This window comes from Accipiter gentilis, chromosome 5, assembly GCF_929443795.1.
Source record: "Accipiter gentilis chromosome 5, bAccGen1.1, whole genome shotgun sequence".
Classification (NCBI taxonomy): Eukaryota; Metazoa; Chordata; class Aves; order Accipitriformes; family Accipitridae; genus Astur; species Astur gentilis.
The window spans coordinates 11,691,709-11,835,887 of NC_064884.1; the positions used below are offsets into that span (position 1 = coordinate 11,691,709).

At 38.0% G+C, this 144,179-nt stretch overlaps 2 protein-coding genes across 3 annotated transcripts; one reads left to right on the forward strand and one right to left on the reverse strand.

Moving 5' to 3' along the window:
• Nucleotides 1-25,651: 25,651 nt before the first annotated feature.
• On the forward strand, nucleotides 25,652-71,980 carry VRK2 (VRK serine/threonine kinase 2). Its single transcript, XM_049799690.1, is given in 16 exon segments — nucleotides 25,652-25,839; nucleotides 26,134-26,274; nucleotides 36,672-36,727; nucleotides 37,252-37,321; nucleotides 38,138-38,225; nucleotides 38,364-38,472; nucleotides 39,904-39,996; nucleotides 48,647-48,779; nucleotides 58,884-59,004; nucleotides 61,560-61,618; nucleotides 63,438-63,619; nucleotides 67,679-67,852; nucleotides 68,193-68,369; nucleotides 69,102-69,140; nucleotides 69,143-69,193; nucleotides 71,418-71,980. Coding segments are annotated over 15 exon segments (1,731 nt in total). The 5' UTR covers nucleotides 25,652-25,839; nucleotides 26,134-26,138; the 3' UTR covers nucleotides 71,661-71,980.
• Nucleotides 71,641-103,648, reverse strand: FANCL (FA complementation group L). 2 transcript variants are annotated; one of them, XM_049799693.1, is made up of 14 exons: nucleotides 103,514-103,648; nucleotides 100,512-100,570; nucleotides 99,483-99,543; nucleotides 98,427-98,483; nucleotides 96,644-96,741; nucleotides 89,908-90,004; nucleotides 84,421-84,489; nucleotides 76,290-76,440; nucleotides 74,402-74,485; nucleotides 73,732-73,777; nucleotides 73,561-73,642; nucleotides 72,645-72,761; nucleotides 72,243-72,314; nucleotides 71,641-71,757 (listed from the first exon to the last, which is right to left on the reverse strand). In XM_049799693.1, exons 1-14 carry the CDS (start codon nucleotides 103,604-103,606, stop codon nucleotides 71,722-71,724), a joined length of 1,122 nt encoding a protein of 373 aa, XP_049655650.1. In that variant the 5' UTR covers nucleotides 103,607-103,648; the 3' UTR covers nucleotides 71,641-71,721. The 2 variants fall into 2 exon arrangements, with proteins under 2 accessions (XP_049655650.1, XP_049655649.1); XM_049799692.1 differs by having other exon boundaries at nucleotides 89,908-90,022.
• Nucleotides 103,649-144,179: the final 40,531 nt, after the last annotated feature.

The following is a 144,179-nucleotide window of genomic DNA, read 5'->3' on the forward strand; positions in this document are numbered from 1 at the left end:
CTGCTCCAGAGTGGGTCCCCCACGGGGTCACAAGTCCTGCCAGAAAACCTACTCCAGCATGGGCTCCTCTCTCCACAGATCCGCAGGTCCTGCCAGGATCCTGCTCCAGCGCAGGGTTCCCACAGGGTCACAGCCTCCTTTGGGAACCCACCTGCTCCGGCATGGGGTCCTCCACGGGCTGCAGGTGGAGATCTGCTCCACCGTGGACCTCCCTGGACTGCAGGGGGACAGCCTGCCTCACCACGGTCTTCCCCACGGGCTGCAGGGGAATCTCTGCTCCAGCGCCTGGAGCATCTCCTCCCCCTCCTTCTTCACTGACCTTGGTGTCTGCAGGGTTGTTTTTCTTACATGTTCTTACTCCTCTCTCCGGCGGCGGTTTTTTCCCTGTCCCAACTTTTTTTTCCTTCTTAAAAATGTTATCACAGAGGCGTTACCACTATCACTGATTGGCTCAGCCTTGGCCAGTGGCAGGTCCGTCTTATTGCTGGCTGGTATGGGCTCTCTCGAACACAGGGAAAGCTTCCAGCAGCTTCTTACAGAAGCCACCCCTGTAATCCCCACCCCACCCCCCCCCACTACCAAAACCTTGTCACACAAAACCGATACAATGTGGAATGGGACTTCCATGTATGTGCTACTGTTGTGTATTAATCAGTAAAGTGTTCTGAATAGTAATTCTCTCAATAATAAATGTGGTTTAAAACATCCCCAAACTGTTGTTGTAAATAAGGCTGAAATACCTTAGAAGTTCCAGCTGAAAAGAGTACTTGAAGAGAAAATACCCCAATATGAAATTTCCAAGAGGAAATTTGGCTAGCACCAAAAATGGGTCATTTGAGGTTGTGCTTGTACAAAATTTAGTCTAAGAAACTCTTGACAGTGGTATCACTTATTGTAAGTATGACTTTTTCTGTCATTGTTTCAGAGAACAGACAGACTTTGAAAATCAGTATATAACCTTTTGGATTTGATCTAATTAGATTTTTAATATTTCATTCATATATTCCCCCTGATGTATCACAAAAATCATGCAAAATACAAGTTTATCAAGCCATAAATTCATTCCTTTGAAGTTTTGTTTTCTTTAGGTTCAGTGACTTAACTCTTCTAAACTTTCATCACCATCACCCACATACAGCCAAATGATTTCAGAAAGCCAAAAGGCATGAGTTAAATCTTATAAAAACTGCTCCATGAAGGAAGGATAAAACTGCATCAACAAGAGGTAGGAAGAGCCTTTTGTAAGGCTGCAATACAAGAAACTTTGTTAAATCTCCTGTAAGAATGCCACAGCAGAGCTGCTTGTCCATCTGTTGCTGAAACACATACACCTCCTGGCACCACATCTAACAGCATCAGATTCACAATGGTGTTGGATTAGGGTTTCCTGGGGGTGCTCAGCCAGGACATGGAACCTTTTCAGCCACTATCTAAGCTTCGAGCAGTAAAAGAGGAAATGCAGCTAGAGCATATCAAAGTTGCCTAAAAAAACCCCAAGCCATTGCCTCCCTTCAGAATGTGCCCAGTGTACTCTGAAACATGTATTGTCCCCTTCTGACCTCATTACAAGGAAGTTGATCGCTGTTTTTTTTAAAGAGTCCTCATTGTAGTTTGACATACATATGCCTGCTACAGCATTCAGGCATGTGAATCTGCAGGTATGTACAATTGATTATACACAAGAAGAATGCTTATAGAAGCCAGTGAAACTGCACTGCAGAAGCCTGCCTTGCAAACGTGAGCACGGATCATGCTCCTGTTAACAGCAGACAGCTAAAACTGCAGATGTCCAGAGCATATTGCCAAGAATGCGCTAGAGGTCAGAACTGCTGCTCTAGGTTGGCACAAAGGCAATGAGAAGGGGAAGCAGGTGGCATAAGGACAGTCAATACAAACCCAAGTGAGAGACAGAAGTGTACCTGACACTCCTGGGTGAGCAGCATGCTGCCCATCGTGAAGAAAGTCTTAGCTTCTCATAATTATACACACTTAATAGAGGTGAATTTACTATGTGAACCAATAGCTGTATTTTCTCCAAGCCCAAACAGATCATGATAGAATTAGATTGAGCAAGATGGCCCCAAAACTGGGGAAACACTGGAACATTAGGTGTTGTCAGAAAAGATCACCACAGCCATGAAAACCGCCAGCCATTGCTTTACCCCAGAATGGGGAGACATAGAGGACTGGTACAGAATTAAGACAGAATCAGGTCAGGAAAGTCATCCTACTACTCCTATTGCTGCCAGAAAGAGAAGATAATCTTGCTACTTTTGAAAGGAACAACTGCCTTTTGCAGCAGTTTAAGTAACCTGGCCTAAACATGTCAGGAGAACTAATTTGCTTTTCAAATCTAGCCAAGATATACCAACGTCCAGCCAAATTCCTGAGAAGTGTAATGGTTCATGATTTTACAGATAGCAAAGACATTTTCCCATAAGAAATAACGTAACAGAAGAGGGATGGACTCAGGGACTTAAAAAATCCACACCATTTAAGTACATAGGGTCAGTATGGTGAGACAGAAGATCTTTCCAATTATCCTAGCAACACTGCTCATAAAAGTAAGATCTAAATGGTGGGAATGCAGAAGAGGCATGCTGCTGTGTAGCCACACAGGTGATACTCCATGCATTTCTATCAGCATTAATGTGATACATAAATATTACTTAAACATTAAAAACACTGAAGAGTATCTTATGTCTTATTTTAACATAAAGAAGTTCTCATCAGGCACCACTTCAGTGCAGCTGGTTGGCTCAGGGCAGTCTCTGTTGGAAGGGTGAAGGAATAATTATGATAATGGGTTAATTGATGGTCAACCCCTAACATGATGGCTAGAGAAGTCACAGACACTGACACATTACTGTATAGACACAACAGCTCACAAAGCCAGAAGTCTCTGCTAACCATAGAAATCTGTTGCTCTAGGTAGCTACCTACAGGTGAAGTTAGTCCCAGTTTTCTCTTCAGAGGTGTTGTGGCTCCATTATCTGAGATTTTTAAGGCCCATCCCTCTGAAAGCAATCCTGGGCAATAAGCATATGTAAGAGGTTTTTTGCCTTGCTAGAAAAAGAACCTAAGGACCATATGGTTAGAAAGGGACAGGCTTCAGTTTCTTTGTCAGCATGAGGACTGTGTGCTCTAAAGCACAGAATAAAACATGTGAAAACTGTGGGAGAAAATGGTTAGCATAAGCTATTAACACTGTAATTTTCTACATGTGCTGGGCAAGTATCCTGTGAAATAGCAGGACTTTCTCTGTGGTTATAGGGACTATAAAGCAACCCTCAACAACTGTTTAGATAGGAACCTGTTTTAAATCCTGAAAGCCTGGAATCACTTTATTTAGTCAGCAGTGGGGCAAAAGATGATTTAGAAATAGCTTCCTGGTGTGTCTGGAAATACATCTGTATTTCATCATTTAATGGAACAAACATGGCATAGTTCAAATGCAGGAATCTGTTACATAGATGATGTGTTCATTATAGGTACAAATTAGGAAGCTCCTTTGGGAAGATCAGCCTATTCTGAAGGTCACTGTCAGGTCAGATTTATTCCAAAGCAGCTTCTTTTTACAGAGCCTGGAACTAACACACTTCTCTTATACGCTCAGCTTTTGTTCAGGTGAGTTTTTATTTGTGTTTTGCTTTTTAATTTCAGAGAAGCCCCAAACTTAGGCATACTCAGTGCTGTCTTTACAACATTTAAAACCTTCATGCTGCAGTATCATACCTGGCGAGAGCTGACACTTGCCATGGCTGTCATTCCGTTTCTGCTGATGATGGCAAGGCTCCTAAGCCTGAGCTGTGTGCACTGAGCCCTGTTTCCCCTGCAGCTTCACTCCAGCCACAGACTACACTTTGCATTTCTGAGCAGAGGAGAAGCAGCATAGCTGTCCCTTATCCTTCTCACCCCAGTTGGATCTCACATCACAATAAAGCAGCATTACAACTGTACAGAAGAACAAAAGCTCAGCATGAGAAGGATCTGAAAAGTTTTTCTGTGAACAAGTGAAAGAGAAAGGAGTGTGGAGTGGTCTAGAAAGGAAGAACTGGGAGGTAAGGTGGGGCTTTCCAAGAAGAGGGGAGTGCAATAGGAAGGGAAAAGCAAGGGGAAAAGCAAAAGGATTAATAGGAAGAACAGGGTGAAAATGCTAGCAGAAAGACAGACAAGGAAGGAAAGGTCTTGTAGCTATACATTTATGTGTATATATACATATATACACACACACACACCTCTATTTCAGTCTTTGATACTGATTTCCTGTGGGACCTTAGAAGAGGCATGACTCTTTCATGTGCATATGTAGAGGGAAGATAAGAGACACTTCCACCCCACAAGAAAGTGGCAGCAGTTTCAGCTACTTGGAATGAAATACTGCTGCTTATATAGGTTCTATCTGTACCAGAACAACTACTACTGTTTTTGTGTAAAAAGTGGGTAGTGAAAGTAATCAATGCAAAAGCTTAAATAGTTTATTGCGGCAAGCCAGGCTGAGGAAAAATACACAAAATCTTATCTTTTCTTCTCCAAGCAGTTAACCAAAAACTCAAGAGTCTTAGGACTTTATTCTCGTTAAAGGCAGAACTGGCAATGGAGCTGTGCATCCCCTCCAAGCAATTCTGTTCATCTGTAAAAAGCATACAAAGCTCCATTTCCCTGAAGACAGCAGGGCTCAACAAGAAGCGCTTTTTTTGCTCAAATTCCAAGACCCCTTCTCAGTCAGTGCCTAAGCATTCCTCCCTGGGATTTTTCTGTGACCCAAACACCTGGACTTGTTTTTCTTCTCTCTCCTATACTCAGAAATGCAGATGCACACATTCAGTTAATTCCACTTGTTATGTGGTAGATGTATCAGTCCCTGGACATATATCTTAGTGCTATTTGTCCTCACTTCATTTTGACAGACTGAGATATGGTGTGTCATGTTTGGATCAAAAGTAAAAAAAAATTTGCCCCTTCTGAAGCCTAGATGGTGGGACAATTCCTAGACTTACCACCTGTTTGTTCCCTGTATTAGCCTCTCTCAAAAATGAGCAAATTATGTAATAAAGTTGTATCGCATCCAGGATCTTTTTTATTCTTTCATTGTTGTCCTCTGATACTTGAAGTATCTCATAAAGCCCTAGGTTTCTTGGGGTATTGTGAGTCAATACAAATTTCAGCTCTTATTCTAAAAGATTGTAAACCTTGCCATTAAAAAGAAAAGTTGGAAAACATGAAATCATAGAAACCAAGGAGATAAATAAAAAAACCTGACAAACATTTACTTAATCACATAAAGTCAATGCTAAAATGTTATACATGGATATATATTTTTGAACACTTGAGAGTGACAATTCTGCAGATTTAACAGCTGAATTTTCAAGTTACATAGAATTTACATCACAGATAAGAGACTTGCAGCTACTTCCCAGCAAAAGCAAATCCATGTATGTAGGAGCTGTGTCCATAACTGTCAGATAGCTTCAATAATTTTTAACTCTACCTAGTTGAAATGGAAATTTCATCACTTTACTGTAAGTCCTTAATACAGGTAATAAGTCTGATGAGATGGTCCTTATAGAACATCTTATTCAGACTAGAAAATATAATAAGATACATGAATATAGCAAGAAGCTGCAGATACCTTCAGCCTACACTTCTGTCAGGATTAGAATTTGAAAATTCTAATTTTCAAACCTGCAGTTGTGAGTGACTTCCTATCATGTGAAATATTAAAAAGTACTAAAGGGTAAATTACTTTCAGAAATCAACTTTTCTTTAAAGAAAAAAAACCCAACCCCACCCAAACAACCCAACGCCACCAAAACCCAAACAAAATTTCCCACAAACATAACCATAAAAATAAAAAAGGATGCTCTAAGTACTTGCAGGAATTTGGAAATCCTGTAGATTTCTGAATAGGAAGATATTTACATTTGTATTATATCACAAATATCTTGTTAACTTTTTAGGTCAAAATGTTAAATGGTTAAAAAAAAGCTCTTATATCTTATTAGTAAGTGAAAGAATCTGCCAAGTAATTTCAGTGAAATCAGTCAAATCAATGGAACACTTTACAGATGCATGACTCTGCATGTTCAGAGTTTACAACACTATGCAGGGACGGACAGCAGAAAACTGGCTTGCAATCATCTGCTAAAGCCAGCTAAAAAATACAGAAATGGATGCAATCTTTAGCTGCCATTACACACAATAGATCTACCATCACCACAGCATTTTCCAAGAATGAAAATTCTGAAATCTTGCAGAGCCTCAAACTGAATCAGACTGAAAATGTACCTATCCCAGGGAAGATAATCCTGTTAAAAAAATTATGTCTGAGACGCAGAAAGGGTTCCTTCTGAATTCGTCTCAAGAGCCAAACACTATAAGGAGAAGAGATATAGACCATATTTTGTGATGTTTATGTATAATGACAAAGGTCTTGTTGACAGAATTGCTTGGAAGAATCTCCTGAGAGACTGGGATAAATGTCAAATCAGCAAAAAGTAATTTTGGGTGCCATATTTATAGATGACTGGAGAATAGAGCAGAGACTGGTAAGTACAAAGCAGTCCGCTGAGTCTGGCAATGCAGTCTATTAGGAAAACATGACAGAGCATAAGGAGCAAATGTTCCCCATAATGTGCTATAACGCTAAAGACTGCCAAACATGCTTTAAGCAATATGGCTTCCAAGAAGACTTCTGAAATTCTTTTTATTAAGGTTTTTGCATAAACGCTTACAAAAACTTTTCAAACATTCACCTTTATATCTGAAGAATTCTAAACATTTGCAGAAAAAAAAAGATATTAAACACACTGACTGGCTTCTTATCACCTTGACTCAAATAGGTTTGCAAAGATTTTGGTCCAAATATCAGCATGATAGAAATGGTATTTTTGGGGAAGGTATCCTATCCACTCTATCGATGAGTCACCACATAACTAATCTAACCTTTTCTTCCTGCGCTGACTTCCAAACAATGCTACATTGAAGTCCAGCTGACCTATTTAAAAATACCATCTTTGAATCCAATTTCCATTTTCACGTGAAAGAAAAACATGATAAACAAACAGGAAAAAAGTAAAAAAGCAGAAGTGAAAGAAGGAAGAACCAAGTATTATGTTCTAAGCTTTGTTTCCACAGAACACAATGAGTTTTCCATTGACTTCATTGAGCTGGGACTTTACTTCAAGTGGGTGGGGAGAAGGAAGAGAAAATAGAACAGTACCTAGATTTGTAATATAACTTGTAGCTACAGAATGTAAAAAGATTAAAAGGAACTGAGATAAGTAGTTTATCTAGTAGATACAATCATAAGACTTTTCACATCTTTGAAAACCTTCTGCAAGTAGAAGTTGTGTAGAAGACAGTTACCTTCCCTTTATTTAATAAACTAAATTTTCATACCACTAGACCAAACAGGCTTTTTGATGTTATACAAACCTTGACTAAATTCAAATTATTCTAGACATTCTGTTCTATATGTTACAATTTACTCAATGGATTTGTTCCGAATTATAGAAAAATGACAAATCATTAATAATGATATTTCTTAAATGATAATTTTAACAAGGGGTAAAAAAACACAGGAGAAAGCAAAACACCTGAAAGAATTTTCACTTGATTTAAAATAAAAAAAAAAAATCATTTAAATTAAACTGTATCTAACTGTGAAAAGCTATTTTTGTAGCGGGTTGGAATATTACATACGTGTCATACAAGATATACTTCTATGAATTAAAATATAAAAATATAATATCCAAATATGTTTTAAACACATTCTTGGTAATCTGCAAATCATCTGATATGTCACTATCTTCCTGGGCTACCAAGAGCACTGTAGCCTACTTCAAAAACACTAAGCAAATGCACTTTAATACAGGCTTGCTAGTTTGCTGCTTTTCTTGGAAGTCAATGGTTTAATTAAAACAAACACACACAACAAACAAAACCACACAGAGATACAGATGTTTTGTGAAAAAAATCCAAATTCTTATGAATGCTTGTTATACACCTTGGACAGGCATCTGCAAAACAGATGCAAGTTTCATGAAAATCTAAACAGATAAAGGTGAATTTGTTTGGTTCCCTTTGGTACTTCACACTTCTGCCAAATATCCATTAATTATGTCATCAGACTAATTATCTGTTGTACCTCACCAAAGCAGAGACCTGAGATTTGTTTGGATTCCATTTAAACCCTAGAAGCAACTTCAATACTCTGATCACATCAGTAAAAGCATGTGCTTGTACTCTTACTTTCAACTGCTTCCCCTTCCAAAGCAGTAAAAGTTCTTTAACAGGTTCCCCCCACACTCCTTTTTATGATAGTCCATAGTCTCAAGCTAGGTGCAGACAAAAGACTTACACTTGTAAGTTCATAGTTTGATGCATAAACTAAAGCTTTTGCTTTCTTTGCCAGACTGCAAAATCCTCAAATGACCTCATATGCAAGCATCATATGTCACTTGGGACAGCCCATCACATACTAGCTCATAGCACACTATAAGCTATGAGGTTTTTTTCAAAAAAACCCCTTTAAAGTATGTTGCATACCTTAACAGCAACTAGTAAAACAGAAGAATAACACACTGAACTCTTAGACTTTTCAACACTTTGTCTACATTTCTGTTTCATCTGCTTGTGTTTCTTGACTCATTCAAATGTCAGCATGAAATTCACACTTATAAACACAGCCCTCTAAGCATTCATGGTTTTTACTGTGCATTTTGAACAAGCTTTTTGATATTTTCATTTTACAACCAATTAATGAAAAACCACTCTGAGCTATAAAGAGGAAATAATGTCAGGTTCTGACAGATGTTTTGCATGCGTGCTGCATTTATTACAATGTTTTCACTGTAAAGCTGGAAAGAGAAGCTGCAAATAATATTTTGTTTACCACTACACCTTAAAAATACATCTTGGGGAACACTCAGGAAAATCAATGAAAAATCATTCCAGACATTGAAAACAAAGTTCCTTGAAGTTACAGAAGTCTCCAACATTCCTGCGCCCCACAATAAAAGCTAGGTTCTTTCCATATTCTCTTTTGCTTCTCTTTTTACAATCTCCTTAAACCTGGAATGTAAAATATCTATTACCCTTTTTCCACTTACTACACTTGGATGTCCTTTGCCTTCTGTTCTCTGGATTTCACTGCACGAATCAGAAGCTGAATGACTATCACTAGAACCATTCTGCAGAGGGTGAGCCTGTGTCTTTATCACAATGATTGTTGTTTGCAGTAGTCTCATAAAACTGTTTTGTCCCCAACTACAGAATTCAATAGGGAGACAGTTTTTATGCTTTTGCTATTTAGAAATGACCTCTTTGTTTAATCCCTAAACCTCCTTCTTCTTCCCTTAAATATTTTTTTTAAAAGCTATATTATGCCAGCATTTTTTCTTCTTCCATCAGGAAAAAAATCTCTCTTTGCTATAGTAACAAAAATTTAAAAATCAAGTTACCCTTGAACTTTACCAAATGGCCTTGTACAAAACATCCCAGACTAGCCAATGAAAAGAACATAAATCTTTTAGCACTTAGACACTTGCTTAAGTTCTGCCTTTTCTAACTGAAAATTATAATGACTTTTTCATCAGCCTGCCTCACACAGTTGCATTACAGCAACACTCAACATCAGCAACACAGTGTCATCTAGGGCAGCGTGGCTCTGAGAAGGATAGAGCTCAACTGAAGAAGAGAATTCCTCTGAGGGCTGCAGTGTAGTCCCTCATGAAGCTTATCAGGAATCACAAGCACAGCTGCATTAAGGCTCTCTGTACTAAGCAGTAGGTTGCTCGTGACAGCAACTGCTCACTAAAGGAGACGAACAAAAACATGGGAGCAGGAGGGTTTCCACAGGGCAAGGTAACTTTTCTGCCATGGACTGACACCAAGTTTTTGCTCAGTGTTACTAAGACCCTCTAGAGAGGCCATTCTCAAAACAGCTCAAAGGTGATCTGGCAGTTACCAAGCTCACACTCTTATTTAATCAGGAAGCCTGCATAAGAACACTGATGAAATTAAAGCCTTGCAGTAGACAAATACAAAAGCATCACAGTATCGAGGAGTCAAGAAATACAGAGTAGTGCCCAGAGAGTGCGTTTGGAATTATGTTACGCTTCCCTTTTGCCAAAAAATCAGCTTGTAATAGTACAGAAGAACTGGGGACAAGAAATATCTCCCAAGACCTAGAAACAAACCTCACTCCCTTGTGCATTTAGCTATTAAAAAAGAGGTTTAAAAGTCACAGTGAAACTCCACTATGGAGTCAAGGAACAAAGCACATGAGAGTTAGAGAATGGCAAGATCACTGATAGCTTGAGGGAAACTTTGAGAACATCTATACTTGGTGACTGGCCATCTTTCCCTGCTGGAAGAGGAAGGAGAGCCTGTATCCATGTATGCATTATACAGTTGATGAAATGGGAAGGCATTCCCAGCACAGTATGCTTTCAAATCTGTGGTTCCAGAGTTTGTAAAGAAGGCTTAGCAGCACTGCAGATGTTTTGAGGCCTGGACGGGTGCTGGATTAAAGCCGATAGCAAGGATTCCCTGGAGGCCATCACCTTTTGGTTGCGGTGCTCCTTATACATATGTTCTTACCATACTGCACAGTACATATAGCCCTTTGATACTGTTAGTACGTGGTAGGCTCATCTTCTGTATGGGTAACATTTACCTTGGCTGCATTATTGCTTTTTCACATGCCTTGTGAACAAATTTACAAACAGCTGCTTTATAGATTTTCTGCCACCTATTAGAATAGGGAATGTAACTCAATTTTCTTTATGCATATTGTCTCTCTCATTTGGATTCAGGTGCCCTTCACTCTTTAAGAGTACGGTCAGCTCTTTAAGAGAGAAAAAAGTGCAAGATTGTATTTCTCAATCCAAACGGGACGCTATCTACATGGTGATACTGCTGCTGGTTTACACATGGCTCTTGTAGTGTTTATAATGGTTTCATAAGAATACAAATACAATTCAATATAACTTTATAAAGCTATGTTGCATACAATTACTGTATAGCTACAGTTACTACTTTCTCCTTAACAAAGTTTCATGCCCACCTCTTCCAGAAATTTAGCCACATGCCTACCAAAACCTCTCACCAAAATTCCTAGGATGCCAGGTAGTTTCTAGCGCCCTTTCCCCAAGCATTAATTGCATCAGGTGCTGAACTGAGCCACATCGACAGAAAGGGTACATTGGAGAAGATATACTGGCTTACTCTGTGTATACACAGGCAGTGATGTAATAGGGGAGAATGGAAGGTGCGGGTTTTTTCCCTGCTCCAGCCCCCTAGAGACAGGAAGAGAGCCATAAGTATGTAGGTTTCTTTTCCCAGGTAACAAGTGATAGGACAAGAAGAAACAGCCTCAAGTTGTACCAGGAGAGGTTTAGACTGGATATTAGGAAAAACATCTTCACTGAGAGGGTTATCAAGCACTGGAACAGGCTGTTGAGGGAAGTGGTTGAGTCACCATCCCTGGAAGTTATTTAAAAGACATGTAGACACAGCGCTTAGGGACATGGTTTATTGGTGGACTTGGCAGTGTTAGGTTTACAGTTGACCTCAGTGATCTTAAGGGTCTTTTCCAACCTAAATGATTCTATGTCTATGTGAACAAGGGGATGGACTGGGATAGATTATTAGAGCTTAATGACCCCTTGAGTAATTTGTTGTTGACTTTTAGTCAGAGGAGGCAGCAGAACAAGAGAAGAGAGCCATAAGCAAAGGGAAGGATATCTCTGGAGATTGTCTATGGTTTGGTGCATATATAAACAAAAGTTAGTACATGCTTGCAATGGTTATACTAAACAGCTGTTTCATTATTTATGTAAAAAGTAGTAGTATATGAAGACTAGGATTCTTGGAAGGAAATATTTTTTCTTTTCCTAAAGTCATGCCTCTGGATTCCTGCAGATGATATTTATATCCTTAAGGGATTTCATCAAATGTCTTCTCATGACAATCTACTTTCCATAAAGCCCCTAGCTGATGAACCACTCAACTACAGTAGGTCACTGTAGTGATATAATGATAATGTCAGGGACAGACACTTACACAAGGCAGTAAGGCAGTTTTATGTTATACAAGCAGAAAAATTGTAGTCATCTCAATGGAATTTCTAGTTATTTCAGTTACAGTACTTTATTTTGGAGTTGCTTTTACCTTCTTGGTGCAATTTTCCAAGTGGGGCTTGACACAGTTTGCAAACAGTACATTCAGCACAACAAAGTCTGTGTACCATTGGTATTGCTGCTGGAAAGTTCCCTATGTAACTAAAGAATTCAAAGATGGTCTAAACATGTTTGCCAAAGGCTTGCCTTTGGTCTAAACAAACCTGCCTGCCCCAAATTTCAGTAGCAATCTCCTTTCTACCCAAGCCACACCACCCACAAGGCCTCTCCAGAACATGAGCTGCAAGGTGGACAACACAAAGCCTTGAACATCTGCTCTCTTTATCTCATGCTCCCACCAAAGAGAGATTCTTGTAATCTACATACTAGTGATGACACCATGCAAGCCTCTTGTGATTTATGCATAATGCTGTAAAAAAACCTACAGTGAGCTCTTCTTTCCTCCCTTTCTGCCAACTTCTCCGTTCTCATTTAATCTTCTAATCTTTGGAAATGTTTCTGCCACTTGGACTCTTAAGTGAGCAGAATCCTTTCTTTTGAGTACTCAATTGTTCAAGTTCCCTTGGACCTCTGTAACCTCATGTGTGCAAAAACTCTGCTCTGTTTCAGTACTTGAAAAGGTATGGGAGACCTCAAAGAATTGTCCAGAGCTTCCAGGATTGTGCCCAGAGAGCATGAGAATGGCCACTGTGCAACTCCTTACTGCAAAATGAAACTGACCATGCAAACATGTGACAGTGTCTAAGGAAACATTCAGCTCAGCTTTCTCCTACTCAGCAATTCCATGACAAGGTGGCTTCAGAGTTAATAACTACTTTGCCTTTCTATGTGAGCAAAATTTAATAAAAAAAAAAAAAAAGACTGTCAGATGAACAGACCCCCTCAATACTTAGTGCCTCTGGCATAAAAGTCTGTAATCCATTCATTAGCTACCTCCAGGTCATTGTTTCTCCAACAAATGTATAGCTTAATGTCTTGACCCCATCTTCCCCAGTGATGCTGAAGCGCAGACACTACAGAAGTAGGTTAAATGGTATTTTTAGAGGCTCTAAGTATCTCAATATAAAGAGCTATGGACCACTACTGAAATGTAAATGATATTCACATTAATTAAATCATAAAATACTTCAAACTGATGTATACAAGATATATAATGATATATGTACTGCTAGGTTACCATGTATAGACTTGAAAGAGTACTTGTGCATATTTTTCTTAAAGGTAGCAGTAAAAGCCTGTTGGTTTTGGTCAGATGAAATGTTGAATGTGTTCCCAAACAAATATATCACAGTGGAACAGGAAAATTTACCCCCTGTCTTCTTACTGTCCACATAGTACACACAGATGATCCTGAGTCATGAATGCAGACATTGTCTGTAAGGTGCTGTACAAACAAAGCAACAGAAGGATGGCTTCTACTACCACAAAACGTTTTTACCTTGTGATCATAAGATACATTTCAGAGAGCAGCCACTTCCACCTCTTTATTTCTACCATGTTTGCTATGGGAAAGATCCAGTCCTAACAAAGGCCTGTGGATGCCACTGTAATATACCTCTGTTATTAGTGCAGATGAAAGCAATCAGAAAAAATGTAAATTGTAATAAAACTGCCAGACATTCAATAACAAACTATTACAGCTTTCAAGTGACAGGGAAGCTCTAGCCCTGAACAATTTGATTTAACTTCAAAGATTGATATAACTTCAGAATTGGTCCTGCTTTGTGCACTGGCATTGGACCAGATGACCTCAAGAGGTCCTTTTCAGCCTAAATTCTATGATTTTGTGAAATTACAGTTACCAAAGTGAAATATAAAATGTTTTGAACTTTTATGCAATATTAATTTACACCTTCAAACTATAACTTGTATGTATGGTACAATTAGTTCCATGAGCAACCTAAAAGCCTTCATTAGATGTGATGAATCACAAGAATTTATGTATCATCTAAGGAATCAAATCCCCAATAAAGAAATGAATACAAAGAGAAATCAGATATTTCATACAAAAGCTTTCCATAACCATCCTTTTATCATCATGGGCAACTTACAGACTCTCCTGCCTAAAGATGGTAGTTTAATAGTCATGCTTGAGACTTGGACCTGTTCTTGCTTCACCTTTTCTTCTAAACTATGGATGCATTTCCACCAGTGTTTTAGTTCAGATCAGGGTTATACTTTTGAAGCAAAGCTATTTGTCTCCCTTTGTCATGCCTTCATTTGTGTTACAGAACAGTTGTGGAGTATGAGAACTGACTGCTTTTGGAGTGAATAAAGCTATGTGAATGTGAATATAGACAGGTATTTCCTGGCGAGTTCTAAGATACTGACGCTGTTAAGCAGAGTTGCCTTTTTCAACTCTGTACATCAAGCATTACTAAAAACTAACCCTGTGATATACCTAAAGGGTAAGTAAATATGATCCATATATTACTAATGGTGGGAAGAGAAGCTGAACATAATGGCTTACCCAGCTTTGGCAGAGCAACTGATAGAAAGCCAGCAGCGTCCTGACTTCCTGCTCCCCTCCCTTCTTAGGAATTGAAATGTCAGTAAACGAGAACTATTGCAAGCTACTGCTCAGCGGGCCAAAAGTCCTTTTAATGCCCCAGCATGGAAGGAACAGTTTATGGCTTTCATACAACCTTTGGCGCCCTATTTGCAACTTTGAGAGATGACTGCTGTAATTTGTCCTAATGCCCATCCCCTGGCTTGCTCACAAATTCACAGTTTCACTGCTGTGTCTATATAATACCTTAAATATTGGCACTATAGTCTCCATTCAGCAGTTAAAGCAAGTATGGAGTGTACTGTAGTAAAACAAACAGCTGTACCCTACACAGAATAGTTCAAACCTCCAAATGAAATACTGAAATGAATCTCTACAGTGCATCTAGCTTTATTGCACAGAGAGATGAGTCCATGAAGACTATATACACAGAAGCATTATTTTTTGATGGAAGTATAGTACTTAGCTTTTAGAAAAGCAGTGCTGACTGGTTTTCCTGTGCTCCACTTGTAAGTACCATGTACCCAGCTGTCCCTTTTACACAGCTTTATGTATCATTCTATGTATTATTTATACTTGGAAAAGGCAGAGCCACACAGGAGTCAGAACTTGTTTACATATCAGTTATGTAGTAAGCTATTGGTGCTATTGTGTCAAAGGTATATTTGTTTATTCAGCAGTCGTATGGTCCACAGACAACAAAAATAAATTAAAAAATAAGAAATGAAGTTTCAATTAAGAGACAGTTGTGATATCCCCCCCCCCCCAATATTATAGTTCTATATTGATTTAATGGCCTGTTACTTTTAAAGTGACTGCTTTTAAAACAGTAGCACATAGTTGCCTTTACTATTAGAAAATCACTGTCAGGTGTAGAAGTATGGAATTAGTGTACTTACATTAAAGAAAATTAAGGCAGAATGCCCATCTTCTTAACTTTATGTTCCTTTAATAGGCACTCATTCTTCATCTTTTTCCTTTCAAATGTAAGAAAGCTTGAAAGACTTAAACCAGGTTGAGTTTAATAAAAGAAAATAAGAAGGCTGCCACACAGAAAATTACTAAATTATGCTCAGTTTAGGGGTTCTACTTTTCTTTTTTGCCTCAGGCTTTTGGGACATTAAGGCCATGTTATAAATCCTGGTCAGTGTTTTTTTCTAAAGAGCAGAAATGAGAGTTTATTAGCATCACAGTGGTTGCCTCAATAATGACAAAACAGTTGCTCATTACTGCTCATTAGATTCATATTAGGTTCATTTGCAATAGCAATACATCTTCTATTCATACTCGATTGCAAAACAACAGATATGATTTGACACCTGCTGTAGTACAGAATTCATTAGAAAGTAATAATACAAATAGGAATTCAATGGATGGACTTACTCTTCTGTCTCTGATGGGTCTAAAATTTGTCATTTATTGTAGAATTTATATAGGATAAATACCACAGCAGGCAATCAGCTTCTTCAAATCATATGTGCTCCAACAAAATATCACACACAGAAGATATCCAAACAGCAGACATACAAACAAGCAAATTAACAGTACCATATGCAGTATATTAGGTACACAGTAATATACAGGAACTGTTTCTGTTGATATCCCTAATATATAAATGTAGTTACTAATTTTTAAAATCACAGCAAAATGCAAAAAATTACATTTTCCACAAAATATTAAGTCAACAAGTAAACAGGTCTGATTTTCCCTTGAAAAATTCTGGGACAAACTGAGCCCAAGATTACTGAAATACTACTTAAATGCTGTTGTCTTAATTTACTTGAATAGTGCATAACTATTATTGTATCACTATACTTTGGAAGGACCAAACTAATAATGGTGCTTAAATGGGCTGAAATCTCACCTTTTCTAGAAAATCCCATGGGGAAAAAAGAAAATTATCTCAAAACTCAACAGTTCATGCCTTTTTTCCTGTACAAGAGATGAAAGTATACCAAGTAATAGGTCTTCACATCATGAAGTAGAGAAAGAAAAGGATAGGTTGATTCCAAAATTTAGCCCTGCATATCCTAAAATAATTCACATTATATTACCCTCAGCCTCCCTATTACCTTTCATGGTATTTCCGATGTTATTTCTGAAGATACAAAACAGATATCCCCATTCTGTCCTCAGCACAGCTCCTAATTAATCTATCAAGTTAATGAATTCCCTACCACTTACTCTTTATGTAAGGAGTTTCTGTGTATTCCTACGCCTCAGTACACCTAACATCTGAAAAACTATATAATTTTGCTTACTCTACCTCTGAAAAGAAATTTCTTCAGAACTTTTCAGATCTGTTTCTTACAAGAACTGCTTTCCAGCAGAAGAGGTCCTCTTCCAACTCAATTCACAGTCATAATCTAGCTCAGCTTTCCACAGCAGAACTGAATATGATCATCGTCCTCTGCATGCATCATTTGAGATAATATTCATGATTTAACATTTAAGGAATACACAGGACAGTAAAGATTAATTCCCAGTAAAAGACTACCAAATATGTATTCTGAATTTCATAATAAAAGTATTTGATCTGATACAGCCTAGAATCAGGCCTGACTTTTCTTCAAACTTCTTAAGTCACATTAACAGCCCATGGTCATTCTGCGATTCTCCTCTTTTTCCTCCAAACCAGCAACCTCAAAAAGCATAGCCTCAAATTTTGTATTATGAAATTCTGTTCTGTTTCTTTTACATCAATCCCCCAGTGCCTCACAACTTTATATTCATCAGCAAATTGTATAAAGACATTTCTGTTTTGTTTTTGTTACTCATGAAATTAGTAATACTGAATTAAACAGGTCCTGAGGTAGATTCTTAGGAAACTAGTAACCTCTCTGTCATTCACTATTTCCCCTTTCAGTTTATTACTCCTTGCCCATTTCTCCACTGTTTCACACTTTTTGCGCTTACTCTCACATTCTCCAGCTTTATTAATAATTTCCCATGTGATTCTGCATTAAATGCCTTGAAGTCCAAATGAATTGGTACTATCACATTTCTCATCTATCAAATCAGTTATCGTAGCAAAGATAGATACCAAGTTAGTTTGCCACGATGCAAAGCAATACTGTATTTTATTCCATTTTCCATTTATCATCATGGACTGTTACTATTCTTTCTTTCAAAATTAGTTCTAAAGCTGCAAACTGTAGAAGTCAGGCTACCAGATTTTTAGTTGCTCAAAGCACTTTCTTTTCTTAATTTTAAGTATTTTCTGTATGGAAATATGTCATGCTAGACACATTTATTTTCCTTGCTGTCTGTAAACTACGGAATGCAAGCTGTCATCTTCCCTCTTGACTTATGCCACCTGACATAAAAACACTCAAAACATGTATTAAACAGAAAGACTGCTCATAAACTAGCATTTATAAAAGGCATGCAAGTATTCCTCCTCTAAGTGGGCACTGTTTTCTCAGCAGCTCTAGAAACTATACAGTATTATTTAAAGGTTATTTCAACGTATGATCTCTAAAAGTCATACACAATTACTCCTTGAGGAATATTTAAAAACAACAGATCTGCCTTGGTTCAGCTAACCATTAGAACCACAGTACTAAGCCTGGATTTTCAAGAGTCACTATAAATGCAAAAAAGAAGGGGGAAAAAAGTCACATAAGCAGGGCAAAGACTCACTTGAATAAGCTAACTGATTTTAAGAATCAGCTATTAAGAAAATTACTAGCATGATTATTGGAGAAATTGGAGCCCCAGATACTGAATCCAAAACTGTCAAATTATCCCATCGGTCTCCTTTCACAACTATGATTCTGCTCACAGAACTGACTGCATGGCAGTGGGTAGTGGAGCACGATGAGGTAAGGACAGCACCTTGCTTTCCCGGGCATGCTGGAAAAGCAACACATCGCTATCTTATTAGATGTATTATACAATCTATTTGCCACTTCATCACTGTTTTTAATTAAAAAAACCCAAAAACCCCAAACCCTACAACCAAAAAAACCCCCAAAGCACAACAACAAATTGAAAGCAGTCTGAACAGTCATTAAAATCAATGGCTTCCTGATTTCTCCTGGGAAAGAAGGCATGGGCACCCTGCCTCTTTCCTTCTGGATAGGAGCTGAGAAATAACAATGCAAATATATTAAGATTGCATGGTCAGGGCTACTTTCTATTAATATGCCATTAATATAACAACCTTTGCACTACATTTAAAGATCATGAAGATCAATATTTATTCTGAGGTCAGGAAAAAATCAATCTTGCAGTAAAATGAGTCATATTTAATATATCCTATCATCGTAATTAAGTTTATACATAAAAAGTAGCATTGATATGTGAATAATGAATGCTATGACAGATGAGTTTCCCTTCTCAGACAACTTTATGTGGATAATCTCAGAAATGGAAAGACTTAAATGATTATATGCACCTTCTCCCTGAGTGCTTTGCCAAATTCCTCTTTGTTTCTCTAAACTTTTTCACATACACTGCTGTATAGGGGAAAAAAAAAGTCACTGCCTCCTGTAGACCAAGAACACTGGTGTGCTACTGCTAATATTCCTCTAATTTCTTCATTCCCATTCCTAGATATCCTTTGAAAAGACCTAGTGCCTAAGTAGTAACCACCACAGAAGCTTAGCAATCTTCCTCCTGCTTTTTTGACCAGCGTATCTTTGCTTTTATGCCTAGGATAAAATGCACAAAAAAACCCAAACAGTGGAGACAAACTACTTATTTTCTTTGCAAGGCTGTAATAACTTTAACTTCATGCAAATTTTTTGTGTTCCATGGGTGTTTGGTTTTGGAGGGGAAAAGCCTGAATAAAAAAAAGCTTGAAACAATGACAGAAAGAACAACATACGTTCGAGCTGCCTACATGCAAAACCAGTTCTAATGTATCACATATCCCATGATAAGGGAGGGCTAATGTTCACCATCAGGTAATAGCCATGGCAATAATACATACACAGTAACTCTCACCTGAGAATCTCAGTGCCTTAAAACAAGCCACCCGTCTGCCTCAGATGGATGAAATGAAACAGATATGAAATTATTTGTATAAGGTCAGTCAGTAGCAGAGCCAGGATTGGGATTCCTGGAATTACTCCCACAAGGAAAATCATTCCTGATCCCCCTCTCTGCTCTAACCACTAGACATTCTGCTCTCCCTGCAAATATAATCCATTCCCACAACAACAATAAACTTACATTATCTCTTTGCACATTTCTGAAAGTAAATAAACATGGTTAAGAAAACACTTTTTCTTCAGTGCTCATAAATAATTGCTTTCTAAAGGTATAAGCAATAAAACCTCTAACATACAAAAGATAAGGAACACACCTAGGGTCTGGTTGTCTTTTCAGTTATAGTGATAGGAACTGGGAGTAACATCTCATCCCAACAGCCATTAAAATGGCACGAGAGCAGGAACAGACTTGGTGAGAGGAATCCTGACCCTGACTGGACAGAGAGATGATTCTGTAGCTCATTAAAAACCAGACATCACTTCTTCCCTGTTTCAGGGCTTTTGGTGCTTTTGTTGCTAGAAGGTTTGACCTCCTTGTATTAGTCCCTTATTATGGCTGGTTCAGGACTTAGAACTGGTTACACATTTCCATGGTATTGGGAGTGAGATGAGTGTTAAAGAGAGCCTGGGTAGACAAGTTACAGAGGCTAAAGCAGCCCCTCTAGAAGTGTGGGAGTCATTCATTCAGGCTACTTTGCATTAAAGCAAATGTCACCTATTGCCACTGTCATCTCTTGTACTTTAATACAGCTTTTCAAATAACTTGTTTGCAGTATTATATTTAAGAAGAAAGTTCTAAGATCTCTAATTTTTTGTATTTTCTTTCAAGAGAGGACTAATTTCTTGCCTGCCTTTTAAAAAGTCTCAGCTATTTTCTTCCGCTCTGTTTAACATGTAAAAGCCTTTAATACTTTGAACTTATTGTGAGATGCAAAATACAAGAACTGTCTGTGTGGAAAACCTTAATCAGTCAGGAAGTTGGTAAATTATGTCTTCATGCCATCCATATTGAGTGTCCATTACTCCTGGACATAGCACATTAACTGACTCATTAGCTATTTCAAACCATATGGACTTAGGTTTGGGTGGGTTGCTCTGATAATATCCTGAGGTGAGCTTCCTAATTATTGTAATTATGTGATCTCAATCACGGGGCCAGTCACACAAAATAGAGTCAAGAGTCTTTAAAATGGGTGTCAATGCACCTAGACAATGACGGAGTTGAGCAACATGCCCCCTGGATGTTGGAGATCCCTTGATACTGCAAAAAGTAATTACTTTAAAAGTTCTAAGAAACTGGCAGCAAGCACAGTGACAACTGAATAAGCACGGCAAGAGCATGGGACTCTGCACAGATGCACAAACACAAATAGATTTCTCAGCAGAAACTGGGAAACAGTCTGAAACTTGATGCCTTGTTGTCGATATTCTTAATACAGAGATGTTACATCTCTAGTGTAAATTTAGCAATGATATTTTAAGCAACAAGATCCAGAGTGGAAGGGGGGAATTAAATGTGGAAGTGTTAAAATGTCAGTGTTAAATACCACAAAAGCATCACAAAGCAACAGTGAGAGAAGCTACAAGTTGCTCACCTACTGTAGCAAATTTAAGGGGCTTTGTGTATTGGATACTGCAAGATTTCATATAATTGACTAAAATCTTTCATACTCAAGCTTAGGTTTGAGCAAGGAGAAGAAAAAAAGGATTGAAATAAATGGAAAACAGAGCAAATGTTTAAATGTACAGTGCTTTAAAACAAAGACAGAAACAAATACAGTCTCAGGACAGAGATAAAACCAGTTCACTGTATTATTAAACACTTAATGAAAGCACTCATGCCCCGAGAATCTCACCACACTTTTAAAACGCAACCCATGATAACATCGCATAGCTTTTTGTAACCCTCTAGAACTTACTGTGGGAAAAGGATTAGGAGTACAATGCTGCTTCTGAGCCACAGACAAGGATGAAACTTCGAAAGTTTGTACCTTACAGGCTTACTTCCAACTTTCAAAGTGCCTCTTCGGCACCTACAGATCCAAAAGGCCAAATATTAAATAGCACCAGACACCTGAATAGACAGCTAGACAGAAAACCATACGTTACTTGGGTACCTAACTTTGATCTACTATGTAAAATGATCTACACTCACATCTTCACCCCCGAACTAGATCACTGTATTTACCTTGCAGAAGAGCCAGCCCAGGATATTAGCAATGATCTTAGAATAACTTAAGAAGTACAGTGCCACCATTTTCTTTTTCAGTAATACAACAGTGACCATACCTGTATCAACTCTATAGAGACGCTCAGATTTTCTCATGTATTGTGTAAGTATATACCAAACAAAACAAATTAATAAAACCCTAAAAATACCCAGAACACTAAAACAAACATCTAAACTGCATCTTTTCTACCGCTTCTAATATATAATTCTGACTAATGAGAAAATGCCCACCTGAGCTGCATGAGGGATAGATTCTTCACGAGAAAGGCCTGTGGCCCTCAGCTGTTTGCAGCAATGTGCCATTAGGAACTAAAATAACAGTAATTTGGTAGCATTTTCAGTTGTATGCTGGCAGGATTTGAATATTTTTACTCTTGTTAGCATACACACCTTTCTCCTGTAAGGATTCTTGAATTTGGCAGTAATGGTGCCTACATCACCTTGAAAGGAAATTGCTTCCATCATAATTAGGCTTTGCTGAAAAAAACCCACCATAGAACAAACTAAAACCCACCTTCATATCTATAATTATTTTGGCCATTCATCCCCTTTATATCACAACCCCAAACTGCTGATTTGAAGCAACTGTGAAGAGGCAATGGAGGCTTTAACCTGACTAAATAAAACTCATGTTTCTTAGGAGGGTTGCTAGTTGGCTGATGATAAGCAGGGGGGGAAAAAAAAAAGCCCCATTTCCAGTTCAGCCCGACAGGAAAAGAGTTTTCCTTAGCCCTGCCTACAAAACACAGGGATGTGCTACTTATAGGGCAAAAGGCTCCAGTATTAAGCTTTAATCTAATTAGAGTTTTTCCTCATGTAAGGTCTTTGATCTTTGTTGATTTTTAAAAAGATTTGTGTGTTAAGTTTTTATTTTGCATTGTCTAGAACAGAATTGTATAAAAAAAGTTAGTGACATTTGCATATATTATTTCTGTGGGCCTACTAGTTATGGTGGTTTATTAATAAAGATCTGGATTTAAGTGACAAACTCATTCTTCAGGAGTAGCCTGGTATGTGCAGGAAACTTCTCTTTTTAGTAAATTTTTTTCTTTTTGTCTGAGTGATATTATTAGTCTCTATTACATTCCTATGTGTTTGTCTTTGAGGGCTTTTTAACTGTTCTAATAAATGATAAAAGCTTTAAAAGTTTGTATTTTGTCCTCTCTCTCAACCCCACCCCCCCTCCCCAAAACCCAACCAACCAAACCCATAAATATTTTCTGTGACTTATAGGGTATATATCTTAAACCTTTTTATACTACATGATAATGTTAAACTGTGCAAGTTATGAAAGAGCTGTATGATATTAAAGATTGCTAAGACTTCAGATACTCCTCCAGTTTGGATGGAGTTGAAGCTGTAAACTTACAATTTCTTTTCTTTTAGTAGTACGAGAAAACTTTCATTTAAAAAATGAAGACCTTAAACTTCGACTACCTATGTAGGTATCTTTGTTGTACAAGTCAAACAGCTGTTATACAACCTGACTGAAGTTTTCAAAAACAGTAATAGATTGCATATGCTACTGTATTCATTAACAATGAAATAGTTAATGTGTTTCTAGTTCTACTTTTAGTTTTGCTGTTAGCTTACAATGACTATTTTCAAAATAGCCTCTTCTGATGACTTCATTATTCCTCAGAACTGTAGGAACTTGTTTTCTTTCTGTGATCTTCTCCTTACTCATGCATAAAAAGCACTAAATAAGCTCAAAACAACTTATATTTCTGAACTGTACAGTTTTGCATTGAACCCCAACCTTTCATTAAATCAATATATTCCACTAATTTCCTGATGTTAGAGTATCCTCAGTGGTTTTGTGGGAACAAAGGGAAATCAATTCCAGTTCTTCGGTACTTAAATAAAATAAACATAAGAATATCTAATCAGTTCTGTTTCTGTAGGATCATGTATCTTTCTATTTATACTTAATCTGTTTTTTCCTCCACACAATTTCGAGTCTTCTAATTTATGGGGTTTTTCCTGGTTCTAAAAAAAAAAAAAAAAAAGAAAAAAAAAAAAGAAAAGCCTTAAACTATGTAACAATGTAGGCATCTGCTAGCAATCTAATGCTATCACTGGAATCTCCCGAATGTGTAGAAGACATGCAAACCTCACCTGATTTGTTTCACTTTCTTGTCCTGATGTTGTTGTACTTTTGTGGGCACTGAAAGATAGCTAAGAAGCAGTAAACGCTCCAATACATGCTTTTGTTTCAGTTTATTCATGTGGATACCTCTTCACAACAGTTCAGCAAAAACGCTTTCTCCTTAAACAGACGCTTGTTCTCTTTTTCCTAGGCAACTATTTGAAGACAATTTTCTTCTGAAAAGATCCTTCACCCATGGCAGAACAGTGGCTGTCATACCAAGTGACAAATATCCCGAGAGCTTTGCCCAAATGGTCTCTGACTAAAGGTGCTAGCTGTCTCCAATGAGTGGTAATGGTTTCTTTGCAGCATGGGGCATCTGTGGTTTCGTTTGGTTTTTTGAAGAAAAAACCCCCAACAAACAAAATAACCCCAACCCCACCCTCCTACAGTCTGTTTTGACTTTTGCAAAGGGGAGAAACCCTGTGAAATGCTTTATGGCAATCTTGAATTTGTTTGCTTTATGGTTGACCTTTCTACTGGTAATTCCTCAGCTGTTCCTTTCAGTAATGGTAAAACCACAAACCCCGCCAGACTGATGAAGCAAAAAGGTTTGTTGTTTTAAGGCCTACTGTACTGATGGCAATGTATACTTTGTAGTCATAAGCTGTGTTACTACTTTTAAGTTCACTTGCAAATTACGTGGTTGCTGAAGATGTTCTGGATTTTGATTATTCTTGAACCTTTTTTTTTTTTTTTTTTTTTTTTTTTTTTTGGTATAAGGACTGGTAGTCATTGCTTGGAAGACATGGTGGTCCCCAGTCAGCTCTAACTAGGTGTGGCGTGCTGGCGGGGTGGGTGAACCCTATTAATAAAGCAAAGATAGCACAAGGTGGTTGCTTGTGATTAGAGGCATGCCCTGTGAGCCTGGGGAATAAAAAAAGCACTGGTGTCCTTTATTCCCAACTTGCAGCCTAGTGGTGGTGATGGGGTGATCCACCCCTGGGTCAGCTGCATCGGTTCTCTCTACCTGCCCGGAGCAATGGCTGACTAGCAATGGCTGACTGTTGCCTCTTCCCACTGTGCTATGGGGCTGCTGGTGGCTACCACGGCTTGCGGCAGTGTGAGCCTCTGCCACCTCACCCGGGGACGAACGCAGGAGGCGCTGCATGGAGGTGTTCGGGGCAAGTTTCTGCGCGTAGAAGTGATCCTTGACCTACCCCTGGAAGATCCCGAGGTAAAAATGAAGCGGCCTGGCTAAGGAGTGGCACTATGACAGCTCTGTGGCGTCATGACAGCTCCTGAAGTCCGTGCTGCACCCTGAAACCCCTGTGAGTTAAGATTTAATTATTATTATTTCTTTAAAAACCTCGGGGAACAGTCTCATCAACTACTTCGATATGCACCAAAGCACTTTAAGGGAAAAAAAAACCCAACCCCAAAGTAAATTGCTCACTTTGCGAAGTGCCGCTCAAAAAGAGGCAAGGCCGAACCGCCTGGGCTCCTCCAGCGTCTCCGTTTCCCCCTGAAGGGACGTGCCGGCGCCTCAGGGGGGAGCGCTGCGCGAGCGGCCGGCGGCCTGAGGGAGGCGCGCGGCACCTCCCCCACCACCCCCGCGTCGGGCTCCGCCTCGCTGAGGGGAGCGGGGCTGCGGAGGGAGTCCCGCCCCGCCGCCGGCGAAGCAGGGCAGGCAGAGTCCGCGTCCCGGCCGGAGGCCGTCCGGCCCTTCCCTGTCCCCCGCCCCGGTGTTTGCCGCGGGAAGACGGCGGCCGTGCTCCTCCTCCTCCACCTCCTGCTGCGGGCGGGTCCTCGCCGCTTGCGCCCGGCTTGCGGGAAGTTCCCAGCTGGGAAGTTCGTAGCTGGCGGAGGTGGGTGTGGGGGGAGCGGGCGGCGGGGCCGAGCGCGGGCCGCTTACTACCCCCGTCCCGTCGTCCGTTGGAGGGGACGCCGCTGCGAGTCAGCCGCCTCGGCCTGCCGCTCAGCTGAAAGGCCCTTTGGCCCTGAGGCGGGGAAGAACCGCCCGGCGCCGCCCTGAGGGGGATCGCCGAGGGCGGCCGCGGAGAGCTGGGCCCCTGCTCGGTGCCTGTTAGCAAAGGCACATTGAGGGATATCGTTTCTTGTAAAAAAACTCAACTTCTCCTTTAATTTTCCCCTCCCTCAAGGTGCGATGCCGCCTAAGAATCGAGGCAGAGGCAAGTTGCCGGTTCCTCTGCCAAGAGACATGATCCTGAAAGACACCGAAGGAAAAGTCTGGAGGCTGGGCAGTCAGATCGGCCATGGAGGATTTGGCTTGATCTATTTAGGTAAAATACGGGTGGTGATTAGAAGGGTGACTTCTAAATTTCTTTGTAACTTTCTGACATGAATAAGACAGAATGGGTTTTTAAAGTTACTGTTGTTTACATGCTGGTGGTCATCTGTGTTGAAGTGCGGTTTTCTGACATTTGCAGCACCCTGCTAGGTGTCCTTGTTGTTCAGAAGTGTTGCTGATGGTGCAGCGTGTTCTCTGTGGGCTGTCTAGCCCAGGTCAGTGGTTCCTAGTGCGCTTGGGTGGGGTAGGCGAGTTTCTGCTGCTGTCAAAAACTACCGAAGAGCACTGCCAGGCAACGCTCTTCAAAGTAATGGTGATGCTTTCGTTAGCCACCACTTTGGACTTATGCCAGCCTTATGCTCTGGAGCGCTCTCTGGGTTTCTGATCATTGGAAATGTTATCTCCTGGCCAAGACTGAATCAGTTTTCATCCAAGAAACATAACAGTAACAATAGTTAGCTGGGTGTTGCCTCCGAATTAAAACCTTTCACCAGAGGTGGAAGTGCTGTTCTTTATTTGCTCTAGCCTAGATACTTTTTTGTATTTTCTTCAGAAGAAGCTGCTCTGTTTCACTCGGCCGGCCAGTGTTTTATGAGGAATGAATGGTTCTCAAATGCAGTTTGTAAAGCATGCTGGGTCACTGAAAAGGGTATAATATATGTAACTATTGCTGGTCTCTATGAAAGAGCAAATCCTGTTTTCAAAGCAATATTATGAGTTTGGGTTTTGTTTGGTTTGGTTTTTTTTTCATGGCAAACAAATACACGCGAACTAGCTAACAGTGACTGGTAGAGACTAAATTGAACTTGTATTGAGGCAGCAGTAAAGAATTATCTAGAAGCAGTTTAGTACATCATTCCTGGAACCAAACATGATCTTTTTAATTTGGAGGTATGTTAACTCATATTTGGAGTATTAATGTTTAAAACTTGATAAGCAAGTCACTCCTATACAAAAATTGACTTCCTTTTATGCATAAATCAGCTATACCTTTTTTTTTTTTAAGCTTTTCCTTGTTGTGTGTTTCTGCCATGGAAAATACAGTTTTGATTGTTACCTACTGTTGGTTTTTTTCAGTTGATCTCTTAATGATATTTCCCTCACATTGAGTGATTTGTTGGAAAATCATCTGTTAATGTGCTGTTAAGCAGCATGAGTTTTCCACTTAGTGCGATTTCCAGATTTTTATAATGAGACAAGTTTTCATTAGAACAGGTGTTACCTTCTTAGTTCTTTTGTCTTTAGTAACTCCTTTCAAATATGCAGAGTTGTGTTAGATTCAACGTGGTTTCATGGAGGTGAAGGAGTTGTCCATCAGTGTCAAATTGTAGCATCAGGGACCTACTGTAGAGAGAAAAAGGGCGCATTTTCTATAGAAGGGTTAGCATGTTTGCTCTTTTCGTATTTGGAGACATAAAGTGTAGCACTTGCATGCCACTGGCCTCTTCGTGACAGATTTACTGTGATCTTTGTTACATCTGTCTGGCTATCTCATGGTGCTTGTCTGCTTTCAGCTGTTCAGGAACATTTTATATTGCACTGAAGTGTTCTTCCTCTCCCTCTTTTTTTCCTCCTTATGTCCGTTATGGTTTATCACAAAAAACTGAGTGGCAACTGAAGACTTGTATTTTATTTCATGATGTGATAGTCCCATATGTGGTCAGATGTTGCTTCTCTGAAGTGGTTGCCCAGTTGTACTGTTCTTTCAGCTATTAATGTGTGAATGTAAGCTGCAGGAGGGTGGACAATTTTACTTGTGCATCTGGACTTAAGTTGCATCTAGGCTCCAGGTTTGAGTGGAGAAACTTTCTAGGGGGGGAAAAAAGGTGTAAGCTGGCACTTTGTTCCACTGAATGCCTGTGTAAATGAAGCAAAAAAGATTTTAGTAACAACCTAAATGCCACTGCTTTTCCTTTTCTGCAGAGTAGACACGGTCACTGAAAAACCTGGAGAAAACTAAGGCAGTGTATATATTTGCAAGTAGTTCAGTGTAACGGAAGTGAATGAGTAAATGGCAACAGTTGGTGGGTACATCTGCCCTTTATTTAAGTTGAGGGTGTGTTTTACTTTGGGCTAGATTTCATGTGGTCCGCTGCACTGAATTTCTTCACCAAATGCATGGTTGGAGGCTGTCTGAAGGAACTGTTTTGAATGTGTAAGACAAAAAATATTGTATTCCTGAATCGCTTAGAATATAGCTCTGTCATTTGCTGTTGCAGTCAAATCGCACTGGACCTTGTGGGTGGTATAGCACGTGGGATTCAGTCAGTTTCATGCAGATTTGATTAGTTTTCTGCCTGAGCACACAGACCACTGAAGTGATTTCATATATTGTGGTGTTTGTTGCAGTTTGGCTCCCACTGAACTGAGGTGGAAAGCAGTCAGTCAATTAGTTGAGAATGAGAATACAATCTGGGACCCTTGGTTATTACTACTCTGTGTTTCTTTGTAAGTGACAGCATGGCTAAAGAAATATAGCTGCCACTTCTATAATGGTATTTGTGTTCATTTAATCTCTTCTTTCAGAAGGGGTAGTGAATGTTACATGTAGCACTGAACTGAAGGCTTAGTTCTCCTTGTAGCTCATCCTACAATTAAAAGAGGGAATGGGCAAGATTTATTCCCAAGTATTGACACTGACTGTAGCTTTCTTGTTTAGTCCACCTCTTTATCTCTGGTAAGTATTTATATTATGTAAAGTATACCATTCAGTAGCTTTTTTGGGGCTTGATCCTACCAAAGAGTTCAGCTGTCTCTGAGAGTCAAGGGATGTGAAGTAGATGATGAACCTTGGAGGGTACGATATGGATGCTTGGTGCTGAGAGGCACCTTCTTTTTCTGTGGTGTTCAGACTAGTTTTTAGTGCATATACAACAAGATGTGAGAGGACCACTAAACTTTCAGTGAGAAGCTAACCCAGAAAGAGCTGTAGAGAGGTGGGCAAGATAGGAGAGAAGAGACAGATTCCACTGCCTGCCAGGTATGAACAGCACAGCCCTTTTGTAAAAGTAAAGGTTAACTCTGCCGGCTGTATCTTTTAGTAAGTATTTTTACAGTAGCAGTGTAAAGATTTTGATGTGCATTGTTATAGCTTAATTTCCCATTAAGGGTACTCCATACTCCATTAATCTGTAACAACGTTCTTGAGAAATTTTACAGTATCTCTGCAAGATATATTTACAAGGGATGCATTCTGTGGAAGGTTCTGTTCACTAGGTCAAAGCTGCTGAAAACCGTTTACTGATCCTGAGCCCTAGGATGCAAATAGTCTCTTCAGGTGCAGGACTTCTAAACTTCTAATTATATACATGAAAGTTATCACTATCTATAAGTTCTGTCCTGCCTCACAAATGTTTTCCCTGGTTTCGTAATTATTCTTTCTCTTTCCTGTCTGTGCCATGTTATCTGTTTTTTTGTTGACTTGTTCCTTCCCTTGGACTCCCTTTGCATTTTTATCTCAACCAGAGCAAATCCAGCAGCAGAAGGCTTACAAATACTGATGCCTCCCAATGCTTCTGAAGAGGAGAGCTTCCTCTGCTGCCAGAAGCAATAGAAGCCATCTAGAGATGTTCTCTCAAGCATTGCTTTTGTTGTAACAAAAGCAATATGGATCATAAGCTGGAATTAATTATACTGTTGTATGTTAGAAGTTTTATTTTATTTTATTTTTGTAAATGGGGCTGATTTGCTGTTAGGCATCTCAGACAGAACTGCTACGCTTTGATAAGGGGGAGCAGAATAGAGAGCAACTGGGGAAGAATGACATTGGTGATCTCACGGCTAGTTTGTAGCCTTGTGGAGAACAGCGGCAGTACATTGGAAAATTAAGCAAGAGTTGAGGAGGGTGCTACTAAGAGCCTTACATTCTCTCATTTATCTTCCTGATCACAGTCAGTAATTAACACCAGTCTTTATATAAATCATTCTCTAGTTCTGCTGCGAGCACTCTATTAATGCACAATTTGGACTGAAAATTTAAATGTAGAAAGGTCACGCAATGTTTTGTTAAGATTCCACTGTCACTGTGAAATCTGCTGTACACAGCACTGTCTGCTTGAAGGCTTCTTTCTCGTGGAAACTTATGGTTGTGCAAAATATTTATTTTTTTATATATATTTATATATGCACATGTTTGTTAGCGTCTTTTACAATAGAACTTACTCCATTGTAAATGTGTTTTAATTGTATTATGTGTGTATATTGTAATGAAACTTTGTAAGTGATAGGTGAAAACTTAAGAGTTTTGAAACCATTTGAAACCTGGCTTTGCAGCAGGTGTTTGTGTGTTGCAGTTTGACTGCTATTTTTGCGTGTGTTGTTACGATATGGGAAGCTCAGGAAAGTACATACTGATAAAGCTATAACCAGTGATAATTCTGCCCTACTTGGAGATCTGTCACCAATATAGCCAGCGCACTATCCTTTTCTTTTTTCTTTTTTTTTTCTCCCTCATTTTCCAAAAAGAGGCAAAGAATATCTGCTTCAACAGTAAACAACGATTAAATGGGTGAGTATTGTCTTTTAATACCAGCAGCACCGGGAGCTCTGCTGCTGGTGGAGGTAGGGAAGAGGTGTGGTTGTGGCCTTTTATACTTTTAAGCTTGGACTATAGTACACTCTGCCATTGATATTCTGAGGCCTGGTGGTGTGGGAATCAGGCTGAGGTGTGAAAGAAAGGTTGTCTCTATTTCAGAAAGAGTAATTTCCATGGATAATTTGTATAGCTGTGAGCATGGGTATACATGTGTCAGGAAGAGAAGCGTTGATGGAAGCACATTCTGTCATTGTCATAGTGTTCGTTCCTTGGTTTGCATTAGGAAGCCAGCTTTAGCAATTGGTTCTAGAGAAATGAAGTACTTCAGCAGTTGCTTAAATTAACTTCACTGAAAATATTTACTACAGTGCAGCAAATGAATTAAAAATGCAGTAAAAATGATACTGAAAGGTATACATTCAGCATAATTTTTATAAACTCAATAGAAAGAAGAATATTAATAGCAAAACCTTGTAATTAATAGTGCTAGTAGGTAACTGTCTGGTTAGGGATGGATTTTTCTTAACCTTCAGATGTTAAAATGCATTTCAGTAAAGGTCTCATTGTACCTGCAGGTGTGAATCTTAGTGTGAAAATAAATTCATTGGCAGACAAGCACCACTTCAGGAAAGTCTTTTTATCTAGTCACTAATATTAGACTATATAGATATAGATAGAGCAAGCAGGTTACCTAATTTTTCACCCTGTCTGTAGGCAAACTAAATCATAAATTTAGCCTGATTTTGCTACTCGGGAGTTACTGAGGACTGACACGTGGTACAGCATCGGCCTGCACCATCTGTTAAAGAGGAAATACTCTTCAATTTGTTCTTGCTGATGGCTGCTTCCTCTTGAATCTTCCTTCTTTCTTCTTTTTTTGGTCCTCCGTAGGCTAGAAGTCTTAACTTTGAAATAAGTCATTTTTACCCAGTAGTCTAAAGCCTGTTATGTTACAAAGTCTGCAGAGATCATTACTATTGGGTGGGGTTTTTTTCCCCCATATGTGTGGACCTGTCATTTGGGAGCTGTTTTTGTGCTCTTAGTCCACCTTGTGAGAGTTCTGGTCAGGGGCTGAGACCTTGGCATGCAAACTAAAACTAGAAAGTCAAGAGAGCAGGTTTGATTTTTTTGTTGTTGTTGGGTAGGTTGTTTGTTGGTGGGTTTTTTTGCCTTCAGTGGGGGATGTGTTTCTGAGCAGTGTTATATGGTAACAAGAAGAGCTTTGGATGAGAGATAGGGCACCTGTTGCTTTATGGAGGGCACTCCCTTCAGCCATCTTTGGCACCTGGACCCTACTGAAACTGGCATGGTATATTCTGAGTGGGCACCATGTCAGACTAGCAGATGGGCTGGAGCAGAATCTTGCCAGAAAAGATTTTGTGCATCAAGTTTTAAATATTAGAGGCCTGGACTCCCATGTGAGAATGCTGTAAGAGCAGACCATGCATAGATTTTCTGCCTGTGCTTAAAGGATGTGTCATACCTATTTTAGCTTAAAGTAATTAACTTTGAAAGTCAAACAGTGGCTTCCATTGCTGTGGAATAGAAAACTTTGGCTCTAGTGAATCAAGATTAAGGTTAGTAGTGAAATTTCCTACCAGTACTGAATGCTCTTAACTTGGAGGTGTTTGCAGTTACCTGCAAAACAGTTTAGCAGTTGAACACAATTTTCTACCAAAACCAGTTTAGTTGGGTCTTGTAGAAGATGATTTCACAAGCATGGTACAGAGGGCTATGTATCTGTGATCTGTATAATAAAACTCTACATTCATAAAGCTACCTAGAAGAAGAATCTAGAAAAAACCCTATTCATAAACACTGCTCAGAAAAGTCTGTCCAGGAAATTATGATGTATCTTTAAATTAACAATATGAGCAGAGAAGCAGGTCTTCCTTAGGCTATGTTAAAAACAGACTTCAAGCACTGAATGTTTCAGTTCTTGGGAAATACTGGATATTGCAAAGGTGTGGGGGGAATGCAGTGTGCTTTGTTCACCTTTAAATATTTACCTTAGTACCTTCCATATGTAGGAAGAATTTGAAGTTGTGTGTTAAATAGCAGATGCTACTTTTTATTTATTTGTTTACACTTTGTTTTTAGTAACTATATTCCTGCAACTTGGATCGTTTTTTATTGTTAGATGCTCTGAGCGACACTCCCCCCCCCCCCCCCCCCCCCCGTTTGTTGGCCATTGAATTTAACAGCTCTTGGCTTGACTTAAACAGGGTCAGAATTTTTCCAGCTTTTTTTATAGGTAGGCTGTAACTTCGAAGTGTGGTATTTTTGAGGTTAGTTTTTATTTCTGCAAAAAATTAAGCTGACAATATCACTCTTCAGGATTAGTTAACCAATGAAGCAAAGCAAAAATAAAATACTAGCAACCCAAGAACTTCAGAAAATAATTTTATTCATGTTTCCCAAACAAATATATTCTCAAAATTTCCAGCAGTGGCAAAGACAACAGCTGTGGACAGGAGCAGGGATGTTTTTCCAAACTGCCAAATCAATGCTGTTTTCTTTTCCGCTGTGCAAACTTTGTCAACAAAACTGGTTCTGTGAGACCCATTGAAAATATTTCACCGTATTCCAAATGTGACTGCCACATATTAACTGCTAAAACTACAACAAGCACGTTTGAACTGGCAAATAGAATTGGCACGTTTCTTTGTCAGACTGCACGCAATTGTGCTGTGTGGTTGTAGGAAATTGCAGTTCATCCAGAAACACCCTTTTGTTACCATGTCTTATTAACATTTAGAAAGCTACATTAATTAAGGTTGTGGCACTCAGCAACAAAATGGATGAAATTCACAATTAAAGTGGATGATAAGACCATAACTGCTGTGCCTGGGTGAAGCTAGGGAATTCTGGACATGGGTTAATTTGAGGTAAGTTATTTGCTGTGTTGTGTAGGCACAACAGTTGGAAATTATGGCAAAGAATGTGAATCTTCCTGCACTGCTTTATTTCAGAGTGCATTTTAAATTCACATGCTTTTCACTGGCATGGTAGCTATGATTGTGGGATGAAGGGGAGGAAGGGGAAACAGAGCTGTGTCCTTTGCCTTTTGCAAATGTTTTGTGAGACTCATCTTGGCATGAGATAGATACAGCCACAGCCCCCTACCACAGCTTTGTCTTGCACCAGTGTTCCCAGTTAACAATTATGCAGACAATGGTTTTGATTATATGCATACATCAGCGCCCTTCCCCCAAAATGCAAGGAGATTGTGCATCTCTAGTTGGTAAAAGCAACATAAACTGTAAACTGGGAACACTCACACTTGTTATGCTATTTCAAGATACCCTTGCAAACGTAATCTCGCCATATAGTGCTCCTGGTACTCTATGTGTGTACTTACATGCCATCAGAGACCTCCTGCCTATCAGCATTGCTCTCCTGCAGGGTCTCTGCTTACTGTCCTGCAGTCTAGCATTTAACTGATTGTAATATTATAAATAGCCATGTGCTACCACACAGAACGAGGCTAGCACATGGCTAATTACGAGTATACAGTAATTAACTATGAGCTAAACTCACAGGAGAGTATGTGGTGGTGGTCTATGAGGTATGTAATCAGACTGTTTGTTAAACCTTGGGAGCCTTTCCACTCTGTTAAGTAACTATACATAGTAATGAGACAATTTTTTAAAAACCATTTATGTATGTTTATGGACAAAAAATAGCCTGTCTTATTTCTGAGTTGCAGCTAAAGTATTGTTGCCTGATATATGAATGGTTAATTAAAATGATGTAACAAAAGGTATGCATGCAACTTCTGCTTATCTGTATGCATGAGATTAATTGTCTAAGCATTATCTATGTAAGAAGTTCAGAATGTTATTAACTGTGAATGTTATGCCTTGTTTCATGTATGTGCAGTAAAAACAATAATACCTTTTCTCCTTTTGTGGATTTGAATGTCGCATTACTCATTTTGTGGTGCTTCTGTTCCTGTATGTTGTTGAGCTTTGTCTGACTCTTCTTCCTTTTCACATTGTAATGATTGCCAGTTAGTTTTCGTTTTATTTTTCTTCAGGATGTTCTTTCAGTGTGACTCCAAAAAGCATCCACACTGGCATAGTGTAAGAACCATGGGGGTTAGGCCCTTTTGCTGGGCTACCTCCCGTTAATTGCTCTTCTTCATTACCCTGACAGCTGTTACTGTCTGTTCCAGATTACCATGAATGAGGCCTCTCTTTATAAAATGTCAAGATGTCTACAGGGAAGTTAGATCAGACTCTTTCAAATACATTTAAATTTGATACTTCTCTATACCTATCAAACCTCTTGTTAAGTAACTTGGTATTAAAATACATTTCCTTATACACAGGTTCTTTTCTGATCTGTGTCAGTAAGGGATCACATCTAATTCTGTTTGGGTAATGTGATGTTGTTGAATACAATGAAAACACATGGGATGTGTTCCTTTAAACTAATGTCTTCAGCTATTAACTCATAGTCTACATGTGGCAGACAAAGATAAAGACTTCAAGCACCTGTGCCTTAATTCCCAGTTCTGTACAATAATATGGTAAGAACACAGTTTACTAAAATTTCCTTCCTGGTTGTATGATAGTTTTAAATTGTATTCTGAATGTGACTGCTACCCGTTTGAGTCTACGGATAGTTAGCACCTTACAGAGCTACTGTTTTAGGATATGTTCATTTTATCTTAATGTGTTATTAGCACAGAAGCATTCACATGGGGAAATGTCAAGCAGAAGGCAGTGGGGACCCTGCAGGTGTTTGGGGTGTGTATGCTGCCAGATACAACCCAGGTGCTGAATAGAATTGAGGGAAGATGGCAGCTGAAGGAGTCTGTTCATTGTAAAAATATTTTTATGCCCTGACCATCAAAAAATGTAAGCTTGGATGGTTTGATTAGGTCCAAGTTTACTTGATTTTTATTATGCGGTTAAAACTGAGTCTATTTTTGTGTGTGCTGATAGTTGAAGTGCTTCACACCTGGACTGTTGTTGGTATTTGATCATTATAAGAAGTTTGAAAGGGACACTTATTTCCTAGGAACTGTATTCTTTTTATTTTTTTTTCAGTGATGATTCTAAAAGATGATTTAGTCTCATTAAATTTTAATCCCAGTGTAGCTGCATGTAGCTTCAGTAGTATCAGAGAAAACTGATAGTTCTCTCAGGGTCAGAAGAAAATAGGATTGCATTGTCTGTGCAGAGAGGTTCTGTCTCCTGGGCTGTAATTGGCACATGTGGTCAATTATTGTTTTGAAATCTCTACTCGCACTAAGAGGCACAATCCCTCATCTCCCCTTTAGGCAGGTGGTGGCTGTGCTGTCCCTAACTTAGGCCGCTGTCTAAATAATGTCAGAATAGAAATCAAGGTTCTGGGGCCAAATTAATTTGTAATAGCGGAAAGCAGACAATCCTGTCTACAGGCATAATGTAGGTCACAACTTTTAAGCGGTGTCTTTGTCACGACAATGGATTGACAGCAACCAAATACAGAACTTATCCAATTGACTGGAATGACTTAAACATAGTCTGTTATAATGGAATACCTCATTGTGGTGCAAGCGTGCAATAGGGACATCCTGCTTACTCCTTAATTAGCATCGAAGGAGAGAGTTCTGAAAATGTGGGTTAAAATTGCTTCTGTACTTGTTGATAAAAACTTCTGTCTGTGCGTGTGTGTGTTGTTTTCATTTTGTTTTTCTTTGAACTTGGCAAAACTCTGACCTTTAAAAGCAGGAATTCAAACAAAACGTTGGATATCTTTGTCATGGGTTTTTTTGGTCACCTTATGCAATGTTAGGTAGGTCTTTGTTTGCAATTGCATTTTGTTGCATACAGCTTGATCCCCATCTCTTTTTCATTTTGCAGCTTCCCCTCAGACTCATGTTCCTGTAGAAGATGATGCAGTGCATGTAATTAAAGTGGTAATATGTAGATCTCATTTCTATATTGTTAACTTGTATGTGTTTCTTTCTCTTAATTATCTATCCTTATTTTCAACATTGGGTCTGTATTGCATGCTTGTGGCTTTTGTTTTTTTCCCTGTTTTTTTTATATCTTAATATACTTTCCCTGCTTGGGGATATATTTGGCGTTTCTGTGACACACAGTATTTCCTTGACTTGATTCTTTCCTTTCCTTGATTACTACCCTCAACAGTTTAGTAAGGAAAAGTAGACTATGAACTTAGACACACCTGATCTACAGTATTTCTGAAAATAGTGTCTTAAATAATTCCTGAAAGAATCAGAGTTGTTTATGAAAATGTGTTGCCAAACAACTTTTCTTTTTAGCTGCTTATTAAAATTACATTTCAGATGGTATGGTATATGGGAGGTAGGGAAAAAAAGGGGTTTCATCCCCTTTTGAATTTCTCATACACTTTTCTTTAGAAACTGTTGTCTTTCTAATGCATTTTATGATACTAAGTTTATTTATTTCTCAATAGGAATATCTTGAAAATGGGCCCTTATTTTCTGAACTGAAATTTTACCAGAGGGCTGCAAAACAAGAGCATAGTAAGTAATATATCAGTTCTGGTTCAGGTAGATTTAAGGACAAGTTTGGGTTTAACTGCTTCTAATAAGAAGTGTTGCTTTAGAGCTTGATAGCCAACTCATTTCACATACACTGAACTAATCCTAGTTGGTGCTATAATAATTTTAGATTGCTATAGGTTTCTTTACTTGGCTGTCATCCTTGTCCTTTCTGATCAGAAGGGAGAACAGAAACATGCCAAATTTATTATGTGTGCACTTCAGAGTGCACAACGATGAATGGAAAGAGGCCAGCCTTAGAACAGAGGTACTACATGGACTAATTGGTGACCGTATTTCTGCTAGTAACTATTTCCATGTGCAGAGCTAAGAGTGTGTGTAATCATCACAGGATTTAGTAGTAATCAAGGCACTTGATTCTGCAGACACTTAAGCATGGATGTGATTTATTCATGGGAACCGTTCTAAAGACTTTAGATGACTTAGATTGCTGGTAGACATAAGCACTTTTGATAGCTTGAAGCATTCTGTATTGAATAACGTAGAGCTTCTAAAGGAATTATTTCTTCAGCTATTGATAATTGCTTATCTGCCTTCTATGGGAACAAAGTGTTTGTTAGAACAAAAAACTTGTTTTGCAGAATGTAGAGAACTTTAGAGCAAAGTTGTGGTCGGGATTGTTTGCTACACAGCCTGCCAAATAAGCCTTATTTGTTTCATTGTTTCATTTAAAGTCTTGGCTTGATAGCTAAAACAAAACCAACAAAAAAACCCCACACCAAACCTGAAATTCTCTAGCTACCTTTAACCCAATGTTATCTTTTTTTATTATTACAGTAAGAAAATGGATGAATCTCAAAAAAATAAGATGTTTAGGAGTTCCAGTGTTTTGGGGATCAGGCTTGGCTGAGTACAAGGGAAAAAGGTAACAAGACGAACTGTAATTAAGCCTCAAATTGACTGAAGATCCATTTTCAACAAAATGGAGATAAGTCCTTTCAATCTGACACAAACCTGCAGTCTTGTCTTAAAGGATTCCTCCTTTTTATGTATTTCCTGATAGCTATAGATTCATGGTCATGGAGAGACTGGGGGAAGACCTTCAAAGAATCTTTGAAGATTGTGGAAGGAGATTTAAGAAGGAGACTGTTCTGCAACTTGGGGCACGAATGGTATGTATATATAGAGAGGAAATTGCTATGTCTCAAACTTGCTGAGTTCAGCTAGAAAATTATCTTTCTAGTGTTGTTCCTTTAGATAGCTTTTGAGTTTAGAATTAAACATGCGTAAATGCTATGTGTTTTCTTATTTTTCTTTTCTTTTCTTTTTTTTAAATAAAATGAGTATTAAGTAGAAAATCAAGACCCCCTGCAGAATGGAAGTTGGTGGGCTTAAACAGAATTATTTTTAATAGGTTAAAACATAGACCATACACTTCAAAATGTATGTCTAGACTGAGATGTGTAAGCCTATTCTCATATGCTTTAACATGTATTGATTTTTTTTTTTTCCCAGTGTCTGAAGGGTATTGTATTAGACATCCATATTTGTCAAAGTTCACAATTGCATGCCTGAATGCAAAATTTTCAGTGTGTTTGCTGAACACACTGATTGTACAGGCCAGGATTAGGCTAGTCTGCAAATACAGTTTTGTTTTCAAATGCTCGTAGACTGGCACATACTAACAGAAGGTTGTATACATGCTCCTTTGTAATATCATTTGTGCTATTACTGAACAGAGGTGCACAGCAAATGGGAGGCAATGGTCTTAATTTACAGGAAGATTAACTCTTGAGTGTAAAGGAAAAGTTTTTGCAGAAAGAGTGTCTTAGCACTGGAACGTGCTTCCCAGAGGCTGTGAAATGTCCATGCTTGGGGACTTTTAAAACTTGACTATTCAATCCTTCGTACAACCTGACCTAACTTACATTAGTCCTGTTTGAAGCAGGGGGTTTAGACGGGAGATCTCCAAAGTTTCCTTCTAACTTAAATAATAGTAATAATTAAAAAAAAAAAAAGAAAAAAGAAAAAAAAAGGTGAAGGGCTTTTGTAGTCACATAATTGACAAACTTGTGACACTCTTTGTACTCTCCAAAAGCCAAGATTAGATTGTCCTTTGTATGAGTTTCCAAGTGCAAACATGTGCAAGGGGCTGAAGAAGGATGATGATGATGATGCAGGGGGATGGTGACATGAAATGCAAGTCAAATAGTAACTGGCAGGATCAAATATAAACCTTCAGGGCTGATTGAATATGTTCTTTTTAAGAGCTTGTTGTTCTCAACATTTCCTCCAGTGTTTATAAAGTACTAGTATCATTCTTGTTTTGTGACCTTAGAAGCTGGTACTCATAGGTAGTTACACAGGGATACCTCATGGCAAAGTATGGCTTGTTTATGATTTACCGTCAGCTATGTGCCTGGTAGGAGCAGACCCTGTGGACAGAGTGCGTAGCCCTTGTGCTCTAACTCAAAACAAATTACTCAGCTTGGCCTGTGTAGCCCTTGATTTCACTGTATAAGTGAGAAATATTTGCTGGTAGGGTTAGGGGCAGAGTGGAGAAGATGATGATGTTTTCTTTTCTGTCCTAAATCCTTTCGTAGTTGGATACTTTGGAATATATACACGAAAATGAGTATGTTCATGGTGACATTAAAGCAGCAAATCTACTTTTGGGCTATACCAATCCACATGAGGTAAGTGTGTTTACTTATCTAGGCTGTTACTCTAATGTGTTTATAACTGTTTAATAGTTTTAAGTTATGTATATTCTGCATGAACAATTCACACGTTAAAAGAAGTTTATGCATGAACATTAATATCCTCTTGTGACAAATCTGAGAGTGGCTCTGTGGAGCTTAAGTTCTGAGAAAGAAGCAGGACAAAACTCTGCTTTGTTCCTTTTGTGCTCTGTTGACTGGGGTACTGGTATGGATTGGTAAACTAATCAAGAGAGTAAGTTAGAGGACCTAATTGCTGTTCTAGGTTATGCTAGTTTAAGTATATTAGTAGAGTTTAAGGATGTGGCCTGTTGTTTTTTCATTCTTGGGAAGTTCTAGATTTCTAATAATTGTCATGAATTGTGTTTCCATGCCACTAATTCTTACATCTTGCTCATTGTAGTGGATATAACAGGCCTAAAGCTAGCCTTGAAATTGAAGCGTTTTGGTGAAACATTTTGAAACAAATCTTTTGATCCTGTCATACTCCACATGCTCTTATGGTGTCTTTTTTTTCTTCAGTTAATCAAATCTAAGTATGCTTTTTTTCTTGGAAAAAAAATCATTTAGGAAAAAAGGACATATCTAACTTCACTTAAATATAATTAGCATAAGCAATACTTGTTTTCTTTCAGTTTTTTTTCTACTGCAGTGATGAAGAAACAGATCTTGCAGAACAGCTCACTGCCATTGGAGGTTGAAGTGTTGAACTATATCTGCATTTTTACAGGTTTCAAGTGAAATGGTTGAGTCAAATTTAACTATTCAGCTTTCTAAAACACATAGTTTGAAAACTATCATGGCTGTTTAAAACAACCATGTTTTTAGACAGTGGTAGCTGCTAGTACATAATCTCAGTTTATGGTGTTTACCAGCCTGCTGAATCCAAAGAAGGAGGCTATTTAGAGGCAAAACGATCTGCTACCCAAACCCATTAGCATAACTCAAATTACTTTTTTTGTCTTGGCTATTGTGTATTTTTATGACGGCAAGATACGCTGCTGTCTTTCATATTGAAGTCATTTTGGAAGTGTCCATTTACAGTAATCATAAAATTTTAAGACATGTAGCTGACTTTGATCAGCTGCTTTTGAATTAGCCAGGTTGTGGGGTGATTTTCTGATTTGTTTCTCATGTTGTCTGCACGAAGATCATGCTATACTAGTATTTTGTTTTCACAAGTAATAAATTCATTGACAGATTAAAAAGAAGGTATTTGTGAGGTACTGGACAGAGGTTTTAGGTGGAAATATGACTTGTTATATTTATTAAATAAAAGAAATCAATAGATATTCCAGTTTAACTAGCTCCTAGCTCAACACATACAAAGTGTATGTTACTGCTGAGAGGCTCTGTGTAGAATTTTGTTTCAGTAAAATTTCTTTTCCACTGGAATTATTCTATACAACACTTTAAAAAGTTCACATTCTCATTCAGAAGAGCTAACAGGACAGAATTTCTAATATTTGCTTGATTTGTAAGGTATGAATTAAACTTTCATTTCTGTATGCTTAAGAAAACTTAGAACTGTTCAGGTATTATTCAGATAAACTTCCCAGTCATGGTCCTCAGAAAATACAGCAAGTGGCCAAAGTCTGCTAATTTCACTGAAGCCATGATACTATACTGTACCAGTCTACAACCATGTATTTTAAGGTAATGTGTACTATATTTGGCTTACACAGCAGGGCAGATGGTTTAATGGGACTGTTCCTGGTCAAATAAAAAATTATTTTCCAGACACAGCTTGCACAGTATCTTGAAGCATGTATGCTCTGTGGCTTGTGGGGCTTGAAAAGAAGGAATAATCTCACCAACACCACAGCTAAAACTTTAAAATTGGCAGATCTACATATGCCACTAATTGAATATCCTTCCCCTGGAATTGTTGACTCTGATGTGCTGTCTGCCCCCATACTTCAGTAAATGTTCTTTACTTGGGTTAGGAGTAGTACTAGACAATATTGTCACAGATTCAGGTATTCAGAACTGTACATGTGTACTTGCACAGATGATTTTGCATTTGTCATATCCTGGCTCTTTGCCTGTGTTGTTAATTTGCATGCAATTTTGCCATGAAAGTTGCTTCTTCCTATTCCAAATGCGTCCAGTTCCTATGTAAGACTTTGTAATGTTGCGACAGCCTTTTCTACAAATCAAGCTGTCTATAACATGCTGGTGAGCTGAATGTATTATGTATTTACCAGAACAGTATTTTGGGAAGCTCTGTGGAGCATTGCCATTGACTGACTATGACAACAATATGGAATATCCTGTCCTGTATCCTCTAAATTGTTGTCAGAGATGCTGTATTTTAATTGGCAATCTTGTACTAACGCTAGATACTTCAGATAAAACCTCAGACACTGTTATTGCTACTAAATTCCTGTGAAGTGTTTTGTCCAACCTACTTTTTCTGCTAAAATGGTGGATAGCTAGATTGCATTGGTCTTGTTTTTTTAAAACAGTGGAACTGAGAGGTAAAGCGATCAACCTCATCTCATAAATAGGGAGTGAGAGCATCTAGCCAGTGGCAAACTCAGACTCAGGCATACAAGCTGAGAGACCTGTAGCTCCAGCAGGAGTTGGCATAATAAAGCTGACTGACCTAACAATTTCTGTGGTGAGTTTTTGTTAAGAATTTTATGCTAGCGGGTTCTTGCTCTTTAGGGTCTAGGATTTTAAGAGAAAATAAATTGGAAGTGTTCTTTAATTCTAAATATGTTTTTAAAGAAATACATAACTAATATCTTTAAAAAAAAAGTACTTATTCAAAATGTATTTCTGTATTCTCTTTTGGTGAAGAGACTTAAATCTCTGTTCAAAAAAGTATGTGTACCTTTATACTCAACTTTGTGGTTTTTTGTCATTTAGTGGCTGTTCGTGTGTACTCTTACGTGCAAATTTATCACAGATTTCCTGCAGTTCCAAAAACCCCCATTTTTCTATGTTAGACTTTCTGCTGCTACTCTCTTCTGTAAATTAACCTGGTAAATTTACACCACAGCCAATAAATAGAATAGTCCCCTTTTTTGAAAGAATGTGTGAAATCCATACTGCTGTCCCCTACCTTCTGTGGCAAGACAGAGAAACAAATAAAGTAAAGGTCCTGTCACTCTGTGACCTCCAAATGATGTTTAGAAATGGTTAGAAGATCAGAATCAACTGACCTCAAAGAGCAGCTTGCTGCAGATCTATTCAATAGAAGGGAGATAGGCCATTCAGTGAGTTACAGGTCAAAAGATCAATTCTCTAGTCAATATGTTTCTGAACATGGACCCAGCACAATGACTGACAATAGGAGAGATGTACTGAGGGAAGTACACAGCCCATGAATCTCAGAGAGGCCTGAAAGAAAACTTGAAGTGATCAGATCTATAAATTACAGAACAAGTGAAGCACTGTCTTCAGTATTGCAGCTAGTTAAAGATAATTTGGTGCATACCAGTAACAGTTTGTATGATAAAGTAGAATAAACATTATTGATATAGACTCTAAAAGAGAAATTCAAATCCATGAAACTCATTTAAACTGTGATTCTATGAAAAAGGACAAGTGGTCACCAAACAAGCTTAAAATCAGAGGTTTTTAATAAACAAAATAAGGTTTGGAAAAAGGCCTCTTCAAAACAATTTTCTTGCAGTATTTCCACCCCCCCCCCCCCCCCCCCCCCCCCCCCCCCCCCCCCCGGATTATACGGGCAGACATGCTGCAGTGTTGCAGACTCAGGTCTGCACGAGAAGCTGCCTATTTGGATTTTTAAGCCATAAATTTTAATTACATTTGCATCTCAGTTCTGATTTTGATTTCATTCATTTCTTAGACAAGACACTTACAGAATAAAACTCTCAGACTTGATTATCATAGACAGCCCTAACCAAAAAGGAAAAAAGAATACAAAAATGTTTTAAAATGTTAACTTTTAATACTGGCTTTCAGTGGACCAGTGTAGAAGATACAGAGCTCACACATTGATCATATGGTAAAAACATGCTTGAAAACAATCCCAACTTTAAGCCATTTTTCATTGTGAGATGAATCGTAATTCCTCCTCTTTAGTTTAGTATGACAGGTGAATTGAGAAAAAGGAAAATATTTTCTGTTCCCCTTCCCATGTTTTTAGGAGGGATACAGTATGCAGAGATACCATACAGAAACAGTTGAATTTTAACTCATGGATGCTGGCTATGCCCCTGATCTGAGATGTAGCTTCATGATCAGACAGCCTTAATTTTCATTCATCAGTCCTACTGCTACATTTGGATAGGATTGTTTACACTGGTTTAATTTCTTTTTGTAGTAATGGCCCAAATATGTTGGAGTTTAATTGATTCCAGCATCAGGACTTGCCACTGACAAGTCACAGAAGATTTCTTCCCCTTTCTCCTTTGTTTAACCTGCTTTCCTCCTTCCTTGGCTTCTGTTTTGTGAAAGATGCTATTTCTGCCCCAAACACTATACTTCAGACTTCCTGTCCCAAGATGGACTTCAGTCTACCCTTAGACTTCTTGTAGTGTGGTGTCCAAATGAAGCTGACAGCGCTATGGCCATTAGCAACCAATCTGCCTCTTATTAGTAGGTATCTACTTTAATTATTTACAGTGCTTTATGTAAGTCTAGTAGTGGAACCACTGGAAAGAAAGTTACGGAGAAAACCACTGTATTGTTATCCTTTCAGTGATAAATCTCCTGCTATGTGTGCTTCAAGATAAAGAGAATGCCATGAGAATCTAAAGTGCTGGACTTACAACTTTCCAGATCAGTGCAGTTATATATCGTAATGTATAGAATTTGTAAGAATTTTATGTTTAGCAGATATTTAGCACTTCAGATATAAAGCACTGTGAGGGAGTCATGCACAGAAAGGACAAGAGGACTGCGGAATCTATGGCTGGTTGCTTGTGCACATAAATAATTATTTGTGCCTGTGTGGCTGTTCGCTTGAATAAGATGGGCACATTCATGTTTGCATGAAATTAAGTGCAAAGACTTTAGAAATCTGGCTTCTAATCTATAACAAAATCTATTAGTAACAGACTGTGCTAAGCACTGCTGAGTCTAGTGCAGAATGGGATGTGTAAAGAGAAACTTGAACAAAAACAAGAGTTAAAATAAGTAAGTGTGTGGGAAGGAGTGTACAGTGTAACACAGCTAAACCCAGCTGTTCTAGGCTTATGTCACTGTTGCACCTTCATCATCCATGTTACTATTTCTTGTTTCAAGTGTCTTGTTTATCTTACTCTGCATATGTTTTGTTCTCTTTTTGTTCTTATTTGTTTTGTTGTTCCTAAAAAAAGCACACAGATGAAAAATATTTATGGTATTGAAACACATATTAACACTGACTTAATTTTTCTCAATATTCTTTAATACTCATTTTCTTTCCCCCCTCCCTATAACCTTATAAAAACCGCAACAACCTACAAACTTGTTAACCACCCCTACCCACCATGTTCTGAGCAAATTTGGAAGGGCATGCTGTGTTACATTATAAAAAAGTGACAACTAGCTATAAAGAACTATATATCTTTTTAATGATGAAAGGGTTGTAATGAGAATTGATGAAATGAAGTTAATGTTAATTTAAAATAATGTAGTCATTCTGATAATGGTTGTGGCAAGGTTGTAACAGTGCATTGCTGGTTTTGTACAAGCTGAAGGGGATCGATATTTGTTGGTGGCCAAGAGGCTTTGCCTTGAGAGGCTACCATTGGTTGCATATTTGTGGAAAAAAAATCTGATGTGACAGTTGTGGAAGCATTAAATGGCTCAGCTAATGACACTCATGACCAACTTCTGGAGCAAACTGTGGTACAATCATAGATGTTGTTGCAATTGCATGTGAGTGGCTTTAAGAAGTAATTGCTTCTTGGTTTCCAGGTCTTGCCACCATCAGTCAAGGCAGGATAACCTAAAGCTGCTTCTCACTTTTAGAGGGGTTTTTCAGTATAAATTTAAACTGCCCTGCTGGTACAACTATTGAAGGTATTTTAAGCAAATCTGTTGCTTAAAAATGGATTAAGAGTTACTGTGATTTACCTGTAGGATAACTGGTAGCTTTTTTACATAGTTCAAGTTTGACTAGCAAATATTTGTGGCTACTTTCTAGATGCCCTGTTGTTAAGATAGTTTGAGAGACCACCAAGGCTGGGCTGCCATATGGGAGGGTCTATCACATAAGCTAGTTTTTCCAGCCCAAACAGAACCAGAGCTGACAGAGGTGCTTTTCTTGTATTGTTTTTTCTAACAGTTAACATTTCATTTTAATATAAGGCATAACCTGAATTTTTAAAGGTTGAAATTTGCTCTGTATTTCATCTTATTGTATCTGGTCAACTGTACATGTCAGAAATCTATAGTCAAGCAAAATCCAGAATGTACCACTTAGCCTGGGAAGAATGCACCTTCTAGCCTACTCTGTCCTTCCCAGCCCACAAAGGATGCAGAAGACTCGCAAAACTTGATATTAGGGTAGCTTAAATTAGTTCTCTCACACTTACTGTGGGCTCGATTAGGACAGGTACCAAAGCATCAGGAATACGCTGGAGAATGGTTACAGGAGAAAATCAAATCGGTCAACCCAACAAAGTTTGTGCCTTGTTCCAGATTTTCTAAACATGCCTACGGTCTTTAATCTTGTATCACAGTTTGTATAGTCTGTCAGGTAAAAAACATCACTGGTAATCTTAAAAGCCATCACCCTGCAGGAAGCGAGTGCTGCATCCCAGCTTACATGCTCCAAATAAGCACAGATCCTGCAGCAGAAACAGTAAAACCAAGAGACCAGCCATCCCAGGATTTGAAGCTGCCTGGAGCACAAACAGGAATCAGTAGTTCAACAGAATGTGCTACAAAATAATGCGTTAAGTTTTCTTGAGGGTTTTTTGTTTGTTTGCTTTTCCTCTACCAGGAGTGACATAATTAAATTATAAGTAAGTGCCAGAAGAGTATTTTAGACTTTTATAGGATAAACTGTTTTTTAGCTAAAGAGGAAGCAAAACTAAGGTTTGAATAAGAAAAAGTTTTCTTTATAATATAATATGATTTAGTAGAAATGATCTTTATATGGCTTCAGATGATTTAGCTTTTGCCCAAGAGATCAGTTCCAATGACAATATAATAGCAGTCTGTGGCTTGCTTTTTTTCTCTTAAGTGAAAGTACCATACTTGGATATTTATAAAAAAAGCAATTACCTAATGTGAGAACTGGTCAATGTAAGGGGCAAAGGCCGGGTGGGAGTGTGAATATGACAGAGTGAGAAAATAACCTATGGGATATTGTGGGGTGGACAGACTGTGATTACATTCCAGCTGGTTTCAACAAGTTACTGCTTGTCAGCTGCGCTGCAGTAATTGACCATGTGCATGTATTAAGTCTACCCCTGTTGGAGCATAGAACTTGTTAATCTGAACTTCATAGAGTGGACTTGTGCCCTTAATCTAAATCATGTGAGTGGCAGAATTGACATAGATGCAGTACCACATGCACTATGCATATAGTTCTCTACAGAGGCGTAGGAGCCAGATGGCATGTTCGGGTTTGTCTTGACAGCCAGCAGAAGAGTGGAAAGTAAAATTCGGCTCTCCAGAGCTGTACTGTTTTCAGCTTCAAATACCATAAAAGTGAGCAAGACTAAGTTTAAAGTCAGTTAATACTTTTACAGTCAAGTCCCAAGAATATGCAAGTGCATCTCCCAGATACGTTATTCAGAACTGTGGGGCTTCCTCCCTCTGGTTATTTAGGTAGCTACAGTGAAGCATCTTGGGGAAAAAAAAAAATCACCTGTGCCAGGATGGAAAGGTAAGTGTGGCAGAATGCGTGAGCTTGCTGCAGTATACACAGTGGGGGCCCAGATTTTTTTGTCTTATGCTGATTTAGCTCCATGGATTTGCTTCACAGTAACTTAGAGTGAAGACTGGCTCTGTGCCTTTTTAAAATTTATTATAAATTCAGGAGTGATTTACTAAGATAGCTTTCTGGGTTGAGGGGGGCTAGTTGTTTTGCTTTGTTTCATCTTACACTTTATGTTTAAATAGTTGTTGCCAGTACGAAGTTACCGATAGTGACATTCAGAAAGATGAGACTACAGTTAGGCTGATGTCCAGCAGCCCTGTGGTCATACTCCCTGTTAGCGCTGGAGCCCTGTGTCCAGTCTGGCTGGGGGAAGCTGCTGCCTTTTTCTTCCTCTGGATTTTAAGTTGCACTGCTGTTATGAAATTGTACAGTCTCAGCTGTTGGAAAATTTGAACAGGAGTGTATATTTTTCTGTTTAAGTAAGGAGGGGAAGGGGGTCCCATAAGCAACGTGAGGGTATATAAAAGGCATATTGCAATTTATGATGTCTAGATTCCCACCTGGAGAGGAGAGAGCTTGGGAACAAAATAAAAAGACTGAAATTCTGCTCGACTCTGAAATAAGATAAGAGTATAGTAGCGGAAGGATTTAAATGGGGAGGGCAGCTGTTATAGCCCCCAGTTGTACATATTTTATCCTGAGGCACCATTTGGTTTAATAAAATTTAGATCTAAGGCTGTCCTTAACCTATCAGTTTCTTAAGACTTAATTATAAAGGTTATACTTTCAAAGGACAAAAGCATTATTCATTTGTCTGTTCATGTCTTCCAGGTTTATCTTGCAGATTATGGACTTTCCTACAGATATTGTCCCAATGGGAACCACAAACAGTATCAGGAAAATCCTAGGAAGGGCCATAATGGGACAATAGAGTTTACCAGCATAGATGCCCACAAGGGAGTAGGTAGGTTTCTTTTTTTTTTATTTCAGAGGAGTGATTACAGAATGAGTAATCAGGCTGTGTGAGCTGATGTATACAATAGAAGTAGTCTTGGGGATTGCTCAGGGTTGATCAGACCCTTGTGTGGTGACCTCTTCTTGTGCCTGGAAAGGCTTTTCCAAGGCTCGTGGGGGAAGAGGGGCAGCACGATTAAAACTGAAAGGCTGCTGCACGTGTGGTACTGGAAAGCGGACCAAGACGCCCGAAGAAGAGCTTGCTATTAAACTTAATTGGTTCATGTTGGGAGTACTGGTTTGCATTTGCTATACTCTATAGAGGCAGAGGCAATATTTGCTAGTGTTGCATTGTCAAGGAAAAATGTTTCGAGGCTGCACTGTCCTTTAGGGAGAGCTGTGTCCGAGTGTCACCATCTGTGTTATGAGAGGATATTTCAAGATGACATTTCTTCAGCAAGGAGAAGAACCTTTTTTGAAGCCATAAAGTGTTAACTTTTTGAAATCTTTTTCCAGTAGCCTTTCATATATCTTACTTATTTAAACTCACTTTGATGGTATTGGAAACACATTTGCAGGTAAATTACATACATAGTCCTTTTATTGGATATTGATTGTACTGCCTTGCATTCCAAGGCAGACTTAATTCAACAATTCCCTAATTAGTTAAAGTCATAACCTATGTCTTGTATTCATTTACCATTAATTAAACCTTAGCTGTTTATTACACTGCAGTCCAAATCCAATAGCAGACCCATAGAGCCATGGAAAAGGGAATGGGAGGTCAATATCGAAAATATATGGTGCAGAGTCCCACTGATGGCTGCATTGTTCACAATCAATATGGTCAATGCAACACAACTTTCTTAGTTGCTATGTCAGCAAGACAAAAAGTCAATTCTAATGTTATGCTAGTGAAAAAAATGGTGATTATTGAAAAACTTTGATTCTTGCTACGAAACACTGTTTTTGTTAACTTTTCTTTCCCCTATTCCCCCCGCCCCCTTACCCCCGGGATCTTCTAAAACAAAAGGAATGGTTTTCTGCTGCCAGCTTTGCTAGGATCATAGTGTCACAAGCGATAACTGTAGAAATTTGTGCTTGTTAATAGCTGCTGAACTGTTACCTTAAACTAATACTTTCTAACGAGTTTTAGTTGGCACAAACAACTGTATATTATTGCTTTTTCTATTAAAAGGACCATTGACCATGTAATGTAGAGGGTCTTGATAATTTGCCGGCGCTGTTAAAACCTGCAATCGTTTAACTCTGGTCATTAGGAAAAATGAAATAAGACTGTCAAGTATTTGCTGCTAAGACAATTGCACAGTTTCACCTGCTAAAAAATATTTTGTGGTGAAGAGAGCATCTGTTTCAGACTCTAGCCCTCCCAAGCATACAGTGCATTTTCTGGAGATCTGACTCTGGCTGTTTTTCCTGGTAGTGTGAGCAATGTGGCTGTGTACTAGTATTTGATGTGGATGCTGTTTGAAGAATAGGTGGAAGCTGGAGTATTTGGGATTTGGCAGTTGAGTGGTTAGAGCAGCTAGTTTGTCTAGTGGACAGGTGTCTGTTGATGAATATGTGATTACAGAACAGGTAATTCCTTTTATTTGAAAGAGTAGGGAAATTTTACAAACTAGGGTGGCAAAAGGTGTGCACATGCAAGTGTGAGTTAAGTTGTCTTTTGCAATCTGTGGGTTAGATTACCCCCTCAAGTAGCTAAAGCCATGATGGGAATTGGTGAAAAGCAGAGGACTCCAGAAAAGAAAATATTCAGAAAGATAGCTTGAGGAAGCTTACCCCATCTTACACTTGAAAATTTTTTGCTTGTTAATAGCTGCAAACAGAAAATCTACAGATTTTTCTGATGCTCCTGCTGGAAAAGCCTGCAGAACATGATGTGGTATCTGGTATGTTGCAGAGAATCCAAACTATTCCCATTGAATGCCTCAGCTCTGACCTTGTAACAGCCTGAACCCATTAAGGTCAAATTACCAGAGTTCCCATTTGCAGCAGGTCTCTCAACATCCCAGGGAAAATATGCATCTGTAGTGACTTCTGTCAGAGATTGCACAGGTCCGGATGACAGAACACAGCGACTGGTTTCCATCATCTCGTCTCTTGTTGTGAGGTTTAGAGTTGCGGATATGTTTCAGTATACTAAAGGACTTCCAGCAGCTGGGGCAAAGGGCTGCTTTGCTCAACAGTCTCCTGTACTCCCGACTTGTGATTGAGTCTCAGCACAGTCTGATGTGCCAAGTGAGGTGGGGTGCTCTTCTGAAAGGTGTTTAAAGACTGCTTTGCTGATGGCAAATTGAAGCTGCATAGATAGCCTTCATTCTAGTATTACCTGGTTTTTCAGAGTGGAGTATTTTTTTATTTCAATGCACATGGAATATAGTTCTAATTTTCAAATGTTATTTTATATAAATGAGTTCCTTTCCAGAGGGCGTTTCCTGAATGTACTTAGCGACATAAATATCTCAAACCTCAAAAACCTTGAATAGTACCAGTTGCTGCACTGGGCTAGACAAATGAGAACATTTTGACTTGCTCATAAAGTAGCAACCTGAATATATACACCAATTTGAGGTACATGCTGAAACTTAAAACAAAATTATGAATTTGTTGCTTTCAAAAGTGCCTCTTGGCAATGCTTGAAGCTGATAACCTCCTTGCATAACACCAGTGAAATGTAACTACTTCCCACTAATTTAAATCAACACTGGTGTTTCCCTAGTTGAACTGAGAGTTTAGCTCAGCTGCATGCCTGTTTATTCCCCAGGCTCTCTGTACAGTTAATCAGCTCAACCTCATGTAGAGGTTAGGCAGTGCACTGAGATCCAGAAAGTTTCCTACCAGTGGCCACCGCATGGTAACACTTTTGGGTGGTAGAATTAGTCCGTATTCTTCTGGCAGCCTCTGGTAAGGGCCGAGTCAGATGTGCTGTTCCTGTGGCAGCTGGTGGCGAATTGCTGCCTTCAAACAAGTTACTTTAGTGCATGCTGGTGTACACTGATGGTACTGATGGCTTTGACTTTGTGCTGGAACTGAAGAAGAATTCCCCCTGAGCCGGGAAAGGCTAGGAGCAGCTGCCCTGCCTCGTGTCCCAGCTCTCCATGCTGGTTTTGTCTTTAGTTTTGCGTGGCTCACCTCTGCTCTGCCCAGTGTGTGTGGGCCCCACAAACTGGCTCTTCTGTGCTACAGCAGTGCTTGGGGACTTCCAGACTTGGCAGGTGTTTGCAAATATTTGTCGCAACCTCAGTTACATCCCCTATCTATGTCTAGAGTTCACTTTGAACCAAGTCAGGGCCCAAGTTGGACTTTGCCACAAGATCTGACCCACACCGTCAGCATTCCTGTATTTGGTGGCTGGATCTTATTGCAACCAGCATGTGGGTTTTTTAAATTTAAAACTTTTTTTTTTTAATGCAGATTTCATGTGGCACAACTGCATTGTTAGTTTTAGAGTAGTATTGGAGTGTATTCATTGTATTCATTTTTAAAGACCATACTGTATAAACAGTACTACATTTTTGTTTGTTGATTGATAATTAAAGAGAATTATATCTGCACCCAGTGTACATTTAAAAAATTGTTACATAGTTAGTGTTAAAAAGTAATATTTGGATCAATGCCTCCTATGGATTTTTGTAGATTTTCTACTCACTGAGGCATGCAGTCAATACCTAATTTCTCTGGAGATATACTGCGCTTAACATATTGAGTTTTTTTAAATACTCTGGTCCTGTGCATTGAGTGTGTAAGACCAGTTTTAATTTGCTATCATTGATGAACATAAGAGTATGAACTGTCTATGTTGAATTCCCTCCAGCATATATTTGTGTTTGCCAGAGATTTCAAGATGACTCTCTTCCTTTTAACATTTCACAGCAAGTATTAGCAGGTTTGCCACCTCTCGCATTGGGTAGAGGGCCTACCGAAATCCTTGCAGAACTTCTATCTACATCTGGAATAGTAAAAGCTGCTTAAGAGACTAGTAGTGACTTTTGACAAGCTTAAGGATAAGTAGAATGTCTGATGACATTTGCCTCAATTAGGCCCACTGGTTGTCGCTTTTTTGTAGCTGGTGAATAAGTATTGTCTGAGCTGGTTTCATTGAACAAAAGTGTGTTTATTTATTTTCATCTTCTGTGTTGGGGAAGGCAGTTGCAGCTATGTTTGATGCCATATTTTAGCCAGTTCTTTGTGCCCCTCACATTGGGTTATTGCAACATGCACTCCTTGAGGTCCATCTGAATGCCTGTACTCTGTGTTTGTACAGGGCAATGCAGGCATTGGGCTGATTGTAGGGAAAGCTCTGCAGTTCTTGTTCTTACTTTCCCTGCTGGTCTGACAGAACTGTTGCTGTTTGATATTAAAAACATAGCTCAATGCTGGTCCATTTTTCCTATTCTTTTACATGCAGGGGTCGACTAGAATATATGCAGGGTTCATTTTGTGAGGAAGGATGTGCAAGAATATAAACACCTATGCCTGGAAACATATTCTTTCTGAGCCCACATGGTTTCCAGAGAACAGAGCTCTAAATGGCTCTGGATCAAGAGGTTTATTTGGCATCTGTCCATGTGTAGTTAGGATTCAGAGGGAGCCTGCTGGATTTTTTTGTCGGTCAAATGAATTATTGATTTGCTGCAGTTTGGTATGTGTTTCCCAAAGACTGTGTGCAGGACAAATTCTAAATCCTAAAAATAAAAGGCAAATATAACTGATCTGGTGAAAAATGGGTGGAACTTTGCAGTTTGAAATAAATAAAAAGATGCTTTAGTTTCTGAGTGTTGGATTAGAGATGTGTGCCCAGCAGAAGAGGGAGCAGGAAGTTGTTGTAAGCGAAAGAAGAAACGGGCTTTAGCAAGGAGAAGATTGCATAGGTTCCTATAACCACCTCTGTAAGCTTATTCTGTCCTGCCAACAATGTCCAGAAGCAGCAAAAATAATATGATGAGCATCACAACTTTCTAGCACAACTGATGAGTGTGGCTGGGAATTGGCTGTTTAATTTTGGCTCTCATTCTCTACACCAGGAATTCAAAAAAATTAGTGAGTCTCACAGCTGCTTGCCAGCCCCTTACCTTTATGATATTTTTATATTTTTTTTTTTCTGCCACACAGATGTGAAAGAAGAGTAAAACTTCTTGTCCCTACTCTCCTGCCACACGTTCTCCTTACTACAGGCTTGGAACCTTTTACCTCCGACCAGGTACCTGCACCTCTTGCCACCACCATTTTATCTCCCACCCAGATCTCATGGTGAAGTTCCCTTGCATCTTCCAGCCTTCCCACTACATAAACTTCTCCCCATCGAATAAGGACCCCAGCCTTCTTCCTTTCAGCACATCCCATTCCACCAGTCCTGATGATTATTCACTCTCTGTCCATGTTTAGAGGAGAATTTTGCTGCTGGGTACACTCTTCTATTACGGGTGCAGCAGAGCAAATGTGAAAATGAGGAGGCCCTGCAGTAAGGTCTTGCTGGTCAGTGGATATGTGTTAACTGCTTGTTTGGAGGTTGCTGTGCACATGTCTGCACATTAGGCTGTTGTGATTGTCCGGGCTGGCTCTGCTATTTTGAAGAGGTTTGAGGATCACAGTTTGGGAACTTCAGGCCTGCAGGACCTGCTGGCTCACAGTGTGCTCATGAGCTTGGCCATGGCAGGACAGCGGCAGTGGTGTTCCTGCTTTTGTGGGTCTTGAAGTGAGTTGTTCAACTACTGTGTTGGGACTGCATCCCGTGACCGACAGTGCTGATGTGCGGGCTGATCTCCAGGTTCAAGGCTGCTTTTGAGAGGACGTGAGCCTTCAGGACTGTGAGGCTGAGATTGTCAGCATGGCACCTCTGTGACTGCCCAAGGCGAGGTCAGTGCTGGGGAGTTGCGGTTGTATCCTCCCTGTGAACAACTGCAGGAACTCCTGCCAGCTCTGCAGTATGTTTTGTGCTGATCAGCCATATGACCAGTTGAGTGTATAGCTGTAGGATCTGAGTTGAGGAGAGAGACCATAGCTGGCGCAGGAAAAGTCACTCATTGCTATGTCCCAGACTGAGTTCTCTGGAAGAGTTGTAGTCCTGTCGTGGCGACACCATGTTTGCACTGGATTTTTCTTTCCAGCATTCTGTGGTGGCGGTTATTGTCAGTGAGTACTTCAGCAACATGCCAAGCTAATGGTGCAGAACTGTGCATGAGAGGAGGAAAGATTGTTCCTGGCCCCTGCTGGCAGTTGCCCTACCTGAGACTGGATAACTCTGTATGGAATGGCCTCCAAGCGTTAAAATTTATCATTAATTTAACTATATTTATCTAACCTTTTCTCTGTAGCCACCTACTCTATCCAGTTAGTCACTGTCCTGCTGCAGTGAACTCCTCAGACTGACCAGTACCTGGGGGAAGCAATACTTCATTATTAGCTTTTTTTTTGTCTTTTCCTTTCTCCTGCCCCTAACGTAGGCAGATTTTTGACAAGTCTTGTATTTGTCTGTTTTTTTATCATCTCAACCTTGAGTTAAGAAGTTATATCACTTTTAGTTCATTTATTAAAACATTGTGATGATACATTTTTAACATAATTATATTTCTCTGTGGTCATGTTAACACTCCTTTCCTTTATGGCCTTTTGGATTAATGGCTGAGAGTTATATTTGTTTGTGAATTAACATGAATTTGTATGCTGTAATGCCAGTGAGAATTGGAGGTTCCACTGCATGCAGATGCAATATGAGCAACTAAAATGATCCTTTTTATGAAAACCTTCCAATCTAAAGAAATGCTAATGGTGAAATTATAATGTAACAGTGCTAATTAAATATAATAGAAGAACATTTCATCTGTCACTCGTTAGCCTCCTAGATCCTTACAAAAGGCTTGAGAAAGTTAGCTTAATAAGGGCCATAGAGGAAAACTCCCATTTTTATGTGGGTTTCAGATGAGTTCTTGGGAGCAGTGTAGTTTTGAAAGCATATTGTGGCCAGTGTGATAACATTTATGACCTAGTTTGAAATAGTAATCTGAATATAAATTAGGGCTCAGGTAGCTGCCCTAATCCAGTATACAGAGATACATAATACATTTTCTTCTCAGGGTGAATTGCTTCAGTTACGTTGTTCTGAGTTATCATTGAACCCTGTGCCTGCATGTTTGAGTATATGTTTGTGGTGTACATTAAACTTGTTATGGCCTGACTCTGATTTCATTGACATGGTTGTTAATTCATTAACTTCAGTGGAGTTGTTCCTCATTTATTTTGGCAGGAGTGAGGACAGAATCAGGCGTTAAATCTTCAAATTAAAAAATTAAACTATAAAAATACTGTGAAATAAAATATCACCAATATGTTTCCGTTAAATAGTATTTCATATGAGACTAAACTAATAATTAAAAAAATCCTGGTTAATGGAAAAGCAGAAATCAATATCTATTAAAAAGAAAGGAAAAAAACCCCAACAAGTCTTTAGTCTACAGAGAACTAAGAGAATTTGATTTAAATGAGTACTATTTTGAATGTATACTCTTGTCACAGTTATCAAGCAGAATTATTTTATTTTTGCATGGCTATCGGATTTAAAATGAAGGCAGATTGACTTCTGTCAGTTGATGTTTAGCAAGAATTCTTGGAATCTCCAGTTATATTAGCAGATTTATTTTTGCAAGTATACATATAGTTGAAACTTACGTATTAGTGCTTTATTTGGGGTGAAACCCTAATTATTCCATTGTTCATAGATCATATTAATTCATTAAAGATTAGTTAGTGAATACTGTTTTATAAAGATCTAAATGATTTAAAAAGTTGTGGAAGTTAGCATCTCTAATACCAAGCTGACAAAGGAGCAGAGAGAAAGAATAAGATAGTACAATCAAATAATCAAACATTGACGTTTTCACGTGGTTCTATGAAAAAACACATGTAAATATCTTTATGTAGTAACATTTGCAGTGACCTGGGAGATAAAGTGATAAGGGAGTTTACCATCTCTCTGTAAAACATTTCCCCTTTTATTTTTTAGTGATGTATGGCTTAGTTACACATACCTTTTTTTTTTTTTCCCTAGCTGACTACTGTGGCTTTAGGAAGGTACTAGTAAAGTCTTACTTGCACACATCTCCCTATTTGTGATGGTTTTGCCCTGGTGTTAGTCAGAAAATGGCTCAAGATTGGCATGTGAACAAGAAGGTAATTAGTCATGGCCAAACTGTTAACTGTGAAGTAAACTTTACTCTCTGGGGACTGCTTTGTCAGAAAACAAGTTATCTTAGGTTAGCTTCTGAAATCTAATTGACTTAGCATTATTTACAGATTCATATCAATTAGTCCCTCAGTGGAAAAAAGTGGTCTATTGTAACTTTGACAGTTTTTCTCCAAAGGCTACTTTCTGTAGCTCATCTTACACGAGCAGGTGCCAGAAGAGCATTGTGTGAAAATTAGAGGATCTGCAATCAAAAATGCTGGCTTATATGGTTATAATCTGGAATTGCCATAATGGAAAAAGGAGTTGTGAACACATGTGTATGAATGGAATTGTTCCACAGTTAACAGGAGATTTATGGCTGAAGAAATCACTACAGAACAGCAAGTGGTAGAGATTGTGTTTTTATTTTAATATGAGAGCCAAGTCTTGCATTAGGATGTTGCTGAATCTAGTGCAGAAAATAAATGACACCCAAGGGATAGTGTAGCATTCTGTTAGATAGAAGGGCCTTTAATAATCCCATAGTCTAATAGCAGTTAAGATAGAGAATGTATAAGAACTAATCTTCTGCTTTTACAATAAAGTGTGTATGATAACAAGAAACAGTTATGATGTGTTGGCACTGTAGCTTTTAGCAGATGACTCTTTAAATTAAAAAATAAGTTTGCTGAGTGACTTTCTAGAATTTATTTAATGAAGGCCCATAAAATATGGTATCTGTTTACAGCTGGATTAACAGCACAGTGCTCAACTACTAGGCTTTAGGCTAAACAAAAAGTACCAAACAAATCTGAAATCTTCTTTCCTTTCTGGAAAGTGCAAATTCATTTTGGAAAAGCATAAATTTAACTTCTACACCTGTCTGTCTTCAATCACAATTAACAGTTTCTGGTTTTGCAGCTTCCATGTGGTTTCAACTTGCAAACTATAGGCTGCAAGTCAAATGTGTACGAAGAAATATTACAGCAATCCTGCTTGTTCAGTTTTTTTTCAAGTTTGGTTTCCTCTGAATAGCAGCAAGCAATAGCAATTCTATTAGTATTGCACTTCCCCCCCCACCCCCCCCGCCTCTTGGAAAAAATCTATAGATTAACTTCAGTTACCCATTTTTCTGCGTAGAAGATGGTTGGAGATGGGGTTAATTTGTGATTGAATTATATGTACTGTATTTGTATTCTGTAGTTAGTGTGTCTGGGGTGTGCAGAGTGAGAATAAGATGTTCCTGAAATAACTTCCTTTTTGGAAGCAATAGTGGTAAGTTTACACAGGACTTGCTAAACACCAAGTATATTTTAGCCTATGCTACAACTCTCTAAACAAACAGTTCACAGTACTTGTAAGCAGACAACCTTGGTGTGTAAATGTACACTAGATGGCAGTTTTGTCATATCTTCCAAGTTCAAATAGCTCTGTAGGAGAACAGGAAAGGCCATCAGTGTTTAGTCTGCACTCACAGGGTCCCTGCATGACCAATGTGGACCCCATGGACTTCCTGGAACATGTGTTAGCAATTTAGCAGCAGACATTTATTTCTTTGTTTTACTGCTTGGCTCTTTGAGAAAGTGTTGGTACTCAGTTATGGGCTGTCTGGATCATGTCAGAGGCCATGGGGATCAAGTCCATGTGACAGGCCAGACTGAGGAAGGATGAAGTTGGAGGAGGTGAGGAAACTGACCCTTACTTCAACAGTAACAAGTCACTGCCTGTCTGTGGACTGTGGCCAAATGCCGGGGCGTTTTAGGTCTAATACAGCTGAATAAACAAAACACTTTGCCCATTTGGCTTTTTCATATTTCATCAACACTAGTTCAATCAAAGTCTTTTCTATTTCCTAAGAAGAGGTTCTTATTCTTCATCTTTTTTTTTTTTTTTTTTTTTCCTCTTCCCCCCTCCATCCCCACGTTTTAGCCCCATCCAGAAGAGGTGACCTTGAAATCCTTGGCTACTGCATGCTGCAATGGTTATGTGGGAAGCTACCCTGGGAACAGAACCTGAAGGACCCTCTAGCTGTCCAGACTGCGAAAACAAAGTAAAAATAAAACACACATATACACGTGCATACCACCCTAGAACCCTGCAATGCCCTCATCACTTAACCAAACAGGTCTGAAAAAGACAGCTTTACATGCAGTAGAGTAACACATTATGAGAAAGCTAAAACAATTTTCCTTAAGAAAGCAGCAGTTAAAAATGTGGATTCTATGTGCATGGATACCCTCTTCCACATGTTTATGTGTGTACTGCTGCACCGAGATGATAAATTCAAATGCACAGTACACAGTCATTTTGTCTGCTGTGTATTTTTTTAATACTCCTTTTTAAAGAAAACATTCGTGAATTAGTGCAGGCCTGATTGCATGTACAGAAGGTTGTTGTGTGTTTCCATTAAACTTCATGGGTGCTTTTTAGAGAGTATAATACAAACATCTCTTGGAAGTTTTTCCACACGTGCATTCAATTTATTTAACTTTCTATATGATACTGTTTTTCAGATGTCTTTATGTAGGTTTTTAATGTTATATAAGCCTACTGCCACTAAAAACAATTAAATACCAAAATACTAAGGAACTTGATTAAAATCTTTCCTTTTTCCCAGCATGACTCATTTAGAGCTTACTAAAGGAACCAAGTGCATTAGTGTTTTCTTTCTCTGCTTTCACGGTTGGGACTTGAGAGAGTTAATTGCATGTGGTACAGTGAAGGCTGTAGAAGACTACAGAAAAGTAGTTACCCATAAATGTAACATCACAATTGGAGAAGGCAGCAAACTTTTAAGTAGGGCAAGTCACAACAGAGGTACACAATAGGGATAGCTGATCCACAGAAATCAATCTGCAAATTCAGTGTGGCATTGGCTCTCAACAGAGAAAAAGGTTAGCCTGCAGACTGTGGATAATACAGATTGCATCTGTAAATGTTGACATCGTATGTTACGTTTAATATTTCTCCTTTAGAAGTTCTGATCATTACACAACCCCCTGCAAGGTAACACTTATACAATTCAATGTTAAATCAATTTAATCAATCAAGCTGCTTCACTAATTCTTCCCTTGCAGTTAACCCTTAGATTGCTAGCATTTTCAGGATGCCAAGCAAACAGGTGCTTTGAGGAAATACACAGAAAATGATATGGATTCTATTTATCAGAAATATCCAGTTAGTCTAATGAATTATGTTCTTGGTATTAGGTAACTTGGGCAGGTAATCCCCTTTTATTTATCTTAATTTTCAGTGCCTATGCTGTTTTCAAAGGCCAGAAATAGACATCTGGCTATATGTGTGTATCCAGTTGCCTACAGGTTAGTTAGTACATTAAGCAGCACAGTTGAATCACTGCTAAGCGTGCCAGTCCTTTGCTGCAGGGTCTGTGTGATGCTGAGGAAGAAGGGGCTGGGCCTGGAAGGTGGGGTGCAGTTGAAAGGCAGGAGCCCGAGCAGCACCTCCAACTCTGTTGTTGACGAATTGTCTCATCCTCTCACCCTTTCATTACGAGGTCTTAGTCTTTCCTCCCAGTAACACTGGGACAATGAGGCAACTGTGCCAAAGCTTTCAGCATTGGTAAGGGGATATTTAAGGACTGCTGGTATATTTGAATTTAGAAATGTTAGTGCCATTCCATAATTGGAGGAGAGGCTCCATTTGAATTGGAATTTAAGCTAGGTTACAGGAAAATGTTTATGTTGAAATTTTTCATTTCCCCCAAATTGAAACCCCTATTTCTGATACTAAACAACAGATTACTGAATTGAAAGTATTAGCTTATGTACCCCAACTTTATGCATTTGAGAACCCACCCCATTACTTATTGGTGGAGCTTCTTTAAACAAACAAAAGGAATCCTTTAACAGTATTACCAGCTAGACTGAACTAACAGATTTCACTTACTCAGGGCAAGGGGGCTTGTGCAGCTGCAGGTTCCTACAGGTGCTAGGATATCATCCTGGTTCATGTCTGCACAAAGATGAGCTGGTGATACTTCATCTGTTTTTAGGGTATGATTGATTCTAAGCTCCAGTGTCCTTTGCTATTTCTGTTTCTGGATAGATAGAAAGTACATCTGCGACCCTGCCCTTCAGTTTATGAAGTGCATGGGACTTAAGGTCGTTTAACCTCCCTCTCCCCTTTTGTCCCTGCCGTGCCTGCTTGTAATTTTGACAGCCATCACCCAGCTGCCTGTGAGCTATGTGGCAGAAAGAACCTGATGCTAAATGACTAGTAGGCAGACCAGAACTGCTTCTTAAATTCCAAAATACAAGTATTAATCATTAAGCTGAAATCAGAACAAGCCATTTCAGCTCAAAGGGTTTTTCTTTTCTAGAAAGCTTAAAACATCTGCAAAGAAAAACTTAATGTTAAAGTGCAGTCTTAGCTGTAAGCCTGGTCTTGGTGAAATCAGCAGTCTCCAAAGAGTTAAAAATATAGCTGGTAAGAGGAGATTTTGTTTTAAAAGCAGTACTGTGAATCATTAGCTATCCCGGAGGTCCACTCCCTTTGGAATTGAGACTTGCTGTCTTCCGAAATCCCAAATGAAGAATCACCTGCTCCAAAACCACATTAAATTGTTGCACTCTCATGTTGTTTCAGGCTTATGGATGAGCTCCCAGATTCAGTGATGGAATGGGATTCTTCTGGAAGCAGCTGTAGTAAGTGTACTTGCACTATGTACCATATAGTTCTTTAGACTGTTACAAAAAGGACTTTAATGTCTTGCTCTATTTGGGGGAAGCAGAAGATAAGTGAAAGTAACACAAATTTAACAAAGCATTCAGTTTAAAATCTTAAATGCAATTGCTAAGTTTTGCACCTTAAGGCAGGTGCCTTCACCAGGCCTGAGTCCCTGCAGTATTACTGGGCTCTGGTCTTAGGGCAAACTGTAGTGTGCAAGCAGAAGTCATCCTTGAATCAAGCCCTTGAAATCAAGCCTGCATGAACCACTCTTACACATACCTATCCAACAGAAGAATTCAGCCTGCAGTATCTGTGTTTAGCTGATAACGCAGTAGTTACATAATACTCATTGTTAGATTATGTCACACTCGTTAATTCAGGTTGCAGTTTAATTGAACTAATATTCCTTACTTCAGTGGAACTGGATCAGGCCCTTCATGTACAAGCTTATTATATTTTAAGCATTTTTAGCTCAAAGGCTTGTTTACTGCAGAGGAAGAAGGTAACTTCCGGATGCTGTTGAATGCTGGTCACTCTGCAATAAATGACTCTTGTTGATTACTGATACAGGATACTTGGGATGCTTAATACTTTTATTGCAGGAACTCTTTTTCTGCTACTTTCCTGCATTATCCCATAAACAAGTATGAAGCAGATGAAATGGATGTTGGGGGCTAAATTTTCATCCCCAGTGTGTGGTAGCATAAAAATCTTAATCAGTCTCATCTGTGATGTATGCCATACTGTGACATGAGGGATCTTAGCCATACGTAATCCAAGGTGTTAGGAGGCAGGGACTATCTTAGAAGTAGCTCTTAGTATGGAAATAGTAAGCAACTGTCTACAAAAGGTTTATTGCTTAGTATTCAGAATTTGAAAAAGCAAGTGAATGGACAGTTTATCTTATCATATGTTTCTTCCTTCACTGAAATACAAAAGTATCTCAGGGAAAACACCAAATTTTCTTCACAGGACAGTATCTATTTTGATTTATTGACTTATTTTCATAGCATTTCTGTATTGGAATTATTGGAATGCATCATGTATTACATAAAATATATTCATGATGTGTATACATATTTAATAAATCTTTACTTCTGGGATTTTATCAGATGCTAATATCTGGTGTAGTACTCCAGTTTTAGGATACACTTGGGTCTTCAACTGAAAGAAAAGTTTGATCCACCCCCCCCCCCCCCCCTCATGTTTTTCCTAATAGCATTATTTCTGCCCATTCAGTGGTTTCCCTGTTTCTAGAACTGCTTGATAACGACAGCAAAATAATGCTGCTGTTAGACTGCTCTAGGATGTAATCTCAAAAACAATGTGTCCAAGTAGTAGAAGTATATATATAAAAAAAAAGTAGCTTTTTTCCAAAGCATTCAAAGTGTAATATCTATGCAGATTAAAATAGTGTTGTTGAGAGTAGTTAATATTTAGAGGGGTATAATGATCTATCAAATATAAAATACTTTTATACAGAACTGTCAATATTTGTCGGTAAATTATTTTGACTAATTTTTATACTTGGATAGCTTTCGGTACTATATGAATTAGTGCATGCGCATAAGAAGATATAGCACTTAAGGGTTAGCTTGTTTATCCAAGTCTATCTTTTCCTTTTCTCATCTCAAAAAGACAAGATAGTGTCAGTTCTGTGTTTTGAGTGTGTCTTCAGCTGAAATGGTGTCATCTTGTTTGGCAGTGTAGGATTGGCATCCATTTTGGAATTAAATTCTTTCTGAAGTTCTAGGTCTACAGCAAGTGAAATTTACATTAAAATATGCTTTACAGGTGAAATATCCAAGTTTTTGGCATGTATTTATGGCTTAGCTTATGATGAGAAGCCAAAGTATCAGGTGCTCAAGAAAATCCTGCTGGATGGACTAGAGTCAAGTGGAAGTCGCTACGATGGCCCTCTGGAATTTTCCGCTGCAGCCTGCACACGAACTCACTCTGCTGCTAAAGTGTCAAAAGTAAGAAAGACAGTTCTGGGATTATTTCTGACATCTGCTTGATTGTTGCTTTTTCTTTTGTAGAAGAGGAAATGGTTTAAGGTCTCAAAATGAGACTGACACAGCAGTTCTTTTGCCTTAAATACACCATGTTTGTTACTTCCTGTTTCCCCTGGCTTTGCTAAAAAGTGGGATGTCAACCCTTAAGGAGGAAGAACTGTCATGAGTCCTTTTGACCTACAGCCTTTCACTTCAAAGCAGTAGCTCTGTGGAGAATGATTTACTTTCAGGATAATGGGGAAGTAAAGGACTTTGTTCACTAACATCTTGAAGACAAGCCTGAATGCCAGGTTTTTCCTTCGCTCCAGATTAAAAGCAAAGTTACCTTTATTAGTGAAAGCATTTAATTCATTTTCTTGCTTTCAAACTGTTCTTTGTCGTTTGCCTTTAAACTCCTGCAGCCCCTAATGTGGAGGAGGTATTATTCTGGGGTTTAACTGTGTTATTGGTATGCAGTGCTATGTGATGGACTAACATGGAATTTTAAAACTGATAGCTATCGTGTTATATTTTCCTTTTGTACTTTTAAGTCTGAAATTGTACAGTTAATAAAACCATGTTTTAATAAGTGGAGATTGAGGTAATTAGCAGTCTTACTGGACTTGCTGTGAAATGTCAGTCCCATCATACCTCTGCCTTGAAACTCCCCGTATGCAAAAGCCCCGTTTCTGTCTCTGATGCGTGTGCAATAAGGCAGGGTCAGGGTACCATTCATTTTTAATATTTCTGGTGAACTTTGGACCATCACAAGTGTACGTGAGCCAAGAATGCAGGATGCAAACTAATGTGACTGATAGGCTGCTAGATGAATGGTGATTCAAGTATCAGTGCACAGATGGTTCTGATTTGCTGAGTTTTGTAGCTGCTGCAACTGAAGACATAAAATATCCTTCTAGTCATAAATTAGCTCTTTGGAAGCAAAACCTTGGCACCAGAGCTTTACAACCTTCAATTAGTAGGGAAAGAAGTATTTGAATGACTGTGGTATTGACATCTGTAGGCCTGCATAGTAATCATTCCTAATAGAAGAGAATATCTGTTTGAGGGGGTTTTGCATGGCTAATTAACCACCAGTGAGAATATGTAATTTTTTCATGATGTCCTGATTGTCACCTTTCTCTCATGATACAATTACATTTTATTGTAGCAAGTGCCTCACAAACCAATTGTCAGCAGTATTTACGTATTATGGAAAGCAGAACAAAAGTTCATGTTTAATAAAAAGGCACTGGGTTTTGATCTTGGTAATTACAGATACTTATTTTGGCAATTTTATTGACTTTTCTGGTTTTATTATTTTTTTTCTTTTAACAAAACCAAAAGCTGTTTCAGTGACAGTATTTCTCTTGCTATGATGGTGACCACTTTGTCCTCACTAATTTGAGAAGCTTTTTTTTAAAGTTTGTACTGTTTTCTGAACTGAATTGAAATATCAGGTAGCTGTTAACTGATCTCCAGCTGATCCTGTTGGATCTCTGGTTCACAGGAGTCTTTGATTTCTTAAGAGTCAGATACTGAATAGTAAATCTATTTTCTTCTTATTGCCTGGCCTAACACTTGACAGTATGCTGGCATAAAGGGTGATCCTGACCTTCCAGGCTGTAAAGGCTGCTGTAGCACTTGCTATTTGCAAGTGCACAACCCCACTGAAAAATCCATGAATGAGGAGTGTCAGTTATCAGCACTCTTGTGCTGTAGGACTACGCGGAATTGGTTTTGATGGCCAAGAACAAGATCAGAGAGAGAGTATGTCCGCATATTACTAAATCTTGGCACCTGTCATCACTTTTTCAGAGAAATTTTTAATGTTGAGCGTCTTGCTTCTTGGAATAGTAAGAATAGCTAGCACTGCAGCAATGATCACCTATTTCTTATCCGAGTATGTTTCTTCGACCAGTTCTGCTGCCTTACATAAGCAAGTTGCCTGTAACATTCTCTGCAGAACAGCTGCAGAAAGGAAATTTTAGGGTTATTCAGAGGACTTACGGAGTGCTTAAATACAAGCAGAGAGAGCAGATAACTGAACTTTCTCTAAATTTATTGCTGTTTTCAGAAAATCCAATTTTTCCATCTGTGGTTACTGGCTGCAGAGGATGTTCAAGGCCTGGTGCACTTTGGTGCTACAGTCCTGACAAAGTGTTCGATGACAGGCAGGCACTTCCCACTGCATCTCTTCACGGCCCTGTCTGTAGTTATCCTAGGTCTGACTCTTTTCATCTCTGCATTCCCTTTCCACCTCTCCTTTTATTCACCAAACACTTCTCCCATTAAAGAGGCAACCTAAGAATAGTGGGAGCCACTACAAACAATCCACTGTCTCCTCACTTCTTTGCTTATGAGCAGAATCTGACTCCAGATGACCTGTCTGATTCTACCTGTACCAGTTTGGTACACAGGAAAGAGGTGATTTGGGTTAATTCCCTTCTGAAGACCAGTAAACACCCATAAATACCAATAAGGTGATCCTGTAACATCAGCTCCTTGAAGATGTTGTGAAGAGGAATTGCTACAGAACATGAATTTTAAGATGCAGCTCCCTATATAGTATATGAGTCTAATCTTGAGGTCACATAAAAAGCCTAACAGTGGCTACATCCTGGTTCTTTGTTTCAATTGCACACCAAACATAGGTGATAAAATATTAATTGCATTAATTCTCAAATTTGTTTACCGCAGTTTTTGGCAGTGGCTAAATATTTTCAGCTTTTTCACCTGCAGTAAAAGTGCCAGCATTACGCCCAAATGAAGTATGGTAAGGCCAGCTGACTACCTGCTAGATTTTGTAGGTTTTGTATTGAAAAGTAATTACATCAATACCAACCTGTAATTTTTATTAGTGTGGACTATGGTAATTTTTAGGCATAAAATAAATATTTTCACAAGTGCTCCAAGTCCTGTTTTGAAACTGGTGTAGTCATTTAAAGTATGTATACATTGTGAAGATACCAGGGGTTGCTGGCAACAAGCTCAGCAGTTCTTGCATGGCGCAGTGTGGTGCCCTGATGCAGAGAAAACAGCTTGGGCCCCTGCATTCAGATAACTGTTAGTGTGGCACAGAGCCTCGCCTGTGCAATTCCATTGCTCAGGGCTACCTATAGCGTTAGGTCCCGAGGTAGACTGTTTGAAACTAGCTTGAGTTGTTCAGAACAGATACACCTTTATGTTCCTAAAGTTAGTAATTTTCACGGAGCAGAACTATACAGATTATATTCTTAAGAGGTGTTTTGGATTAAACAATATATGAAGTGCCTGCTGGCACTTTCAACGGTATTTAGTTTGTGCAGTTTCTATCTCCTGTATGTATTTAATTTGCAGAATAAAAAAGCAGCCCATTATTTCTTTTTTAGCTGGTATATTCAGATACAGCTGCTGCATAGAGGACCATATGCAAACATTACAGTTACAGAGTTATTAGTGTGCCAGAAGTACCAAAGGCATGTGGCATACAGCCTGTGTTTTGGCTACATTTGTCTTCCAAGTTACAAAAGCCAAAACCAGACATCATTTGATACTTACTGCTTAGAGCAGCACTGGAAAAAACTTGCATTAACTCCTGCAACTATTCACTGTGTATTCCCCATTTACGTTTTAGGAGACTGTAGAAGAATATAAGCCTTAACTCTTAAATTAGATTACCCAATTCAGAAGACTTAGCGATTATCTTACTTTAGAGAATTTTGCATTTGACTCAATCCAGTGATACAAAATGCATTCAGCTCTACTTGTTAATGAAACAAACAGTGACTTACTGGCATCATTCCCAATAAAGGCTATTAGTGAATGTTTTGAAATGTATAACTGAAGTTTATTTTATAGCATACTTCGCAAATACAGCACAGCTCTAACTTCGTACTGTTTGAAGAAGACATTTATTGATAATTAAAATGCTGAAAACAATTCTTTTGAGAAAGATAAAAGCTTACTCTCATTCTGTGTTCTCAGAACTGAAGACGGAACATTTTTCTTTTTGAAATACTGACTTTTTTTCACTATACAGAATTGTTCACTGTACATCAACAGGTTCGCTTACCGAAGCCTATGCCAAAGCCAGTTCAGCAGAAGCAAAAAAAGATGGAAGGTGAAGAATACGTCTGTCAAAACAAAGCCCGTACTGGGGTAACAGGCAAACGACTCCAAGATGAAGAAAAGCCAACCAAGTTTAACAGGATGCTTCACCAAACGGAGCCTCAGCAGGTGAGGATTTGGGCATCGCAGTAATGCATGGTATCTCCTGGGAGTTTGTTTGCTCTGTCAGCTCAGTGTCCACCTTTTGGGGTTGGCAAGGGAAAAAAGTGCTTGAAAAAAGCCAGGAGCTACATCTCATACTCCAGAACTTGGCATACGCTTACTGCCTTGTATTATTCCAAGCCTAAAACTCAGAGTTTCTTGTAAGCCCAGGAAATAAGTGCAGAGAGGGCACTAAACTTACCTGTCTCAAACCTGACAGGTCCAAGTATCGGAATGGTACCTGTGACAATTTTGAACGTTACTGAATTCTTGTCAGCATACAGAATTACTGTCTGTACATCTACAGGTTCACTTACCAAAGCCTTCACCAAAGCCAGTGCAACAGAAGCAAAACACAGTGAAAGAGGAAGAATGTAACTGCTTAAGCAGGCCCCATGCTCGGGTAACACACCGGCAATTCCAGGCTGAAGAGAAGCTAGTTAAATTCTACACTATGATTCAGGAGACTGAACACCCACAAAAGGTGAGGTTTTTGGTGTTACCTTAGAACAGTCATGGCACCCTGCAAGAGAAAGATCAGCTTTTCTCAACATAAGTGTTTAAAAAAACCCACAAACCCACCACATGACCACAAACAAATCCTAAACTAAATATATGCTACAAACACTAAAAGTCTGTGTATAGTTGCTTGGTCATACTATTCCCAAACTACCACCCCTGGTTTTTTATAGTTTGATAGTAAAACACCGCACTTTGAGTACTGCGCCAGTGTGCCTGCCCAACAGATAAAGGTGCTGGGGAAACAACAATCTCCGTTTGTGAACCCTGTTGTTTTCTTGGTAGAAACTTACTTTAGTAGTTTCCTTTTCTACGTAGTGGAAAACTTCATAGCACTCTTAATTAAGTTCTTAAATTCTGACTGTTGAATCTGAGGATTTTAGTAGTTAACTAACTCATCTCAAATATTATTGGTAATTTACTGCATAAAAGGGTTGAATGAATGTATTCAGTCTCACTCTTCAACTGTACATGAAAAAGTGTTAGTAAAAATAATGCAGAATAAAGTACACCTTAGTAATCAATATTGTGCTCCTTTTCTATAGGGTTTATGTATACTTCAACAAAGAGATTCTACCCTGTTTGTTTCTTTCATATAGAAAAATAACTTGTTAAATGAGGATGATTTCTAATAAGCACAAAAATGCAACTTTAAGGATAGCTTTATTATTAATCTAAAATTCTTTGCTTCAAGCAGTTTGCTGATCACTGCCTGGAGACTCTGGTACAAGCTAGGAGAGTGAAGCAGAAAAAGCACAGCTGTACCTGAGAGCATCAGGCAGTAAAGTGGTGAGCAGAACAATTTTTGGAGATGTTTTGGCTGATAGCAAGGTAGACAGATTCTGAAAAGTCTCTCGAGTCCTGACACAACAGTGACTCAAAGTAACAAATATGATTTTGTAATATGAAGGTATTGCAGTACTACTTCCTAGTCCTCAAATGTAACATTTAAAAGATATTGGCAAAAAAAGGTAGCAAATTCTTCCCCCAAATCTCCTCCCTCCTCTAATTTTGTGTAAAAGCTACCATCGTCCTAAGAAAGAAGCCAATATGGAAAAGAGAGCCACATTTAGGTTTCCAACATGGCATAAGAAAAAAAAAAAAGAGCTAGTATAAAATCCCCCGTTTACTTGAACAGTAAGCACACAACATGGATTACAGATCTTGACGCTGGAGAGTAACTTGGGGATTCATGCTTCCCAACTTTTTGTGGGAGGAATGAAATGCACATTCTTGCAGAAAAGGGACCAATCACTGGTCTAGTATTTAGATTATATTTGTGTTTTGATTTAGTCTTTATAAAGGAGAAGCTGCTACTCCAGTATGATTAGTAGTGCTGCATTGATGTAGAATAGTTCTGTGGTACTCACTGAATGTTATGCATAATAGGGGAGAGTTAAAACAGATGTCAGATAACATTTAAGTTATTCAAGTGAGAAACTGGAGAAGGAAAAAAAGGCAAGATTGTATTAGTTTCATTTTGCAGACTTCCTCTCAATTTCTTTCACATAATTTAGGAGGCTGGTAAAGGAAAGCTATATAGGAAGTTTTAGAGTACTGAGGTTATGAAAATTCAGGAGGATTCTTCAGGCACAAAGCAGGGAAAAAACAATGGTTCATGCAGGAACTAGAGTGGCGAGAGGCTGTCGCGCGTTCTCCAGAGAGCAATTCCAAACCCTTTGGGTAGGCAACTGCCTGCAGTAGTAAACTGCAGGCACCTCACTCTAAGTTAAGACACTTAGATAGGATGGCCACCCTGTTGCCATTAACAGACAATGCAGTTAACTGTCTGAATACAGAACTTGGAGGGAAAGTTCTCTTTCTCCCTGGTTTTTTATCTTTTGGGGAAGTCCATTCAGAAGAACATCATGTAGCTGGGACAATGAACGAATTGAGTGTGTCTGCTTAGTAAGATGCTACTGGAAAGCAGTTAAAGTGTAGGTATAAATTAAACCAAGAAACATTTCTATGCTGAAAGGGGAACACCTGACCGAGAGGAGTAGGACAAGAAGGGTAGGATGCTTATGAGAGACAGGACAGCTAGACAACCTGGGGAAGAGAGAACAAGGCAATATCTAGAAAATACATGGAAACAACAAAAAGCAGAGAAGAAAAAACCTGTGAGCTGCCCTTGTGTTGGACGTAATAGTATCTTTCTATCAGTTGGAGCCCATATTTAATTAAAAGAAAAGAAATAGACATGTCTGTCACCAATTTGAGAGAGGAATAAAACAGGAAGGCAGGAAATTTCTATTAGAGAAATAGAATTTACATTATGAATTTTCATGAAGAAAACTACATTGCTAAGGTTGAAATTGAGTGGGATGTATTGGTAAAACATAACATATTGCAAATAGGATCATGGAAAGGAAACCAGAGGTAGACATTTTTCTAAGGGACAATAGAAAATATGGCCAAGTCTTGGATAGATGAGAAACAGAATCATAGTGTTTGGGGATTCCTTTCAGAAATGGAGATCAAAAAGGTAAGCCAAGGATGACATTGCTTCTGGAGACCTAAAAAGGCCCCAACCACCACCCTATCCAACTAGAACAAAATCCTCACTACTCGCATATTTATGCTGTGATAAAGCAGGAGAAGTTTAGCTTCACTAGGAAAACCAAAAACTTACACAAATTAAAACAGCAAATCAGACTTCAGAGTAATGTCTAGGGTTTCCAGGCTAAACTTTATTAGCAGGACCACTGTAAAGACTTAAAATATTAACATTATTTGGAAACAAGTTAAAGATATAGAAGGATTTCAGCTGTTGACCTCAGCAATAGAGTATGTCTCCTTAGACGGTGTTTAATCATACCTAATGTTGTACACTTAATATACAATATACTTATACCTGCAAATCCCAGAGTTAAGACTTTGTAAGAATTGTCTTGCTTTCTCTAGGATAATTTAAATACCTAGATGTTGTCTTTCGCGTCTTTGTTTTTCCGATTCACACTCGCTTATTCAATATTAAGTTTGCTATTACCGTATTTATTTTCTTTTCCTGCAGAAAGACACTGCAAGAGAATTACTACCATTCGACCCCCAAGCAACATTCTCAGAATCCAAAAAGAAACACAATCAACTCTTAACTACAGATCATCCGCTATCACTGCAAGAAACTGATTCTGACATCACTAGTCCTTCAATGTCCATTATATTTAGGCTTGCATTTACTGACGAAACATACCACTACAGTATAGCTATACTTGTACTTCTGCTACTAATATTACTTTCCTTGTATTTTCTTTGATGTCACTGTTTCAGTGTCTTCAGTGTAAGTGCAGCCATGTGCCCATCACACAGTTTTTCCCTCAAAGTTTCTTCACTGAAGATTTCAGCGTCAGTGGCTTGAAAAAGATTTTTTTAAATAATACTGTCAATACATCTCTTTTACAGGCAAGTTCTCTTAAACTTTCCAAATCTGCACTCAATAGTTATGTATGCATTAAGCTATTTGTACAAGGCTGTTTCGTGTTACAAATGTTAAAATGTTGGGATTCTTTTTTTTTTTTTTTTTTTTGAAAGTGGACCTTTACTACAGCAACATTAAAAAAGTATCATGGAGTAAAATGGGGCGTGATATTTAATTACTCTCACTAGTATGTTGATAACTGGTATGTAGCTGTCTTTATACTGTTTCAGAAAACCTTTAGTTACATGGTGATGCATTAAATGCATGGGAATTTAAAGCTTTCCTCTCTTTATGCCAATGTGTAAAGGGAATATAGTAGCCACATACTCTCTTTTACAACTGACTTAGTCTGTGGTAGCTTACATAAAGACGCAACCTAACAATTTAGTTCAATCGCTCATTTTCATGAGATTTCCTTACCTTATTACAATATGGACATTCACCAAAGATGACATTAAAACTCTGTCTGCTAGAAGGAAGACTTTGTAGCCACTGCAACATAAGTAAGTGGATTAAAATTCACATTTGTCCCACATCAAATTTTAAGAACAATCTATTACCAGGGTTTTTTCCAAACAGAGTTCAGTTGATCAACACCTGACACGGGGTGTGTCAAGTCAGAGTCTGTATAATCACAAAGTGAGGCAGGTTCCCTTCCACAGGGAGCCTATTTATGAATTGTGGATTAGGAGAGAAGAGGAAGCACAGTGAATGCTGTAGCACTCCTTAAAGGATTTTGCTTCATCTTAAATTTCAGTGGGCAATGCTTACTTTCTAGACTCTGTCAGTTAATGGGCAAGTCTGTCCCATTAATTACTTTACCTCATAGAGGCAAGCCTGGTGAAAAGGTTGTCCGCATCGGGGATCATCACACACTTGATCTGGAGTAGTGCCATTGAGTCGATAGGCATAGCAGATTCCACAGTCCTTAGCAAAATCCTTAAAACACAACATGTTTTAGCTTGCAGTACAGCTGAAGGGAAGAAATAGGGCTGGTAACACAGAAAACACGTTCATCTATTTGTCTTTGCTTTTGCGGTTTTTGTTACTTAGAATTACTAAGTATTTTGCCTTCAATGTATATGTTTACACCGTTATGGCATAAAGAGTGAGATTAGGTGCTGGACGTACAAGACTTTAGTAGGTTCTATTTTATCTTCTCACTGAATTACATCGAGTTTGACAAGCACTTTCATACTCTTGGGCCCCATTGTTTCTTTTTTATTAAACACAATGATTTGTCATTACGTTTGGACATTAGACACAAGACCTCAGTCAGATATTAATTTAAAATTTCACAAGTTGAAAGCGAAGCTAGTAAATACAGCGTTGTCAAAAATTAATTCCAAGTTTTTTTGAAATGCACCAGTATTTGGACGGCCTCTTGTCCCTCTAAGGAGCTCTGCCTAATTAGAACTTAAGTCATCAACATCCGTAACAGAGTGTTTGGATTTTCCACATCTCATTAGCTACTCTGGAACTTCCTCTTTCCCTTTTAATAGTGAAGCCTGTTATTAATCGCCTTACTGCTATGAAGGCCACAGGAAAGTCTGCACCTCTAATCAAAGGTTAACAAGCTCTGACAATTGTTGCTTGAAGTTCAGAAGTCCTTATGACAATATATTAATCCAATTACCTCTCTTCGAAGTCTCTTTATTTTTGCTGGCAGTTATAAAGTGACTATTTAAATTTTACTTATTCAGAAATAACGACTGATGAATAACAAAAAGCAACTTACACTTTTTTCTAACACAGCACGAGATGGAAAATCAATTTCTAAGAGGTCTTTCAAGTTTTGCAATAAACTGATTTCTGGATCCCTGAAGGTGGGAGAAAGGGTGAGAAAAGTCAACACTAGGAATGGCAAATACCATTTCAGTTTCAAACCTATATTATTAAAGATGCTTACCATAAGTGCATATTGTTGTTCAGCTTAATTCTCAAAGGGTTGACCACTGCAAACAATGTACATAAATAATTACATCATCTTTATGATTCCCTTCGCTCCCCCACCCAATTTAACCTCTCATATTTCAGCACTGAAGGGGAAGGCATAGGTCAGGGGTTCTTTAATTATTTAAGGTACCCAAGTCAAAGACTGCTCTTAGTTTTCAGTTTGGGGAATTCATTACACTAATATTTAAAACATCATACTGTTGAAGATATGATCGTAGTTACCTTAAAAAGTTGGTAAAAAGCTGTGGGACACAGAATAAGAGACTTAAATATTCCCAAACACTATTAGGACATATGTAGTAATTTTATTTTTAAAGAAAATTACATTAAAATATAAACATAGTTAGGTAATCACCTGTAGAGGATAGAGTTCCCTCCAAACTGTGCTAGGAAAGCACTGGAAAAAAGTGTCACTCACAGAGCAAACCAGCATGCTATGGATTTAGGCTGTTAAAAACCCCAGCATCTACTGTGTAACACTCTCCTACACACGTATTCAGCTTAATTCCTGGCTCTGCTTAAGTAACGTTTACCCCAGGAGTCTGACATAGCTTACGCTACTATCTGCTTGCCAGAGATCAGATTCTAGAAGAGAAACAAACGGTGTGTGTCTGCTGCCTTACCGTGATCTGCTCCAAGAAAATAACACTCAGGGAGCATGCTTGGATGCCGAGGATCTACCTCTATGGTCACAGAGACATTGTTCCCTACAATGAGAAAGCAAGTCAGTCATAGGGGAAGCTTTTCTTTGTAGTCAAGTATTTGAAAATGGAAACATTAACCTTTTTTTAAAAGCAGTTTTAAGTTGGTTAATTCAGGCTGGTTTTCATTGCAGTAAGTGATTAAAAAGTTGGTAGGTATCCAAATAAACTGTACAAAATATTAGTATATATTAAATATTTCAGTTTCAATGGACTGTAATTAAAAATAGCAACTGATTAAAAAAACCTGCCAGTCTTGCATTTCTTTTAGACTAATCTTAACCCAACACTTAGACTTGTTTCTGAATAATCAAACTCAAGCTGGATGGCATAATCCACTTGAAATCTTAGTGAAATTTTAAAGGTAGTAAGGAGGTAATTGTTATTAATTCCTCATTATCCCTTACAGTCAAAGAGAGAAGCATAAAGACCCTATTAAGCAGTAAAAGTGTCGTGTGTGTGTGTGTGTGTGTGTTCCAGCATACTCCTGGACTGAGTGAACAATGGCATATTTTTGAAATAGCAAATACTTTTTCTTTTACAAGATAGCCCATCATCCTCCTAAGGTCTGCTATTCATAAGGGGCAAGCAGCTCAAAAATGTTCTGGATCCAGGTTAAAAACCTCACAGCAAATTCTCATCTAAATAAAACCAGGTGAAACCTGACATTTTTTGTAATAAAGAGGTACGTTAGGCTTGCCCTCCTTGAAGGGAGGAATGACTGAAATCAAAGTTTAGTCATAACTGTTGTTCATCACAATCTTCAGGGGGCTCAAAGCCTTGTACTGCCCTCCACTGATGTAACGTGAGGTGCTTTTTGAGGCACTTCTTTCCTTTTCATTGGTCTGTGTCAAAGTACAGCAGAACCAAGATAAAGCCACCCTGACTGCACGCACACACACAAAAGAAGTGTTGTCCAACCCATGTCATTTTAGCCAGTTGCTGAACTTTTTCTGTCCCTCCCTCCACCCCCAATGAAGAAGCAGCCTCAGCACCCCACTAGCTCCTTTCCTTCTTCAATCATTCTTGCCACCTGTTTCAGGGACAATGTAGGTCTACTTTGGTCCATTGTATGTTCTCAGATTTCTACAATGTGCTACTGATATTTTGGATTTAAGCTAAAAATTAGAACTTTTCTTTCAAAGATACACTCCGCCCCCGCCCCCCATTTCTAACCTCTGACAGTGGCAAGTTTCTCCTTTACAATTACAAGACTCCTCATCCTATATATATTAAGACCTTGAGATGCCAGCCAATCAGCATGTGAATTAAGGTACTTTAACACTGTAAGCCTCCCATCTCCTCTCTTCTCTTATTTCTTTGTCCTTTCCACCTGCCTCTTTTAACCCCCTTTTCTCCCTTTTGACTGCACTCTTAACATTCCTCTCGCTCTTCCAGGACAGGATCAATCTAAAGTAATAAGCTGTTAAAAAACCCCTGGAATTTGTGAACAAGGGCTTCATCGAAGCTGATTTTTTTACAAATAACTGATTTTTTCTCAAGTTATCATGCAAGTCCTCAGTTTTTGACAGTTACATGTTCATAATTTACAAATACACAATATTTTCCTGCAGAAACTTTCATTTTATGTGACACCATAAAGTTGTAATTAATTTTCTGAACAAGTTTAGTATTCTCTGGGAGGTTATTTTTTTAACTACACAGAATAAGAGTTGTGTCTTGCTGGTTTTAAGTGCTACCTTTCATTTTCCTAACACTAACAAGCACCATCTGATTAGATAAGCAAAGCACAACAGCACCCTAAGTTTTATTTCTCAGACCCACTGTATTCCTTCAAATCTTTTCGTACCTATTGCAATTCTTCTTGTTGTAGCACTCTGTGTGGGATTTTCTGGCTCAAGCACCCATGTCTTCCCATCAATTTCATCCATGGCATCCCAGAATTCTTTCAGCGATTCTAATGCTGCCAGGAACTGGTTATAAATGTCGATTAAAGAGTTCTAAGAAAAGAAGAAATTTAAACAAGTTTCATATAGCTTCTACCTACAGCCATCAGAATATTTCAAAAACAAACTGTAGGTAATTTAAGAAGTGTTAAAATCTAGTTATGTATCCAGTTGTATCATGGTAGCATAAAAGGTTGAACCTCATAGTTTTTTTAACTGAAACAACACAGTGTTGTATCCTGAGTACAAATAAGTACTCTAATCCTGGTAGTTCTAACATGTTGTGATATGCTTACATCATACCTGGATTTGATAGTGTTTTACACTCCTTTGCAGAAACCTTTTCTGAAAACCGGTAACAACTATTAATTTGCCTTGTAACAAACTACTGTAAAATTACAGTAAAAATCATCATTATCTACTGTTAAACTTCTAACATTCTGGTATTTTGTCTCTACTTCAGCTGAGCAACATGGCAGTAGTACCAAATATAAATACACAGAAATACCCACATAACTAATGTGGCTTATTTATTTTTTAAAGACTCTAAGAAATATAGCCTAACAATGGCATGATTATCTCAAAATTAAGCAGTATAAAAACAGGTACTTAACATTAGATTTCAAGCCATGTAAGTATGGTAAGAGAAGAAGAAACCATCTAATAATCAGAGGATTACAACTCAAGGGATTTCAGTATTTGAGAGTGGATTAGATGGAATCAGAAAAATCTTTCATTATACAGGAGAATATACAGAACAGCAATGCAAAAGAAGTCTTTTTAAAATCATCACTGAGCACAAGAGAAGTAACTATTTCTACAGGGAAAGACTTATTCAAGCAGAGAAAACACTCAGCAGTCAAGTTAACCCCTTTCCAAATGCAGATGCCCAGAGGGTGCAGAACATGAATTCAGGGAACCAAAAGGAGGCGAAGGATGCACGAGGAGGAACGGAACGAGAGGAGTTCTATTTGGCGTAATGCTCCATACAGGTTTTGAGCCTGACGTCAGAGGGAATCGGTGGAGGAACTGGGAAGTGTCCTGACCTGACCAGCAGGAGAACAAGGAGCCATGAGAATGTGGCTTCCTGGGGAGAGATGAAGCTACGACAGGAAAAAAGTGAAGGTGTCGAGGAACTAGACAAGGGCGGCAGTGAAGAGAGATCAAGGGTGGGGGGAAGTGTTTTGGAGACAAACTCTTCCCGGATAACTTCCTTCTCAGATTGTTTGGTAGTGGGAAACTCAAGAGTGGAAAGAGAGGAATCATTTGGGAGCACCGAAGGGGATTTTGGAATCGTTTACACAGAACACAACTGACCAATTAAACACATGAGTAAAAGCAGGAAGGATAGGAGAGGACGGACAGGACTTCCTTCTTCAGTTAGGATAAAGAGATGGTAACATATGTTCTAAAACCCCCAAAAGATAACACAAAAATATTTCAGGTATCTTTTGGCCTGGGAAAGAGTTCTTGGGGTCAAAAAAGAAAAGCAAAGCAAGTGATCAGTTCTTAAAGAGGTATTTTTCTATAAATAACACAAAATATACATGGAATGGTTTCCTTTAATCTTTAGTGATTATGTTCTTCCTTTCTCACCTGGACAAAAAGAAGCAAATTATATGAACATTTTCAGATGAAGAAATATGATTTTTATATGTAATAAGTTTTTATATTTTACGCATACATATTTTAGAAAGAAACGGTGTAGCTTAGAAATAAAATGCTACATTTTTTCCTGCTGTTATTAAATTATATTAAAGTAGGAAAGCACTTAAGCAGAAAAGTGTGAATACTGCCAATCTCAAAATGTAACGCTTATTATCTTTAAAAGCATTTTGTTACTTTTATAATACCTGAAGTGATATAATAGTGTCAGTCACTTAACCACATCTTAGAGTATAATATCTTCATCTTAAGTACTATTATTTCCAGTATTTTAATAATTTTCACACAGTCCTGAAATGTGATCTTTTGTGCTCTGATGACACTTAAATTAATAGCATAATTTTCTGGTACTTGCAACAGTTGCTTTCCATTTTGATTTTTTACATTTTTCTATATCACATACAGATAAATCCTCTAATAATCATTTTTATCTTTATCTTCCGGGAATTCAAAGGGTTTCACTAGAAAAAAGAAACATCAAGGGATTATAACCCACAGATAAGTTTTAAAATCCAATTAATTTTAATACTAATTGTAATTTTTCAATGATGTTCCTTAAAAAGGTAGTTAAATCTTTTTTTTTAATGCACTGTTCATTTGATCTTATTTGCATGCTTCATTGATGTTGCCAGCTGTCTCCTGCTATATACATAAATGCATCTATAGCTATTTAAATACATCACATGCTTGTCATGCAAACCATGAAAACTGTAACGTTCCTTTTTATTTGATTAACCAACTAATTTTTGGTCATTGCCCAACACTCTTCCTAGAAAAGACTGCTATCATGTTTGGGTTTTTTTGTTTTGTGGGGTTTTTTTTGTCTACACTACACCAAGGTAGTCACTAATAATGTCAAACAGCACAAGCTCTTTGTTTCTTGGCAACCTTTGTACAAATGCATTAGAATTTGTATGAAATATGTCAAATATTCTTTGGAAAATAAGACATTCATAATTCAGGATATCATCGCTGGGTGCCCCGACTCTAAAAAGCACTAAGCAAAACCAAACTGGTTACTCCATCCTCTGTATCTGCTAGGGTTACCATGCTCATCAGGCAAGACATCCATTACAAAAACAGAGAACATTGTGACAGTTTAATCTTTCACAACAACTTAAAACAAAATGAAGATATTTTTAATGTGTAGCATCAACCTTGCATTTTATTTCTAACTACTGAGGATACTGTCATCAGCTGCCCATACGAGTAGTAACGACCGGCTAGCAGAGGTGAGGAAATACTAGTGCTGGAATAGTGACAAAACCTTAATGCAGTTTTTTGCGCAAGTGGATATCGCAGTCTTTTCTAACTTGCTCACATACTACTATCACCCCCCGCCCCCCCCCCCCCCCCCCCCTTGGGATTGCTGACATCTCTTGCAGTGGCTGGAAGGCGATCCCTCTGCAGCTGTGCTCCCTGATCCCCAGCCTGACCGGGCACTACTGAAGCCAGGGCAGAAGGCACTAGTGAGGGCACATGATTCTGACCAGACCTTCTCAAGCAAACCAACCGTGGCTGGGACAAAAATGTTTCTAAGATGGGGAATGGAGACTCCACCATTTGACAAGGTCAAAGAAGTTTTACAGGTTTAGACTAGCAAACCAGCCTAAGAGGAGATGCGACGATTAGCTACTGTTACCTGTGCTATGGTAGTTGTACGAGATACCGAGAGCTCAGGCTGGTTGAATTCACATTGGACCCATCAAATGTGAATTCATACCAAATCAGCAGCCGGAGCTGGCTTCCTCTCTCCCTTACAGTACTGAGGTCCTGAGAAGGCCCTCCAGTCCCAGGACACCTCATTACTTTCAAGTGGGAGCTTGGTAAGTTTTTGACAGAGATACGCTGCATGATTTAATGACCCCGTTCCCTTCAGCTCTCTACGATGACCACCACAGCAGCTGAGCAGCCCAAAAACATTATTTGGTTTACCATCAAAATGCATTTTTCACATTAGATGGCCTCATTCTGTATTTTCATATGGAAAGCCAAGAGACTGAGAAAATGTTAGTTGGGAACACTCAGCTTGAGATCCTTTCATCTGGCTTTAAGAGGACTGGTTTTATTAGAACATCACCTCCCGTGACCATAGTCATAGCTTTAAACACTCAACACTTCTCCAGATTTTTCACATTTCAAGTTGTGAGTGTAGAAAACAAAGAATACGATTAGTGACAACTCCTGAAAAAGCACTGTAAGTGACTCTCAGCACACAGTTTTCTCTCCCAACAAAGCATATATATTCAGCCTCAAAGGCCTTGTTATTCAAGGCTCTATGAGGGAAAAATCTGACACATAGCGAGTGACACAAGCTATACCAACATAGTCCTTTGGACTGAACAGCAATTTCATGTTAATTTGGAGGGCCATGATTCTGTGGCCTTCACTTCTGAAAACAGGTGTTTGTAGAGACTGGGTTAAATTGGTTATTTTACAGGAAAACAGACAAGTAAACATATCAACTGTGATGATTCCCCAGAAGTTTTCAAAAACTTTGACCCAAATGTTACCTTTGTGCTGTCAGGCTACATGTATCCTCCATCCAGTTCAACAACTAGTAGGAGACAAAGCACTTACTTTGGTCAGTGAAAATCAGGTATTCTGGACCTATCTGTTTCCGAGGGGAACATACTTTCACTGCTAGCAGGAAAGTCTCACGTAGTTTTGCAATGTTTGTTTCCATTTCAACCCTCTGCACCCTCGTCTCCATCTCATCACTGGTAGCTCTTCATGCCAATCCTTTCCTTCTTTTTTTACTTTACTCCAACTCAATCACCTTCCCAAGTTCACCCCTATTGCCCATACACTGTTTCCTTCAATTAAAGGATTAAGAAGGAATGGAAAAAAGTCACTCTACTCTTGGTCCTTATTTCTAGAGCCATAGAGGCTGGGAAGAATAAACAAAGTCTTGAGTCTGCTCCTGCCATAAAATCCATGAAGCCTTTCAGTAACTCTTAAGAAGTGCTATATGCCTATGTGGCTATTCTGCCAAATTTCAAACACCTGCTCCAAATCCTCAATGGACTAAACATTAACCAAGTAGTAGTAAAAATGTTCTAATTAAGGCAAATACAGCACAATTTATTAATTTTTTTTAAATATTAAAATGTGATCTTTATTCTGAGATTTTATTTTTTTTTGCTAAAATTCTTCCTCATACAAAATTTGCTTATCCAAAATTGAAACAACTGCAAAGCCTCCTAATGGAAAAGGTAAAGTAGCCTAAAATGCAGGTGCTGTTACTTGTTTGCCCTTTATGAATTCATAGGTAAAATACAGTTTAATAAAGCGAACAGTTGTTGACTGGAAAAGGGATCACCTGTATCACCTAAATAATTTATGATTCTTTAGATTTGTTCAGGAACTGTTCATTTCTCATAAACAGAACTTTAGCAATTTTCCCCCTCCTTAGCACAAATCAAAATGAGACACAACACTCTGAAATCTTTATAAAGTGTCTTGTCAACCATCTCCATTTTTTGTATTTATAGAGGCATATAAAGCTGGTGTCTGTGAAGCTCCTTCGCTAAGAAAAAGCACAATTATGATGCATTTTACTGTGTTTTCATCAAAATAACTGAATAACCTCGTTCATACCACTATACATTCTGAATCTTGTATTACTGTTTCATTGTTGGCTGGCTGCATGACCTCATTAGTCATTAATTTCCACTCTCATGACCTTCATGTAGCCAACCAGGTGGACAGTGGTCAGTATAGAAACAATACCCTGATGTGAGGGCAGCAGAATATAGATGCAGTGAAACTGCAGACCCACGCTTACAGTGTACGCTAAAATGTGGAGACAGCACATTTATCTGGTTATTTAGAAAAAGAATATAACTGAAATAAGTAGATGTTCTTGCACTTGTCATTGAGAAGCACTCTGCATTTATTTGGCACTTACAACAGTAGCAGCAGCAGCATTGCCCTTGGTGCTGATTTCTTACTACTCTAAAATGTCTCCTCTGAGCCAGAATACACTGGCTGTTGCTGATCATGCTGTGAGACACCTGCACTGGCTACTAGGCTTGTCATGACGCACAAAACCCTACCATCTTCAGCTTGACATTGTGCAAGTTATAATTATTCATCCAAATGAATATGTCAGAGCAGCAGCAGCAGACCTCTCATCAGAGCAAAAGAAAAATACATCAAAACATTATCAACCCAGCAGGAAGACAGGGACCATAAGGAAAATTACCCATTTTTAATATGGATGCCATAAAGCCATGTCTATTATTATACGGAGGGGAGGGAAAAAAAAAAGAAAAGGAAAGAAAAAAAAAAAAACCCAAAACAACCACCCAACAAACCCTCAAGTTTAAAGTCCACGAGCACTGAAAAGAACCTGAAATAGGCAACAGCACACACAGGGGGGTGGGGAAAAAAAATAATCAATTACCTGAAATTTATTTATATTTTCTTTCATAGGTGTTAAGATTCTAACAGTGCGATTGCATAAATTTAATTAATCCTTGCTGGTTTTTACATTAAAGATGACCAATAAATACTAAAATTTAAGACCTATCAGTATCAAAATTTCATGTTACTTTACTAGAAAATAGGTATAGCATGGAGGTTTTGCCTTTTAGGAACCAAAACTTTCAACCACTTGAGGACCTGCTAAATTCTGTTACCAGTGGTGTTTCAGCGTTACCTAAGCTTAACCCTTATTTTACCACGGCGTGAAGACTGCTCACTGCAATGATTTCTATATATTTTGAGAATAAACACAATTTACACAATTACTACAGGTATTTTTTTCCAGAAGTGTTAGGTTCATGTCACTCACACAGATAAGGTCAATTTTCAAAAAAGACTACAACTAAAGCATTTCTATCAGCAGAATGCACAGGTTGCTGGTATTTGGTTCAGTATTAAAAAGCAGGCTATCAGCAGCTAGAATTAGTATCTCATGATTTCAAAACCTGGTCTTCAGTTAAATACAAACATCTATTGTTCATGTTTTCAAATAGTTCACAGGTAATTCTAACTGTAAAAAGATTTTAAAATCTCAAGCATCAGAATGTCATATTTTTAACATTAGATTTTTACTTGGTTGTAGTGTCAATATTAATATATTCTCTCCCATCTTTAACTTGTCAGAGGCTGCTTCATACCATGTTTTTCAAGAACATTTTATTAAAACACAAGGCCAGCTAGTAGCTTTAAAATTACAAACAGTAAACACAGAGAAGTAATGACTGTCAAGGATATTTAAAATGTTGTTAATTTGAGGCATCATAAATTGCAAAACTGTAAAATTAATAAAATACTATTAAAAGTATGTATAAAGTTTGAGGTTAGAAACAGCACTTGAAATCCTGCCTGTAGTAGATGGAATCCAGTATAATTTAAGGGAAAACCAGTATCTGTTTAAATTGTTCCAAACCGTACCAGAGAATCAAACCCTAAAATTACACGTGAAACTAAATATATTTTTCACTTGCAATGGTCCCTTCTTGCAGTTAGTTCCTCAAGCTCTCATATTGGGGGATCTGAGGGGACACACAGAACCTTGAGCTTTGCGGTCAAAATTATATGCCCGTCCTAAAATCATTCTGAAGCAACCTTTCAGCCATGTTCCCTATGTAAATTTAGTACCATAAAGACAGGCTTTATTGATGGGTAGAAATCCTCACAAGAGTTAGAATTATGAAATGCAATCATTTATGTAAAATCTATTTTCCTGAATTAAATGGAATTAAACATCAACTATTTTCTAGAGATAATTCAAATTAACTTACATATAAGTGGCCACATCTAAATCCATTTAATCAAGTACACATGCTCTATTAAGGAAAAAAGATACGTGAAATAATGCAAGAGAGACTAAAAAAAGACAATGGCTTTTGGTTCTTTATAGTAACGATATCAGTTAAACTATGAAATTGGAATTCTATTAAGTACTTTTCTGTTGTTCTTTTGATTGTAACTGAAAAGGTTTTGTTATGTTATGAAAACTATATAGGATAACAAACTGTGGGACCACCTTTTTTAAGTTCTGTCAACTTTAGAGGGTGCTTCTTTTCTATAAGACAATTGTTTCTCACACATATATTTTCCCAATCTCATTCCTAAAGATATTTCAGCTGTAGGAACAGCTTAAGAAAAAAACCAGCCAGTATGAGTGCAAAGCATACAACATGCAAGGTGTATCTATGTGGCAAGGAAAATACTTAAAACACTATCATAAGGAATATAGAGTTCAGTATTATTACATTTACATAAGGATGTATAAAAGTAAAATGCATGCAGTGAAAAAAGCTGGAGTTAAAAAATAAAGTCCAACCCATCATTACCACCTACATATTGTGTAAGTATCTCAGTTATTAAAAAAAAGAGTACAGTACAGCAGTTTACCTGTGGCATCCAAGAAATAGCAAACTGAACAGGAAAATCCACAAGGCAATCTGGTGGTTCTGTTGGATACTGAGGGAGGGAAAGAAAATACAGTTTTTCTTTTCTTTTTTTTTTTTTTTTTTTTTTTTTTCTTTTTTCCAGTTTAAAGTCAGACTAATACTCAGCTGCCAAATTTGATAGTGAAATACAAGCATTTCAAGCATCTTGAGAACTTGGCTCTTGGAGGAAACAGTATGTAAAGCATTTTCAGAAATAGTTATGATTGTTAATTATCATTTAAAGAAGAAATCTACATGTAAACAGTTTTTCTGTAAAGGCAGGAGAATCACAGTTTTCTGTGTTCAGTGTTCACAGACACGTTACAGAAGAACTTAAAACATCAAATATTTTAAAAAAAAAATTCTCCTCAATTAACTGTACTGGATAGGAAAGGTTAAAAAACCCAAACCACCCTTTCATGGGTCAAGAACTAATTTTCATTTAAACTAAAATATTTGCTCTTATTGGCAACATTTTTTGTTTTGAAACTGAAAGTAATCAGTAAGTATATAACTATTTAGAAAGAGATTAATAAACACACACCCCAAATTAAAACAACTCCCCACTCCCTGCCCCAAATTAAAAGGTATCAATGAGGAAAAGAAAAAATAGCTGTATTAAGAAAACTGAAGCTATAAAAGGTTTGATAACTCCAAAAATTAAGCACTTGCTACTCATTACACTAGTAAATCTATTGCTGTTCAGCATCCAATAGGAAGTCTGTGGAAAAAAATGGTATTTTCTGAAAAATAAAGTAGCAAAGGAAAGAAATATCTAATTACAAATAAACTATGTCCTTTCTAAAAGCACCAATCCAAAATTTTATTCACCTGAGAAGTTGCCTCCTTTAGTCCTATGCAACATTTCAAATTCTACCAATGATGTCCACAGCAGTTTTATAGAAATTGTATTAGTATTGCATCAACTGCCAAGACAAGAAGATGTTACACAGAATCTTATTTGGGGAGACATATGAGAAAAAAGTCCCAGCTTCCTCACAGAATTAGAGTGCTAAGACAAAGAGGCAAAGTTTAGCTGTGCTGCATCCCATAACCATTCTCCATTCAAAGTAAACCTCTAGACATAGACACTGTCCTTATTTATCAGACATCAATCAATTTATCAGTTTTTTAAATGTGTCTTTATATTATGTAAAATGTAATTCTACAGTACTTAGTTTCAAACGGTTCTCTATGGCAGAGAGCAAAAAAGAGACGCAGCTTCCCTAGAGCATCCATTCTTCACTGCTTGATTTTAATAATAATTTACTGGATATATGATTTTACAGAAATTTGTTTAAACTTGCTTTTTAATTTCCCTTCATTTGTGGTTTCTGTTAGGTATCCACTTTCTGAAAACAACTCCTATAATTTGAATATCTTGTGCTTTACCGTTTTATCAAACTGGTGGCAGACAAACAACAGTGAGAGAGCAAGAGAAGTGAAACAACCAGTTTGGACAGGAGGCGGTTACAACTTAGAAATGTATAGCCACAAAAAGCTGTTACAGTTTCTTTTATTGTAGTGTTACTGTTCATGTATTGTATTGTAGTGTTAGTGGTTTTGTATTGTAGGTATTATTTTTCATAATACCAAATGCTTGCATAGAAATAAACTTGTTTTCAATGTATAAAAGTATGCCTAGAACAAACTAAGTCAGAACAATTTTTCCGTAGGATTGGTTTTAGGACTACCTCATTTAAATCCCAGCAGCACTAGCCAATTATGTGTTTACTTTCTTGGTAAATAAATTCATTTTATGCAGTCTTTTGTAGGGTGCCTTTGAACAAGTGCTTGCAAACAGATTCTAACTTTATATTACTTTAAAAAAAAAAACCAAACCAAAAAAAACCTACAGCACATTTTCCCTGCATTTTTTAGTCAAATTTTCTTTAAGAGCACAGTTTTGTACTGTGCACTAGATAATTGCCAAGAACTATGCAACAGTGATTCTGTACATATGTACATAATGTTTTTAGACCTTGCAGAATTAAATCCTATATAAAATAAGGTGAATGATTCCCCAGGAGACAGTATTTTAAAATACTATACCAGAGCATATCAATGACATCATATGTTATTACAGTTCCCTTCAAATATGTATGTCAGAAACCATCCTATTATTCTTTAGAAAATTTAAGCAATTGTTGAACAAAATATTTATATTGTATTTTTGAGCATGCAGCTAAATTTATCTAGAAAAAGTATTTTCACAACCCTTGCCAAATCATTCAGATGTTTACCAAAGCATTTTGATTACTACATGGTATGCAAATTCTTGCAGTGGCCTATTTGAATTCTCAGATCTGAAATGGCAAGCACCCAACCCACTTCTCATGCAATACAAAATGAAATCTGATAAATAAAATGCAATGAAATGTATTTAGTTTCATACTTGCAAAGACGTATGCTTTGTTTTCAGAAAACTTCTCTAGTTATTTATTTAAATTGTGAATGGATAAAGATTTCTAGACAAGGCATTTTCAACCAAATAAATCGGAAAACTATTTCATGAAATGTAATCTGATCATTAAACAATATATCTTCTTACGAGGTTTAAGCCTAATAATTAACAAAGGTCAAAACTGTGTATGTAGCACGTGATTTGGCTAACATACCTAACTATGATATGACCATTCTCAATTCTTCCAGGTTTGAATTGATCACCCCATTTCCTAGACACTTTACTTCTGTTTTGAAAGGACAGTTCCTAACACAAAGCACATTAAAACAAGGATAACAGGTGGAAACATTTGACAGCGCTTTAAGGAAAAGTCCTCAAAATACATCCAAACCATTAAGAGTGACAGCAAAGAAATATTTAGGTGATTATCTGAATACACATGATAACTTCATGAAAAAGAATTTACTAAATCACTTATTGAAGACCTTCTTCCTGAAAACATTGTCAGCAGGCTCATGAAATCATTTCACTGTATGGCATCCACGAGGGCAAGGCTGAACAAAACCATCTGCCATAATACAGACAAGAGGCAGCAATATATGCTGGGGAGGAGAGGTTTAGCTCAGATAGTAATCTTAATCAAAGAAACAGCATAACAGAAATAAACATACTTTTATTAAAGCAGGTTATAAAAAGAAATCCCTTCAAAAAATACTTCGGCAAAGTCTTTTCAAGTGTATTAGATATGTACATGAAGGAAAATCAAATCCCCATGTCACCAAAACCACGTTTCACATATAAATTTTCTCTTGTGGCAAGTTTAAATGCCAGACATGTTTTAAAAAGGACAAGCAATTGATCCTTCATCATAACAATCACTTGGAGAAAAAAAATAAAAAATTGATGATTACTTGTTGCAATAGACAAGTTGGATAATCTAATCTTTTTATTACACTATATCCTTAGTTTTTAGATGGTGCCGCCTTCTGCTATGAGGAGCCTCAACTTCAGATATTTTATTACTATAAAAAAAATACACTAGTTTTTACAAGAACAGAAAAAGGTAATCTTGATTGCCCCCACAGTTCAGTGATAAGTTAAAGCTAAACAGAACCAGCCAATACGTAAGTGTAATAGTGTTTGACCATGGCAGTTGCTTGGTAAAAATGGGTATTGCACTGTATTTTTTTTTCCTGCACTTTTATGCTTTCAAATAGTTAAAATACTTCAGTCACCACAAAATCAAGAAAAAAAAACTTTGGGGCAACAGGCTGCACTTAATTTCTAGTGTCATACTAAGTATGGGATAGCAGCTTCCTTATAAACAATGACAATACAGTCTGGTTACTCTTTTCGCACATTAAATAGAACATAATTGTACTTCCTGATATATTTTCTCCATTGATGTATCTAATAACAGACTAACCAGCAAATTAATTATGCATTCATTACTCTGTGCAGGTAGGATAGTTTTACTCTTTTTTTTTTAAATCCACTTGTCCTGGTTTTGGCTGGGATAGAGTTAATTGTTTTCCTAGTAGCTGGCATAGTGCTATGTTTTGGATTCACTATGAGAAGAATGTTGTAACACACTGATGTTTTCAGTTGTTGCTCAGTAGTGTTTAGACTAAAGTCAAGGATTTTTCAGCTTCTCATCCCCAGCCAGCGAGAAGGCTGGAGGGGCACAAGAAGTTGGCAGGGGACACAGCCAGGGCAGCTGACCCAAACTGGCGAACAGGGTATTCCATACCATGGGACATCATGCCCAGTATATAGACTGCAGGGAGTTGACCTGGGGGCAGATTGCTGCTTGGGAACTAACTGGGCATCGGTCAGTGAGTGGTGAGCAATTGCATTGTGCATCACTTCTTTTGTATATTTCAATCCTTTTGTTATTATTATTATTATTATTACTGTCATTTTATTATTGTTACTGTTATCATTATTATTGTCTTCCTTTCTGTCCTGTTAAACTGTTCTTATCTCAACCCACAAGTTTTACTTTTTTTTGTCCGATTCTCTCTCCCATCCCACTAGGTGGGGGGGAAGTGAGTAAGCAGCTGCATGGTGCTTAGTTGCTGGCTGGGGTTAAACCACAACACCACTTTAGCAACTTCAAATCCCAAAGACTACTTTTTTCACAGGCTCCTTTTTCCCCCTCTGAGGTAAAATTAGCTTGTCTTATGTAAAACTAAAACATCCTGGTATCTAAAGGAATATAGGACATCTGCAAAGGAAAAATTTAATCTTACAATACCATGCCCACTCCTTAGCCCTTCAAGATTATTACTTCAGTTGATGGACCAAGGATAGTCCCAAACAACGTTTAGACACTTTTGAATCTACTTTTTCCTCTGGACTAACTTTTTGAAGACAACAGCTATTACCATACAATTGCCACCATACAGCCCAGATGTCCATAGTTTCTGATAAGAGATTTATGCCTTGAAATGAGAAATTTTATGAAAAACATTGCAATTTGAGTTCAGTTCTAAGTACCAGGAAGAATTAAAATTTTCTGCTTCAGCGCACACCATGCATTTGCTTTGCAAGCAATGTCAAAATCAGCCAATTATTTAGACTAAGAAGAAATATTTTTTTTAACATAAGGAACTCACTTCTGTAGTCAGTTTTTCATAAATCTTTATCTCTATAGCTTTAACAGTAAGACTTGCTAAAGAAGAAACCCAACATCCTCTAATTCTTGTTATATGCATAGTCTCGGGAATGAGTGACAATGAATGAAAGTCTTCCAGATGGCTTTGTCTGTAATCCAGTAAAATAACTGCAATATCATAAAGTGTTTTTCATGTGATGCACAGTTTCATATGAAGAGATTTTTAGATAACCATAATGGAATATTAATTTTAAATATAGTTAAAGTCTAAAAACTCTCTATAAAAAAATTTCTCACAAAACCCCCCACCGTTATCTTGCAGAATAGACATACTAACAAACAAACCGACTCTCTAAAATCCTTATGAATTAACAAAAATCCATCTATTTCAAGGAAGCCTTAAAATATTTTCTCCCACATAAATTCACCTTTGCATTTAACTTCAGAGTCATGAGATGCTGTCGACCACAAGAGTCCTCAGCCTTTAGCTTGATTGTGGTAAGACCAGTATCCACATATGCAACTCTGAAACGGAAAAGAAAACTAAGAGCATTGTAAGAAGTACAGTTTGAAATGTCTGCAATACTCTTATTAGTCTGTTACAATATTAATCAGAGGAAGTCCTATATGCCAAGCATTTCTGCTGTTCTAGATTTACTGCTGTTAATACACCAGTCTACTGCTTAATGCAGTCATATATCTTTGGGTTATTTACAATGTGTGTCAAGGCTCATGCTGTGGTCAGTGAGCACTGTGTTTCAGTTTTCCATCACTGGAACCTTTGACACACACAGCATGTTCCTGTCAGCCTCTACTTATGTACACATTAAACTTCCTGTCAAATCTTTGATCCATTTCTGCAGTTTCTTACTGTATGAGACTTTTATGCTCTTGATTTGCTTTTCTCTTCAATGAAGTTCTCTTTTATTATCAATACTATTATTGTGGAAAATTCAGCGGATATTGGTTCATATTCCGAAATTGATTTTCTGCAGAAAATAGTACCCAAGCAGGTACAAAATGAGTTATTTATGATGATTTGCCTTTGTTTCATGACAGTTTTACACAGTATACATGCACCCAAGCAAGTAGCAAGTACGTACTAAATGTAAATAAGTTTTAAAACTTCTGACATAATCACTGACTCTTTGCTTAAGATGTCACTTATTTGTGCTTCCACAACAACGAAGACGAATACAATTGTAAAATACATTGTTCTCTAGAAATATGTTCTGCTGAATAGCTTCAACAACTGCCAAGAAGGTTCAAACTTCTCCATATATTTACCAGTGAACTAGGCATATGGATATTTTGGCATTTTTACTACGTCATCCTTGTGTGAAGATAAAAAGCAGTCCAAAATTATTGTACAACTTATCACCTAGACTGATGGAAAGGCCTATCACAGGTCAAAGAAAGCATCTGCTTGCTGGCCTAAGTAACATGGGGTTTTTTAAACCATTACATACTAGCCCAGTCACTCAAGCCAGCATGCTGAGAAAAATGGTTCTCTTTCAAGTGAAACTGGCAACAGAGTTGTAGAAGCCTGTACAAGAAAAAGCAGACGTACACCAAAGGGTGTGCACATTCCTAGGAAGGAAGCGAAAAGGAGAAAAGAAAATTATCTATGTAAGTGACATAGCCTCAATATGAGGGAACTGAAAAATACAGTGGTAGTAGGTAGGGAAAGAGATATATTATTTCATGTTTAATCCTGATTAACTTTAATGCAATATTAAATAGTCCTACAGATTCCTGGGAGTATTTTGACACTCCTTTTCTCCACAACAGTTGAAAGAAATACAAGTCTTGATAAAAGTGTAATTCAACTGTAGTCAATTAAACTCAATTTATTTCGAAAGAATTAGAGCATTCTTCCTCTAATTGGAAAAAAAAAAAATCATTACTCCCGCTTTGTTCCAACTTTACCTCAAAATTATATCAGAGAGTTTTATAAAGATAACAAATTACCTATATCGCACACCTCCACCTACTGTTGCCTGGGGTGTGGAAATCCTAAACCAGCAGCTAAGACACAGAATGGTTACTGCAATAAAATATATAGCAGTGCCCAAAATAAAGCACAACCAGTGCCCGCATCAATACACTGTGAGGTTAGATAGCAAAAGAGAATGAAAAAATTAAAGGGATACTGTCAAGGCATTTAGGATTTAAAATTATCTGTTCTAACAGTCATCTTGTTTGGACCAGTTCACTCTTGAGGTGTCAGAAAGGTATGGATTATTTTAATTTAAAATCAAACATTTTCGCAGTTCCTTGCTCCTTAGGTGAGAAGGAACAAGATTAAAAAATTATTTTTTTTTCTTAGATAACAATGGACATATATATCTTAAAATTTATTTCTGAAATCCTTAAGGGTTCAGTACTTTTACAATTAGTTTAGCAACCTGAGAGCCTCTAAAATAAACATACATACATTTGTGCACCTATGTATATATTTAAAATATAAATATATGCACACCATTATAGTAAAAATAGAGACAATGATTATGTTCAGTCGTATTTGTAAAGAACCTTCACATTCAGTTTTACTGACAGAACGTAAATTAGATAAACTTAAAAAAAAAAGTAAGCATTTTGGAAAAGCATTTTAAAAAAAGTAAGCATTATTTGCCAATAATGGCTACCTGTTTAATTATGTATTGAGGAATACATCATAAAATGATTTTCAAGTTCTGCCCGTGATTCATTTTTTAACGTATTTTTAGTTTTAGAATTCATATTCATGCTGAGCTTGGAAATAACAGAAAAAAAATGTTAAAAAAATGTAGATCATCACCACTATGAAGCACCCCTACAATCCAGATCAGTCTGGAAATTCTTACAACTTTTATTTAATTTTGACTTCAACAACTTGCTGCTAGAAGACGACAACTATCCAAGCTAAGGAACACACCTTTTAAGTACTATTCATTACAAACCATGTACATAGAGGTTTTTTAGTAAAACATTTTCTTCACTTACAAACTTTTTCACAAACAGGAACTCCGAGGAATAAAAAACTCAGCCGACAAGTGGCATAGAGGGCTGAAGAATGCCCAGAATGAAAATTCATAGCTAGCCTTCCTTCTTCTCAACAGAATGTAAAAACAGTAAACTGCCTCTGGGGAATGAAGGAGTATTCAATTTTCCATTTAGGATAGAAAAAAGGAACTCAGTAGCTTTGCGGCTACCTGTTCTGTAACACCACTCTACCACACTACTCTTTGGATAAGAAGAGATAAAAGGGTTAGTTCTGTAGGACTGGAGAAAGTTGGACAACGCTTAAGAGTTGTATGAACTTCTTCCTATGATTGTATCAAATAAAGAATTGTTTACATAGGTGATATTTCAGTTATATAAAACTTCATTCCTCTGTAGGCTCCATCATTTTATCACATAGAAAAAAATGCAATGACCAGAAAGATGGAAAACTTCAGTTAAATCTCTGAAGTACTGTAATTCAACATAACACAAATGATTGAGAGCATACGACAAGGCAGGATTCCCTTGGAAATGGAGAAGGCAAAAGGAGAATATACTTTCTATGAAAAAACTTGGCAAGTATCAAGCAGAAATGCATTGAGACTTCAGAGATCATGACTCACACTATGGACTTAAGAGATACTAGCAACCTTTATGAATCCACATGAGGGTGATAAGAGTTCTACGAATGTTTTATAGTCGATAATTTACCTTCCCAAGACATTGTCACTGAATCAACCAGAAAGATTATGAGGTAGTATTAGAAGAGCCTTTCCTATAGCTTAATACTACTACATGTGTACTCCCTCCCACCTCAGCTGATTAGGTTTGTGCTGGTAATTTTCCATGTTCTTAAAATGAGGAAGTATCCTTCTTTGAACTCCTCAGCTGTTAGGACAGCACTTCGTGTTGCCAATTTGGTACAATTTTAACCTGTTGAACTGTTACTTCTGTGTACAAGTATTTGAATATGAAAGCATATTCACCCTCCCCCACACCTAAATTAGGTCAAAGAATCAACCTTTCTGTATCACAGAGAAAGTGATTATATCTAATCACAGCAGCCTGCACATTTGCAATCTTCATTACAGTTTGTACTTTCAGTGGTTTAGGAGGAAACAGGTGTAAGATCATTGCAGACAATGTCTTCAATTTGTTTCTGAGAAACTTCACATATTCCTTAGATGAAAGCCATTAGAACACGCTAAATTTGTGCCATCCCTGAGAGCTTCTTAACTCACTCCAGAGGTCAAGCAACCATAGCCTATTGCTTTGATTCTCTTTCAAACAAAATATCCTTCAGCTTTTCAGTTGGATTTGGATGCAGTCAGCTTCCAGCATGACCCCAAACTCACTAGGAAAAACTAAATCTAAGGTCCACAACAAGCCAGTTCTTTTCTAAGAAAAATCCTGATAAGTAAAGCTGGAGGCTTCTCAAGGTGTGAGCAGTGTTTGATCCTTACTGCCAGTACTAAATGCAGGCTTAGTTTTGTGCTGAAATACCACACCAGGATGTTTTTAACTAACATGCAAATACAGATCACTTGCAACACAAAATCAGTCTAGGTTAAGAGGCCTTCTTAGTAGTTCATTATACTGTTAAAAGCACACTAGAATTAGAGGTGTAACTTACCAATGTACTTCAAATCGCCTCTCTAGGTAATTATCCTTCCAACTCACAGTAAACCACGTATGATCCTCTTATGTACAGACTAGCCCTTTGATTAATGATTGACTTCCCCAACCAAAAAAACCCAATCAAATAGAGACTTTATCTGTAACGTAAGTCAATCAAGAGGTGTATGTTTAGTGACTTACATGACTACACTGGACAAAAAAACAGAGTAAGTTGTGTGTCTACATGGAGACCGCATTTTTGCCTAGAAACTAGGTCAAATTCTGCCCTAGAAGCATGCTCTCTGACAAAACACTGATGTGCTTTTTAATAATAAATCACTGGATGTTTTGTATGTACAGCAAGTCAGAAGAAATAGCAGTTTTGAGATAAGCTACTAAATTGTATTTTCTAAGTTTATTTTTAGTATATTTAGCGATATACTATATTTATATATACAATTATAAATATAGTACATTTTATATTTCTATTTTTTAAGTATATTTATTGTGTGTCAGTGTCTCTTTTGCTGGCATGGACTTTTTTAAGGTTTAGCGCTTTTTTTTTCTCATTTGGGAGAGCAGGCATGATTCAAAATTTATTTCCCATGTATTTAGGAAATTTTAACTAATATTCTCAGACCTGATTCTGAGAAATTTGAACAGAGAATGTCATCAGCTGGCACAATGACATACTTAATAATGGAAATCACTGAAAAAAGTTCAGCTGATTTAACAAGGATATTTTAAATCTTTAAATAAAAGTGGGACTTCAAAGCAAATTCCTACGTAATGTTAATCACATATTATTTATTAATATATAAATCAGGTGAGAAAACTCAAAACTGTGCTTAAACCCAAGGCTTCTTTATTTCATTTAGCAAAATAAACACTTGTTAAAGTTAACTTACCATCCAAGACTAAGATAAAAGTAGATTTGTCATGTTGAAAATCACAAATGTAGACATTTTTCTTTTGACTTTCACTTTACTGAAATTAAGAAGTAGCTTTTCATTCAAAACTCTTCAACATCCTACAAAATCTTTCACCTTAACCCCTTGAAAGAAGGCATTGTGAGATTAATTGCATATTATTAGTTAAAGACAGCCTTCAAATATATTTCCTTAATGCCTCCCTACACAGAAACAACTACCTTCAATACCACAGAGATCTCCTGGAGGTTCTAGGGGAAAGGATAGAAATCAGTCCATTCCAGGCTCTCTGCTGGAGAAGTAAAAGACTCGGTATCAGAGAACTTGCCAGTGGTAGCACATGTGATGGCAGTTAAAGCCTTTCACGTAAAAGTCTGCAAAACAGGAAGCTTTGCAGATTTCTGAAAAATTTCCACACAGACCTCATGCACATGATCACAACTGTGTGTTCTTTCAGTTTCTATAGGAGGCAGGAGAACAACCTTGTTTTCTTCTGCAGGAGGATGAAATTAAATTTGTTGTATGAGCTCATCTGAGAGTATATGGGACTGAATAATATAATCTGTTTGCACTCATTCAGACCCTAATGAGAAGGCACCCAGAGGCAGCTATGTGTCTATTTGATTCCTCAACAAAGTCAAATATCCTTTGCTAATGTGACATTCTTTCTCATGGTATTAAACCATCCATTTTAGTTGGGGTGAAAAGATTAATTTCTAGTTCTCCTTCCTCCAGAAAAAGACCTGAACTGTCACATCTTGTTCTACAGATACTCAATTCGTAGTACAGCACATACATGAAACCATGTTCTTGGATGCACTGAGCCTCTGTCCTCAGGTGACAGTTTATACTTGTGCAGTAACCAACATTTTTCCCACATGGAAATGCCCCCCTGCTACCCCAAATATGGTCTGCTTGCACAGTTTTTGGAGACTAATTAATGCTTTTCAATAGCCCTCATTGCTGTTTGAGCCCATCTGGGTAGTAAAAAATATATATACATTTCTCTCTGTGGGTGTTACAAAGAGCTCGCTGTTTTGAAGTCCTGGATTTACAGCTTTCCAAATTCTCCCCTCCACTCACGTTTCTTTTTTTTGTAGATTTACTTTTTTGTGGATTAACTATGTTATTCCTTTGTCTAAGGAGATCCTTGTGCTATGAAGAGAAAGATAGAACTGTTCTTTAAAAATAGTTACTCTAATTCTAAAAAATGTATGAGCTGTTTTTATGAAAGCATAAAGGTACACGATGATCAACCATAGTATATGGGAATAGTTGAAAAAACTGTACAAAGCAGGAAAAAGAAAGAAGAAAAAGGAGAACTGTTAGAAGTTGTATTAAATATGTTTACTATGCCAAGAGTTTATAGGTCAAAGAAGAATTGATTTCTTAGTAGTAGCAGCATCTCACCTTTCAGCTCAGTTATTTGAGACTGAAAGTATACCTTCAGTTGATACAGGTTTGTTGGGGTTTTTTGTGTTTAAAAACAAAGCAGCTGAGTTTTTAAAGTAAAACCAGTTTTTGAACAGGATAAATTAACAGCACAAGTATATTTGATATGTTCAACTCACAAATATAAAAGAAGAACAGATATTCTAAAGATAATGCTTATTAAGAAATAAAATAAACATACTTATTCCAACCCAGTATTTCTAGATCTCTAACAAGACAGGAGTAGTATTCTGGTGGCCGTGGTATATGCAGGTCTTGTGTATTCTTTAAAGCAATTTCCTGTTTAAAAGAACATTAAAAACATCATTAAGAGAGATTTCAATATTTTTGCATCTATTTAGTCATGTGACTTTTGCAATTCATTCAAAAATATTAAGCTTATGTAAAATTAACTGTACACTGCATTTGTTTTGTTATAGCCTCCAGCTAAAGCAGACAAAGAAGCTGTTTGGTAAATTACTTCAGATACTGGTAATGAAAACATCTGCAATTTAAAAAAACCCACAGATGTTGACAACATAGTCTTCAGATGCAAATATCAAATGTGCCTCTTTTTCAGCTAATAAATTTGAAGTCAAGCATCTTGACTGAAAGAACTTGCAAAAAAAGTTCTATTAAGCCCACAGCTGTCTCCTGGGCTCCACAGCCACAAAAGACAACACATATATGAAATTCCCCATATTATCTTTAAGTAGCTATATACAACTTTATATAGCAATTAAAAAAAAAGTCAATTTCTCAGTTTTAACATCATAGGATCCCAGAGAATAAGTTTTGATACGGACACTCATCAAGTATGTCATGATGCCTCAAGAAGAAATTTTTATCAAAAAAGTAATGCCACATCACAAAGAAAACCAAAACCAAACTATATGTTCCACATTTGTGTTGTGCTACTTGATCTTTAAAAGTGTACTTAAGTTAAAATTATGCTTACAGGGCAAATAAATAATGACATTTATAATAAAATTATTAATAATTTAAAATAAATTTAAATAAATGACATAATAAGTAGAATTAATAATAAAATCAGTGTAACAATCATTTCTGCTCAGTTCTCCCACAGCATCTTCTGTTGTTTTTATTATCTGCACTGAGGATCGCTATTTTACTATTTTGAATGCATTATACTTTCATTGCATTCTCATTTTCTGAGTGCTTGTGTATCCAGGCAAATAGATTGGAATAACTATTGTGAAATATTCCAAAATAGCCACATGTAGACATTCTTTATTCAGTCCTATTCCAAGTGCCTCTGCCTGGTTTAGTGGAATCCAGTTTGGCAGGGATTGAACCAATACTGAGGAAAGGCATTCCCAGTATAGAGCAGTAGCGTATGATACCAGGGGGGTAATTTTGTTGTTGTTTTGAAGAATACTTACTGTGTTTTATTTCTAAGTAGGTTGTATGCCAGTATTCTTTACCAAGAACGCTCATAGGATAATATTTTACTAACAGACAAGAAACTGTCAGTTTCATGTTGTTAACTAAAGATTTTGCTACTCTTCAATCCCAGATTAGAAAAAAACTTTTAAAAAAATAAACAAGTCTCTGAACTATAAAATAAAAAGCTTTCTGCATTCATTGGTCAAGTTGTCACACAGGTAGAAGCACCTTCAGCAATCCAGTGACTGTATAATCTTTTGTGTGATTATAAGCCTTCTTTACTATCTGGACAATACCAGAAATTCCAAGAAAATCACCGTAAAGAGGATGGCTCTATACTGAGATCCCTTGCCAGGATTCTATTTTTTCTGTAACACTTCAATTTCCAGAGAGTACAGTCACTTAAAAACCTAAAGGATATTTACACAAATATTACATGAACAGCATACATACAAAATCACCTCTTCTTAAAAAAAAACATAAATTCATCCACCAAACAGTAAACTGTAAAAAACCTGAAAGTGAAGCCCAAAGCTATAAGAAGATCCCATCTCCCACATATATAATCTGTCACTTACCAAAATAGTTTTCAGCTCCACCATAAAACTGACAAGATCTGGACAGCTGTGCAGCCTCTGGAGAGAACACAGTATCAGTTCCTTTTCTTAAACTCATAACTTTTAGCGGTAAACAATTTCAGTCTATCTATTTTTCTAGTATTGACAAACAAACTAACGTAAAAAGCCCAAACCGCATACCACATGTTTAAATATTTCTATCACAGAACACATCTCTCAAAGTACAGGAAACTTTACTGAAAATTAACCATCACCTTCATCACATCACGCATTTATATAGTTTACGAAGACTTTACACTTTATGTATTTATGAACACTTCAGTTTTCACCAATATGAACAGAAGCTTTAGAATCACTCAAAAAAGTTTCTTAGTTCGTTACATTTCCTTCAGGAACTCTCCAGAGCCGTCTGCTTTTAGACGCTGTACATTATTAAGGATCCCTGTCTATCTTCAGGTGTGGTACATATTTACACTTCTGTTTCCTCAGCTCTGTATCTCTGGTTACTCAAAACCCTTGGGGTGCCCAGTCCGTGAGATACAGTGTCTCAACTAGCAGGTGTGGCAAAGATGCCTTCTTAGAAGCAAAATACTCTTGGTGACTGCAGGGCTGTGGTACCCTTGCTCCAAAGTTCTTTCTGGATAGGGAGGTTTAACTTAGATTCCTTGACTGTCTACAAAACAGAATGAGCTAGATCTATCAATAATTAATGTGAATTCTCTTCTTTGCATTATGAACAGTTTGTAAAAATTAAATATATGAAAAGGAAGAAAAAGGAAACCCAAAATCTGTTTCTGAGAGATTAAATTCCAGTAAAATGTCAGCAGCCATTTATTAAAAATTGTTCTATCTCAATCTTCAAAAAATTAAAATAATTTACTAAATTCTATCCCTCTCTCTAGATTGACCTGCAAATCCTCAAGCATTTCAAAATAAATCTTGTCTATACAATGAAAGAAGAGTTCTTTAACACTTTTAGAATAGGTGTAAAAGTATAAGCTTCTCAGAATTATTGTAAATAAACATTAAACAGAAACAGTTTTAAAAGCTGTATACCTGCTTTAAAATATGCCGATATCCATGCAGTATCTTCTTTAGGTGCCAGCTACACTCTATCCTAGACAAACAGTATTTTATATAAATTTTAAATTCACAGTACATTATTTTTAGAAGAGATCAGAAAGTCTGCTACACAACAACATAAAAGTTTTGCTTCAAAAAAATGAAGTAAACAATACTTCCCTTTGAGTTTCATATTCGAAGTTATTTAAAACTCCCAAATGTCACTATCCCAAAGCCTATTAAAAATTAAGCATTTACCTACAAAAGCCTGTTCTTTGCCGAAGACAACAACATAATTCTTGCAAGCTAATATGACTTCATAAAATATACCAATATTTTAAAATGATATCCTGAAAATGTCAAAGTTACCTATAATGCAGTTTTAAGTATCCAACCTAGAAAGTAATAAAGCTATCGAATACCACATCTGTTCACAGTTCAGAGCAGACTGGCCTAGGCAAAAGTACGGAATACAATGTTAAGGACTAATCCATGTATGTGTGCATACACACAATACACCCCCCCAAATTACTATGATAAACACTCACAGTATTAAGAACTGCATTTTTAAAGAAAAGTAATGCAAATTAATATGTATTAACAGGAAAGAGAAAATGAAGTTAAAACCCCTATGCTAACCATGAAGTACATAATTGCTTAAATGTACAACTTTGCACCAAATTTTCTGTTTCCCAAATGGTGACATATAAATAATCTGATTTAAATGAACATGTTTTTTTCCCCAAGTACATTGATTTATATATAAATACAACCACTTAATTACAACAGGTTTCAAAGTTAATTAACAACAAAATATTTTGATATAGGCAATGTTTATTGTCAGTGTTTATTAACACTGATGCTGTACAATTTTGCTGCAAGGTTAAGCTGAAACCAGTAAGAATTAATTACCAACACTGATAATGGAAAAAAGAATAATTCATATGCATATCCATCATTGCTTTTATCACAATAAACTCTTGTTACATACACTTACAAATTGCTTTCATAAAACTATCTTACCTTGCATTTTTCAGTTGAAAATCCATTGGTAACAGTATCCTGATATGGAAGTCTCTACCCTTGAAAATAAACATTTAGTTAATAGGAAGGTCAGAAAAGAAAAATATTACACAATTGTGGGAAGCATTCTCTATAAGATCAGCTTCTAAGAAAGAAAGTTTGTCTTCTCTGACTTTCAGGAATATTATTCTGAATTTCTTTATTTAGGAGAAAGCAGCATGAGTGACAGGTAGAAATAAGCTGATTTTAATTCTTAAGTTGAAATACTCTTGACCTCTAACTCGCAGAATTCAGTAAAAACACTTCAGTGCACATTTCATAAAGACAAAAATAACACCTTTCAGTAGAAAAATAAACATTATCCAAATCTGGACAAAACCAAGAAGTATAATTTAACCCAGGTCATGATGAAGTACACGAAAGTCTGTCTTCAACTCAAGAAAAAGTCAAACCTGATTCTTATGATAAAAGCACTACACTGAAAAGGAACTTGGGCACTCATCCACAACACATTTCAGCAAGGTTTTAGGAACTGTAAACAAAAACAATGTCAAGTACATTAATGTAATTTTTCTTCCTGTTAGTGCAATCCATATGGGGCAGTTCCTAAATGCCCTACTTATATTTTCAATTATTGTCCCTACTTGTGATCCTCCTTCTACTTTCTTAAGGGATGATCAAAATAAAACTGAAATAAAGAAGGTTTGTGAGTAGGTTTAATTCCTCCCTGAACCAAAGACAGCGGTTAACTCCTCTCACAATTTTTATTCCAGAGCAGCATACCTTGAAGTATGTCCACGAATTCTGAAATTCCTTCAGCAGGAAGTTAAGAACAAACCCAGGTTTCTTCCTGTGATTAGATGAGTGATACAGTGGATGCTTTATCTCAATTTCAGAAAGGCCTTTAATACTGTTTCCCATAACAGTAAAAGACTTCATTAGTGACCTGGATGATGGGACAGGATACACCCTTGCTCAGCAAGTTGGCAGAGGATACAAAACTGGGAGGAGTGGTTGATAGACCGTGTGATTGTTCTACCATTCAGAGGGACCTCAACAGGCTGAGGAAATGGGCTGACAGGAAACTCAAGAAAGGAAAGTGCAAAGTCTTGCACCGGGAAAGGATTCAGCCCACGCACCAGCAGGTGCTGGTGACTGACCAGCTAGAGCACCTCTGCAGAAAAGGACCTCGTGGTCCTCATGGATATGACGTTGACCCTAAGCCAGCAACGCACCCTTGCAGCAAAGAAGGCCAAGAGCCTCGTGTGCTGCATTAAGCAAAGCATTTCCAACAGGTCAAGGGGGTGATCCTTCCCCTCTGGTCAGCGCTGGTGAGGCACACCAGGAGTGCTGGGTCCCCAGTACAAGAAAGGCATGGACATACTGGAGTTAGTCCAGTGAAGAGCTATGAAGTTGACTAAGAGCTTAAAGCATTTCTCATACGAGGAGAGACTGAGGGAGCTCAACTGGTCAGCCTGGAGAAAAGAAGGCTCAGGGGACACCTTGCCAGTGTGTACAAATACATGACGGAGGATGACTAGAGAAGGTATAGCCAGACTCTGAGCAACACACTGCCAGGATGAGAGGCAATGGGTACAAGTTGAAACACAGGAAATTTCACCTAAATGCAATGAAAAAACCTCAGTGAGGGTAGTCAAGCAATGGAACGGGCTGCCCGAGACGTCACGTGGTCTCTGTGCTTGGAGATATTAAAAAACGGACTGGACATGGTCTAGAGCAACCTGCTCCAGCTGACCCTGCTAGAGGGCCTCCAGAGGTTCCTTTCAACCTCATTGTTTCTGTGATGCTCACGGGCAAAAACAAGATACCCGTTTCAGAGCTGAATATAGCCCATTGGCACATCAGTTGCTTCCAAACTCCTCCAAAGCTGATGTTTACTGGACGCTTAAATTATGCACATAACCTCAGACTTTGCTACATTATGGCCTCAGCCCTAATCAAAAAGTCACATCCGAGAACAGACGTTCACACTTGCATCTTAACCTTCCCATTATTTCCAGGATGCGTTCTAACACACAGGGCGTTTCAAAAGTTGCAGCTTTGAGAGTAATGCAAATATAAACACATGCTTGCACATGTCTTGTGAAAGTTGAATACAAGAGTCACCAAACACCGTCCTGAATTTTGACTGCAAAACTACATTTTGAAAACGCAAAACGGTCTTTTGACTTTTACTTCTTTTTATAGGTAGAAAATCCCACGCTGTTTCTAAATGAAAATACACCTGCTAAGAGCTGTTTCTGCGATCTGTATGCACGTGCCTGTGTGATATTTTAATGAGCCATGGCTGTAGCGTCACTGCTCTGATGGCAAAGTTGGCTTAAGAGCATCCACTCTCAACCTGTCTGAGGTGCCGTTCTTCTCCCGGCACCGCAATTTACCAGATCCTCAGAGAGACGATGCAGCTACTTAAGCTGAAACCTCACAAACACGGTAAGTGAAAGGAAAATACCCACCATTAGTCATTTGCTTCAACCTTTACCCTAGGCCAAGAGTGCAGGCACATCGAATCTGCCCCCCCCCCCCCCGACCCCCCAAAAACATTCGCCAGCACGAGTCCAGCCCACAAGCCATCAGCGAGACCGCGCCGCCAAAAGAGCAATTCCGCGGGCACAAACAGCGCAAACCCGCGGGATCGCGGCCTGGCCGCCTCTCCACAGCCCCCTCACGGCACACGGCAGGGAACCGGGCGCAGGAAGGCGGCGCGAGCCGAGGTGCCCTGCTACACCGTCCCGTCCCCCCGCTCCCCGCCCCGGCGTCTCCTGCTTCACAAACCCGGCGGCTCCGCGCTCGGCAAAGGGGCGAGGCGGGAAGCGCCCCCCCCCAGCCCCCCCTCCACCCCGCCCCCGCCCGGCTGACGGGAGCCGCCCGCCAGCGCAGGCCTTGGAGAGAGCGAGAGCGGGAGCGGGGCGGGTGGGGGGGGGGGGGAGGCTGACGCGGTGTGACGGCCGCCTTCCAAGCGGCGGCGCGGGCTCCGGTACCTGCGCGGTGACGAAGCCCTCGTAGGCCGTCCCCTCCCGGTTCTGAGGCAGCAGCAGCGGGCACTGGCGGAGTAAGGCCCCCGAGCCCGTCATGCCGCGTCGCTCCTTCCCTCCCGCCCGGCACGGCCGTTCGAATCCGACGCGCCGCCGAGTGAGGCCCCGCCCCCGGCGGCAGACGGCGCACGCGCCTGAGGGGGGAGGGAGGGGCGCGTGCCGACCGTTACCGGAGGGGGGCAGTGCTGCGGAGGCGCCCGCGGCGGGGAGCGGGCGCCAGCGCTGTGAGGATGCACGGCTTACGGCTTGTCAGGAGGCGAGCCGGGCCGCGGACCAGCCCCGGGGTTTCCTCACGCTTCAGCGCGTCCTGAGGCCACGAGCGCCCTGGGCTAAGGAGAACCGTCGAGCAAGGCTCTTAATACGCAGCCGGCTGCGCCAAGCAGGTTGGAGTGCCACCCAAAGCAAGGCAAGGGTTTACTTCTGGCTCGATTCGTGCCTTGCTTTTCTAGAAATCGTATAATGTTTCCTGCCGCAACACGTTCAGGGTGATAAAAAGCTCTTCTGCCTTCTCAGGCAGCTGTTGGGATAAAAACCTTCCTCACTTTCCTGGGTGCCCTGCCACTAGGGCCTGACAGTCCCTGTGTTTGGGAAAGCCTGAGGAAAGAGACTTAAACACAACTTTGGGGTTTATTATGTATGTTTCAGGAAGCATTAAGACTTTGCATGTCACCAAGGCAAGGCATCACACAAAACACAACGAGAGGTAGTTTCTGCTAAAATAGACACGTTTGAGAAAGAAAAAACAGTTTTACAAAGGGATAGGTGACTTGCCAAAGTCACCTAAGAGGTGTGTTGCAGAGCTAGCGACTGAATCTTGAGAATCCCTGAGGCTGCTTCCTTTGGGAACAAATGCAAATGCAATCTGATTAGCGTGCAATATATTACTGAAGTTTGTAGAAGGTCATATATTTATAGGCCAGCTGATAAGGCCTCCGCTGTTGGATATGATGTGAATGACTAAAGTGGCTAAATCTTGTCAATTTTTCCAGTTATTCATCTCTTGTAGTAGAGGAGGTTATTTCTCCCAATGCACGTTGAGTCATTCGTGTCTTTAAACCAGTGCTTCTCACTGTGGAAATGGGTACAGAAGGCTCACAAGATGTAGAAAAGCTATTATTAGCAGGAGATCAGCTGTTCCAGGCCAGGGAACTGGGAACCCGCTGCAAGTGTTTTCTGCAAGTTTTTATGGCAGTCAGAGAAACACTGTCTCTGATGGTTGGCAGCAGCTCAGTACCTGCAGGACATGAGGAGAATTGAAAGAGAAGGAAAGAAAACAACAGAAATGTTTATACCTGCAGCTAGATCGTGTTCCCTTAGCTTGGGAGATCTGTACATGGCCATTGCATGGAAACAGAGGAGTCAAAAAGGGTCAAACCCTTTGCAGTTTTATATTGTAGTGGCTTTTAGATATATAGCTACCATGTGAGGGAATAAACATGAAGCCTTGTTTGCTCATATGAGCTACATGTTAAAGTCTCTTGTGTTCTGTTTTCTTTTTGTATGCCGCCAAAGTTCCTCTGTCCTCTATCCAGATTCCGCCAATGATTTGCCCAAGCATCAGGCATAAAATGCACTAAGAAGAGTCAATAGAGAGGTGAAAGATTCCCAAGATTTGCCATTTGAATTCCGCATAATAAGATTTTCAGGAATACCTGATAATAAAAATACCTCCTCAGTGCTGGTTAACATGGTTTTTTATACCTTGCAAGTGTCACTGATGATCTCCAGACTTCCAGCAAGTTATCTGTACCCGAGAAGGACATGTTCTAGCAGTTCAGTTCTTTGCAAGAATGTTGCTCTAGTCACCTCTTTTTGCTCCAGAGAACTTTGGACAATGCAAGACTCAGTTACCAATTTAGGAAACATTTTCTAAATATATGCACAAACAGGTTTTAAATATCACTATGTTTAAGCTGTATGCCCGTATTTTGCTCCCCTAAAGCTGCGCATGTGCATTTCAATACCCAGCATGGCTCACCTTGAGCAGTTAATCCAATGCTTCATAGAAAATTGTGTCCTTCATGTTATCTATTAATTTCACTTTGATCAAAACATTTCTTCTCTTGAGCTGTTTTCTCTCAACGTGCATTATACTAGAAATTACCTTATTTAATTGCGAAGTATCTCTGTACTTTACCAGGTAGAGAGATTATTTCTTAATTGCATCAAATGCAAAACTGAAAACAGTTTTTCTTCTTCTTTTGGACATGTTTATCTTAGTCTCTGACATTAAAAGAAATGTCAAGTCACTTTAGCCAAGTGCAGTTATGGAGTAATGTATCTAAATAAAAATACTGTAATATCAGAACTATAAAATATTTTAGTACTCGGGCCCAGAGAACATTAATCATTATCTTACACTGTATGTACTGTACACTTTTAAACTTTGTATAAAAATGCAATTACTCGAAACATCATGTTCCTTTCATCTGGCACACAGACTTCAAAATTTTTAAAACAGGAAAAGCAAGAAAGAGGTTTGACAGGTATACATCTTAAGGCAAAGGAGTCCTGATCTGATCTTTCAGCCACAGGCCACCTTTACTAATTTAATTACAATCATTGTTTGCAAGAATCATAATGGAGTTTGTTATTAATTATTTGTCCATTCAAATATCACATTCAGCCAGTTAAGTAATCAAAAAATCATGACTTGAGTGACAAAACAAACAGTATGCAGACCAAGCATTTGAAAGCGACAATTTCTAAGCTAGATTTTGTAAGTAAAATTATCCCACAGTCAGACGGCAAGTACATTCATAGAAGACAGAATTCACGTGAAACCACTCAGTAACCTAAAAACAATTCATTGAAATAATGTAGATTTCTTAAGAGCTTGATTTTTTTTTTATTTATTTAAGGATATTATGAAAGGCAGGAAAATAACAGTGCATTGTTCTCCAACATTAGTATCTCCAACATAAAACAATCAATTTAAAAACATGCAAAATTGCTAATACTGTTATTGCTGTCCTTCATAACTCAGTGTCATTTTGTTCATCTCGCCCCTAAAAAATGACCTTTTCTGTGTGTTTCCCCACCTTTTTCCACAAATCCCCTGAGTGACAGAATCTCATCCTAATCCCATTTCCATTTAGATGTTATAGAAAAGCATTCTAGACCTTCAAGGGAGTAAGTAATCATAATGGAAAGATAATAATATGTTTATGAAATCTGGATTTTATAATAGCAAATTGGAAAATTACAATAGTATTTCAAGCCACTGAAGGTCAGTGTTACTAAAAGAGCAAAGCCATCGATCAAGTGTTTTTAAACTTTCATAGTTTAGATTATTTTTTAATACAGACCATCTCTATTTCAGAGAGCACCTCTCTTCTGAGGTGATTCCTCACCTACCTAGTGATCACAAAATCTGGTGTTAAAAGCAGTAGTTGTTTGTAAGGAAAAGCCAAACTAGAAAAATATTTATTATGTTTTAGCTTCTGTGCAGACCTAAACACACAGAACAACTTCACAGGCCTCTACAAAATGCACCATAGACTACAGTTTAAGAATTCCAGCCCTAATGAATTCTTAAAGGTGGAAGCATGTGAAAGGACTCTTAATTAAATATAGCAAAAGAATACTTTGAATAGTATGCAGTTGTACCTTTTTTTTACTAAAGGTAAATTTGCTTGCTCATGCCTAAAAGCTACACCAAAGGTGTACATACTGAAAACCAGTGAGAATTAACTGAGGTCTTAGACAAAAAAATAACGCTTAAACCTTGTCCTCAGCTAATTGAGGAGTTTTCCTCTCAAGCTTTGATTTTCCACTGAAAGCACGGCTCAGACACTAACAGCCATTGGGACTAGATGGAGGTTTCTGTGACTAAACCAGCAGGCCATGGTTGTCATGTGAAAGAGGTTTTATTGTACTACTGATCCCACTGAAGGGCTCACTGTTGTGAAGGACAGTCGTGCTCTTGCCTTCACCTTGCTCCTGGCCATGCAGTCCCTTCTTCTCACTTCTGCCAACTCTGGTTCCTCATTGATCCCCTTGTACACTGGGCCAGTTTGTTCACTGACCAAAAACTAACTGCCTTTTTGATGAATTAGTTTTAGACTGGCCTGGCTTGCTGAAGCTGTAACACAAGCACTGGAGCTGCCGTGAAGCAAGCATCAGGAGGGCACATCCACAAGCCAAACCACCCTGAGATGTCAGATCGGATACTGGAAGAGTACACAGGTGAGAACCACCAGGCTTCCCCTTCTACCACAATCCTCCCAGGCCACAGCCTGTTACTGGCACAGTTTTCATGTGTACTCCCTGCTTTGTTTTACCCATGAAATTTTTGCTACAAAATACTTCTAGTGATTTGCACAGAATTGTCTTACTTTTATTTCTGGCTATTTTAAAACCATTTTGCATCGTTAACAGTTCACAAACTCAGATGGAAACTCTGGACATCTCTAATACCTCAGTACAAAGCAGGGCAGCTGTTAACAAAAGTGTCTGAAGCAGCAAATGAGTCTGTTCTGATGATTTTGAATGCAATTGTTCTTCTGTATTTAAGAACTTTAATATTAGAAAACATATGCTAGTGCCAAACCCAAGAACACTGATTGATCTATTAACAGTATAAAATTATTAAGTAAGCATTGGATATCTTAAAATGTCTTCAGTCCAGAGGGCTTTCAAAGCTCATGTTCATCTTTGTACATACAGGAAAAATCTTGGCACTCTTTTTGGCAGATGACCCAGTGAAATAACTGATGTATGAACATTAATGCATTCACATAAATTAACTTGTGCACATAAAAAACACAGAGGCTTTAAGCCCAATTACATCTTCCTGAATTGTACAAATACTCCCTTTGCAGTCAGTGGCAACTCAAGAAGACAAGGCCAATCCATATGTTATATTGATTCTAAAGGCATGAGAGTATGCAGTTAATCCCTTTCAAGCCTTGCAGAGCACAGACTCTTGGAGATCTTCCAAGCAGCCAGATGAAAGTTGCCTTTCAGAACCAGGGAACGTATGTTGTTAGGGATTCCAAAAGATGCTGGGCCAAAATCTGGCCTTGCTTTTACCAATGTAAAATGAGACTATTTCAGTGGAGATGTGTATATGTACGCCAATGTAAAATTGATCATTAGCCTGCAAAATAGATTATAATGTTACCATCCTCTTTTTTGTTAATCCATAAGAAAATCGAAGTGAAGATAACAAATGAAAATATTGTCTTCTTCCAGCTAGAATTTTATAACCCCCAATACATTTGTCAAATACTTCATGATAGCTTTGAGGGTCTTTTTGAGCTGCTAATAGGTTTTACCTGGAGATAAATCAGATACCACGGTGATTGACAGTATAAATCTTCCCAGGTAGGTTGAAAACTGTTAAAAGTTGCAAATGCACCCATGGTCTGTGTTTGCACGTGAATGGGATCTCCTGTACACACGTAACTTGTAGCATCCATGGGAGTCTTTACAGATGTGAAACTTGAGAAACATCTTTCTGTAAAGTTAAAGGCTTAGCACCTTTAGATATGTTCACACTGAATTTTTGTCCATGAGCCAGTCACTGAATCCGTTTGAACCTATGGTGTTTCGCTTGGGTATTGGCACTACCTTTTTGTGGCATCTTCTAAATACTGTAGGAATACAAAACCATCTCTCAAGCATAGCTCAGAATCCACAGTCTGACTCCCAGGATCCAGGACAGAATCCTCAGATTTCACAGTGTAGCTAGATCATGCAAGTAATACTGAGGTCAAAATGAACTAGGTTACTAAAGAAATGTTGTATTTGTATGGTGTTAAACTACACTGTTATGACTGGCTAAGTTCCAACCTTCGTGCCCATTGTAAGTCAATATTGTCTAGCAAAATAAAAATAAAATAAAATGCCTGTATTATCCAAAATGAGGGAATTCATTAAGACCGAGCCATATCACCGAGCATCATTTTTCCTACATTTTCAAGGTTTCCTCACCACAGTTTAGAAAAACTTACATAATAATAACAAATTTTGAAGCCAAACTAAATATTTTTTTTATAAATTTCATGGTGACGTAAGCATGTAAAAAAGGATCTAAGTTTGTATGCATTTTTAAATGATAAAATTACTCTGTATTCCCAGATTGTTGGGAAGTGCAAAGTATACTTACAGCAAACACTAATTTTTAGAACACTAAGGGCAGAAAGGTGAGTCATTGCTGCCCAGTACATTAAGAATGTCTTTAATTACTTTTAACTCTTGAACCATTTCAAAGAGTTGCCTCAAAACTCACAGAAAAAAACAGCCATTATTCATAGATAACAGTCTATAAATTGGGGCAAATCCATTTTTTGTCTCAGAAACAAAGATGATGAATACTTATTGTTCTGTCTAAATTTAAAGTTGTATGTGATCAGTGGCTTAAAAAGTCATTGTATCTGTATATGCACCTTATGAAGAAAGCTAGTGTTTGTCTAGATTAGTTTTCAAGCCAGTAGATGCAACTCTAGTGATTTTATGTTAAGCAAAAAGTTTACATTATAGCATTTTATTACATTTAACTTTTAATAGTTTTAAGTAAATGCCTAAGAGGAGCACAGACTATAAAAGTAGAGAATACTGTGCAGAAATTAGAAAGAAAAAAGAAAAATACATAATGTATGATGTAAAAAGAAACAGATAACGAAAATTAAAAGGATTTTACTAGAGAAAAACAATTTCATTTTATTGTAAAGCTCTAAATGAATAAAATAAAGTCTTTGAATGTGAAGATGATTAAAAAGACAAAATCATTAGCTAAAGATATTTACAAGTTTAGACTTTCATTTTGATTGTAATTTTAATTAGCTGGACACTGGGGGGGATGAAAATGAAAGCCTACATCATCTACTTACTCTTTAAATTGCATTCCACCTTAATTTTCTGCTCTTCAGTTCTTAATTTTCTCTATTTTTGTTCTAAGTAATCCGGTTATCAGAATAAAGTGATTTTCTCTCAGCCAGGTTTAACATTCAGTATTTGAGTCTGTAAACCAAAAGTTCACCCCACTGCTTCAATTTTTATTCTTTCAATAGCAGAAACTCTCCAGGAAACTTTTCCAGTCTTTTGTCTGTACAGCAGGGTGCTTTATGTACACATGACAGTTATGTAGCTAATAACAAAGGATTCTATTTTAAAAATAATTATGTTCCATTTACACAGTTTCCCACGGAATTTACTCATAAAATGCAGGATGCACTGAAAGATTAAATGCCATTTTCCTGTTCATTAAAGCCATTTTTCTAAATGTAACTGAGTTATTTGCCTTTTTGTCTTGAAGGAACCACATGCCCAAGAAGTGGTTAGAGTCAGTTTATTCTTAAACAAAAGAACTAATTACATTTAGGCTGTATCTGCAGTGTACAGCTAACTTGCAGATTTGTACCCCAATGTCAGGCCATGGACAGATACTCCTTTCATGAATAGCTGTACTGGTTGAAGATGCTGAAGACACCATTGACCTGGCTGTTCCTTCTGTGCCAAAAAGCACTGCTTCAGCTGATCAGTCAGAGTGAGGGAACACAGTAGATCTTTCTGCTTCTAGCAAAGCTGTCCATGTGGATTTAAATATTTGATGAAGGCTTCTGAAGCAGATTATGTTGCCTTTTCCAGAAAAGCTCTGGAAACAGAAATCCAGAACTGAGATGGCTGCTGCAGGTACATAAGGCAGACAGTTTTGTCACCCTGTGAGCATCCTCTCTTATCAAGCCTTATCTGTATGAAGGATTCCTTGCAGTTTCTGCCTTCCCCTGAACATGACCTGTTGTCAAGTAACATGGGATTCTTCTGCAAGTTGTCTTGTAAGACACCTTGTTGGCCCATGAGGGTGAGCTGTGAAAAGGGCGTAAAGGGACTATCAACACATTACAGCTTTCATCTGCACTGAAAATGGAAGGTGTTATATAAGAAAGAGCAAGCCTGTATTTCAGCCCTTAACCTATCCAGGTTAGCTGGTTTGGACTAGAAGTATCTGCACTGCAATTGATGTTTTCTCTTAAAGAGGAGTTAATGTCGTCTCAGTAAGTCTTTGTTCTTTTCAGGAACAATTCAGTCCTAAGAGATGTGTTATATACCATTCTTGTATTACATGATTAGTTTTAGCTGCCTAAAAACCAGCAAGCATAGTTTCATCTTGACAAGATCATTTTATCTCATTGTTTAAAAAGCAATTCATTCACAGGCCTTCTTGCCCTGTCTTCCCACTTTACCAAAGAACTCAGATAGGAGTCACTCAGGGCCTTTTTGTAAGAGTTTCCACTGAGCATATAAACAATCTTTAGTAAAGCCTACAAATATCTTTCTGTACCTGGGGGTTCTTCTCTTTTTAGTGTCATTTTAGTTCAGATCAGCATTGTGCTTTTGAAGTGAATCTCTGATTGTCCTGATGTTCCGTGCCTTAATTCACATCATGATGTGGTATTGGAAGCACATTAACTGAATTCCTTTTGGATTAAACTGAAGTGGAAGATGCTGGAATGCATCTAATGCACTCCAGCTGCAAATGGGCATTCAGTCAATTGAATACAACTACAGCTTTTTTAAAATTAAAAAAAAAAAAAGTGTGACATCACACCTTCATCACAACCTATTTTGCTTTAAGTTAACACTCCTCCTGGTCTATAAACACTGCTAATGCAGATGCAAGTTTAAGGATAATCTACTTCAAATTCAGCACCTCCCTATTTCTTGTTTTACTTGTCTCTCTTTTATAGAATTAAGTGTTCATCATGTAGTTACCCTCTCCCAATAATTCTAATAGGTTCAGAATGCTGTCAAGATACAGTTTTCTGTTTCCTGGGCAGAACAGCCAATTGCAAATGTTTTATTTAAAACCAAAGGTCCAATTACGGGACCAATTTATGATCTCAGTTGAGCCAATATAAATCTGATATAGTTCATTGATTTTAACCTGATTGCAGTAGCTTTATTCCAGATTTGCTCATGTGTAATGAAATTGAGTTCAGAAAATGGCTCCGATTATTACTTAAGAATGAACTAGTAATGTAAGTTGCAATGCAGAGTCCTTCCACCATTGAAACAAGGCTTCATAATTATTACTTGTGAGTCAAAAGCATGTATTCAGCCCAATGGTGCTTCAAGGACCAACGTGCTTTAAAGATTTTGCTTAAGAAAGCGAGCGGTGGGCATATCGAGACATGCATGAAGACTTCAGCAACACGGCCTGGAAATAAGGACTGGTCACCTGGTATAACATATACATACATAAATACAAAAAGATTTTGTTTATGCAAAGTAACTGATAAGGTTAACTTACTTTCTGTGTGTGTGCTGTAGAAGTATCAAGAATTTTTGCAGGTTTCAGTTTACAAGGTTTGGTGGAATTCTCCAAAGGGGAGGTATGCTATGCAGAATCTGCAAAGGGCACATTTCTGCAGACTGATTATTTTCAATATCCAGATTGAGAATAGAGATATTGCCATAGAGTTTCAGTGCTTCCATCCTATTCTTTAGGGGCTGTGCACATATGGTGACTTTAGCACTGTCAAGCAATATCTGTATAGCAAGAACCCAACCCTTCCGAAAGCAATTCAAAGCACTTAAAATTACGCTTTTGCTCTGTATTACTCCCCAGAGGAGCCTGTCTATCTGTAATGACTAGTGCAGTTTAGTAAGGCAAATGTTTGTAGGCTAAATTTAGATTTTCTTTCTTCAGTACATTCCCTTATTCGTATAGAAACAGTAGTTTTCTGGGTGTGTCATTAAATATGTAGTAGAAATTTGTATAGAGGTTATTTTTTTTAAACACATAGGAAGAAAATACTGTCACATTTTTGTGTGCTCTGCAGAATGTGGTTTAAAAACCCAAGCAGGCACATACGACTTCCATAGCGCACACAGCTATTGAATAAGCAAGCATCAGTACTGCATAGTCACTTTTCAAACCAGAACTTAAAGTATATTTTCAAGTTTTAGGTGAAGAGTCCCCATCCGATATTTAGCATCTACACCTTCTTTCCTCTGCTTTTTCAAGTTATTTATCTTTCTGGAATCTCCTTAACAATGGCAGACAACTTAAAGGTTTTTGTTTGGTTGAGGGTTTTTTTTTGGGGTGGTGGTGGTGGTGGTGTTTTGGTTTGTTTTGTTTTTTTGTTTTTTTTTTTTTAAACATTATGCAGTGCAGTTATGTTAGATCTTGCCAATAATTCAATGCCACTTCTATTGTGTCTTCCCTTGCCCCCTGCCCTTATTGGCATTTTTCAGAGAGTCCAGGAAGTAGTTTTAATTAGTTTGAATTTCCCTATTTCCCAGTACTTTAAAGATTAGCAGAAATCTGTCAAAGGAAAAATATGGGAGTAGAACTCTCTTTTGGGCTTTCACAGTCAACCTAGCCCCTGGTTTCTGTGATAACTATTTATGAATTGCTAGAGAAGAAAGGAACAGATACTCTTATAGGTAACTTTCTTATGTTAAATTGTCCAGTTGAAATAAGTATGATTATTCAACCCCCATATTCAAGAAAGAAGACTCAGAAAAATATTTAAGTAAACATTTAACATAAATATCTATTTCAGAGCTGTCCAGATCAGGTATGGTTTTAAGTAAGTGCTATCCTCAGGGAAGCTTTGATCCAAAAATTCCCTGAAATTAATAGATATTCTACTTTACTATATAGAGTTTTATTTTTGTCAAATTAACAAGAAAGAAGTGAATAAATGCTCTACCCAGTTAGTCTGCTGCAAAATAGTTGCAGATAGTTGATTTTCAGAGTCACTAACTAAATTACCTTGGAACAGAGGACTAAATGTAGACAGTGAGTGCTAGATCCAATAAAGCACATGGGGGCTGAACACAGGGTTAAAACAGAATTTAGGTGTCTGAACTAAAACTACACTGCATACCATACAATAGATACATAATAAACAAACATATTTCAATTAAAGCTAAAAGTGAAATTCTTGACACTGACAAAATTTTCTTACCTGTGAATCAGAATCTTGAATGACAATCTAGCACAGCTCTATCACTTTCTGAGTTTATGGTGGCCCTGAGTCTAAGTCTGTATGTTTGAATGCTCAGAATTAGTTTCAGGTGCAGTAATCACAGAAAGAAAACCTGTGCAGAGACATAACTTTTTAAAGAAATAACAACTGAAACAGGTTTCAAGAATTACCCATCAAATTACATTTTTAAGACTGGCTATTAAAATGTTGATGAAAGAATATAAGATGATGAGTCAGGGACACTAAAAGACAAAATGCATGGGTTCTACAAGATACTACACTAAGTACTAAGAATTTCACTTTATAACCCAATGTGATTAAATAGCATACTGCTGAAAATGCAGATGTTATACTACCATAGTAAAAAAAAAAAAAAAAAAAAAAAAAAAAAGGCGCCTTTTAAAGATGTTTCTAATTAAATCAACAAAGATCACAAAGAAAATAGGGAGGGGCTTTGCTAAGAGTGCAGTCATATAGAAGAACTAGGAGTTGAGGCTGATCTTTGAAGTTTCCTTCTTCAAACTATGTGGCCTTGAAGTTGTTCAAAGCTTGAAATATTTTTCTGGTGCAACTGGGTAATATTGTACTACTGAGTAATATGTGTGAGCTGTTTGTAAGGAAGGATTATTTTTAAGGAAAATCTGTTTTCAGATTAACCTTGGACGGGTATTTCTAAGGCAGCTAAAGAGAAGGCAACATTTACAGCAGTGAAGATTCCTGCCAGCTATGTAACATTCATATCTCAATTAAGCATGTTTAAAAATGGCAGTAATAGTGACAGATAGAAAAAGTAAAATAATTAACCTATTTTTCAAACCAGAAGTGTTAGTATGAAATAAGGCTTCAGCAAGGACAGCAGGATTTATGAAAACAATCATTTGTATATGAGATTTTTTTATTTTTAAATAATCCTGATTTTGTAGGCATTAGATAAGATACTGTTTCTGAACTAAAAGATGTTATGTTTTATAGGGTTATGTTTTATAAGGTTAGAAGTACATGTCAGTAAATATTAAAATGGTCCATAACACAGCTGAGATTGTGGACCTTGCTTAATCTCAAAATATTCCAGTACTTGCAGTATAATGTCCTCTGTATTCCAAAGACTTTTCTTCTGCCATTCAACCTACTGTCATTGTGTATTCTTTGAAGGAAGTGCTTAACCATAAGAAGTTATGCATCAATATTCAAGTATGGGAACAAGCCCATGAATGTATGCCAGACCTCCTTGTTCTGGGATATTCCATTCATACACTTAAATCCATTTTTGCAGGGTCAAGTCTGGCTATTTGTCACTATTTTCTTCTACATAACCAAATTCTTCCAGGCTGAACAAGAAGTGTGTTTCTGTTCAGTCTAATGTTCTTTCTCTGTTATAGAAATTAAACATTCTGATTTGGGAGCTGATCTTCACTTCCTAGCAGGTCAGTAGTAATTACTTGATTCCATGGTGTCCACACCCTTCAAAATCTGCAGCAAGATACTCCTAAAAATCAGGTGCTGATGGAATTGTGAAACATATTCATTCTTGCAAACCTCTTAAAAAAGAGTGGAAGAAACAAATTCTTTATAGAGTTAGGTTTGCCAGGCTCCTTGGCTGACATCCCCAACTAAAAGCTCTCTTGCATTTTGAAGGCTAGATGTGACCTCTTCACCTAGTCTTCTGGGGAACTACTTTAGGTTGATTGCTTTATGCATATCTTTCTTATCTCTAAAGTTCTCATAACTTTTTTTTGTTGTTTTAGTACAGTGACCATACTATTAACCCAGTCAATAGTGTCTGAATTAACTCCAAATGATTGAGCCATCTGGTGAAGTTCAGTTTGTATTCTGTCTCTGAGAGTTAATTGAGTTTTATGTGGCACATGTACTTCAGAAAGCACATTGGGGCCTATACCAATGTGATATATTATAGATTTAATGCATCCCAATCCATTAAAAGCTTCATCAGATTCATTAACTGTAGTTTGTACATCCATTTCAGTAGACAAATTTGTTTGATCCTACACACTTGGAGTTGACTGTTATATCTAAGCATGTTTCCTCTTCCACTGCTTATAACTTTAGCCAGTGGCATCTTCTCTGTAGAACAGTTTGGCTTCATCTCTTTAACATTTTACTTGCTCGCTAATGAATCATATTTAGTACTTTAGTATTTAAGCATTGGGTGCTTGTTAGTTTTTCTGCATGTGTTTACCACTATTACATTTCACACAATTTGCAAAACTACTGCCTTTCTTTCTAGTGTTGCAAACTATTACTTAAAGGGTCTGATTTTGAATGTTTGAATAGAAACAGAATAATTAACTTAGTTTCTTTGTGACCACCTAAACTTTGCTCTCTGAGTGTATGCCCAGGCATGTAATATGGTTTTGTGAATATTAAATTTTTGCTGGACATAAAACAATTTTGCAGAATGGATGCTCTCATGGTATACCTAGTATCCAGCCAAAGCTGTGAATTTTAGAGATGTGACTCTAGATACCATGAATATTTTTTAAAAGGCCTAGCTGCTGAGAGCAGCTTAAGTCGATGACATTGTGGCTGTCAGCAGAGCCTTGGAAGCACAAATTCTGTGTTCTCTATGCTAACAGTAAAATAGAAGAAAAAGTTTTTTCCTTAAAGCAATTACTTTAATGGTAATCTTATGATTCATCAGAGGCTGATTCCCTATGTAGGGTCATTTAGAGGTTGCAAGTATTATGCAGTCTTTCCTCATATCTCTTCATCCTGGTGTGATTTCTTTTCTTTGGAATTTGTTTGTTTGTTTAGCCTTGAACTTTCTCTTTATTGAAAGAAATGGATTTTTTTTACTCAGATACATTTCAGTTATTTTTCCAAAACTTGCTATTTCATTTAGAAAAAAATTACATGGAAGCTGAAATTTATCAGATTTTTTAAAAAAAAATTTACAGGAATATTTATTTTATACTTAGCTAGCTTGTATTTATTTAAAATGTTATTGTGATGTTTCTTTTTTCTAGCGTTACCATTTTTCATTAAGAGAAAAATACCAGCAATCATTCTTAAAAACCTTCTCTAGATTTTTTGATTAAGAGGGAATAACATTTTTATAGGAAAATAATGCTGCCCCTACACAACAGGTATGGGGCTCTGGAATTTGAGGACCAGGTCAATGAAGATCAGTGTGTAGATGAAGCCCTATCTAGGGAGGTGCCTAGGTTCAGTCGGGCAGCCCCATGCATTCTCACATCCTCTGGAAAAAGAAAAAGGAGGGTAGTTGTCGTAGGCGACTCCCTTCTGAGGGGGACAGAGGGCCCAATATGCAGACCTGACCCATCCCACAGGGAAGTCTGCTGCCTCCCTGGGGCCCGGGTAAAAGCCATGACCAGGGAACTCCCTGGTCTGGTTTGGACCTCTGATTATTACCCATTGCTGGTTGTGCAGGTGGCAGTGATGAGATTGCAGAGAGAAATCCAAAGGCAATCAAAAGGGACTTCAGGGCCCTGGGACGATTAGTAGAAGGATCAGGAGCACAGGTAGTGTTTTCCTCAATCCCTTCAGTGGCAGGGAAATACACTGAAAGGAACGCGAAAACACACCTGGTTAATACATGGCTCAGAGGCTGGTGCCATCGGTGGAATTTGGGGGGTTTTGATCATGGGGAGGTTTACACGGCACCGGGCTTGCTAGTGACAGATGGCATCCAGCTATCTCAAAGGGGCAAAAGAATCCTTGCTCATGAGATGGCGGGGCTCAGAGAGAGGGCTTTAAACTAGGTTTGAAGGGGGTAAGTGGTAAAACTAGGTGCACCAGAGCTGAGCCTGGGGGCAGCATGCTGATGTTAGGGGTGGATTCGATAGGCCAGCTCAAATGCATCTATGCCAGTGCACACAGCATGGGCAATAAACAGGAGGAGCTGGAAGCCATCGTGCAGCAGGATAAATACGACTTAGTTGCCATCACGGAAATATGGTGGGATGACTCCCGTGACTGGAGTGGTGCAAAGGATGGCTACAAGCTCTTCAGAAGGGATAGGCAAGGTAGAAGAGGTGGTGGGGTGGCTTTCTATGTTAGGGAATGTTTTGACTGTAGAGAGCTACACGATTCTGATTACAAGGTGGAGTGCTTATGGGTGAGGATGGGAGGCAAAGCCAATAAGGCAGATATTGTGCTGGGATTCTGTTATAGACCGCCCGACCAGTTGAAGAGATGGATGAATCGTTCTACAAGTGGCTGGCAGTAGTCTCAGAATCATGTGCCCTTGTTCTCATGGGGGACTTCAACTTTCCAGATGTCTGCTGGAAATACAACACAGCAGTGAGTAAACAATCTAGGAGGTTCATGGAGTGTGTGGAAGATAACTTCCTGACACAGCTGGTAGGTAAGCCAACCAGGGGAGGAGCCTTGCTAGATCTATTGTTTACAAACAGGGAATGACTGGTGGGAGGTGTGATGGTCTCAATTCTTGGTGAGGCAAAGAAGGTGGTCAGCAAAATCACCACTATGGACTTCCAGAGGCAAACTTTGGCCTCTTCAAGGCACTGGTTGAGAGACTCCCTTGGGAGATGGTCCTGAAGGGCAAAGGGGTCCAGGAGGGATGGATACTCTTTAAGAACGAAATCTTAATGGCTCAGGACCAGGCTATTCCCATGTGCTTCAAGTCGAACCGCCAAGGAAAACGACCAGCTTGGCTGAAGAGGGGGCTTTTGCTAGGAGTCAAGAAAAAAAGGAGAGTTTATCATCTCTGGAAGAAAGGGCAGGCAACTTGGGAGGAGTACAGGGATCTTGTTAGATCATGCAGAGAGAAAATTAGGAGGCAATGCTCAGATAGAACTCAATCTGGCCACTATTGTAAGGGACAACAAAAAATGTTTTTAAAAATATGTTAACAATAAAAAGAAAGTCAAGGAGAATATCTATCCTTTAATGGATACAGAAGGGAACGTAGGCACCAGAGATGAGGAAAAGGCTGAGGTACTTAATGCCTTCTTTGCCTCAGTCTTTAATAGGGAGACCAGTTATCCTCAGGGTACTCTGCCCCCTGAGCTGGAAGGCAAGGACAAAGAGCAGAATATACCCCCCTTAATCCAGGAGGAAATAGTGACCTACTACACTGTCTGGACACTCACAAACTGTATGGGACCAGATGGGATCCATCCAAGAGTACTGAGGGAGCTCGCAGAGGTCCTTGCCAAGCCACTATCCATCATCTATCGGCAATCCTGGTCAGCAGGGGAGGTCCCAGACAACTGGAGGCTTGCCAGTGTGACTCTCATTTACAAGAAGGGTTGGAGGGAGGATCCGGGGAGCTATGGGCCTGTCAGCCTGACCTCGGTACCGGGGAAGATTATGGAATGATTTGTCTTGAGAGCACTTGCATGGCAAGTCTGGGACAACCAGGGGATCAGGCCCAGTCAGCATGGGTTTACAAAAGGCAGGTCCTGCTTGACCAACCTGATCTCCTTCTATGACCAGGTGACCCACCTAGTGGATGAGAGAAAGGCTGTGGATGTTATCTACCTTGACTTCAGCAAGGCCTTTGACACTGTCTCTCACGGCATACTCCTTGAGAAGCTGGCGTCTCATGGCTTGGACAAGTGTACTCTTCGCTGGGTGAAAAACTGCCTGGATGGACGAGCCCAGAGGGTTGTGGGGTGAAATCCAGTTGGCAGTGGGTCACAAGTGGTGTTCCCCAGGGCTCAGTGTTGGGAGCCTTCTGTTTAATATCTTGATCAATGATCTAGATGAGGGGATTGAGTGCACCCTCAGCAAGTTTGCAGACAACACCAAGTTGGGAGGCAGTGTCGATCTGCTTGAGGGTAGGGAGGCTCTACAGAGAGATCTGGACAGGCTGGATCAATGGGCTGAGGCCAATTGTACGAAGTTCAACAAGGCCACGTGCTGGGTCCTGCACTTTGGTCATGGCAACCCCATGCAGTGCTACAGGCTTGGGGAAGAGTGGCTGGAAAGCCGCCCGGCAGAGAAAGACCTGGGGGTGCTGGTTGACAGCCGGCTGAATATGAGCCAGCAGTGTGCCCAGGTGGCCAAGAAGGCCAGCAGTATCCTGGCCTGTGTCAGAAATAGTGTGGCCAGCAGGTTCAAGGAGGTGGATGTTCCCCTGTATTTGGCACTGGTGAGGCCGCACCTCGAGTACTGTGTTCAGTTTTGGGCCCCTCACTACAGGAAAGACGTGGAGGTGCTGGAGCGTGTCCAGAGAAGGGCAACCAAGTTGTTGAGGGGCCTGGAGCACAAGTCTTATGAGGAGCAGCTGAGGGAACTGGGGTTGTTTAGTCTGGTGAAAAGGAGGCTGAGGGGAGACCTTGTCGCCCTCTACAACTACCCGAAAGTAGGTGGTAGTGAGGTGGGTGCTGGTCTCTTCTATCAAGTAACTAGTGATAGAATGAGAGGAAACGGCCTCAAGTTGCAGCAGGGGAGGTTTAGATTGGATGTTAGGAAAAATTTCTTTACTGAAAGGGTTGTCAGACATTTGAACAGGCTGCCCAGGGAAGTGGTGGAGTCACCATCCCTGGAGGTATTCAAAAAGCACGTAATTGGGGTACTCCATAACATGGTTTAGTGGGCATGGATGATGGTTGGACTCAATGATCTTGAAGGTCTTTTCCAACCTAAATAATTCTATGATTCTATGATTCTATTCTATGAAAATAAACATATCTGAAAAGGGTATCATCTTCCTCACAATACTTATAAGCTTCAATTAAAAAAAACAACAAACTGAATTAAATTGTTTTGGACCAGTCTTTTGAATGTTCCATGAGTAGGCTATCCACATCTAAAACATTCAGCAGTGTCACATGCATGTTCAGAATATCGCTTAGTGGTCTTTCCATGCTACTAGTTCAAAAATGAAATGTTTCTCTACGAATAACTTTTTGGGGTAGATCAATGTTTATTTGACTTTTTTTCCGTAATTATTCAGCAATTTCCAGCTCTTTGTTGTTGCAAAGAAATATACATTAGAACTTGAAGCCCTCTGGGCCTATGACATGCAACATAATTTCTCTCCCTTCTGTCTTATTTCTTTACAGTGGTTCTTCCAGGAAAATTTGGGAATGCTTCAACTGTTTCTGGGATTGCAAAATTTCTTCCAGCATGAGGAACACTGGTCAGTTCATTTGCTCTGCTTTTGTCAAGATCCCATTTATTTCTGACACTATATAATTAGAACAAGTGGTGGTTAAAAATTCTCCTCAAAACTAATTTCCTTCTCTCATTCAAAAGCATAGATCAAGGTCATGACAGGCTATGCTCCTTTCACATCTCAGCATGTACTAACTCTAATGGATCCTCAACAAAATTCTGGAGTTGATACACCTAAAGAAGGCATTTCTTCCATGACAGTTTGACTTTTCCCTTTTAAAGACAAACCAAAATAGAAATCCCAACCGTTTAAACAGAAATTCGGTGGAAAAATTAAATGTGTTCAACATATGGCATCCCAAAACACCTGATATTTTAAATCTATGGTGAATGTCAAGAACATTTTTACTGTCCTCCCTACATTACCTCACTTGGATCATTTGTCTTTCAAAGGACTAGTAAACCTTAATTTGCTTTAGCAGCTTTGAATGGATTTTTATTGTTTCTTACCACAGCCTTTCAACTCTAGTAATTTGAAAACTAAATATGAACTGCAAAACTCAATCAATTCTGTAGTTTTCTTTTAATATCAATTTTTATATAATTAGCCCCCAAACTGTGTTCAATTACTGACAATTATTCTCATGCACTTTGAAGGACAACACTAATTTCACACTTAGCAGCATTTTAAAAGGAAGGTGATTCAAACACTATACAAAAAAGTTCCTCTCTCAAGAGCTATACAGCATTGTTGCAGACTTTATGAGAAAAATAGGATTCCACTATGGTACAATACCAGAATTCAGATTTTACAAAAACACACATGTGTACGTGGTTCTGTTTGGCAGGTAGTTTGTGTTAGTATTCTAATAATGCTAACTAGGCCTATTATAAGCTTGGCTGTGTTCTTTTTAAACCAATAAAATTATGGAAAGATCCACAGATATTGATAGGCCAGATTGAGACTAATGATTAAAGTGATATAAACAGGATCTCTTCCATCCAGATTCCTTTCTCTTAAGTTGTCTTACACATATTAGAAGCATCCCTCTTAGAACTGTTCAAGGTGCCTTCCCTCGGTTTATAAAATCATATGTTTTCTCATCTTCGGCCCATTTTTGCTCTCTATCCCATAAGAATACAGGTGGAAAAGATTAGTGATGTCATTATAGTTCTACGGTAATGATATACAGCTTCTGTTCAAGTGAGGTCATTGGAACTATCAGTCACTTTGTAGGGAAAAATTATTTTTGTTATATCTATTTTGTTGCTGGACTCTCTGATGATCTTGTGACAACTGGAAATTCTATTTATTTATGTGCATATTTTAAAAAGGTTGTCAGTAGAGCCCAGAGCATTGACTGGGTACTTTTATTACAGAGTAGTAAATATCCAAATAAAGAAATAAATCAAATGACACCTTCCTCAAATGAGTTACAAAATGGAACTAACGGATATTGATAAGTAGCAGTCTTCAGAAGATCTTCTAAATTATCTAGTAGGTGCTATGAAGTTTAAGTGGAGGAGACAAGGAAACTGAAGAGTTATTGTCAAAACAGCATGCAGATACTTAACAACAAAAATAACAACCTTTTGTTGGCAAATGACAGCCAATCTTAGCTCTAGTGTATATCTCAATGGTATGAAGGAAAGTTGTATGATAAATAAAATTGTGTGCGTTGCAACTTCCCAAACGCACTGAATGGCTGAAGAAAAAAGAGCAGTAACTAAATTCCTGCAAAGGATAAATAAAAGGCTATTTTAGTTTAAATGTAATTTTCGGGTAGTCCTACAAACACCATGAAGTGTAGTGGTTTTGTTGTTAAGATTTCATTCTTTATAGTAGGCTCTAATTTCAAGTGAAATGCTGACTTAAACCTCTATAATCGTGATTTTAAGGTGAATCAAAGCCAGCCCACAGTACTGAGTGTGATAACCAGTTGCAGGTTTTTGCAGGATCTTGTATTAAGTTGGTTCCTACTTTTTCCAGAAAGCTGAGCTATATATTCTTTCCCCTTTATAGCATACCAGTGCCATTATAAGCCACCAGGAAAAAAGTCAAAACTTCATAAAACTGTAAGAGTTAACTACAGATCATGGTAATGACTACTAGGGTAACATGAGTAACAAGATGAGAATGTAATAATAACAGAAAGCCCCAAATCATGCTCAGTCAGCAGCACTGGAAAAAAGACCTAACTTGGGGGAAGAAGGTGACCAAAATGCAGTGGAGCCCCTTGAGGACATAAGTAAATTATGACTTATAGGCTAAGTAGAATCTGTCTTTGGGGAAAAAGAGGAGCTGTGCATGTAAAATCCCATCTTTGAAAGGTATATTAAAATGTAGACTAATCCAAAGCCCACTGAAGGCAATAAATTTTCTATCCGCTGACTTGGGAGGCTTTGGGTAATGATCCTGCAGGTGACACAAGCAGCCTCAGAAGCTCTTACAGACTAAGGGAAGGTATGATTTCTACAGTATTCCACTGTTTGTATACATACAGTTTTGAAAACCGTCTCAATGCTGTTAGTAACGCTTAACAATCCACAACTTCACAGCAGTAGTTATCCACTAAAGTGAATGTCTGTGAGAATTAGGGGCAAAAAAGTATTTATAACAAACACTGTAATGGCTGTGACAAGAGCTTTTACAGTTTATCAGGTAAGTAATATGCATTTTAAAATTAGGTTGCTCTAATCTAGCTAATTGCAGTGTTTTATAGCATTTTAGATCCAAACTATCAGGTGAATAATGTCTTTTAAAAGAAGTTAGCTAAACATTTTATGTATTTACACAAGATCCCTAAGGATATTTTTTACTGGATCACATAGCCTCAACAAACATTTTAAAGTTGAAAAACTGAAATAGCAGAAGATAAAATTCAGGGAATATAAAATGTCTGGTTAAAACAGTCAGGGCACAGAATCTCATAGCGAAGACCGAAGTTGTATTGTGAGCTCACCTGCTTTTGTTTACCTATTGCAGTGTTCTTGGTATATATCAAAACAATACGTACAGCAATACCTAGGCACAACACACTGATTTAATAATGGAGGTTCAGTCTTAACTGTGAATTCCCTTGCATTAGTTGGTATATTGCTGATATAGCTAGGGCTTTGTGGCTTAATACGTAGCAGCACATAGAGTGTCAGCTGGAAATCCATTTCGTAGTTGTGGAACAATATACAGAATACAATAAACCCATTCCCACCTTCCCATTCCTTTCTTACAGTAGGAAGCCGACATTTAGAAACCCATAGCAAACAAACACCTGCTAAGCATAAATCACAAGCACGAACACAGCACTGGACAAGTTCAGAGAGATACAATAGGAGAAAAATCCATGAAAAACCTTAATAGTCATTAGGAAAACCTAACATTTATTTCACAAACTGACAGGTGGCCAGTGAATCGACTTCACAACAACCATAAAGAGAGAACTGGTTATTATGCTAGTAAAACTTAAACAGCAGAGCTTTTTAATAAGCTGCACTCTGTTAGGAGTACACTGAGGGAGCCCAAGCAGGAAAAAGCAATAATCACATCTAGCAATAACAAGAGGATCAACTAATATCCATCATAATTTCTCCCTGTTTTGCTTCTCCCTATTAGTATGACATATAGTAGAAGTAGAAGCAGCCTAACAAGATACTGAGCAAAACAGGTGCAGAAACAAAAGCATCTTCCATTTAGAGAGTCAGCATTTTTCTTTGAAAAAGACTCTTTGTGCTATGCAGGTTGGAGCCTAGGTTGCCCATTGTTTATACCCATTGTGTGATGTGTGCACTATTTTATCTCTTCCTGCAGAGTTTGGTTGTGACATACATAACACATGTGCCCATAAAGTTACTCAGAAATGCACTGAAAAGGTTCAATATATGTCATAGCAAGCATATTTCTTTGTTAATTCCATAAAGACAGTCTGGAGAAGCCAAGTCTCCTACGATTTTTGTGTCCGCAGTGGGGAGAAAACAGCACATTGCATGCTATCATTATCACAGAATTATAGTGTACTATGTAATACTTCTACTCTTGCCAGAGAATGATAGTGGAAATGGCATTGCCCCATTACTAATGCTTAATGTATGACCAATCAGAAGCTGAAAATCATATGACCAGTGGCAGCTTATGCCATCCCATCAGTTAGTAAATTGGATGCAGTTTGTCAGATGGACACAATATCCCTCCACTGTAGGTGGTCTCTGTTTCATTAGGTTTCAGATTGATGGTAGTGAACAATAATCCAAAAGTGTGCAATAGGTACATCAACCTCATTTTTCATTAACAGTGCTTCCCAAATGTATTGGAAGCAGGTACAAAACATAGATTTTGTTTGGCTTACTTTGATCCATGCAGAGACTATTGGGTATCTGACTTCGCTGCTGGAGGCTTATGGTTTCGGTTAGCAGAACCTGGTACAGCAACCGGATGAGGTGTTTTTGATATAATCTAGTCATTTAGGTATGATGCAGAAATAGTGGGTGGCAGAGCTGCTAATTTTTTTTTTTTTACAAAGTAATGAGCAACCAACATTCTATTTACATACAAGGTATTGGAGTTACTAGAGCATCTTTCTAAATTATGTGGTAGATACAAGAGTGGTAGTGATTTTTTTTCTGTATTTCCCAAGAGATTAACAGAAATGTTGGTGCATTTTTGCTGCTTCCAAAAGAAATGAAAAGGCTGAAAGTCTTTCCCAGGGTCGCTGAAATGACACACTAACCACCTACTGATGTATCATACACATTTTTGGCTTATAGGGATATGTTTTACTTCACAGTGAAATAAATTAAAGTAGTACATTATGTTGCTCAAATACTGGCTAATTGAACAGGCGTTTTTAAAGCAGAGGACTTTGGACCCCTGCAAATAATATTTATAAAGATGGCAGAAAAGTGATATTAGACACTGCAGCAGCTGAGTAAGAACCACTATCATCAAAACTGATAGGGTACCACATGCTTTCACTATCTTTGATACAGTTTTCTTTCTAACTCATATATCAAAAAAGTGTGCATATACATTAACAAGTTAAACATACTTACTTCTAAAAATAAAATCAAAGCTCTAAGTAAAATATAATGAAGCAAATCACCATCAACTGTCTCTTATTAAAATTAGTTTTTAATGTTAAGATGAATGGATCTTATTATGTAGAAGTATATATACTGTTAATCATGTAACATCAAGCTATACATGTAGTCAAGATAGGCAATATGGTTTACTCTTTAGATGCATTTCATATCTCAATTTTACAAGAAGTTTCCATCCACAGTATTTCATTGTCTCATTCTGGGAAGTGTAAGTCTAGGTCCTGAAGATTTAAAGAAACCTCTCCCTTTGAACAGTATGAACATGAGCACTGTTCTGTATGGGGCTGAGGGAGGGGAATGTCTGTGTGTGCATGTATTTGGCATGAATTTATATGGAATATATTGATGCAGGGTCTCACATCATGCCATTTTTGCAACAGCAGCTCTTATCATTGTTTAAGAATATCTTTTCACTTTTATGCTTTTCTGTAGTTATCTAACATAACTGGGCAACTTTTCTTCTGAAGTTCTAAAACATATGTCCATTGCCCTGGTTTTTCAGCCTTGAGCATATCTCTTTAACAGATCACTTTCAAGATGATGATACATTGATATTCAGCTTTAATTAGTGTCATGAAAGAGAAAGAGCCTTTCAAATGTCAATGGCTTGCAGAAGTTGTTGGAGCATCTTCTTAAAGCAAATCTGAAGGACTAGCCCTCACTTTTTTTTTCTTCCTTTCACATGATCCTATTACAGGAGTTTTTTTGTAAACTGGTGTTATAAACGATTATTTTTAGTTAAGAGAAGCACCAGGAAAGATTAAAAAATGGATATAAAGACATTTTGGTTCTTGATCTTCTTTCTTCTCATCTCAATCTTTAGAAAGTCTTGCTGGAAGAACACAAGGAACAGCAGGAAGGTTTCTAACAGATCTTTGAGACCTCCTTGCAGTCAGATCCCAGGGGAGCTAGAACAGTATACCTCTGTGGTTCAAAAACTCTTTGGGCCAGAAAAAGGGGCCTTTATCTGCTGACATTTCAAACATATTCAATCAAATATTGATCTAGAAAATCAGCCACTTTTTCTCTAGCAAAGAAATTAAATTAGTGCTACCTACTGAAGATCTACAAATGGTTCTCCTGAAGATAATGATAGTACCCTAGGCTATTCCTGGGATCAAAAGTTTTTATGGACACCAAACTGATTTAATATTTTCTGTAATGCACGGAGAAAAAAGGGTGAAAGATCTGCTTGCCAATAGTAATGTGCTGGAGATTATCTCATGTGGCGAGTCCTTGCATCAAGGAGCCAGGTAGGTTTTTCAAATCCATCTCATCTTTGGAATAAAAGAAACAGAATGTAGACCATTTCACGTTACACAAAGATTTTCATCACCAAAAACATCTGATACCTCTTACTTAAGTTGGCTCTGGTAGCACATGCTCCTCTAACTCATAAACATTTCCCATCTCTGTTGTGTTCTGTTTTCAAGATGTCCCTTATGTTGCTTTGGAAGAAGTGAGAAGTCTCCTATTCTTCACACTCTAAACACTAACATATCATAAAACTTGTCTAATGTGCAATAATGGGATAAAGATTCCTTCGAAAATATTTTAAGTACCATTGTTGAAACATTTTCATCATTTGTATTACGAAAAAAAGGTAGTCTTTACAAAAGAGCATAAGGGTTTAATAATTTCATTAGTACTCTATTCTATGAATTTACTGGGAAAAAAATAATGAGGCATTAGTTTTTATTAAAGCGCTTCTCACATTTTCAACCATAAAATCATGTCTTAGGGATTTAACTACATTGAGACAATTAACTGAATTGTTACTGGCTGAATCAGTAAAGGGTGGATTTTTGACTTCTCTCACTTCTTCATGAGAGAGAGGTGCATAGATTTGATGATGTTTTAAAATTCTGAGAGTTTATATTCATTACTGGACCTGTATAATTGGACTAAATTTATGCACAGAGAAGAGGCACTAGGTATAAGTTTTGTAAATGTATCGAAGCTTCTCAGCAGGAGACTGACTTCAAAAGGAGTTAAGTGGTTTGGAAATTCCAAGCTTCACCAAAGACTGAACTACTCTCATCTGTTGTTTGGTTTGGCTGTTTTGGGATTATGTTTGACTTGTTAATTAGTTCCTGTGTTTAGACTGTCTGTTAGTAGTTATAGCTAGCATTAATTATTTAAAAATAATAATAATTAAATATTCTGTATACATTTACACAGAATTGTTTACTTTTGAAGGGATCATCTAGTCCAACCTAAACACCTGGTCTTGGATCATCTAGTCCAACACCCTGGCTCAAGCAGGGCCAGCTGGAGCTGGTTGCCCAGGACTGTTTCCAGTCAAGTTTTGAGTATCTGCACAAATGGACTCCACAGCCTCTCTGGGCAGCCTGTTCTAGTGTTTGACCATCCTCACAGTAAAAAAGTTGTCTTGTGTTCAGACTGAATTTTAGATTTTTAATTTGTGTCCAACATCTTTTGTCCTATCAGTGGGCACTACCAAGAAGAGTCTGGCTCCTTATTCTTCATTCCCTCTGATCAGGTATTTATGCCCGTTGATAAGATCCCCCATCAGCCTTCTCTTCTCCAGGCTGCAGTCCTAGTTCTCTGAGCCTCTCCTCATATGGAGAGATGATCTTAAATCATTAGATCACCAAAAAAATTCAGCTTGCATATCTTGAAACTGTTTGCACAATGCAATATGAATTTCCAAGGAATTTAGAACCATAAAAAATTGATGTGTGCCACCTTTCACTAGAAGTTTTCTAACAGGGATCTTGTCTACAACAGATAATCTAGCAAAGAGGTAGGGACTCCATCTTGTAAAAGGACTCCTTTGTGTAAAAAATATTTCTATTCTGCATATTGAGCTGTCAGGTGTTCAAAAAGCTCAGAAAATCTAATGCATGTAAAAAAATTCTGTAACATGGGTTACATGCAGATTACATAATTACCAGACAGATATGTTAATCCTATGTATAATATATTGTACACCATGTTCCTGGGAAAATAATATAGATTCCTTTTAAAGGAATTACAGAGCATCAAGATGTGGAATTAATTATTAATATAACTTAGAGGATTACTTTCCAATTTTAGGGAAGCATCAGTGATACTTCCATAGTTTCCACTTGCCTCCCTCTACTAAATCCTTAGCAAACTCAATAAACTTTCCCAAGATATCTTAGAGAGGTCAGCAAATAATTCCCTCTGTCCTCTCTTATTCACTCCCTTTTCCACCTTCCAAAATATTGGGCTTCAGAAAAGTCCTCTTGTTTCAGACAGTGGAAGGCTCCAATGTTGCTATTAATTTCACTTTCATCATCAGGCAGAGGACACCAGCAGAGCAGGGTTTCATCTTTTAGGGGGAAGATGGGTAGCCCTGACATACCTGCCTACAGTCTGGTTACTTTCAGGGTAGTAGTATGGCCCATTCTTTGGCCTTCATTGAACTGATAACTTGCTCTCAAGGGACAGAGAACTGAGGAAATCTGCTAGTTAGAAATACAGAGAATTTTTATGTTTGAGCTAACAACTGCAAATCCTTCTTTGCAGGAACAAGAAACTTAGCTGCTCAGTACTGGTAATGATTTTGCTTGCCAGACTATCCTAGGGACCAATTATATGTCAGGTGGGGAAACAGGTTGCTTGTTTGCTTCTGAAAATGGAGCCTTGCAGGGCTAAAGAGGCTCCAAGTGTGCCAAGTGTCGTCTCAAACATAAATGACAAATATGGAGAGCCACACATTCTGAAGGAATTCAATTAACCCCTTCAGACAAATATTCTAAATAAAGACCTGTGTTGAAATGTCCGAAGTGCTCAGAACTATACAACCTAGAATTAGGATAATATAAATACTACTTTAAAATGAACTTGATCTGGCAAACAAAAATTGTTTTTCTGATTTTCTGTATACAACAGGACATTCACATACCAATTTATCTACTAGAACTCATTTAACATGTCATAAAAATGTGGATAAATGTAAACTGCTTAATCATTTAAGTCTAGCCTTTCAAACCCCCACAGAATTTACAGAAATTAAGTAGTCACAAAGCTGGAGACAAAAATATAAATTCCATGCCCAATGAAGTTCCTGTACCTTTCAGTCAAAAAAAGATTTCACTTAGTTTTTGCCATGGATCAATCCAACTAGGAGATATAAAAAGGAGGAAGAAATGAATTCTCAGTTTTTACCATAGTAGAATTTGACATCCAAGTGCATGCTATTCTACAGCAGGAGTGGCATAGCTTAATATATTTTTAATGAACTGGAAAAAGGGATGAGCATTGAGGTGATAAAATTCACAGGTGACACAAAATTATTCAGGTTAACCAAGTCCAGAGAGGGTAATAAGAAACTTCAGAAGAAAATAAACAAGTTAGGTGAATGATCAACCTGATGGCAGATTAAATTCAGTGTTGATATATGCAAATTAATGTACTTCACAAGGATTTTTTTTATCTATTTTTATACCTTAGTGAGTTCGAAATTAATTGTATGAAAGGGAAAGGACCTAGATAGCATTGTCAAGAGTGCAATAAAGTCCTCTGCTTGGCATGCAGCTATAGTAGAAAGTTTTGGTACAGGAAGGAGGAATAATATGAAAAACTCTTTAATGTCATTAAATCAGTTGTCCTCTGCATTTCAAACGCCATGTACAATCCCGGTCACCAACTGCAAACAGAAGTTTTGTGAAATTAGGAGCAGCTCAGTTCTATCTGGCAAAGATGACAGAGGATAAGGAGAAAAGACTGAAACAATTGGCATCACCAGCTTCACAGAAGGACTACATGATAGATATGATAAAAAGCTACAAAATAATGTCTTGATAAGGATGGTTAGGATCTTGTCATGTATGATAAAAACACTCAGTGAAATTTAAAGCAGAAGATGTACTTCTCACAGAACATGGATCTTGTTGCTATGGAATGTTAGCTTGGCAAAAGTCAAAGAGGGATTGGACGTTTATATGAACATAGAGGTCTTAAACTCTGGAATTAAATTTTTCAGTTTGCTCTTTGCTTTGCAAAGGTAGTTCTGCAAGAATTGCTTCTATCTATTATATATAGACTGTTTAATCATAATTTTCCTTAAAGTATTTCTTCAGGATAATTCCCCCATGAAGAACATCTGTAGTAAGATAAACAAGAGAAAAAATTGAGAGAGAGAGTGATAAAGAGGGTAAGAACTGTTATGTAAATAGAACCTAAATGCAGGTAATGTACTTTTAGTATGGGTCAGCTGTATTTTAATTGTGAGCTAAATTTAGCTGAATTAGTAGACTGCAAACAGGCGATGCAGATTGCTAAAGAGCTGTCCTTGAGTTAATTTGGTAGCGTACTAGTACTTTTGAGAAATGCTAATAGTATTTCTTTAAGGAGAATTTTCACTAGTTTGTTTAAGGTTGATTGCTATTGAAATTGAATCCACAGAAGCAATTAACAGTAAGCAGTGCTTTACTGTAACCAGTGAATAAGCCATGTACTGTACAGTGTGGTGAACATGAGGTTTAATAAATAAAAATTCCAAGGGATTTTCACAGGTTTAGTAGAGTGGTGACATATGTTATCATCTTGCTCACCACAGACTGGAATATGATTTTACACTGTCATGTCACATCGGCCTATGATAACCAGAAGTCATTTATTTCCAAAGAAAATAGTAACTAGGTATGACAACCTGTGTTGCCTCATGGTGAGTTTATGGTAGTATTTACTAATAATGTGAAGTATAACTTGTGTCATCTATTATATTTTTCAGTAGAAAATCAGAGCATTTCTAAGGTAAAAAGAACAGTCCAGCTTTTTTGTGTCTTTTCTATTTGGTTGGTAATATAATAAGAACTTCCATCACTTGCATAAAGCTCACATTAAAAATCATACAGAAATTCTCAAATAAAGAATTAATATATCTTCAGAGTACAATAAATAATTAGACTGCTTTGTAACTATAAAATTCCTCATTCTTTAGCTCCATTTTTTTTGCAGAGGTAGGGAGAGATATCTATCTGTCTGTCTGTATTTCTCTCTCTCCCCACCTCCCCCTTCCTCCCCCCCAGGTCTCTTCTGCTTTTATTTTTCTAGATAGGATATATTAGTTATATTTTAATGCTGCAGAATCTAAAATGAGACCTCTATTAAACTAAGAATGCATAGTTACCATTTTGGTTTTATTTTCCTCAGAAAACATAAATAATTAAACTTGACTTCAAATAAAAAGATAAAGTTAGCCTTCCTACTGTACTACAATCTTTTTTCCTTTATGGTTTGTCTAGCAGAATGGTAATCCTGTACTCTTGCTAAGATACGATGCTAGAAATTATCTCGTAAGAGTTCTCTTCATTTTAGTCCTTTTGCAAGATGGATGCAGTGGATGTATACAACACAATTTAAAAGACTTTTCATCAGGCTTCATTCTTGATTTCTACTGTAAATTCCACAAGCTACAGTAGTTTAGTGCAGAAGCATAGATGTCCATAAAAAGCTGGAGGGAATGGTGTATGTTATAATGCTGTTATAAAACTGTCTGTGATATTAACACACACTGTATATTAAATACACAAAACTGTTACAGTAACTTGAAGGTTGAGACAAACTCATGAAAACAAATAAATTCTTTAGGACAGTAGGCAAAAGGTTGTTCTTTGCAAAAAGATTTAAATACAGTTGTACAGCAGTGCAAATTAACCCTCCCCCCAAAATGAAAAGCATTCTCCCAGTAGTCATGTAGTCTATGCACAAAAATTCATGCACAAAATAGATTCTCCAGGGTGGTTCTTCATGTAAGTTTAGGCACCCAATGTATATTGGGGGGAAGTCAATCTCCTTATATATGAAGAGAGTGAAAGGACGCTCCACAGAGCAGTTCAGAGCAGAAGCCTAACTCAGGTGCTCTCAGACACTCTCTGGAGGAACTTTTCTTTCTGCATGGATTATACAGGAAGCTTCTGGAGACTAACCTCCCCACTGGGACAAAGTTTTCAGTTTACTGTCAAATATCAGGAGGAATGAATACTTCCCTGTTGCCTGCCACATTCATACCATTGGCCCGCCCAGTGTGGCAAATCATGTAAAAACAAAATTGTGAAAACTGCATGTAAAAATGGAGTAAGACACAAATTCATACTCGCACTCTGCTCATAGTTACATTATTGTAAATCCAGAATAACTCCAGTGATACCCTTAAAGATAATTTAGCTTAGTTTATAAAAGAATTATCCTACATTATGTGAAGTGAAAATAGTGTCTTCTCATAAGTAAGCACTGCTCTGAGTGTACTAGCTCAAGACAAATACAGTGGTTGTCCTGTAAACCTGACGGGGTTTGCAACCCTTGCAAATGTTTTGGTTTTTTTAAGCAGAAACAACCTTGTTATTGGGTTTTTGTTATGTACCATAAAGCACCTAAGAAGGAAAGAAATCCAGTTTTGGGGGTTTTGGTTGTTTTTTTTTTTTGGGGGGGGGGGGTGTCAGCTAACTCTGAAAGATAGATAAATGTTGCTTTTAGCTGTATTTCTACAATATATGGAAAACAACACCATCCACTAAATGATGTATTTGGGTCCCAGTATTACAGGGCTTCTAGCAATTTAAGATTTTTTAAAATTTCCACATTTGTCTGAAATGCCTGAGCAACAATGATGAAAGTGATTCTGAAAACTAAATCCAGTGAAGATATTTGTCTCACAAGCATTAGACATCTACAGTGAGGTACCCACTGCACACAAAGCTCCCTTTTAGGTCAACAAAGAAAAACAGTCACTGAACTATTTTAGAGTCTGCTTCAAGGTGAAACAAACTGAGCCCTAGGCTCCTCTGACTAGATCCGAACTAACTATACCAAGAGAGTCTAGGTGATGTCAGGGCTGTTCTTAGCCAGATAAAGCCAGATAAAGAAATAAATGAACAGCTGGAACATGCGGCCCTTCCAAACTTTCTCAATCTCCAGAAGCTATTGTAGATTTACACCAGCATAAGCAATATAAACACTTCTCTCATCTGCATTGCGGTTCTGCTCAGTGCCATTAGGAAAAAGTAAGATTATTAGCTGTGCTGTGCTGTGCTAGTTGGTAATTTCACTCACAGTAGATAGGAATGCAATATTGAAGTATGTGCAAAACCTCACTGTTTTAACAGTGATTTTTCAGGCACACAGTATGGGTCTTTAATGTGCAGCAGTGACACAGACTTAGTTCAGGATAGGACAGAGCACTCAATTTACTAAATTATATATCTTTTTTTCTCAATTTATAGCATTACCACCTGAGTGTAAGACTATTTTACATGGCAGGGTCTCTCATTTCTGGCCTAGCATAGTCCCTGGCTTTTAAAATGCCTCCTAAACCCACTCAACGTTCATCTTCTCATGGGTTTTTTTGTCTCTTGAAACATCAATAGAGTGAAAGTACAGATGTGCTTAGGCACAATTGCATTGAATTAAAGGTGGCTGCCATTTTAGGTAGTCCCAAGGTCATGAATAGCAAAATACGAAAATTTCAGCTCTTTACTGTTGGTCAAAACCTTAATATGTTCCATGACCCTATGCTAGATTCAACCTGTAAAATGAGAGAAGCTTAATAAATCTCTCTGTACTAAGTATTACACATTATGACAAGGAAAACTTAGATCAAGCTTCTCCTTTGAAGTTTTAATGGACACTCCAGTTTCATAACAGCAACTCACCTATGCTTGTAATAAGTTCTTTAAGCCTGGAGCAGCTCCAGTCATCTTGGACTATAGCTTTGGATGACAATGAACTCAGGCAACTGCAAGCTTCAAAGGGCTTATTCAAATATTCTAGCTCTGGTCTTACCAGGCATTGCAGGCAAACTTTTAAATACATTTCTCTGTATCAAAGAGTATTTCTAGCTTGAGCTGTTCGTAATAATTTTGTCCTGTAATAAAACTGCAAAGCCTTCCGGTCTGAAAAGGATTAATCAGATATGCCCCTTTGCTCCACCCCTGTGCAAGCCAGAAGAGGGGAAAAAAAAAAAAAAAAAAAAAAAAGAGAACACTCAGCAGGGCAAAGAGAAAGGAACACTGGCTCTTGGATCTGTATGTTTCTCGCTGCTTTGTAACTACATCAGGTCCCAACTGGGAAGTCCACCAGACCAAAGGTAAAAAGAATATAGCCATGGAGCATGACAGCAACAAATAGGCAAAGAGTTGCTGTAAGCAACACGTTCCCTTCTGTGCACTTACTGTGTCTGTTGGTGGATAATGTTTCAACTCATCCTGCATGTTCTGTGACAAGGGAGAAACCATTTGGCTGCCAGATGCTAGCAATGAGAGAGAGTTGACATTTCAGACTGATGCAGAAGGGCATCAGGACAATGTGTGGAAGGAGAATGTTTACCTGCTTTTTTTAGAGGGAAAGGCAAAGGGATTTAATACATCTGCAGCTCTAATGTACCCCTAATACAATTCCAAATAATGCTGACTGAGGGGAGAGAGATGTAAACATGTTCTCAGGCAAAGACTGGATAAAATGGGTGTTATCTTCTGTGGAGAAAATTCTTCTAATTTAAAAAAAATAATTAAAAAATGTGAGTTTCCTCACTGACTTCAGTAAGGCTTTGGATAGAAATAAGACATCTCCTCCATAAGAAGATGCATAGTTGGGACCTTAACTGTCTGCAACCTTGGGACTAGGTATCTAAACATACTCATCATTTCAGAGGCCCTAGGGTATCCTAGGGCTAAAAAAATTTCTCTTACTGCCTGGATTGTAAAGTGGACTTTATCCAATGTTCATGCTTTGGACAGGTTGAACTGGAAAAACTAATGGTAGAGAGACAAGAAATAATACTAATTAAAATAATTTGTAGTCCTAACAATTTAAAGTATAATAAATGATACTGTAAAGAGTTTCTAAAAACCAGTTCTCTCTATAAATGCACTGTCACTTTGAGATGAGAGCAAATGAGAAAACACTGCAGTGAATGCATGGAGACTGAGCCCATTTGTTATTATGACCCAAATCTTGCAAAGCTTTATGCATGTATTTAACTTCCTGCATTGCAATGCTCTTGATTTCAGTGGGATTGCCAGCCATGTGTACAGACAATCATTTGTAAAAATCTGTGTGATAATGAGCACCTAAAGAATCAGAACTGAATTTATTCTCTCTTTGCATAGGAAGGATGAAGCAGAAATAATGCTATGTTTGTCTAGGCATTGTGTGCTATAACCACAGTGTTATGTACCCTGTAGACACGAGTCTCTAGTGATTAAAATTGCTTTAAAAGGCAGGGAAAGTCATTAAACTTGTGTAAGATTAAAAGAGGAGAATGCGGCCCTGTACATTTTAAAAAATCAATTGTGTAATAAGGATGTAGTTTACCAACAGAAAACATGAAGCAATCATTTTTGAAAGGCTATTCTTCCTGTGAAAACACAGGAACCAGCCCCTATCCAGGCACAGGTCTCCTCTTATCCCGTGAGTCAAAGATAACTTTGATTTCCTCAATGAGCCTTCTTTCTGGGTGAATGTGGCACCACATTATCTTCGCTTATATTTTTCATTCCCAGTTTAACAGTTATAAACACCTTTCAACATCAAATAAGAGCAGCAGGGTAATCCAGATAAAAGAAAATTCTTCAACCCTAGCAGCATGACTCAGATTTATATGCCTCTTTCAAATTTCTGTTCCTCATTCCAAGACTTGCAACATTTCACAAGTACCATATAATGTGCTACTTGATTGGCCTTTCCAAGGATACAATGTGCCTGCAACACATTGTTCGGGAGTTTTATAGGTATGCATCCCTACCACTTCTGGTATTCATTGAAAAAATATATCATGGGCTTCTCTTTCTGTGCTCTACAATCTTGACGTTTCTTAATATAAGGTTGTCTTCCAAGATGTCAAATTGGTTTTGAATTATTTTATGGTGTTCTCAGTTAAAACACTGTCATGTAAATCAATCACATCCTCAGTTCTCTGTCAGGGACCTGCAACCTTAAAGTACAGCCTTCAAATGGAATCAGTAGTGTTACTAGGTTTCATTGTAGGAGAGCAGTGATCAGTCTGGGATTTACTTGTTACTGCCCCAGGTAAAAACCTTTGCTAATAAATTATTACCAAGGGTATGAACATTCAAAGTGAGTTTTCACTTGTTTAACCTTGATCCAAACTTCACCAGTTATCACTGTTAACCAAGAAAATATCACTTATTATTATTGTCCTGATGCAGCTTCCAAATTGGAGGAGGGCCAGGTGAGACGGTTAAAGCTTAAATGCAGTTTACAAGCCAAGGGGCAGAGGCCCCCCCTGTGAGGTTTCTTGCAGCTTTTTCTCACAATTTAGCTGTTTTCCCAGCAGTCAGATGCAAGGTTACACAGCTGCACCATACCAAAGCTGACTTTGGACATGGGGGAAAGAGGTTGTAGAGACTGTTGGTACTTGCAGGGCCTTGGCATACTGTATAGCTAAACAAAAGAGGCAGAAGAGAAAGTATTATTAATCTCATTTTATAGACTGGACACTAAATCCTAGAGTTGAAGGTCTTGATTTAGAAATATAGATCTGGCTCATCTTTTAAGCCTATCCTTAAACATGTTTGAAGTCAGTGCTTAAAACTGCTGTAAATAGGGATGGTATCACATGTTTTCTGCAATCAAGGTATAGGTATTTCACCTCAGGTCATAGAATTCATATGTGGCAGAGGTAAGCATTAATCCCATGTCTTCTGAAGTACTGGGCAGTGCTTCGCTAAAGAATCATCAATCTTTTTTCTTCCCTCCATGGAACAAATTTTTGTTATTTTCTTTATTATCTTATTCACTGCAACTGCTGACCTGGAATTTCACCTAACTTATTACTGTAACCTTGATATTCCCAGTTTAGTGACTGATCCTGTGAGATCTCATTCACGTTACATTCCTTGAGTCCTGCTTTCCTAGGTTTCAGCTTTATGCTTTACGTGGGATAAAGCAGGTGTAAATCACCATCACTGATTATTTTCTTACTGCTACAAAATTTCTTTAAAGATTTTATAGAGACACATGGTTTATAAATGATTTCATATGTCCCAGATTATTAATGTTTATAGCTGGTAGTTAGAACATCATTTATTAAACATCTTTTGAAACATCATCCATATGTGTTCCCACATGTTAAAGCATACCTACAATAATTTAGTTTTAAAGTAATTTCTATTAATCATGTAATATTAGTAAAATATTTATAAATGTACCTTAATTTAAAATGTCACCATTTTATTCTCATAAGTCAATAACTGGTGACAAATTACTAGTAAAGAATGGTGTGGCATTAGAATAATCCACACTTTTGGAGACTTCAAAGCTTCAATGCATAGTTGTTTCTCCTTATATTGTCAATATATGCAGTTTTGCTACTTTTCACCCTTTCAGATTCATAATGTATTTCCTGTTGTCTCTTTCAATGCCCTCAAATCCTGGGGGGAGCAATCTTGTAATTACATGCATTAACTCTATTATATTGTGGACTTCCATGATTCTGCACCCACAGAACGAGTAGCTGCTGCGTTCTTAAATGCCAGCTACTCTTTAACTGTAAAGGCACCTACTATTTTATTGGAACTATTCTTGCTTTATTACTGTAAACAACTTTGATCATAATGATGCCATTTGAAAGAGCTGATCAAGCTGAGAAAAATGACACCACAGTCATAAAGTCACACTAAATTTTGCTATTAACATTTTATAGTGCATATAAGGAAAGCGTTCCAAGTTGCAACTACAGACAAAAGAGAAAATTAATTTTACATAGAAATGTAGATTTAAGCATTAGCAATATACTGGTACAATCATTTGCACCATATTCTTAAGCACAACAGATGACCCTCATTGTAGATAAGAAAGCATGCTGGTTTTCATATAGATCTGTGCTTGCTCTGTGGCAAACATGAGAATGTATTATGGCCCTTATCCCTGAAACAAAGATAGAATTATTATGTTAGGAAGAAAATATAGAAATGTCATATAAAACAATTTGAAAAGTTATCAGAAAGAAAACACAGTTCACAGTAGAGCTCTTGATAGAAAAGAAAGCCTTAGCTGAAGGCTAAATCGCTTTTTCCAGCAAAACTGATCATCAGACCCCTAGGATAAGTTTGCTTTCTGAGATATATGCAAAGCATGGAGTTTGGTGACAACTGCTGAAGTAGTATCCTCCTTTGGACAGAATTAAAAAATAGAGTAGACTGGTATCTGTACTGGGAAATTTGCGAAAAGTAATTTAGTTTGGGCTATAAGGTAAAACAAAGAGATTTTGATGCAACATACGTTGTAAATTCACCAAGGAACTGCAGGTGATAGATCCAAACAGTGAAGTAAGCACTAGCTCTGCTGTAATACAGAGGAAACCGTTTGTAACAGGGTGAAATGAAAATAAATGGTAGTTGGTAAGAAAGATACACAACTGTTTTAATGTGAATTAATGAAGTTAGACATGCAGGGCTGGAACCTGGTCTTCATTAGGGTAGTTTTCCTTTTTTGCTAATAGTACACCCATGTCCTCAAGCAGCAATAAGTGGGAAGTCTTTGGATGAGGGTATCTTGGTATTACTTCAGTAGAAGAAATGGCAGGGGGAAAGCAACATTACAGAAGCACTCCTAATTCTTTGTGGTTTCCAGCTGCAAGAACAGTCTCTTTTTGATCTTAGGTTGCCCAAAGTTATGTCAGTGATTGCAGTTCTCAATTCCATGCAATGGGAGCTCTTGTCAGCTGTCCTTACTGTAGCAGTCTGAATTGCAATAAGGGGGGGCAAGTATCTGGCAGTAGGGAAGTGGAGGAGCCAGTTCCAGCAACTATGGGATCTCCCTTTTTGAAGGGCAGAGAGGGCTGGGAAAGAAGGAGGAACTTCCAGAGATCAGTAGGCAATTTCAAAGGAGTCCAGGTTCATAAAGCAGCTTGGATAGACATCATGGTCCAGAGGAAAAAAAAAAAAAGAATGAAGCTATCTCTAAGCTGCAAGCATTTTCTGTTCCCTTCCATTTGGGGAAAGTAGAGCTGCTAGGAATGGTGGAGCAGAGGGGCTCTGTTCAGAGCAACATCAAATTACAGTATCTAGCCTTCTACTGTCTGAGCAATGCCAGCTACTGGGGGTCACTACTGTGACAATACTCATAGCTCTTCTGTTTGTTTTTTGGTTTTTTTTGTATATGTGGTTGTAGCAAAAGGATTGCCCTTGATCTTGTAGAGCAGCTCTTCAACAATGCTGCTGGAGGGACATCTCTTTGCAGGTTACACTGGGAGTACAATATCTTCACACTGAAGTGGAGTAAAATCACCTCACTACAAACTCTCACATGGGTAACTTGCCTTACTGACTTCTGAGTACTGTATACTTATTTATAACTGTGAGCTTTCAAATTAAAGGGCTAGACTTACACCTGTGTGCCTTTATAGCTGCACTGCCTTGACTTACCCAAGCCCAAGATCTAGCAGAAAGTAAGTGCATTTGACAAAGCTCACAATCAGCTTTTGGAAGCAATGCACGTTTAAGAATATTAGAATGGTCTCACCTGAAGGAAGGTTAAAACAAAGAGCATTCCAGTTCTGATCGGCATCATGCTTCTTTATGAGGCTACACCAGAGGTGTTAGATCCTTCCTGGGAGGTACAGCCTCGTCCTCTGGAACAGCGCAGAGCTGCTTTGCCTTGAGGGGTGAAAGTGGGAAGCAAGTATCCTTATAATGAAAAGCATTGTGCTTGCTAAGCTAATGGGAGTCGCACCTTTTTAAGGAGTGCAGCAGGCTTGTCTCTAAGGCCAATGCATGACATGCAGAGTCCTTACTGAGACTGTTACTTCTTCCTGCCTCCTTTAGGATATACTTCCCTCAAAGGCTATTTCAATATCAGCCCTTTACAATTCATTTTGCATAAGGCCAGGAGTATCTCATCCCAAAAGATCAAGTAGGCAGATTGCAATGCAACTTTATATTGTGCTTCATTCTCATGAGATGCTGGCTAGGTACTTAATAGTTACTTCTTGCTTTTTTACACAAGGTATTGGGTCATCCCGTCTTTTAAAATTTGTGCTTTTTTTTTTTTCACTAGTCTTCCACTCGTGTTTCTCTTTTTATTTTTCCAGGGCAATAACATTATTTTTCCTTTAAGCTCTACTTTTTGGATAACTTTATTTTTAGATATTTTGACTAATTTTATGGACTTTTGCATAATAATGTGGAAAGTTCTGTGAAGGTCCACTGTTTTGCAAAGACATTTTTGTTTTATTGCTAAGGCCTGGTAAAGGGAAAAGTGACATTTTAAACAAATACCTGGTAAATTAATAAGCTTCATAAATTACAAAATCTCTGAACACCAGCTGCTGAAATACAGTAACTCTCTGACCTGAATCTATTAAGCGAATGTCTGCTGTACATAGTTTACACCAGTGCTATACATTAAAAATAGTTTATGTAAAAAGAATGCAAGATGTCTTTGGTAGAAGCAGGACTTCTGTCCACTAAGATTCATCCCAGCAACACTGGTTTTCTTCTATTTTGTAACTTTCATTTTTCTTACTATGTAATTTTCTAGAACTGTGCAATTATCAGTAATTTAGCAATTTGGTTCCTCTTGGTTATTAAATAGGTGAATGGCTACTATGGTGTCTGTGATGCTGTATCTCATGCCATATATATGTAATATAAGTGTACATATGTATATTCTGTTATACGGTATGCTTTGTCTTTCTGAAGAGTTCCATTTACTTCATATAAATAGCTTTGCCTATTTATTAAATCACAAATCAGCAGCTCTGTGTAGATCCCCAAATGCTTGAATAAGTCTGTTTTCTAACAATCATAAAGTTCTTTTAAATAAATCTGCTATTGTGTTCCTGTAAAACTAGAATACTTTAATCATCAGAAAATCCAGAAACCTCTGTAACTGACATCTAGTTCTGTTACTGTAAAATGGTTGTAAGTTTAAGGTTGGATACCTATGTCTTTCTACTGCTAAATGCAAATGTTGGTATCTGTAGCTTTGGGATTCTCCTCTTCCTGACAGCCATAGCCTTTCTTTGTGTACTTAAGCAAGCAAAGTAGCTGACCGAGAAGACTGTGAAGAATTTACTATTTGCATGGAGGAAGAAGACTTATTTCTTTGAAGACTGACTAATGGCACACTGAAGAGAACATAGGTAAGAGAGAAGAGAAACAGCAATTTTTGAAACATCAGGTATCTTACATATAGAATATGGAAAACAAAAGTGGGGGATGAAAAGAGAGGAAAAGAAATATTTTTTTTGTATTTAGGATCTAGGGGACCTGAAGTCTTGAAGCGGGGAGCTTTGCAGTGCCCCGCTCCTCTGACATTCAAGTTTGATAAGTGGCAGCTTGATTATTCAACATCCCAAATGTCTTTATTCTTTATAAAGAGGAAGGATACACATAAGTACATATCCTGGTGTCAGAAGCATGAGTGTTTCTAAACCAAACCAAACTAAACTAAACCCTAAGCAGTTCTCTATAAAGCTATGGTAAGAAATGCACTGATGCATGTGGAGAGGCCACCTGATTTCTTACTGACACTTTTATTTCTGTAACAGGTTTTTGTTTATTCTTCAGGGCAGAAAGGCTGCATTTTCTCTTGCCTTGAGCTAAATTCTTTAAAACTGCGAGGCAGGAAATATAATATCCAATATCCTACTATTTCTCACTTCATTATACTAATATAGTTTCACATACAATGAGGCAGAAATAATGAAGAAAATATGCTGTAGCAATGAGTCTTTATGTGACTACTTTTTTAATATAGTCTTGTACAGTGCATTTTCAGGTCCCTTATATGCAATTCTCTTTCTATATGTATTCTAATACATTTAATTGTACATTTTCATTTTATACAAAAGCTGTTGGGAAAGAATCTAAAAAACACCACCAGACAATGGCCCTGATTCTCAGCTGTCACAAGAGAGCTCTCAGGGCTGCATGAGTGGTAATCTGGGGGCACAGTATCTTTCAAGAAAAATCTTAGCCAATGCCAACAAAATCAGTAGCTTAGGCTGGGGCAAGTGTGCATTAAAGAAGAGCCTGAACTTATGTGAGAACTCATCAGAAGGATGAACTCCTGAGTGGGAGTGTTAAAAACACTGTTCTGAAACTACACTGAAATGACATTCGCTTAGTGAATCCTTGCTGTAAAAGCAGTCTTAATACCAGCATCATTTGCACCCCATAACAGCCAGAGACCTAAGATTTTTACAGCAGAAACCCCTTTGAGGACCGTATTGGCTAATGCTTCAGCAGTTTCAACAAAAGACATTAAACAGTGGTTATGAAGCCTTTTTTAAAGAAGCATATAGGAAACATTTACTTATTTCATATTGGCTGTATTACTCTCTGCAATATTTTGCTCATATGAATACTTGAAGTCCTCCAACAGTTTAGGGCTTTTAGGAGCCAGGAAACACAGCTGTAAATGTGAAGTCTATGCTCAGAAAAAGCACTGATTGGCATTCCTAGAGGCTGATGACCTCCATTTATCTGTAAATTGATAAGTGCGTAGGCAGCAGCTATGTTCGCTTCCACGGAGCCTCCAGCATGACCCAGAGG

Coding starts and splice junctions, on each gene's coding strand:
- FANCL (XM_049799692.1), bottom strand. CDS start 103,606: ATGACGGGCTCGGGGGCCTTACTCCGCCAGTGCCCGCTGCTGCTGCCT. Junction 73,643..73,731: donor AACAACAATATGCACTTATG/GTAAGCATCTTT, acceptor TCCCACCTTCAG/GGATCCAGAAATCAGTTTAT. Junction 72,762..73,560: donor GTGCTGTGTTAGAAAAAAGT/GTAAGTTGCTTT, acceptor TTGTGTTTTAAG/GATTTTGCTAAGGACTGTGG.